At 35.9% G+C, this 144179-nt stretch overlaps 1 protein-coding gene across 1 annotated transcript; it reads left to right on the forward strand.

Moving 5' to 3' along the window:
• Positions 1 to 21273: 21273 nt before the first annotated feature.
• SLC16A7 (solute carrier family 16 member 7) lies at positions 21274 to 94031 on the forward strand. Its single transcript, XM_066319084.1, has 5 exons — positions 21274 to 21471; positions 67402 to 67645; positions 88221 to 88364; positions 89886 to 90698; positions 93137 to 94031. The coding sequence occupies exons 2-5, from the start codon at positions 67432 to 67434 to the stop codon at positions 93406 to 93408; spliced, it is 1443 nt and encodes a 480-aa protein (XP_066175181.1). The 5' UTR covers positions 21274 to 21471; positions 67402 to 67431; the 3' UTR covers positions 93409 to 94031.
• Positions 94032 to 144179: the final 50148 nt, after the last annotated feature.

A 144179-nucleotide genomic window follows, 5' to 3' on the forward strand; every position in this document is an offset into this window, starting at 1 on the left:
AAATATACGAGAAAAGGCATATTTATGAAGCTCATTTCACATCAGCTTCAATGCTAAGCAAAAAATAGGAAGAAGCTAAAACATGTAATAAGGGCACATGGAGAAAAAAAAAATGCTCTTCTGTCCAAATGTTGCAAGGTGATATTTCTGACTGGCAAACAGCTGACAGTGAAATACCTCACAGTGTTTTCATTAGGAATATGCAAATCGTTAATACAAAAATGTTCCAGACCATTAAGCATGCTAAAGTCAACAACAATTTTATTAAATCATCCCAAAAACTGACAGGAAGGTTATGCAGTGCCTGAAGGACAAATCTTATGTGCTTACAATGGGGTGAGCAGTGTCATGAACAAACTGCGTGGGAAATGGACTTCTCAGGTAACAATAAAAGTGAAACTACTATGGCCTTAACTGATAAAATAATGTAGAAAATTCATATGAATATATACACTGCAATATTTTGGCCACAAATGGCTTTGAACCTTAATTCATCTTAACAAACAATTCCTTGCAGTCAGATTTAAGCACTCTAATTTTTTTTTCAAGGATAGGAGAAGCAGCATGGTCTGCAAGGAAACTGAAAATCTATTTGGTTAACTCATGACCTGTTAGATATTATTAGTAATTCATATGTTCCCGTTCCATTCAAATTATCACACTCCAACAAAGTATTTTTCTTCTGTAATTACCTTCTACTCTTGAAACAGTAGAAGTGTACATTGTAACAAGTTGCAGAGAGGTAAACAGTGGATACATTACGCAAACTCTCCTCTCTCCTTGCTAGTGCTTGTGCTAGAAGCAGTTTGTTCAATCAATAGCCCCAGTAGATTGTTCTGGGGATTTTTCAGGCTTTTCTTTTATAAACTGCTAACTAGCTGATTTCTCTCAGTTAAAGGCTTGTATGATAAAATAATGGCCAACAGTCTGTGACAAGTTAGCTATCTCAGAAGTGAAGTGAAAGCTGATCAACCTTCCGTCATTATAGAGGATTTCTTCAGGACAGTGCTGTGGGCCAAAGAGGGGGCAGAAATACGTATGGCAGAAATACCAGTAGCACATTACTGTCACTGAGTCAGACACGCTAAGCCACCTTTAGAACTGATGGATGAATCTAGACACCTCAAGGACAACTCATTGGAGCAATTTTGGATCACTTTATTAGGGTGAGCTGAAACTTTTCTGTAGCATATATTTTTCCCTGTGGATTAGATAGCATAGCTAAGGTGAAGAGCTAAGAATAAACTTAGTGTCTAAATTTCAAACTGTTTTTTAGAAAAAATACATGCAATCCTAAGGAGCATCCCAGAATATGCTAAATTTTTGTCCTTTTGATAAAAAACATGCCAAGCATATGCTCTGGAAATTATATATCTGAAGGAAAAGCAATCAGAACTGGAAACACACAAATAAATCTTAACTTGATTTTCCACTTCTCCTAAGCAGTTTTTCATTATGCCATACACTCTCCTCCATGCTTTTTATAGTTTTGGAGGTTTTTATGTGTTTGTATTTTCAGAAATTAATAGAAGAGTTACTACCTGCTCATACCACTTTTACACATTAGGATATTTATGTCCCCTGCTTTGCTCTATACCAAACTCAGATTGTCAGAGAACTGACCACAAAAACCTCTCTAGATGTCTTTTCAAGTGGAAAAGGTGACACTGATGCATGCATCTATAACTAAAATTGTTTTTCTTTTTATGTGCATTTTGTGCTATTATCAGTCTTGAATTTCATCAGCAATTTTTTAACATTCATTCTGATGAGCGTGAGCTTTTATTGCATGGAAATAGTTCATAAACAAAAGTAAAAACTTGTTTCAAAATGTTTATTCAAATTCAATACTATGTAAATATTTATTCCAAAGATATTTCTGTCCAAGTACCTGCTCCTTGGTTTGGTTTCGTTGTTTGGTTGGGTTGGTTTGTTTTGTTTTTTTGCTTTTGTTTGGGGTTTTTTTCAGTTAGATAGTTAGTTAGTTTGTTTATTTGTTTCTTTAACTATCCATCTGGCATAATACTATTTTTATGACTACCAAGCTCCATTACCATGTTACAAAACATACTGATAAAAAGTTATACCATAAAATATAGAGCTTAACATTAAGCTTTGCATTCACCAACTTTACAATACTTACATAATTATATCATTAATGTAGTTTATAATGATAGAAATAACAACCTTGGGAATAGAAATTGTTAATCAGAAAAATCAGGCAATTATTGGATATAAATTACTGTTTCTATACTTTTCAAAATTTATTCAATAAATGTGGATTCATTCTTTACTTATCTGTTAAAGTTCCTGTACACCTTTTCCTTAAAAATGAAATTCAGATTTAAATTGCAAAATAAGGAAGTTCTAGAAGATAATGATAAATATATTATCTCAGAGGAGAAAGTACAAGGCTACTTGTAGGTATCTTACTGAAGAAACAAACAAAAACTTTGCCTTACATTTCTGAAGTCAAGATGGCCACTCCTTTATCTAATAAGAGTCATCCATTGAAATGCTTTCCTTGGTTGTGACCATAAACTATCAAAAAAGCCTGTGATGTGGGATAGATTCTTCAGCTGATTTGCTAGTTAACAAAAGAATGCTACAAGAACCCAGCCACATCAGCAGGAAAAATGCCTGTTATTTCACCACAACTACTTGAAAATAAGGCATGAAATATTTATGTCAAAATGGAAAAATATCTGCATTCATATATTTCTTCCCAGTAACTTGGAAATATGGCAGTTACTTAAATAAACTACAGCTACTGCATAACTAGGCTTATTTACACAATTATACATAATACCAATTGCACTCCATTGTTGTTTCTAAAAATGGGATTTCTGCTCTTAAATGCAGAATGAGACCAGTGTTTTAATTTCTGCTCTAAATCACAAGAGGAGGACAACATTGAATGTGGCTCTCTGCCTCTCAGAGAAACATCTCTCTGATGCTGAGCTGTGCCTTTCCTTTTTATTCATCTCTCACAAAAATGATTCACACTTGTCTTGATGAGGAATCCACAGTCACTGAAACACTTTGAATCAATCTGTTGTATGAAGTGCATTCTTTCCTTGGTGAAGATGATTAATGCAAAGCAAATTTAGTCACCAAAGCTTACAGCAACCCCTTCCAGTCCTTGTCAGTACATTTTGGCCTCTTTGCTTCATCCACAATAGTATTTGTATACTTCATCTGAACATGTTCTCTGCCTTTTAAGATGCAAGGACAGAGAAATCTTTTCCCAGTTTCACTATCAAATAATACCACCTGTAGAGCGTGCCTGATTACAGTACGGGCCAGTCTCTCTTGCTATCTGAAAATACCACATCAGCTCAAATCTCTGACAGCAAGTTGTTTAGTTCCAAGATAGATCTCTTTCATATAAGAAAAAAAAAAAAAAAAAAAAAAAAAAAAAAAAAGGTGGTTTTGTAGCACATAGGGCCAATATTTGTCTCTGTTGACTGAGGCAGAGAACTGTAGACAGTTGAGGAAATTAATTTAGTTTCCTCAGGATTTAGCATCTCCAGGACAGCAACTCACAAACCAGTAGCAAGCAGAATCTGGACCAAATTCTTGCTCTTCATAAATTACTTGATTGGGTCGGTAAGGCTGATCATCATCTCATCTAGGCAGATTAGAGATATTTTTAGGTAAGACAGTTCAAAAATCTTTTAACGCAGTGTATGCACACTCTCCTTAAGTTTGTTGGGGTTTGTGCTTGTAGCCGGACATTGGAAGATGCAGTACAGCATCTTTTCTCCCAGTCACGAAGGAGGTCTGGATTTCTCAGGCTCATCAGTATATGATTGCAGCCCTTTGGGCTTTGTTTTGAAGGAGAAGTCCTTACAGTCCAAAGCCCTTATGATAGATTTGTTCTCAGATCTTCATCTTTAGATGGTAATGGAGAGAATAGAGCTGTCATTCAAGCTTTTCCCACTGTCATCTTTGCTAGTAAATAATGTACTTGATTCAGTACCTCTGCATCTTTATATGGCTGTCAGTGCACTAAAAAATAATAGGTTAGTGCTCCTGCCAGAAGTAAGAGAGAGTTACAGTAGTGGGATCATCAAAGGAATCAAATGTGTTACAGTTATATCTTATCCCTCCTTCCCAACTTGGGATCTTGATTTTTCAGCAAACATTTCTTACAGATTTGCTTATCTCTTTCAAAAATTAGAAATAATATTTCCAGAGAGACACTATGAAGCCATTTCCATGAGATCCTAAAACCAGCTGCAGGCTGATGATTTACTTTTCAATGACAAAAGGCTTGATCAGCTCTTCTTCACTTCAGGCCATTATTCTGTGAAGTACCTTTTCCTCTAAGTCTCAAAAATCATACTGGAACTGAAAGGTAAAAGCACTGCATGGAGAACGACCTGCCAGTTCAGCCCTTTACAGATCCATATTTTTACTGCAGTCAATGCACGTGGTTGAGGATGTAGTCACTGCATTAAATGTGTCTTATTGAAATTAATAATATAAGCGTGTAACTGATGATCACCTATAATGTTTTAAAAAATGATTTAACATTTCTTTAAATAAATGCATCACAAAACCATCAGCACGGAGTGTTGTGAGGAAAATTACAATAAAAGAGATTTTTTTCAAGAAACAATAATAGTATTCTGCATTTTTAAAAACACTATTACAACTGAATTGTAATATAATTACTGTTAATTGAAATTAATACAATTAGAAAATTTTTTATGCATCATAATGTTTATTTCAGAAACCTGACAACTGCAAAATCTCTTGTCAGTCCTGTTGCCCTTAAAAATTAACTACAGTAATTTTCAGCTAAAGACTCAGAAATTATAGTAACACTAGGAATTTGAGTAAATTGGAAAGCTACAAAATCATCATTTAGAATTAAGTGATAACATAAAAATCTAGAAAGAATTAAATAAACTGCCATATTTCTGTGTTTATATTTTGAATGTATCTGCATATTTCTCATTTTATTGTACTTTATAGACATACTATCTCAAAATGTTCCAAAGGATGATATCCACTTGAATAATTTTTAAGAGAAATAGGTTTGGATACCAGGGTTATCCAAAGACGTATCAGTTCCTTTCTAAAAATCAAGAATTTAGAATTCAAGAATTCTGTTTTCTGATGTATCTCTAGACTAATTTATTACTTGGAACTGCTATTTAAAACAAATATGTGATGTCAATGGTCCTTCCAAACATCTATTGTGGGCCTAGGATGAAGGTGTCACTGCAATCTGTTGGATTTATGAAAGTCCTGTTTAAAGCTCCTCTTTACTCACTTCTGTAGTGCTGGGTTTATAACATACTCATAGTTCTTTCTTTGCACCTCTGTGATCTAGTTTCCTCTTTTACTTTCCATTTCTGCACTGGTGTCCCTGCAGCATTCTCATTTTAGAAAAATCCAGTAAACATGTATATGTAGTAGAAGGTAAAAAATAGTTTACTTCAGCTCTGAAGGAGAAAACCAAGCCTTTTTTGCTACCTTTGCCCAGTCCTTGTTATTGAAACCAGCCTGATGTTATCTGCTTCTATCTCCTTACCTCCTCATGTTTGAACATTTTTTGGATTAGGGGAAAATGACCCCAGCAATAAAACCTTATCTCATTTGTCTGTGTCTACACTGCTGAATAAAGTAGGACTAGAGAGCAAGCTCAAACCCCGACTCAACCATTCATACTGCTTAATAATTTACACACTCTCTGGCATGGTTTTCATGTGTACCCTCTAACTGTTCTGGAAAATGATTGGAATTACAAGAACCAAAGGCCACTCCCCCAGCCAGAGCTCTCTCCACCCTCCAATCCCCTACTAACCTACTACCTCCTCCAGCATTATTCCAGCAAGTCTTCCACCTTGAATACTCTACAAGTCCTCTCTATGATACCTCAGAATCTATGATATATGCCCTCAGTAACAAGCTCTGTAAACAACATTCTGGGCTTCAACATTTTTTTCATTATTTCAAACATATTAACTGAACTATAAAGAAAATGAAAAGCCATTACTATATATTTGGATCCAAGGATATTTGGATCCTAAGCATAGGCCCCAGGCTAAGAATATTATGTGGCTGTGGCCAGTCTGTGTCAGCTGTCCTTAGAGCTGAAGAGTGTTCCCTGGTGTTACAAGTAGGAGTTGTCACCAGTTGTTGCAGAGGTGAAGGTGCAGGTCAATGTTACTGCTGATATAGAAAGTCACTAACCTTGTCAAGGCTTAGCTATTTATGGGTCACACATTTTTAGTATGGAGGCCTGGAGGGATATAGAATTTATATGAAGGGTTTGACTAATCAATTTTCCTTTTTATTTATTTATTTTTTTTTAAATCTTAACAGACTTCACTAAGTATTTAGGACCCAGGTGCTAAATTCTTTCCTTAGGCTAAACACATAAACAATCAAGAAGGGCTTAACTCTTTTAAAGCACATCTGATGGTACCTACCCTTTGAATATAGCTCACCATATAAATATATTACAGAGAATTATGTCTTTCCCTTCAACTCCAACAAGCTTAAATCCACAGCTTTCATATCTCAAGCAAACTGCCTCCCAATAAAACTGTAGCTTAGCTTGGGGCTGACAGTAATATCCAAAGCATCCAGCTAGAAATGTTAATTTTGGATAGGCTTCCTAGTGGGTGAATAATGTTGTTGGCATTATTATTTTGTTTTAATCCTACACTAAATGTGCTGTGCATAAATTGTCTAGGGAAAAATTAAACTTATGTATATTGCCTTCACCAGTATTCTCCAACCTCTAAGCAGTGCGACGAGTGAATGCACTCCAGTATTCACATTTTTTCTAGGCAACGTTTTCTGAAGGAAGCAGTTGTGTCTTGTCATAGATTGACCTCTCTCTTGCCAGTTCATGGTTCTGACCAAGAAGCAGTTTCTACACTGGATCTTTTGGGAAACAGTGTTTAGGTTTCAAAAACATAATGGAGTTTATTTAGAGAAGGCAGTGCTTTTCAAGACAAAATAATTCTGCAATCATATACATTACTACAAAGCTTTAGACAGAAAAAAGAGGGATTCATTACATACAGACACCTACAGATTCAGACTAGCAGAAGAGTATATATCTTCTGAAACATTTTGATAAGTTTCAAGTATGGAAAGCATAGAACTGAAAATTCAATCTATGTCAACACAGAGAATCACTTTAAAAGGTCTTAGCAAAAGACATTGCTCCCCAAAAATATAAAAGCTACCATCTGAATTAAAATAGCTGTAGGGAGTAGGGAACTCAGTGCTGAAGGAGTTAAGAATTATATTCTTGGTTTGTGTAGGAAGTTGAAGGAGAAAAAAGTGCAGGGGGAGAATCTGCCTGGCCTTTGCAAATACAACAAAAGTTCATCAGCTTTGGAGAGAATAACTACTTGTCTTTTGTCAGAATCCTTATGGTGTGTTTCAAAAATAGTTCTCTGCATGAGATATCCCAAGACTATTGCTAAATCAATGGTTGCTTACTGTTGTGAATGGCCTCAATTAAGAACCAGGGTAAACTCCCTAGATTGATAAAAATGCTTGTGTTAATGTACTTCTTAATGTACAGATTTATTTAGCTACATAGTGCAGTGAAAGAAAATATTTCACTCATAAATTTACATCATGAGTTCTTTGAATGAATAAGTTTTATCCTTTCTTGAGTTAAGACATAGCTAATAGGTCAATAATCACAGGGAGCAACTTGAAAAAAGAAGACATATGTTCAAAAAGCTAATTCAGAGTTTCATTTTAAAGCAATGTCAAAACAAGGTAAAGATAAATATGTGAGTGAGGAGAGTAAATGGGAACATTGGATGTGGCCAATACTGTATCCTATTTCAGTAGAAAGAGATCCTAACACTTATCAGATAAGAGAAGCTCTGAAATGCATTCATTTGGAGTGAGGAGCTTTGGGAAGAAAATATTGAGGAACTCTGGGAAGAAAAGTTTATTTTAATGTAGATGTCCAAATCTTAAAAAAGTTTGAAACAATGTAGTCAGAAATAGCAGAAAATTGAACTTGATTTCCAAAAATGTCCTTTGAAATCCTCTTTCTGAGACTTACAGAAAGAAACTTCATATAGCACTCTGCAAGCTCATATCCTCTCCAAGAAATTTTAGGTTCTCAGTAAGACACTTTCATGACGTCCCTAGAAATATGAAAACTGCATAATTAAGATTAACTTTAGTTTAAACAAATATAATTTACATCATTCATGTTCCTTCTTTCAAAAACAAGTTTATATAGCACTAATGGGTTAAAATGGCCTCTTGTTTCCTTTTACTAATTTATATTTAATTTAGGCTGTCATCTCATCCACAAACTGAAATCATCAGATTATGAAAACTCGTTTACTCTTACTCTGTGTAAGTATATGTGAAGGTCGGACAGAGAGAAAGAAGATTTTGTATTAAGGAGGTTATAACATGGCAGAAAATATTTTCTGATGTAATTCTGGTTGATGTCCCTTTTTTCAGGCTACAAAATGCTGAGATACATGACAAAGAAAACAAAATCTGTCCAAATAGAGTCAAGAAGTCACTACATCCCATACGCGGAGGAATAGAGGGAGCTACTGCTGTATTTTGCTAATTGCCCTTTTTTACAGTCATGTTCCAAATTACCAATGCATCCTTGTCTTTTTTTTTCCCCTGAATCTGAATTTAAGCTTTTCAATTCTTAAAGTCAAATGTTCTTATTCTGTAAGTCAAACACTTCGTGCATTTGATAATCTAGAAATAGTTCTTCCCCTCTCTCCTGTAACTGCAGTAATTTAATAAAATGAAACATACTCCATATCAAACACCCTTAATTGTGCTAAATGTTCCCAATGGTATATTTTGTTTCTGCTCCATCTTCATCCATTGAAGGACTGCATCTAAGGCTGATGTCAGATGCGGAGACATGAGTAAAGATCATGATGATAATGATAATCTGCCAAAGTATAAATTCTTCCACAAAATGCATTTTCAATCCCTTCAAAATTATGTGAGAGCAAGCCAAGTGTGTTCATTACCTTAATTTTAAAAATTTAATTACATACACACAAATGTAGGACTAATATTATGCCTGTTTAATCTATTGCTCCTGACATTAAGACATTAAGAGTAAATGAGTTTTCATAATCTGATGGTTTCAGTTTGTGGATGAGATTAGAGCCTAAATTAAATCCAAACTAGTAAGAGGAAACAAGAGGTCATTTTAATCCTGACAAAATATGACAGTCCATGAGTCAATTCCCAGCTTTCTCACAGATCCTAGGTTAGCATCCTAACTTCAGGGTACAAAGCACAAATGGGAGAGCATTTTTAGCTTCAACTCTCTTGTATTTTATAAGTGATTTTAAATCAAATGGTTCTTGAAAGATTTTCTGAACCCCATGTTATCAAGGTCTCTCTGACTCAATGGTGTCTCACATAAAATAGAGTATCCTCAACATGTGGATATCCTATCCATAAATTTCCCAGCCTTCACACGCTCCACATCCCACCTCTTATGGTTCTTGCCTGAACTCAGGCTTCTTCTCTTTCTGGCTGAGGGTAGAAATATGAAACCATTTATTTCCTAGTTTAAATTATTAATTTCTCTTGGGGTTATATATATTCTGACAATGATGTAGAGAAGAGAGGAGATGAGGCTTCTCTTAATTCTGGCACAACTGCCCTCTTCAAAATCATTCACAGCTTGGCATTTAGGATTAGAGAATTTTAAGATTTAATTCCTGTAAGCTGAACTGAAACCTAAACCTAAGGTGCACAGTGCAAAAGGATTTTATAACCCTCAAACAGAATGAAAGATTTGGCTTTCTTCAGCAGCTTGTCTGGTCCATCTTCTTCTTTGCTTTTTCTTACCTGTGCTTCAAGAAAATTGTTTTTGCAAGGCCACAAGACACTTCAGTGTCAGACTAGGTGGGGTTTTTTCATCATTCTGGGAACTAAAGTGGAAAAATAATAATAAAAAAACCCACAAACCACTTGTTTTTCAGAACAAATAAATATTTTTATTGCTTAATTTGGAAGCTAAATTAAAAAATCAAAATTTTTTGCACAGCCATAACATACAGTCAGTCTAATTGACATAAATGCATTGAAGTGCACAAATTAATTGAAAACTATATTCCACTGTTATTGCTGAGATCTGTCACTAGTAATTTTAGAATCACTAATTGATCTTTCATTATTAAGATTATTAGGATGTTGAAAACCACTCATTTGCTAATCAGAACACTTCTGAGTTCATTCACAATAAGTAAAATTACCATACTCCTATCACAGTGAACTACTCAGAAAAGCAATAATTTACCCCAAATATTACTCCAATATAGAAGGATATTTTCTCCATCAGAGCTTTTGTTGGTTTATTGTTGTTGTTGGTTTTGACAGTAAACTGTTTATTTGGGTGGCATTTTTTAACGTTTTTAAGCCACACTAACTTCATCCCTTTTGTTCAGGATAATAACAGAAATGTATGACAAAAGTACTAAATAAACACACCTCTCTTAGATAAAAAATTAACTGTATAGTCATATATGTCTAACAAACATGAGTGTTGGTTTATAAACAAGAAATCAGTCTCATTGTGCTCACTCAAAGCATGACTATAATTTCCCAACTTTCTCTCCTTTACAAATTCTCATTGAGAAATGAATGGAAATGGAATTCATTATATAGACATCCAATTTCCTCTGCTTTGAGTGCCATTGGCTTATTTTATCTGACAGTTCTAAATGATCCATATCACTGCCAGAAGACTGGTGGGCAGGGGTTTTAAATGAATATTACTTCTTTTTCTGTATTTTTGTAACTCTGGTTAGCTAATTTTTTACAGTCTGTAAGAAAGAGCAAATACAGCTGCTGCATGTAAAGAGAAAAAACTCACCAAAAGCCAGTATTTCCTATCAAGGCAGAAAATAGCTGAACATTGAATATATCCACCTGTGCCAAGTCTGAACACACTCAGCAAAGAGATGTTGCACGTATAAAAAAAAAAAAATCTTCTCCATGAATATCCCAGCTCAGCTGCCAGCTGGTCTGTGGTAGCTGCTTTGCTGGCCTGGGTTCATTAGCCATAGCTTTGGGCTTGTCAATGAATAAAACACTCCTGCTCCTGCAAAGCTTGATGGGGCTTCACATCATCTGTAAGAAGATTCTTTATAACTTACAAAAACTACAAGTGCAACAAAGTTGTGCTGTTTTTCAGCTTCTATTGGATATTATATCCACACTACAGGATCCTTTCAAAGCACACTTTTCAAATGAGCAACTTCAGAGTACTTGAGCAACCTGCAGTTAAATGAACTGACCAACAAAGTTTTGTCTTAATGTTTAGGTGCATACATTGCTAGGCAGGCAGGACCAGGATGAAATTTCTCTCATTGCATCTAAAATAAAACCAGGGAAGATATCACATTCCCCATCTTTTCCATTTTTTGCTGTTCAGTTTTGAAGACTGTAGAAGAAAGTCACTTACCCTGGAAATTCATAAGTTAACATGCATAAAATGGCTTTTTGGTTTTATTTTCTTCAGGTTACTAATAATATGCTTATCTAGTGCAGAAGTATCACCCAAAATTTGAAGTTTGTGATAAGTTATTGCACTATAGGACACAGAGTGGACATAACAAACTATTGAGCAGTCAAAAATCAGCTAAAGGCAGTATGATAAATCTGTTTTGAATCCACTGATTACTTTTTACATGAAATAGGATGGTAATATGCAAATGAGGGAAAAGCCAGAAATAAAGAAATTTCATTTACCTTTAGACTTTTGAACTGCTTCTGTTTACACTTGCACTAACACACTGGCTTGTCTTAATAGCCAATAGAGACAAAAGGGTACTTCCAGAACACTGTTCCATTGACCCATTTTAGATCTTTTTGATGAAATGAGCTGTGTCCTTCAGATACCTATTTCTAATCACTGAGAAAAAGCCCAGGTGCTTAGCTCCAATGTAGCTACTACTTTGCAAGTTTCATGTGGTTTTATGAATCTCATGTAGTGTAACTGAAATTCAAAATGCCACTGGCAAAGGCTCCTCCCCATGAAGGAACTCTTTAATATGGAATGTTTGTGACCTTGCTGACCTTTCCTATGACCTTGGTGCACACATAGAACACTATAAGCCCTTTGGAAGGGGCTGCTATATTTCACTGTGTCTGTCACCACAACTCATCACTGTTTGAAAGATAAAGGACAGGAACCATAGCTTGCAATCAGAGATGACAGGTCTTCTCAGACATACCTTTGCCCTTGGCCAAGAGCAGATATATTTTCTATCAGATTTGTCAAATTGTATTTTGCCATGAAAGTAGTTAAATGATTGTATGAATTATTACTGGAAAAAAAAAATCCATACCAGGAAACCTAAGTCTGTGATGTTCAGCTACCCCTGATTGGTAAATAGGTGGGCTCTTGAGAACAAAAATCCTGACAAATACTTTGGCCATTCTAACTGCAGTAGTGGTAAAATGTTCCCACATTCCATTTCATGGCCATGACAATTTTATATAAAACTTATACCCATTATTCGAGTGAATTGTATGGGAGAGAAATATCTGTAGATCTAGATGGTAAATGTGCAGGCTAATGGGAGCTACAGGCTAATAGTCTGCCCTTAACTCACCGACTTCTTTCAAAGATCCAGCTCTCTGTGCAGCCTATTAATCTACTAATGAGTCAAACCATTTCTAAAGTATACAGGCATCAATTCCAGCCTTGAAAGAATTTGCATCTCACTGGTTTTCTTCAATGTCAAAGCACTATCCACAGCATCAAGCTAGTCTATTTTAAGAAGTGTTTTCAGAAAGGATGTCCTTATCAGGAAAGATTTTTTATTTAATAGGAAAAAAATACATACCATAAAGCTCAGATTAACTAAAATTTAATGAAAAAATTCTATTGTCATAAAAACCCCAAACAGTTTGTTCCATGTCCAATACCACACCACAGTTCTACAGGATATTTTCATATTGGAAAATTAAAAAGGTTTAGAGGACTGGTTCTGACATCATTGTATCCATAGCTAATCCTGAGGACTACCTACACAAAGTAATGGGGAGAGTTGCAGACAGCTATGTGTTCTCTTCATAGGTCTTTTTGAATTGCATTTCTTTTCCTCCTTTTTGAGCTATTTAATTGCCTGTTTTTCAATTGCCATATCTTTGTGTCAGGGTCTGCAACTATCTTGTAAAGCAATAATATCCTTCATAAATAGAATGGGAAAAATAATTTTTTCCACCAGCAGAGATAAGACAGCTCACATATTACACCTGAAAAATGTACTTTTCGGGGAGAAACAGGGCTTTCATAAATAGTTATTGTTTGTTGAAAGAACAATTAAAGTAGGCAAGACACAGCAGAGTATCCTAACTAGCCCACATGAAGAGTTGGTTAGTTAGGATACTAAAACCAGTATAGTTGGGATAACAGATTCTAATTCCCAGCCAAAGAAGGAAAAGCAGGATTACCTTTGCATAAATTGTAATGTGCTTGTGAAGTCATGGCCTGAATTCAATGGCCTCACATTAAAACAAAAGAAAACCGGGTATATGATGAACTTGAGGGCAAAGATTTTTTATTATGTACCTACTATAAACAATTTTTTAGAACTAAATATATTTTAAAAGCGAATATTTTTGAATACTTTGGTTATGATAATTTCTATTTGAAAAGTTGCACAAGAAACTTCAAGGGCTTCATTTCAAACTAGCTGTTCTAGCTCTTTTCTGGGTAAGGTTCTTAGACAGCTTGTTCATTCTATATTAGAGCAGCTAATATCTGAGATTTAAGTCGTCCTTCTTTTGGCCTTATCTTCATCTGTTCAGGCATGCTGGCTGGCTGCCACTGCTCTGCAGCTGTCTAGGCTCTGTCTCTGTAGCTGGGGCAGTAGCCCCAATGCATAACCTCAGTTTGAACATAACTGGGACTGTGTCCTTTGCTATTGCTTTCTGATCTTATTTTATGGTTGGATTCCAACCTGCTCCATAGTATTTTAGCTGGAGATCTTCAGATTAACCAAATGCTCTAAAAAACCCTGTGGTGTTCGTGCTATGAGAAGCAAAAATCTCCAGGAAAGGCATGAATGACTTTCCACAGCAGACATAATCACTACAAAGGAAACGAAAAACTATGTTTAAAGCAAAGTATTTTATTTAAAGCAAAGTGTTTATATTACATGGAATGGTAAAGTAAGTAAGACATTTGAAGACAAAATTCAGAATAACCTTCTGCATCAATAAATGCAGTGTCAGATTATTTCGGGTTACCAACTCAAATAATCCTGTTATTATCTTAAATGCATTGAATAAGTCTGAGAGATCCAAGATGTACATTGATACACATTTTCAGAACAAAGGCACAAGAAGATATCCAAGATTGCTTTGCCTGGCCAAGAGCTTTGAGTACTGTTGTATGATGTGCCCGAGTCACAGCAAATGAAAAGTGAAGATCCAACAATTTTATGGAATCCTGACTTGTCTTTTAAAGGAACTCAAAAAGTTCTTTTCACTATTTTTCTCAGGAACTTAGTGATTAAAATATTTTTTAACGTATTTTTCCAGTTTCTGGTAATTTCATCCTGTAGAGAACTACAAGACAGAAACTGACAGTACATTTCACATGATGCCATAATTTTTGTCTGTGTTCAGAGGAAGCTTAGAGAACAACTCAGTTCCCTCTGAAACGTCTGCAAAGCAGTTCATCAGCAGACAAGGCACTGAGAAGGCTCCACAGGTTGCTTTGACTCTGCTGTCTAGAACAAGAGTTTACATAGATAGTTTACACCTGAGCCCTTCCATACAGATGCCTAAGATGTCTCAATCTGCACCTAAGCCTCACCCCAGACCAAAACAAATTGTTGCAGAATCCAAGCTATTTGACAAAAAGTAGATATTTGAATACCAATTCAGTATCAGACTTGTGCATCCAAACACATTATTGACAAAGAGACAATGACTGATAATAAACTGTAAATGAGGAAAAAAAGAAATTATTACTGATTTTGTGGAATAAACAAAGCAAAACAGTGTGATCCTGGGGCACCAGCAGAAGTTTCATCAGGTCTAATTTTTTTAAAGAATAAGAAAGTAATCAAAAAAGTAAGAGGTTTTGTAATCTAAGGAAGTTAGGCAAATCTTACAACACAATGGTAACTCACAATTGTGCAGTTGCATCTAAACTGAGAAAATTATACAAAAAATGGCTCTAGACTGACAAAAATCTATCACTAGGATTATAATGGAAAGATGAATCAGGCCTCAACACATCAAATGGTAACTTAAAACTTTCAATGAATCTGTATGCTTTAAAGCTTTGCCATTTTTGTTTTGTTTTGTTTTGTTTTGTTTTAGAAGTCATACAATGAGATATGAAAGGAAAACATTCTCAACAGTCAATACGTAGAAGCAGAATTTACATATGTGCACAACTAATTAATATCCAGTACCATGGTAAAACAGATATTAGAACAATACCTAAAAAATAAAAGAGCAGTTATTTTTAAGGTTTTCAGAGACTGTTCAAATGAATCACATTATTTCTGCAACCAGCAACATTGATACATGTAAATTTTTGTTAATGTATTTTGTGAATTTAATATGTTGCTTTCCTAGCTACTGTACTGTAGTAACTAACACTGTAACTGCCTCTGTAATTGTAGCAACTAATATAGTAAAAAAAATTATGCATGCGGTATGCTCTATGTTCTTTCAGAGTGAATGCATAGAATTTTTTAACCAGAATTTTTGGAGATAGATTTTTAAAAGCACCTTTCACGGCAAATTGCACAGCGAAACTTTTTTTTTTTTTTTTTTGGTTGGTTGGTTGGTTTGGTTTTTCTGGGGTTTTGTTTTGGTTTTTGGTTTTTTTGTGGTTGTTTGGGGTTTATTAGTTTGTTTGTTTTGTTCAGCTCCACAAGAATTAATATTACACAGGAATCAGTTACTTCCTATGATCCACCTGAGTGGTTTAACAAAATAGACAGATGTCAGTGGATTAATTCTGTAGCAGAAAGATGCCACTCACTGTTTTGAAAAAGGCCAAACACTTCTTTTCTGTGTGCACTCTCACAAAAATATCTCATGCTCTCTCCCTACAACAAATGTAGTTCTACGAGAGATCAGAACCTAGCAAGAGAGTTACCAAATGGTATCAGTTTCCTTGTATGTTCATGTAGACTTCACACTTTCTCTAGTCAGAAGTTTGAGAATCATAAGAGTGACTTGAACAAAAAGATCCTTTAGGTCTCTTTTAAAACGCAGCTACTAATATCAACATATTCTCTTACTCATAGACATTGGCCTTTTCCCTTCCTTCTCTGTGCTCATGGTAAATAAAATAGAAATAGTTCCATTACTTTAATATAAAAATAAATATAAGTTACACACACACAGAAAAAAAAAGGAATCACATTTTCCGCAGACAACCGTGGTCACTGTGGCAGGAATACTACTGGTTGCATGGCAGTATAAACAAAGTAGCATGGATGGTAAAAAGGGTGTGTTTCTAGTTTTCTGTTTTGGCAGCTGTAATTTAACATAGGGCCATGTTGCTCCGGGATTTTGGCTGCCCCTCTATCAGCAGTACAATCCTTGTTCATTCTATTGCAGTAATGATTTGTATAACTGAATATGCCAAACTGCCTTTCCAACAACAACTTGAATATTACTTCAGAGCTGACAGGCATGAACTGCCTTTGTATTTTCAGTGTCATTAGACAAAGCACTGATGTGGGAGTTCAGTTCCTCAAGTGACCTACCTGAGTTGTTACCTCCCTTCTAGAAGAAAGGCTTATTATCTCTCCTAGGTTTCTAGATTGCTTTTCAATTATCTATTTATCTTGTACAGTTCTACTGACTAACTGCTTCAGCTGATAACTGCCAGCTGCCTCAAATTCTCTGTGATGTCTGATAGAGATCTTTCAGAGTCGGGTCTGTTCCTGTAGTTACAATGTGATGTGTTCTGTGCCACTGCGAGCTGCAAAAGAAAACAGTTTTATTGGGCCTAGAACAGACATGGTTGATGGTTACAGAAAAAAACTAACCTCAATGGAAAGACATGCTTTGGCTATATATTATCACAGAATTCTTCATTTTAATTATACAAAACTTGAAGTACATGTATCTCTTCCACTAACAGGACTAGGATTAAATTTTCTGCAAGGGACAGAGCTATCTGTGTGTATGAAGGTGGAGTAGAACAGGATGACAATCATTAGCTGTTGATATAAAGCTTAAGAAGGTGGCTTAGATGATTTGCCAACATAATATTAATTATATTATCCTGTGTATCACTTGGAGATGAGAATACATACCACACCAGCCTCCTTATGGACATGAGAGAAGTTTGAGTTGTGTATTTATGGAACCAAAATCAGTGCAGAAAAAATAGAACATAATCAGAATGCAATCCCACATAGACCAGAACGACACATGATCATAAACATGCACCCTTTAGATTCAGACTCTGTGACAAGAAGACACAACCTGTAATGTAGCAGAGAAGTTCTAAGCTTAGAAGAGGACCTGTAAAATTCTAGATTCAGCTAAAACTGTGTGACAAGTGGCATGTGGGGAAAAGGGACTATTCCAGTAGGCAACTTACCCAAACAGTTAGTGGAGAGACTTACAGAAAGAACCATCAGGTATTCAACATTTGTAGCATTTTCTTTTTCTCTAGTGAAAAAATAATACTGACAAGTCTCTTATGTTAATATCACCAAAACCAAAACAAAACAAAAACAAACAAACAAACAACCCCAAAACAAACCAAACAAAAAACAACAACAACAAAAAAACAAAACAAAAAAACAAAACAAAAAAAAAGCCAAACAAACAAACAAACAAACAAATCCACAAAAAACCCCAAGGTGTTACAACCAAAAACAGGATGTTTTGGATAGTGTTTAACATGCAACTTCGCAAAAATCTATCTATCAACTGGACACAAAATTAACAACCAGAGAGATGGCTCTTTTCATACACATATGATAAGAAAGTTGGTTTAATTTCTTCTTGACAATTAGTTCACTGAAAAATACAGAATGCCATACTCCCATGCACAGACCCACACACATGCACACAGAACCTTTAGTAATTTCTTAAAATTCACTCAGAAACTATTAATTGATATCACTCTAAACATTTTATTTTCAATAATGAGTTTTCTACAGCAAAGGCGCTCCAAGACTGGAAAGATAGAGAATGACAACAGGGTGTTTTCAATCTGCAACTGAGAACCAAATTACTTCAGCTCCTTCACTCCACAGACACTCACAGAGGAGCGTACTTACTTAAAAACATGATATCACTGCAATCAAAGTCCAAATAAAAAAATTAATTCATTCATCACATCAACTTCTAGTCTGAGGGTTCCTGGTAATTTTTGTGACTTTAAGCAGGTTGCAGGCACTTAACACCCTGTATCTGAACTTGGTGCTTGCTGTAGGCCAGAATCCCACACTGTTGTACCTGCAGCTAGTTTATGTTCTGACTCTGCCTTGGACTGGAAAACACCAAATGCAGTAAGCAGACAGCAACAGTAAGTCAATTAAGATCACCTTTCCTATAGAGGATGTTCTGAAAAGAGGTATTGAGAGAAGCTGCATGAGGCACACATGTATGTCCAGAAGATGTAAATGGCTGTAATGGTTAACATATGATAATATAATCTGCTATTTCTATGTAGAGGTTAATGTATGCAGTATAATATAAAAACAAATTTATTTACTAGCACAGAATATATCAGCTTGTACTGTATGTAGCACTGTGCTATATACATGTACTATGTAGTGCAGCAAATACTGTGTGTGAATGCCTTACCACATACAAGTGCAAAAATATAAATTTTACACTGTGTAGAATTTTTTTATCATATACAGTATAGATTTCTAAATTAAAAAAAATATATTTATCTCTACATAAATACATATTTATTTTAGTTAGGACATATCAGTGGAGGAAATAAACTATGCAATGAAAACCAGGTATCATTTCTATCTTCATGTACTTATTTTTCAGCTCTCTTTGAAAATTACTTTCCTAAAATTATATAAAACAGCATGTAAGGGTTACTACTTCACTGTAAAGGGCAATAGAGATATACTTTGCATCTTACAGAAACTGTCTGAGGTCCTATATGGCCTACTATTTTCTTCAGGGCACAAAAAGTGTTTGACTATGGAAGACAGCTTTAGACTGCTGTAATGCCAAGCATACAACTTTGATTTCAGCACTGGAAGCTTTTTTTACAAAAGTTTTTATATCCAATTTCATCCTAATTTCAACATTTTTAACCCTGTAATTGTGGGCCTGCCTGGACAAGTTTGACCATGGGCATCAGTACCCAAGCTTTCTTCGCTTGCATGCCCAAGAGTCACTGCTTAGTGTCTGTTCTTCCCTCCAACAGGCTTAGTGGGCCACTCATGGGTCCTCGGTCTTCCAAAACCTGCTGCCAGGGCAGACACTGTGGCTGTGAGGGTGCTGGGCACAGGCTGCTTTGACATCACTTGCACAAGGCAGGACTGATATTGCTACCTAAATTAATGCAACTGTGTCCTTCAGTAGCTGCCCTGGCAGTCACCATGTTTGCCCCTAAAAATCCCCCTGAACTCAGATATATAACTCAAGTACTACTTAGCTTGTGCAATGTCACAAAAATGACTCCACACTGCTCACTTTGTTTCAGGAAGAACAGTGTTTGTTGTCTCTACCAGTGAACTACTTACTGCTCCTTAGGAGTACAGTGCCAGAATCTGCCCAGACACTGTAGAGACCTGGCTGCTTTACAAACATGTGACAAAGTATTCCCATCTGAATCTGGAAGACTTGCCCTGGAAATGGACAATACATAAATAATAACAAAACATCCTAAAGAATGAAGGAATGCTAAAATGTTACATTACTGGCATTTTTAGGTCTGTGTCTTCTGATTTAATGGTTATGGCTTAAAACATAGAAAAGTTCCTAAAACGTGTCATATAAAAACAAATAAATTCATAAAAAAGGAGACAAAAAAAAATCTGATTTCTATTAATTTGTGCTTCATACAGCAGTCCTCTGTGGATGGATTCTTTGATGTAATAGATACTGTCATTCATGCTGCTGGTTTTTTGAGGGGTCATATGCTCTTTTCCAGATTACTTTTTGAAAATTTTGTTCATTGTAGCTGATTCTAGCTAAGGGATTCAAATGTTATTAATGGAAAATAAACAGACAAAAATAAACTGCAGAAGTTCGAGTCTTTCCTTCCTTTACTAGCAGTTCAGGAAAATAGAATACTCCCAACTACAGCCCAAGTTCTCCTGTCCATACACAGGCAGTCTCAGTTCATAACATGCCTGTAATGGCCCTGTTCATAAAGCTCTAACAAAGTGCTTACAATCAAGTTTTTTTGTTTGGTTGTTTTTTTTTTAAATATGATATTAACATTTCCTTTTGTATATTTCGCAACACAATGTCAACAATTATAATTACTCTAGTCTTCTCACAGCATTTAAGTATTTAAGTATGTGCAACCTTTAGACAAGAATAGGTTCTATGGTAAAGGCTTTAATTATGCAATCATATGATCAAGTTTATCTCTTTCCTTACAGGATTTTAAGCTTAAGGACAGGATTTCTGAATGATTTAGTGGTCACTTTCATAAATATGTTCATCATACCTACAAAACACTTCTCATAACCTTTTGTTCTTAACGAGACAAAAAGGCGCTAAATGCTGAGGCGACCAAGATTTTCATCAGCAACTTCGGCTGACTGGCCAAATTTCAGTTCCCGTTTCAGAAGAAGAAGGTCCTGCGTTGAGCACAAAACGAATTCGGTTAATTTACTTTTTATTTTTCCCCTGACACGAGGAAACTGATAGACCGTTTTTTACACTTTCGGTGGACCACAGAGCGCAAACTGCCTTAAATGTGAAATACTTGGCACCCTCGGTGCTGAAGAGGAGGAGATCGGGGTGGGACGGTGAGGTGGGCGCTGCCAGAAGCGAGCACCCTGTCCCCGGCCGCAGCTCCGCGCTCAGGGGCTCCGGGCGGGCAGGTGGGCGGGGAGGCGGCGGGCGGGGAGCGCTCACGCCTGGCCCCAGGGGCGAGGGCCCCGGCGCTTTACGCCCGCCCCAGTCCGGTACATCCCGTCCTGTCCCAGCTCCCCCGCCGCCGCTGGCTCCATCCCCTTCTCCCCGGGCCGGGCGCCGCGCCCCCGCAGCCCCGCGGAGCCGGGTTGGGCAGCCCGGGAGGCGTCTCCTCTGCAGCCCCCGCCCCCCCGCGCCGGTGCCGAAGCGCCTCAGCCGCTCCCCGGCAGCACCCCCGGGACAGCAGCGCCCGGGCCTCCCTCCCTGCTGCCCGGCCCGGGCTCTCCCGCCGCCACTCCGCTGCAGAGGACACCTCATGGAAAATAAATAAATTAATTCCCCCACTCAGCCCCGCGGCCGGGAGAGGAGCCGGCCGCGGCCGCGGGATTAGATCCAGTCCGAGCTAGAGACCAGGTAATGTAACCTACCCGCCAGGAGGGAGGAGGAGGACGAGCAGCGAGGCCGCTGAGGTTGTCCCCACCGGGGAGGGCTCCGGGGGACGGAGAAGCGGCTGCCGCAGCCGGGGCGCTCCGGCGTGGCCCCGGCGGGCTGAGTGCGAGCGGCTGCCCCCGCGCTGTGCGCGCCTCACTGTCAGTCACACACACACACGAGCCGCCGCCCACGCTGGGATGGATGGATGGATGGATGGATGGATGGATGGATGGATGGATGGATGGATGGATGGATGAACGGACAGACAGACAGACGCTGCGTGTGACGCAGCTGTCGCCCCCCGGTGCCAAAGCTGCCACCGCAGGGAGACGCCGCACGCCCCGCCGAGCCCCGCTGCCACGCGGGCTGCCGGCTCTGACAGCGGGGCAGGGAGGGAGGCGGGCGGCGGGGCCGGGCGGAGGCTGCGGCTCTGGGGGGAGCGAGGCGCGATCCCGCCCCCGCGCAGCAGCGCGCATCCCCGCGGGGCGGCCGGGCGGACACCGCGCCCGCAGGCAGCGCCCGCCCGGGCCGACCGCGGGCCGCGGCCCCCGCCCCGCGGAGCTCCGCCGGGAAATGTGGGCGGAGAGCGGCGGAGCGCGAACCGTGCCGCCGCGCTTGCCGTCATCAGACGCGGGCCTGCAAGAAGCTCTGTGGTCGAGGTGACCTTGGAGAAGGTGGATCTGGATGGAGCCACTGTTGCTCCATGCCAGCTGCAGTAACGTGCTCTGAGCTGCTCCGAGTCGTACAACTCTTGCATTATTATCTCGAAACGCCGCTGGCATTGGTTAATGGTTGTGTACCGATGCCCTGGTCTAAGTAGTACGAAAGCCACGAAAACAGTCCTCCATTATTCTCTTTACTTGACCTCTGCTAGCACACAGTCCTTGAAGGGAATGGTCTGCAGAATCTCCCTTGCAAGGGGCAGTCATTCTGGGTTCATCGCTGTTGAAGTGGCCCCTAAAAGGCAGTAAGCCTTAGAACAACTTGTCCTTTCGCATTTCAGAAACCAAAGTGTCCCCTGGTACTCCTGGGAAAGCACATTACCTTTCAGTCCTGCAGGGTGACAGAACTGACACAAGTTCTCCACTGCTTTTCCAGTAAGGTCGATAGGAAAACAAAACAAAGCAGAAAAACATTTCCAGGTGCCTGGATTTTCCAGTGCCAGCCTGAGCTTTCAGTAAAGGAGTCTTACTGAAATTGTTGGAAGCTGTTTTGGGAAAAAGAGAAACAAAAGAAACCTGGTGCCTCATGAAGGTGCCCATTCTTGCTTTCTTGGTCTCCATAATAATTGCTCGTGTTTCCGTAGTGGCTCCCATCTGTGGCTCTCAAGTTACTGATCAAATAGTAATGAAAAGGTGTTTGCAGCTTCCATTGCAGGAATGGGGCCATAAACTTAATCACACACCAACTGAGCCAACAGCTCAAGAGCTTTAGCTATGCCTAGATGAATCATGGCAGAAAATTTAGTCATAGAGGCAGAGGGGTGTACACTTATATTTAAAAGAAGGAGGAAACTGACAAATAATTCAATAAAAGTGATATATAATTTTATGTACAAGTATTAAATATGGGAATAATGCCTAATTGATTCCCTTTTTATTTTTAAATCGGCTCTCTCCTCTCTCCTTGTATTATTGTCTGCTAACTTTGAATGGTGTCCTTGAGCCTGATCACTGAACTCCTCCTACGTGATGGAATAAATTTAGGGAAGAGATTATACTACATATGTTTCTATTATTTGTGCAATTCATTACAGAACTGTAACTCCATATATCTCTAAGGGCCTGGCTAGCTTAGTTTGCAGCATAGTGTTTACAACGTAAGTGGCTTCAAAGCAAAAGAGTTGATCATTTTGAATAGGCAGAGAGGTGGCTGGAGATTATGGTTTTTATTTTATTGCAGCTTTAAATAATTTTGGTAGCGAAGAAAACCTTTTATTTATATGATGGAGATGTAGAATAGCCTAAATATGAACTGTGGTCTTCACGGAAGGCCTCTATGGGTGGTGGAAAACCAGATTAACACATTTTATAGATAGGAAAACTCTTTGGATTGTGTAGTGATACACTGATCTGAACAGGTATTTTACATGTATATAGGGGGAGACTTTGAGATATTACAAAAGGAAATAAAAAAAATGCCAAAAAAACCCCTATAGTGTACTTGAATATTGTAGCTCTGCAGCTGCAGTAAGGAGTGAAGGAATTCTTTTTCAGCAATTTTCATTGTAAATAAATGCATTGTTAATAGTAGGTTTAAGAAGTTTCCTTCCAGCTCTTTAACCTAATTTCATCTGTCATTTCTCTGTAGTGTATGTTGTATTTAAGCTCACCCAGCTCCTGCTATGGCAGAATTCTAGAATCGAAGTTTTGTCAGGGCAGATCTTTGGGCAGCCTAAATTCGTGGACAGGCAAGTTAAGGGAGAAAAAGAAACATTTCTTGAATCACGAGCTGGTGTTTTTTAAAAGTGTTTTTTTCCCATTACTCTTCTTTCTTGGATGTGGTTCTCTACATCATACTTCTATTTCTTGATTTTTTTTTCTGGCACTCACTGCTTTTATTTTTTTTTTTTTTTTATTTTAGAAAAAAAGTCCTGTCTGGTATTCTTTGTTTCTTAAGGAAATTATCTTTTGCTCTTTTTTGCATTGAGGAAGTGGCTTTATTTCCAGTAAATATGGTTATTATTGAGCCCATTTTATTCCAAGTCAAGAGTCTATGACTTACCTGAATTTATTTCCCATTGCAGAATCACATGATGCTTTTGAAGAGTTGCATTTTTCTTGAGGAGAAGTTTGCTTTAGCAAGTATGATGTCGGAATATAATTCTCAATTAAATTGTATCCCTTAACACCGTTTGCCAGAATTTAAGCTGTCAATTTCCTTGTGTGAGAATGAGGAAGAAGGTTCTTGGGCCATGCAAATAATCTGTATTGTTAAATGAATTTCGTATTTCAAGGTTGGTATAATTGCAAAAATGTAGTTATCTTTTGAGTTTTATTAAAATGGTAAGGTCATAGCTATAAATCAGTGTTAGAGAATGTTTCTGTGTCTGTTTGTGTAATATATATATGGCATAATGTTTGCACAGCACCAAGGAGGAGGTTAGATAGGAAAATATGATGTCATTGACTAACTGTTTTATGTGTCAAATGAATACGAGGAACTGGCTGAGTCCTACATCTCAGTCCAGACCTGCATTCCTTGACTTGCATGTATTTGTGATCTGTTGGGCCAAGTTCTCTAATTTTATTGTGAATCTTGGAACATTTGAGGAAAAGTTTTCAGTATTCAAACAAATGTAATTTGGCCACAGGTGTAAGGAGACAATATTCCATGACTTAAGGAGTAGAAGATGTTGGAAAAACAGACTGCAGTGCTCTATTTGGCTTTACAATCTCTCAATTTTTTTCATATTCCTTGGTCTTATGGTCAAGCAATCAAAATCTTTTTAAACTCTTACTGAAGAGCAAGGGGTTATCTAACTAGGTCACAGTGGCTGATGAACTAGAAAGAGTCACAGTCTTTATTGCTCTGTTTTTATCTTTGCAGTCTTAGGATTTTTAATTCATAGTATTTTTGGGGGAAGATGGGGGTGGTGGTAAGGAGGCAGACTCATCATCATTAGCTCCTTTTGTAGATCTCAGTTTTAGTTTATGTGTTGTCTTTAAGTAGTTCCTTTATTTGTACATTCTCAAGGTCAAGCTTCCGGTTCTATGCTTTTTTTTTTTTTTTTTTTTTTTGAGACACAGTGCTTTTCTGTCTTACAACACTTATATGAAGAGCTTGATGTAAATGAAGATGTTTCCATGAAGAGTTGATAAAAATGATAAGCATTTCCAAAAGGATATGAACATGACTAGGCCACTTTAAAAGGTTCCCAAAAGTGAAGGAAGAAAATAATGGAAACGAATTGAGCCTTATCACAATATACTATTTTCCTTTGTAGTTGTAAGACTTAAGATCTTAAGAAATGGAATTAATGTTAATTCATAAAGTCAGGAAGCACTAGAGAACAAACTTAAGCCACTTTTTTTTATTTTTATTTTTAATTTAGTGCTGATGCATTTTCTTTCAACTTCATGTCATGATTATTATATGTAAGCTATTGAATGTATTTCAGTACCACCCAACAAGAAAGCAGTTTTTTGAATAATAGTGTAAATCATATAAAATTTGCTACAAACTTCAGACTGTAGGAAACTTGTACTTTTAAGTCACCTATCCACAAACCACAGGATGGCCAAATATTGTAGAAGTTGAAATATTTGAGAACAAGTGGATTTGACATTATTTTCATATGGTTACTATGAAAGATAAAGAGAGTATCAAACTCCTCAAAACCCAGTTGAAGGATAAAGCTCTGCAGACTGCAGTTGCCCAAACATGCAAGACTGGTTAAAAAGTGTTTGTTTTCTTTCAGTGTGAATATTTGTATCCTACAAAATATCAGTATCCAGTTGTTTTGACAGCACAGTTATTTCACTTTTATCTTTGTTTAAGGTTTTCCAGTGGAAAACTCATGTGTAGGTGAAGATCAAGGTTCAGAAAGCATGTTCCACAAAAGGTGACTCAGAACAACTGTGTTTCGTAGCTTTTCTTATTTATATGTTTTAAAAGTTCTGGTGCTTCAGGGTAGCTCATCTTCCCATACCTGCAAGCAGAGACTCCTCCTGCAGCTTCAGGCATGACCATTGTGTAGTGCCTTTTCATCATGTGGCTTCAGGGTTAGCAAACTGTTGGCAACACTCCTGAATTTGGCACCTAGGGATAGCACATACAACAGAGGGTTGTAATGGTGTTCAAAATGTGCTTGGAATCAAAGAACTTCAGTGTTTCTGTCACTGCAGTGGTGGTAAGGACAGTGCAATGAGGTACATTGCCTCTTCCATACGGTCTACTGTTTTAATCAAAATTAGTAAAATCAGTCACAAAGCAGCAGTACACCATCCCAAAATATAGATACTTTTTTTTCCCCATAGAAATAGGTTAATTAAGGTTTTAACATTCGTACTTGCCATTCAGCACTTCAACATACTTGGAGTCTAGGGTACAAGAAAAAAGAGACAAAAAACGATGAAATCTCAATTTGTCTGTTGTGTGAGTTTTAACCTTGTAATGTCACCTTCGGAGCTTTACTTTTCAGTTTGTGTGTTCTGAAATCAAGAAATGTTGAAGACAAGTATTTATCTTGAAGTACTAAAAAATGTGAAGAAGGAAACCAAAAAGAACATTTTTGTGCTGACAAAAATGGCAAAAGCATTATATGCAAAATGCGTATTTGATTTTTTTTGCCATAGCTAGTTCCTACTGCAACGAATTTAATGAGTATTTCAGACAGAGAAATGTGCATATGCTCACTTCCAGCTTATGCTTTTGTTATTAATTGTATTGAAGTAGCGTTTTAAACCATTAGAAATTAGGTTGTGTGCGGTATTCTTTTCAAATCTCTGGGATAACAATATAAATACTTGGTGGTGAAGATGAGAAGTTTTGAAGTGATACGAGACTGTGTTCAAACCACCAGCTTTAACAATTTGACTTCTGAGAGACGTAGCTGCTTTTCTTTGCTGACCTTATTGAGAGATGGAAATTGGAACCTAAAAATATGGGATATTTCAGCAGTTACCTGTGCTATTGAATTAAAATGCCATAGGAGTTGTCATTACTAGACTGAGCTCCTACAGTTTGCATTTTTGATATGGCCTTCAGGGCAGGTTCACAAAAGAAGCCAAGAAAAGAACAAGTTAATGATGCACATAAGCTCCGCTTGTAAATTTAAGTGTCTGATTTCTTAACAATAGGAATTTTATGTGCTAAATTCCTTGATAATTCAGCCTTTGCTGAGTATACATTCTACTGAACAGAACTTTTCTAGAATTTAATTGCTTTTGTGTGCTCTGCTGCGGATGGATTTGGATCTGAATCTGGATAGTGGACCTTGTGTTCTCAGCAGTGCCTCTGATGGTAGAAATGAAAGTTGTTGAGATATATACTGCAAACTAGAGCTGAAGATGGTTTCAAAACCAGAGTGTGCCGAGGATTCAAGCAGGCTGAGCAAGGAGGTTGCATCTGGGAGCAGGTGGAGAGAGCTGAATAGATTGTGGAAGAACATCACTGCTGAAAGCTGAAGGTGGCAATGGGCCTATCATCCTATTACCAGCCCCTTTTTAGAATGTACATCTTTATAACAATTTGCGCATAGTGCTAAACTAAAGGCTTCCTTTCTGCCCTGCGGAATTTGTAAGATCTCTACTTGTTTTATCACACAGGGACCCTAACTCCTTATCTTCCATTAGGCAGCCTCTTTTCCTTCTCACCAACACTACAAAAGGCAAATCAGGGGACTCAATAGCACATGATTAGAAACCACAACAACATAGGAATAAAAAAAGCTTTTGTATTTTTTGACCTCTGGGTTGTATATATCAAAAAAATAGGTGGAAAAGAATATGCCATAATAGCCTGTATTTACAGAGCATAAAGTATGCTTTATAGTTGTTAAGAATAGGAAGAAAGAGAATCAGTTTTCTCTTTCTTGTGCAGATACAATTATGTTAGCTAGAGTCATAAGGTAGGGTTTTTTCTCATGTTTTTCTTATGTAGTTATTCAAAAAGAGGTGTTTTGTTGTAGTTATGCTGGAAATAGGGGTGCATTATTTCAATTTAGTTTATTTCCTCATTCATACATAACACTAGAACATTATGAATGCCTTGCATGGCCTGTGGTCTGTTTCAGTTTTAGCTCTATGAAAATAATGAAAGTGGTTTTAAGCTACTGAATAAAAGGGCCAAGCTCACATGAGGTAGAGAAATCCAGGAAAGGCATTTTTAAGTGACACCTAAAAGCACCATGGTGGTTTCTCTGAGGCGATTAATATGTCAGTGTTGCTTGATTGGCATTTCCTCTCTTTCTGTGGCTGCAGGTCCACGCTTGAGCTCCCCTCCTATGGTGTAGTTCTACTGGCTTATAAGGAATTACTCATGGTTCACACCCAGTAGTGGCTGGGGAGACTCACTGCTTCTTAAGACTCCGTTATTTGGTCTTTTTGGTCACTTGCTTTGACTTGCCTGATGAGGTTAAATGGAAATTATTTCTCACAATGATTACCGAAACGATGTCTCTATTTCCAAATAGGTGCTTTAATGTGTCCGTCTTCTCTGCCATTGCCGTCTTTATTTTGGCGAGAACTTTGTCCTTCTCCCCATTTATTAGAATGCAAACCAAGATACAGTAGCAAGTTAGTATTCTACTCTGCTCATCCTACTAGGATACCAGGTTTTCCACACTAAAACTTGAAACTGCCAGCAGCAGTTGTCACTTGTAGGACACCTTTCATAAGCACAGATGATGCTTCTCCATAGTTACCAGTACTGATGTTTTACCATGCTATTTTTATATTTAGAGTTACAAATATTTACACTCTTAATCATTATGGTTTTTAATTCTGCCTTTCAAGTGCCATTATTTGGGCACAGAAAAAATCTAGCTTCGGAAGAATGACACATTAGAAAGTGAAAACAGAGTAGATGGGATAACACATCAACCTGAGGAAATAGTGTTTTGAGGAGTTTCACAGAGGCAGATATCTTCAACCTAGCAGAAGTGGAATGACATGTCATATTTTTAGTCAGAGCAGGTTTTAGTTGTCTTCTGATTTTTTAGGTTTTTTTTTTTTTTTTTTTTTTTTTTTTAAAGGAATAGAGAGTATTGGCCATTACTTTTATGATTTTTTACTCTAATTGTAGACTATAGGAATGTTTTTGTTGTTGATTAATAGTATTATAATAGGATACAAAAGCCTGTTCTTTCCACAATTAAAATAGATTCTTCTTTTGAGTGTAATAGCATAGACAGGTGTTAATGAAACAAGGTGTTATTGCTTAATTGGGTAATGAGCTTGCTGTTCTGGATACACATCAGCATTGAAATATTGTGTATGTAATATGGTGACTTAAATTGTATTGTTCTCAATGAAGATGTATTTTAGCTATGAGGCCATGATTTTTTTTTCTTGTATGTATCTCCTGAAAAGTTAGAAAAGCTGTAGTAGTTGTCACATCCAAGCTTATTTTGGAATTATTAGATTTAAATTGATAGTTGAATTGCACTGAATTATATGTTTTATTAAGTATCCAGGATATGTTTTTAACTTTAATAAGGTAGTTACAAATTTCTTCCTTTTTTATTTGTGCCCCATTTACCAGTTTTATCCCACATGTATAAATATAATAATCTTTTAATGCAAGACTATACTCTTGTGATACCTAAATTAGCTGCCTAAATTAGGCTCACTAATTTCTGTGTTATTGGACCCTGGGTAAGTAGGTTGTTCTCTCTTAATAACTGAAGTTTAAATCCTACTTTTAAATCAATCCTCTCTACTAACGAACACGTACTGGATGAAAACAGAAGTTATAGCTGTATGTTGAACGCCCTGTTTTATAAGTACTTTGAACAGCAGTTATAGCTGTTTTATATGCAGAGAATCTTGCATTCTGGTGTAGTCTGAAGGAAGCATTTACTTCTCAATATGGGAGCTGAATACACATAAGTGAGTAGCTAGTTTTCCAATAGTAATAATTGTATATATATATATATATATACAGAAATGCACAAGGTGATGTGAGAACAGGAAGAAATATACAACATGGTGTATACTAGGAGGTGAAGTGGGGAAATGAAGAAAGCCCTGGAAGGGCACAATTTTATTGTTTTGATGTTTTAGGAAGTTCTAGTGTTGCAGCATGGTATTTACAGCCTGTAATAAACAGCCATGAATAACATATACACATGTGTATGTATTTTTCCACTTTATCCTTTTGACCTCTTTGGCACAGTTCTGTGACCAGGTGCATAGAAGGAGTAGTGGTACTGATGGGTGGTGTTGGCAGTATAGGATTGTGAGAAGATGCTGAATTTGAACCAGCTACAAAAGCAACAGAATCAAATGCTTGGAGGAGACATTTCAGTGCCAGTACTTTGACTTGGCATGTGAACTGCCAGAACTGAATGGATGAATCTTTAGTCAGCATTTAATAGTAAATTTAGGTCCTCATTTTAGAATGAATGACTTCAGTAATCAAGGAAGTTTTTAGTCATCCAAGCAAAGCAGAGCAGGTTCTGTTTTCCTGTGCCAAGAGGCTAAGGCTGTTTGCTTCATAGCTGTTCATGCTGCTCCAAAGGGGAGTTTGAACTGTTTGGTCAATCCCTGCTGCGTTCATTAACTTGGTGTGTTTGTTTCTGTTACCCCATTGAGAAGGGAATGGTTTGTGTTTGAGTTCCTAAAAGTTTGGACCTGATTTATTTAACCGAACCCCACTGAGCACAGGACCTTTTATATTTGGTTGAACTCATGCTCCCAGGCACATTTTATTCTGCTTCTGTGATTTTGACAGAGGGAATCCCTATTTGTTTCTTCATCTGGTAGGACTGCTTATCTGGGCCCTGCTGAGGATAGAAATGGGCTGTCTACTTTCTGCTGCAAACAGGACCCATGAGAGACTCTTGTCCTAAAGGGAGAAAAGCATATCCAAGGTGGTTTCTAATTAATTTTTTTATCTTTCAGAGAACTGATAATACCCAGAAGGTGTTGCAGTGATTCCTTAAGCAGTAGTAGGAAGGCTGGTGACAGCAGTGAAAAGACACAAGGTCTTGAAGGTAGAGGAAGAAGGAAGGAATGATACATGATATAAACTATCAGGCTTCTGGGTTTCAGTTCTTGGGCAATCCAGACATGCTCTGCTCTGCTTATGAGGAAAGCCATGACAGCATGAGCTACCTAAAAAGCCCACTGTGCCTCAACGTGAAGGCTGTCAAAGCACTGCCTTTAATTTCAAGCCTAAAATGCAGCAGCATAAGTAGAATAGATGGAGCAGTTTTACAGTGGACATTGGGCTGGCCTTTGGGAGGTGGTTTGTGTTAATGCTGAGGTTACCATCTCTAAAATAACCTGCTGCTGTAGAGCAACAGTGAAACTGCACAGTGATCTGCATCTTTCACCTGTGGGAGTTAAAAATGTTATATTTGTCTCAAATAGACCTACTCAGGGTGGCTTGGAAGAAACTGACTAGTCCAGAGCGCACAAAGGAAAAGTGAGCTGTAAGGGAATGGTGCTCTGTTGTTGTGGTGTTCAGGCCTGCTGAGAATTGCATAAAATGTTTCTGTCTTATCAGGACCCTCAGTTGGCAAGATTTGTGTGGATTTTTACCTGTTAGAAAAAAAACAACACAATAAAACAAACCCAAACCTGCTTTAGTTTTGTAGATGCTACAGTCAAGAGCTGAATCTGCAAGGGTGAAAACTTCTGCCAGCATAGCTGCCCTTCAAGGCAAAATAGAAATACATTAAGTTACGCTCTTTAATCAGATTGGGTTGGATCTCCTACTTGTCTTTAAACAAAATTACTTTGTGAATTGCTGAGTATTTTTATCACTATGCTTGTCTTTTTAAGTAATATATACCCAAGTACAACTGTCATTTTCCAACCTATAGCATATGCCTACACTTACTGCTTACTTGTTTTAAATGCCTCTCTTAATCATGGTCCAAATCCAGATGAAAATATGAATGAACCTTCAACAAAGATAGTACATATTTCGCAACTTATACATCTGTACATAAATCATAAACTTTAAAGCTGGAGAACATCTTGTGTTTTCTTACAGTTGAGAAACAACTATTTTTTGCTTAATGTTATAATTGTGCAATGACAAAGATTACTAAGATAAAAGTAAGAGGTACAGGCTTTCAAAATATGTATACCAGTAAAAATTAAGATGCTAGTAATGGCAATAGTACTATTGCATTCAAGATCATTATCCTTTTCACTTGTATTTTGCAATGTCCTCACAGCATCCTCTCCCCTCTAAAAAACGTCCTTTAGTTTCTAATGCTCAGTCTCAAGTGCACGCTCAGTTCTACTGATTTAGGCTCACATACATTATCTGATCTGACCAGAAAAATATTTTATACTCTAAAAAATGCACTTGCCCACAAATAATTTGTAAAACACACACACACACACACAAAAAAATAGAATTCTTATGGGCATCTAAAGTAATCTGAGCAAAAGAGGAAAATTACCATCATATATTAATGACTTGGACATATTTGGTTTTCATGACCTTCTTCAGTGTTTTAAAAAAGTAAAAATGTCAGTGGCTAAGTTTATACTCCTTTATTTAAGGCAGAATGATATTCAAATAATCACAGCTAAACTCTGCCCTGACAGAGTAGCCTTAATTGCATTCTTTATTTCATGCATGATTATCTATGCATTCATACAAAGACATTTAAATACAAGATAGTGAGGACAGCTGAAGGGAAATTGTGGAACCAGGGGAAACCTGAAGTACCAGTTTTGTGATGAAGAAGCTGTAAGTCATTTATGTAGTAGTTTTATCTTACCTTGGACTTTGTATGCTGGCATGTTTTTGAGTTAGTAGAGCTGTTAGAGCAAGGAGGAGTGAGACATCTGGATTAGGGAGAGGAGAAGTGGAGGGAGGGCAGTGGGCAATCTGTGGAGCAGTCTGAAGCAGTGTCTGCAGGTGGAGAGGGCTTGCAGACTCAGGGGCTGGTGAGAGAGCCTGGTTTTATTACAGTACCATTGCAATTAGTGTTAATGTACTGGTTGGTGAGCAAGCAACCACTCATATTTCTCTTTAACCTCTGTGTTTGTGACTTGTGCACTGGTGGTTTTTAGCCCATCAGTATGTCTGGCTCATTCTAAAGCGTGGTGTACAGGAGGTAAGAGTTACTGCTGTGTTGTCAGGTGAGAAAAATCTGTATTTCATATTGCTCAGCTACAGCAGGTCTTGTCCTGCTGTTCTCCATTCGTGGTTCCTGATGGTATTCTCCACTAACTCCTTAATATCCTTTGAGTCTACCCATTCATAAAGAATGCTTACTCAGAAGCAGACAAGAAGCAACCCAAAAGCTGAGATGTTGGGCAGTGTGATGTGCAACATACTTTTCAGATTTGTATTTCCTTCATACCTGACACACTCAAACTTGTGTACTGGCACACCCTATGGCATGTCTAATGACTCAAGCTCTTGTGTACTTGTGTATCTGCAGTTATCTAAGTCAACAAAAATGCTGCATTATAATTTGTAATACTTTTCAAATAATTCACAGAGAGTAGTTTTTTAAATTAATATTGCCTTCTGGTGGGGTTTTTTTGTTTGTTTGTTTTTGTTTGTTTTTGTTTTGCACAGGGATCTGCTATGGAATTCTTGAGCTTACTCAATTCAAGATTTGGCAGTATCTTGGGCAAACAGTTACTGGATTTTTTTTGTTAAGTTTTGTTAAGCAGTCCCTGATGCATATTTGGTATCTACATTATCAGAGACAGCCTTAGCTATTTTATTGCCTGAATCAAGTCTATTCTGCTGCCTGTATTTCACATTTGGAAGAAACTGCATGTAATACCAGGTACTTTTATGGAACTGTAGAATGCCACATATTTAGATAATATGAGATACAATCTCACAAAATTTCACAAAAATATGAGACACAGAATGTATGCATTATAAAAATTATTGCCTTGTTAGCAATTTTAATTAGTGCAGTCACAAATTGGCTCTATAAATGATGGCTACAATTCTGCAGATCTGGGCAAGTGTCCAGCCTTTACATAAAGTAAGTTGTCCTCTGTGTTGTTCTGTAAGGCGTTGAACATTGTTTCACGTTTTAATTGAGTGCTTTATGCAGAGACTTAATCGAGTAAATTGTCAATTAAAATTGCACATTTGAAATTTGTCACTGTTTTGTTTATTATGGCAGTGATTTTCTTTCTTAAGCTTTTTTGCATGAGACTTGACTTGAAGATTTGCTTTCAAAAAAGATAGTTGTCAGTGGCGTGCAAAACACAAGATAGTTTGTCTGCACCTCCCATAAATTTTCTTCTATGAAGCCATGATAACCACAAAAATGTTTGTGATGCAACAGTCCTGAGTTGCACATTTTACAAACACAGAGACATAATATGGGTGTTGCAGCACATAATTTCAGAGATGCAATACTCAGCTAAACTGGATGTATTTTTCTCAATAGTACAGAAAAGATTGCAGAATTTCAGATTTCAACATCATGCTGTTAAGCTGTGGATCATTTTCAATGAAGATGGAGAGAACATTTTTAGAATCTAGAGCATACATTTTTCTAAAGCATACTGTCTTATTTTGTAAGAGCTAAATAAGCCGACAGGATAACCCTTGTCCTACCTCCCCCCAAACACTTAAGATTTAAAAACACTGAACTAGAAGAAGGAACTGGGTTGTTATTTTCAGTCAACTGCAATACCAAGAAACTGCATTACAACTTTATATATAAGGCTGGATTCAGTAGCATATACATCTATAATTGAACAACTTTTCTAGATGTACTTTAAATAATAGAGAAATATAGGCACTTGTAGGCCACATATCATTTCATTATAGCTTACATGTCTAAAGCAGGTCAGTGAGAGATGTCTCAGAATTTCGTTTCTGCCCACTGATTATGAGTGAAACCTACATATCCAGATCACATGCAGATGTCAACACTCTTAATGTCAAAATGTTGTGATGAGAAAAATATGAAATGAGAAAAAGTCAAATTATGTGTAAGTCAAAGAATATCTTGCAGATCTCTGTCACAAACTTGAATCTTCTCTAAAATGTGTAAATCTAGAGTATATACTAATAGGATAAAAGAAGACTGCCACCTTGCAGGGAGTTATACAAAAAGAAAATGTAAAAATTTCACACCAAAAGAAAATAATTTGTGACCAAACATTAGAACGAGCTGCTATATAGCTTTAGGTATTATTGCCACTGCTAACATAGGGCAGTCTTTCAAGAATACTTGGATTGAGACAGAAGGAAATATTGTGCTGCAGTATTAATGGTAGCACTTGGCTATATGCAGCAAAGATTATTTCTTTTCAAGTGTCTATTACTAAAAAGAAATAGTGAAGCCGATGTTAGTGTGTAGAGTACCTGAGCTGAAGTTCAGATCAGCAGCCAGACTAAACGGTTACGGTGAGTTTACCTCAATTTTAACAGTTTAATCTTATGATCCCAAAAGAAATTCTCCTTTTGGTATCTGGCTCCCTTCCAAGGAGGAATAGTTACATTTAATGTGTACCTATGCGTGATGGGGCAGCAAGGTGCAATAACTGAGTCAGCTCTAGGCACCCTTCTCAGAGGAGCTCTCAAGTAGCTGGATTCATATTATATGTAAAACTCCACTGCCATTACTATTCACAAAATACGCTGCTGGATACAGTCTCAAATGGTGAGTTGAGTAATAGCTCTATTGAAATGTTTTTATATAGACAACAGTCCAAGGCTGTATTAACTTTTGATTTTGTCAAGTTCAAGCTGGGAGCGGGCTGCAGGCCAGCTGTCTGCCACTGGCATGCCCATGCCAATTAGCTCTGTCGCTTAGAAGTACACTTCAGTGTTAGTTGTGACCCTCTACCTCACACTCAGTTCCCTGAATTTAAAAATCTCAGCCACAGGACAGGCACAAATTTTAGTCCTCATTGCCCTCTGAAGTCAATGGACAAAAGGCAGCTGTGGTCCCCCACCGTGGTGCCAAGTTGGTGCTGTGCTTGCTCATGTGGAGTTTGTGGTCAGCATCCCTAGAGGCATTGCAGTGGTACCTGCTCTTAATCCATCTTTCTGAAGCCATTTCTTACGGGTACAGAAATCTTGGGACCAGTGGTGATTTTCTTTTCCCCTGGTGGGGTGGGATGGGCCTGTGGAAGGAAGGGCCTGCCACCGAATGACACAGTGGGGGAGAGCAGCTTTGCTGACACAAGTGAGGAGCTGTACCCGGGACTAAACACGAGTTGTCAAAATGTAACAGAAGGTGTCCGGCAATAACAATGCCCGCCTTCCTACTTCACTCCAATTATAGGAAATGTGGTATTGTTGTCACTGCAGGGTCTTTGTCAGAGTTCAGCAACCCATGTTTACTTCCTTTGTTGCCCTCTTCTTCTGTGCTTGTGTCAGCAAACATATTCCCTTCCTGCTGTTGTTCTCAGTGCTGAGATGAACAACCCTTGCAAGTATCTTCCTCACAGTTTGGCATTAGAAGCTCACATATCACTGCCATGTATTATCTCCAGTATGATTCATTCTTCCTGAAAGGACTGTTTCAGATTAAAATTAAAGTTTTAGACAATACAGAGATCAATTAAATGATAGTGCTTTCTCATGATTAGGATGGTCTTTTTCTTTAAGCAAGTCTCCTATTGGGTTAGCTTCCAGTAATTTTGGAACTTGGTTCACTTTCCATGTGAAATTGCCACATGTCCTAGAAATGCAGATCATCATTAGCATAATTATTTTTAGATAAATAAACAAATTTATTCTGAGAATTGCTTTCTTGCCTATGAACAAGTGGTGGGCAGTGAAAGTAACAGCACTTTGCCCATAAAATCTGTCCCAGAGATGGTCAGAAATTCCCGAACTTCTAAGAACTTTGAGGCTTTAATATCAGTTGCTTAGTGAATATCTAGGACAAGAGAAAGTTTTAATTTATTTTCCAGGCTGAGTCATCACAATGTTTTTCTGTTTCTTTTGGCCAGGCAGTTCCGTCCTTTCGGGTATCTTTTGGGTCAAGGCAAGTATGGTGTGTGAGATTGATAAAAAAACAACAGTTGTGAGGACATACCTTTGCCTGGTTTTCCAGCAAAATAGTTAAGAACATTTTGCATTTAAAAAGAAAAGGCTTTTGATGTGAACTTTGAAAAGCATTTCTCTGAGTTTTTGAGTGAAGCTATGATTTTGTCTTAGGTACAACCCATCTTGTAATATGTTTATTCTGTCATCAGTTCTGCAGATGATTCAATTTTTTTTCCTTATACAAAAACAGTGAGTTTTTTTAAATTTAAGAAATAATGGAAAATGATTTTTGGAGCTATATAGCAAATTCTGCATTATCTCTAGCAAAACACTGGAGCATAAAAGCATTTTAAATATTGTCATGGCTAACATTGCTTATTAATGCAAAGTTTCTAATTACTCTATAAAGCCTTATGCAGTATTTTATACTTTCACTGTTAATTGAGCAGTCTAAAGTTAATTGCACACTTACTGTTAATTGCTGGACAATTTTGCCCAAATGAGAAAAAATTGGACTTTTGCAACATGATAGTTGCATTAAGTGCCTCTAGTTTTCCTTTTAAGCTTTTACTGATGATCTTTAGAGCATTTTTATTACACTTTTTATTCACTGAGCAAAATAATATTAATGTTGATCTTAACTTAGTGTATGTTATAAAAGGCAGTTTCCCAACCAGCCTTACCGTGTATGCTGAACTCCTAGAGCATTACACACAAACTATGTTCAGGTGTCCCCAGACACTAGCACTCATTTTTAAGGCTATATATAGCATCTAAATGGAATTTTGAAACTGAATAGAGGATGTTAAGGAAAAATCCTTCATATCAGACAAAGAAGCTGTGAAAGAAAGCCCAAAGAAGTGATGGAATGTTAATAAACTAAGGATGTCCTTCTGTGGGATTGTGTTCTGAATGTTGAGCTTCACTGCAACCTCTTGTGCCTCAGTAATTTGAGATGCTTGTTGGTTTGGCAATTGATCACACAAAATAAACTGTCCAAACATCATGTGTGATAATCGGCCAATCAGGTCTCCAAAGAGTCTTTAAATGTTCAAACTGAACAAAGGCTCTGTATCTCTCAAGTTCCGATTATTGTCTTGGACAGCAGCTCTCTGCCAGGTAATGTGCTGTTTTTCTTTCCTTTTAGCTTTATTTAGTAGCGGTAGGTAGTTTCAGATTACTGTGGTAATCCATGCAAAACTAATTCACTAATTAAATGCAAGACAAGTCAGTGCAACAGCACACATTGCACAATATTTGCTGTTGGCTTTTTAATGATTATCTAACATAAATTGACGAAACAGTGTGAAGCACTTCAAAGAAGAAATATTCTTATAATCTGTCTAGTCCTGAAAAGTTATAACAAGGATTAACAACTGAATGATGACAATTCCCAGTCTAACCAAACCCTATGGATTTGATGGATATATTTTTTTCATATAGGTTGCCAAAATTTCTGAGCAAATAAAGACTTCAAAGATGAATCTTCTAAAAAGAAACTTAAAAAAAGGGGAGGCATCAGTGTAATTCAGGTCAGATTGAAAGAATTAATGCTATGTGTTTTGAAGTAACACCTCATTTATCAATTACAAGGCAAATCTTTATCATGAAGATCTTATTTTCCTAAGGATTTGGGAGGGAAGCAATAGCATAATCCCCCTACATGAAACCAAGTGTTGGAATGAAGGTTATTCATCCTTGCTGAGCACTTACACGGACAGTTCTGCAACACCAGAGATTTTTATTATAAAGGTTGAGGAGTTGCTTTAAAGCAAACAATGTGGAGGTGTCTTTTACTAACACAAGTAGCTCTATTTCTATCTTTTGCAATGTCAGAACTGTCCTATGCCTCATTTCAGATATAGGTGCTTAAAAGTAATTTTCTTCCTCAGAATAAAGTGCAAAAGTAATTTCCAATTAGTTTCTTTTCATTATAACAATCCCTGTAAAATCTCCAGCCAACCTAAACAGTTTTGCAAATTGTCGACGTGCAGTTTTAGAATGGCTGATTATACATAATTTTGAAGAGAAGTTTGCTGAGTTTATTTCATTGAGATAACCTGGTCATTTCTGGGGCTGTTTTTATCAGCTCTGTTATCAAAGCTTAAAGGTCTAAATCTTTATTTACTGAGCTCAAAACTGAGTTTAAAGCTATCTTTGATTTGACCAGAGAAGGCTGGTGGCTTAGAGGCCAGAGTTTTGGCTGTCATCTTCACAACTCTTCTGACGTCAGAAGCATTGTAGGGACTTATCACACACGAAGGCTGTGGACTTAAGGGGGTCAAATTCTAAAAAAGATAAAAGACAAGATTCCTCAATGGAGTCCTCAAACATTTCCAGTGGATATTCTATACCTTTCTTTATATTTTTCATTTGTATCTGCCTATTAAATGATTCTCAATAAATCTACATTAAATATTATCCATACATTTTAAAAAAAATAATAGGAGAACAAAAAAGAAGTAATGTTTTGTTTTTCACCAGTGCAGAGGCTTCAGTGTATATCCTCAAAGTCCCACTCTCATGTAGAACTGATGTACTGTAGCCCTACAACACTAAAAATGTTGCCTTAACTGTTAGCAAAACCAAGAGATAACAGAAAGGTATTCCTACAGGGTAGTAGTAGAGATGTCACCAAGTCCTTAAGTAAAGGAGTCATGCTTGACCAAATGACTTTTCATGATGCTGTATGCAACTTTAGGGAAGTTTCAATATGAAGAAAATTCCTTTTACTTTAACTTACCTCTTAAAAACCTGGGTGTTTTTTCAGATTTTCACACAAAATTTATTTACCAGTACAAGTTCCTATCCCCTTAAACAGCTATAGAAAGGAAAGAAATTGAGTGGGGGGAATCCAGATCAGCCTGTCTCTTCTGCCCAAAGTCCCAGAGAAAAGGAAGCACCATGCTTGACCCATGTAACTGGGGAAAGCCGGAGAGTGAAAGATGTGTGTGCAGTGTACTTACAGACATTGTAAAAGAATCACTGTCTGATGTTTAAACATTACTTTATGGTGTTTCCACTGAGATATTCCATTAGTATGTGATGATAATGAATCATGGTCATACTTCAACGAGAGCTCTTGCCATGACTGCATACTTTTCTTGTTTTTTTCCTTCCTGTGGACTGCACATAAAAACAAGGGGGAGAAATTATTTGAAGAACATAACCAGAATAGAAGCTGTGAAATTACAGTCCTGCTTAGAAATGGACAAACTTTCAACACCATTTTAATTTGTTTCATCAATATTATGTTATTGAAGCTAGAAGTGCAGCTTTAAATATAATATTCCTTTAAAAATGTCCCTGGGCAGGGCAGTGCATATGCGTTGACAAAAGTGCGTGTGAGGGGATTAATACTTTTGTTTTCTACTTCTGTAGACATAGATTGTCTACAGCAACTAATTTGAGGAGGAATATGTTCAGTTAAAGAAAGAGATTGAAACAAGGAAAATGCTTCTTTACTGGTAAGGATCTCAACATCTAAACAGCATCTCAGTTCAGCTGGAAATGTTTGCCCAGATCTAACTCCTACATGCACAGAGGGTAAGTCCTAAGAGCAGGGAGAAGCTGGTGATTCTCAATACAAAACTGATGGAATCAACTTCTAGGAGATGACAAATGGAAGTGGTCATCACTTCAGATAAAATTGCCATCTGTGATGTTTGGTTCTAAAGATCCTTAAAACTAACCAAACAGTCCACTCTCTCCATCTTCAAATACCCATTTAAATCTTTATTCTTTCTTTATACTGCAGCAAATTAATATTATATGTTTAGTAACAGTAGGTCATACCTAATGCATTGTAGCGATCACAAAAATGTCAGTGTGTGTGATGTCTACTGATATACTGTATGCACCAATTATATGAATTTTAGAAATTATACATGTATGCTTATATTTGTCCATTTTACATTAGACTTTGAACTCTGATACATGATTTGTCATTTACATTAATATTTAAGCTCACAGGTGTAAAACAATAACAATAAGACCTGATGTGTAAAGAAACTACAGAAAGTAATAGGTTAGAACAATTCTAACTCTTGTAATAACAATTTAAAATATTTGACAGTTGAGGACCTTTGGTGCTCTGTAGGTCTCAAATTTAAGAGCAGAGAGACCATAAAAAAGGTTGGCTCTGAGGTTGCAGAAAAAGAAAAAACATTAAACTAGCAGTATTTCATTCAGCATGTTCAACTTCTTTTTCTGAGCAGAACTGTATCATATTAATGTTCTGTTTGTGGTGAGGAAAAATTAGTGGCTTAGACAATGAGGTAAACTCAATTCTAGCTTGCTGCATTTGTTTAAGGTTCATTTGTAAACATTTAGACTGAATATTAATTTTATTTGTGTGAGTACTCACAGTATCCAGGTGGGTTTTTTTGTACAACATATTATGCAAAGACTTTTTCATCAAAACCCTCTTTAAATTGCATCATAGTGAAATATACTTCTGTAGGGTCAAGTAAGAATATGTTCACGTACTAAAATGCTGTAAGTATTCACAAAACTTGCTCTCTTGATTTGAATACTGAAATATTTGTTGATAATGAGGAAGAAACTGTAAAACATTGACTGTTGTTCTTAGGCAGATGTTCTTTGAAGTCAGGTGGCATTTCAGAATGTCAGACTGTATATGTATTTCTGTGAACTGATCTTTCACTTTAAAAGAAGGGAAATGCATAATACAGAAATAGTATTTAATGAGTATTAGATCATATCGATTTTTCTAATTTGTAATTTCTGTGCTTAAGAAGCATTTACTAAAGAGTTGTGTTTATACATCACTGTTAATATGTTATAATTTTTGATTGAAAGCCTTTCGAAAAGAGAAAAGGAAAAAATTATCCTATTGAAAACTTATGTATCTGTATAGAAATGTACAATTATGTGCAAAGATATTCTAATCATCTGTGAAGTGCAAGCTCAAGGTGTCTTGTACCCTGTGAAGTTGTATCACTCTTTGTATGAAGTACCACTGTTGATAATGCAACAAAAGCAAAATTTCTCAACCAGATCCTATTTTGTAATCCCCTTTAACCTGCTTTTCCATTAATTTATAGTAGTGTCTTGTAATTTAACCCCTGGTGTGAATCTAGCTCTACAAATGAATACTGTCTTTGATGGTATGGATGATAGTTGGGTCAGGGTGAGTTTGCGTAGTAGAATGAGCTCCCTACAGTTGTTTCCAGACACCTTGATAATGAGAAGTGGCATGAATGTTTCATTTATTCTTTTCTTTCCACAGAAGGTCAGAATGAACTGGTGTCTTAATTTCTGTTTCCCTGAGTTTTGAAATGAGTTTTACATTTTTGTTTTGAAATAATACTTAATTTGAAATATCAAAAGAACAAAATTAAATTCTTAGTGTCTATACATAGTTAAGAGAATGAATCAAAGACAAATCAATTACCCTGTAAATTGCAATAACAACAGTCTATTTTTATTGCAGCTTAACTATTTTAGAAATCAATTGATGGTCAAAGATAATGTTACTATAGAGCAGAATGAGCTAAAGAAATAATCCTTGTGGTGAGTACAACTGATGATGACCTTTTTGCATCTATCATGTTATTAGAAAATGAAATAATTTTCTTCTTCAAGGGTGAAAAATTTTAAACTGTCAACAGTTATATCAAGTTCTGCTTATAAAACCTTTCATCTTAAACAAACAAACAAAAAGAATTAAAAGAACTGACTAATTAATTCTCAATACAAACAACAGATCTGAACTGTAAATGACTGAACTGTTTAAGGAGTTGATAGGCAATTTAAGAAGTTTTTGAATTCTAGGACTTGACTGTGGCTTAAAGCCAGGCCTCCTTGGGAAGACCAGTGCTGCATTAGAATTAGAATTCCTTCTGGACAGCATGTACTGCAACAGGAAGTCTACCAACATGTGAGATGGAACAGCATATTCCCATCTGTTGCTGGCCAGCTGTCCTGTACATACCCCTCCTTTTCATGAGATCAGCCTGACAGCAGTAGTTATACTCTTGAGCCATCATGCAGCTGACGCTGCAACATTTATCACAAGGAGTAGGTGCACTTCACAGTTACTTTCCTGTCTAAAATTCAGTCTTTGGGCATGTTGGGCTTTCTAACTTTGACCCAGAAAAAATATGTAGTGTTTGTTTGTGTCACTGAATCATTGAGGAGTATTTTCCTAGAGAGAAGAAAAAAGGCCCTGTTAGGACTTGATAATGAGATTGGTTCTTTAGGTTTCTTATGGAGAGTATTGTTGGACTAAATTAGTGCTTTCTTGGTAACCACTCACAATGCTTGGTAATTAACCAACTGTTTTGTATTTCATCAAATATACCATTGACTTGTGTCAAGAGACATCACTGTCTCTAAGGACTTACTCCCACATTTGCAAATAATAATTACTCTCCCTTTTCCAAAATGGTTAATTTTGCATTATAATCAGGAAATGCTCTGGCAGTGGCTGCAAAAGGGCAATTCACAGTAACTTCTGAAATCTAGACCTGTGGGAGCAGGATAAAATACCAAGAAAACATCCCTTTAATGTTTGTTTTGAGAGAAAAGGATGTTGATGTGGCTGTTAGGATTATTTGAAGAGTTGGATTTCTAAGGAAAAGGTAGTGTTTTTTTGTTTGGGTCTCCCCCCCCCATCCCGGTCTCCCTCCACTTAGGATTTAGGTGATGTTCAGAGTTTATTTAGGGAAGAATAATGAAATACAATTCAATCTTTGTAGTTCTGCCTAAAACCATCCATCATTAAAGAATTTGCCTTATCAGTTATTTGAGTAGCTCATCATCCTTGTATTGTGAGAAATAGCACATAGTTGTCACCTATTAGCCTTCTCTGCATTGTGTTTTTACTATGTCACAGACACAGAGCAGCAAGAATATGTGATTGATGTCATTACATTGTCTTTAGATTGAGTGTGAGGAGCCTTTTCATGTAACTCACTTTATTCCAGGTATCTATTTGTGGTGGCTGTATCAAGTGTTAAGTCATTTTTCCACCCTCCCTTATTGCTGTCAGATTCATTAAAGCTGAAACACTTTCCTCAGTTGACAGTAAATGCCAGCTAGGTATTTGTGAAAAAAGATGATGATAGAAATGGATATTACCAAAAAACTGATAGTCATTTGATAATATAGTAGGTTTGGCTGATGTGTTTGCTTTACAGCCTGCACTTCCTTGGGAATGCAGAGATGGAGACATGCTGGTGCAGCCTGGGTACCTGGGTTTGTGCTAGAAGGGAAGCCCCTGGCAGGCTGTGCACTGCAGCCAGCACTTCTAGAACTCAGGAGGTAACTCATGTCTGAGCTGCTGGGTGGCTCTGGCCTGAAGATATATGAATTTGGGAACCAGAAAAAGAAATTTTATCAGAATTGAAAATGGCAGGTTCATATAACTTCAGCCTGAGGTCATTGTAACTTCAGCTGAGTGCCTGATGGTGGTGTGCAACTCAAGTAGTGTGTGCTGTGAAGGAGGTAAAGAAGCAAAACTAGGCCAGCTGATCTAGGAGAGAAAGTCTTTTTGAGCCCTTTAGGACTGGTTCTTTTGCGTAAAGGAAATGATGGCAGATGTGAAGTCAGGTGGAATCTTGAAACATGTAGTTGAAAGGCAAAAGAACTGAGGAGGTAACTAGTATGAATTTCATTATATGTATCATGAAGGCTCCATGAGAAGCAGCCAAAAATCCCTTTCTAATGGCGTTTTCTGGATTAGGAAAAAAGAATGGGACTACAAGATAAAAAAAAAAATCAGCTGTTCTGAGGCGTAGTTAGCCAAGTTTAGCTACTTCGATGCAGAAATCCTTAAGCTGCAAGAAGGAAAGCCATCACCCTTCTCCCTGGTACTAAAATCACTCATCTTAAGGCTAAAAGCCAAAAAACTGAAAAAAATTATTTTTCCAGGACAAAATTACACCTTGTGCAAATCAGAAGAATAAGCATAGTGTGAAGAAGAAGCAGTTTTTCATTTCATGCATCTTCATGCCCACCGAAGAAGCACTTTAGGATACTGAGTCGAGAAATAAAGAAAAATGGAAAAGAGAGAAGAAATCCCACCTGGTGGAATTGGGAATCTTTCAAGAGTATTTTAACCAAACATAGCATTACAGACGCTTTAAATCACTAATCACAAATAGACTACTGCTGTGCTGAAATAAAGATATATGAAACAACCATTTTGGACTGTCTGGGCTTTTGGGTGTCTACTTCTATATGTTAAGTGGCTTGAATTCTTTCTTTCTTTCTTTCTTTCTTTCTTTTCTTTCTTTCTTTCTTTCTTTCTTTCTTTCTTCTTTCTTTCTTTCTTTCTTTCTTTCTTCTTTCTTTCTTTCTTCTCTTTTCAGAGAGTATGAATTGAATTTTAGTATCACTGCATATGTAAAATTATTGATATATCCTCACTTTTAAAATTGAGGTAATTAATAATTTTAAAATGAGTGATTTTTAACATGTGAATATGAGAAGAGGTGAATAGGAATGTAATTCTGTAGACTAGAAATTTTTGCTTTGGCAATTAATGCTCTTCACGTATACATAGGAAATTAGTTTGCATCAATCAGTAGAAAACACAATCACTGGAAAAAATTAGATTTTTTTTTAATATTTTATCTCTGACTTATGAGAAAGACTTTCTATAATGTATGAAAATATTAAAGTTAATTACAGTTTGTAAAAGTGTGTGGGATGCATTGCATCCTTCACATAAAACACATAGTTTTCTGTCCCTCAGTAAGTTTTTTATTTTTCAAAATGACCCCATGGTATAAATTTTTGAGTTGGCAAGAATAGATATAGATCAATAGTATGTACTAACATCTGGCCACGTAGTGCAGCTGAACTAATTGTGTGATAGCAGTAAGAGAAGAAAATGACATGCAAATATACATAATTTTAGGCTCAAGTGCCCAGTATTCTTGTATAATGCTGATTAAACAGACTGACAAAGCAGGAACATTTTATATATGGAAAAATATCATTAGTTCCAAAATAAAAGTTGCTGTAATTTAAGCAGTTGGTGAAAACTGAGGAAAATAGTGCTATTAGCCCTGCGTGCAATCAAATCATGCTGTAAGGATCATGATTTGGCAGGTATTGTAGGATTGATATAGAATATAGATATAGATTGATATAGACTTGAGGAGAAATTACAGAAGCAAGTCCTTCACAAATAGAAGCATTATACATACCACAGTGAAACAGAACAATGACAGAAATGCAGCTTCATTAATTGTTGCATCTATATCTGATGAGACACCAAATCACTTCTCTAAAACCTGAAGTAAAGCTGATACCTCTTCTTGGGGAGCATTTAATTTCTAGCAAGTTGCTGAAGGGCAATTTAGTCTTCACAGAAAGTAGGTATGCATTCATTTCCTTATGTTACATGGGAAATTTTTTTTTTTTTTGCTTGCATATAAAGTCCTTATCCTTCTTTCCCTGCTACCCATAATTATGAAGTTGAAAATATTTTTCCTTGTAAATAACTGTCCTTACATCTGTATCCTGATAGCCACATGTAATGGGGCATCAAACAAAAAAATCATCACTGATGAATCTGAGAGTAATTTTAACTAATGACCTAGATCTTGGTTTGTGAGATACCTCATTGTGGTATCTCAGAATGGCAGGCAAGACAGAGGTGTTCTTTCACACGAAGGCTTACTTCCACTGTTTCCTCATTTATTATGTGAACAGTGTCTGAACTTGCTTTGAAAGGACTGCTTGTTTATTTTTCGTGGTGAGTACTATAATTTCTGAAGTATGTTTGACTCTATAATGAACTGGAAAGAGGATTTTTCTTAATCTGTAGCCTGATTTAGAAGTGCCTAGGTACTGGCATTTAGCCACTTGTTAATCTTTTCTTTTGTTGTACAGTATGAACAGTACAAACGTGATTCTGCCTGCTCAGAACTGAAAAGGTATGTCCAACATTAGAAGTGATAGATTTCTATAGACAGTATTTCTGGGAGGAGATGTCAAGAGGAAGTTTTGACAGCATTACAAGTTATAAAGTTTTTTACATTGCATTAATATTGCCACAAAGCTATCTGTTGTTACATCCACACATTTGCTTAAAATTTTATATTTTGAATAGAGAACCAATTTTTTTTCTTTCCTTTGCACTGTAAGTATGAAGTCCATTAAGGATAATGGACTGATGCTATAATGATGTAATAATCAAATGTCACTACTTTCTTCAAGCCTCACGTTTGCTTTACAAATTTCTCATTTCAGCATTTAACATGATGTGCATACCTGTACTGCTAATAAAAATAATTTAATTGCAGAATTATTATAATCTGCAGAATAACAAGCAGTCATGAAAGTAATTAAAAGAATAGCAGTAGGCCCAGCTTCAGGGAAGCAGTTATTTTCTGTGACTTTCCTTTCAACTTTTGTCACGTGTGGTTTTCACGGGGTTTCTTTTATTACCCTGCGCAGTTGCCATAATAACAGCATGTCTGTTGTTGGAAACCTCAGGCTGTATTTGTTACAGACATACCATGCAAGTAGGAAAATTGTACTTAAGCTGTGCTGTAGTACAGCCTGCCATGGTTCATTTGGATTCAGTTGTCTGCATTCAGGCAACTGAGGGTGGTTCAGCACATTTCCTGTTAAATTTATTTCCGCATCATTTTTGATGGATCGTTAATTACTCTAGTCAGTAGCAGGAAACACTTTTGTAGTTAAAATCCTGCAACAGGTTTTGTAGGATGTAGAGTAATTGCTGAGTTTATGTGGAACAGAACTGGTTTTGGTTTGCTTTTATACCTTTTAACAGAATTTTTGATATTTCTTGCTGCCTATGTTTCATAGAATACTATGTACCATGTACATGCTTAAATTGCTTTTGGTACTATAAACCAATGTGTTGGATAGTAATACTGTCATCCTATTCTTCATTTGCATTATCAAGATAAAGTTTCATATATATTCTTAAAATGAAAATTTCAGTTTTGAAATTGAAAAATGAAGTGAGCATAGTTGCTACTTAACAATTTCTGATTTAAGAGGTAATTTTGAAATACTTGGTCAGTGTCTTGCATACATGGAATCATGTTTCTATTGCCTTACATCCTAATTACACGCTCTTACTTTGCAGAAGGAGTTTTCTACAGTTTCTGAAAATAAGTATATTCTTTGACATGACATGAGTTGAGCACTCAGAAACTTGAGATTCATGAAATAACTGGTCGATTTAAAAAATAACTTCTGAGTCCTTATTGAAAGCTAAACAGTTGTAAGATTTCTTTTTCTAGAGAAGCTTCTTTTAACATTTGCGTGCACAGATGAGACAGACATGCATGAAATAGAGAATGAACCTGGAGAATTAATTCAACAGGTTTTAAAATCATATTGATTTTTTTTGTTAACCTATTTTAGTCAATATTTTTTCTCAACTACTTTGGCATCAACATAAATGTTTCATATAACTTTTGCCTCAGACATGTTGGTGAAAAAATAAACCAAAACCCCAAGTTTCATATAGATTTAATTGTTGGAAACGACTGTTAAAAGAATCTGTGGAAAGTTTTACATAATTTTGTTCCAGTAATAAAGACTACTTGGTTTTCTGCTCTCTTTGTCCTCTTCCCTTATGTATAAGGCTTGTGAAACTGGGGAAAGGAAAAAAAGGTTTATGGTAGCTATTTCTCTCCTCTGGCCCTAGTTATTAACTCCTCTTGATATTCCTCTCTAATTTGGTTCAGGATCTGATTGTTCAAGGTAAAAAAAAAATTTGCTGCTGTGTTTTCTTCATAGCAGCTGATCTGTGGCTGTGTTCATACCACTCTGTTGGCTAGCAGTATTTTGGAGATGCCCATACATCTGTATTTCTTGCAGAACATAATGACCCTGATAATTGTGAAGAAGGAACTGGGTATATGCTGGATGCCAGGAAACAAATTCTTGCAGAGAATAAGAATTACTTAAATCTAGTGTTTAATCACACCACTTGATGAAGAAAGTATCAACTATTAAATATCCCTGAAATTCTCTGTTAATTCTTTCAAATAAAACCCAGTGGTTTTGCCCAGTTGGCTTTATTGTTTCCTATATCTGTTGAATGATTTCACAGTTGAAAGCTTTCTGGCATGGCATCCAGAAATGGCATGTTGTTCTGTGCTGGTCAGCTGAGGTGAGAATGGCTATTGGAAAAAGTACTTCAGGGTGTCAGCAAGCCACAAATAGGTTTCTAAAATACCTACGACTGTGCCATAGCGTACAAAAGAAAGATGCCTTAGATTTTGTGTGAAAGCACAGGATTTCTATCTGGCTTGACTAGAAAAGGACAGGAATAAACAGGCAACTGAACACCACATGCTGATGCAAACCATGCTGAGAGGGGAGAGTTGAGTGCTTCTTTTCTAAGAAGTGCATAAGGTTATGCATGTTACTGAGCCTGCCCACATTTTCTTGCATAATCCTTTCCACCTCCTTGCATGACTTAACTCAGAATATAGTACAGGCAGGGTCAGTGAGGGTGAACCAAAAGCTCTGGTCATGAGACTAAAAGGTGACCTTGTTACACTGTGATGCCAAATCTCAGCTGAGGCCCCCTGAGAGATCCTTGAGTTGTGAGCACAAATACTAAAATATTGGAGAAATAAGAGACTGTTTAAATAAGATCAGTGTGATGAAGAAATCAAGCCTTCAAAAAATGTTATGTATGCAATGCTGATCCCTCAGAATGCTTTCCTGTTTTGTTCATGGCAATTTTTTTCTTTTTTATGAGTAAATTCTACTGTGGCCGAGAAAAATGCTAATCTGCTGCTCTTTCTCTGTGTGTGTCTTTTAAAGGAGAATTTGCTTATGCTGCTAAATGCAAACAGGTAGTAGCTTGATTAGTGCTGAATATGTAGACTTTGCATGTATAGTTACAGCTAAGTGACATGTAACACCAAAGCTAACATTGATTTCAGTTTTTCCAGTAAATCAGTGCATTTCAGGATGAATACTGGAATTTTTTTTACAGATAGCTTCTTTCATTTGCAATAAATAAAGAGATTCTTGCAACATCTTTCTTCCAGATTTTCAAAATCAAGATGTCATATTTTTCCAGTAAAAAAAAACTTGAATATTGGATTTCCACTTGGCCCACTGAATGTGGAATCTGTTGTACTTAGAATAATCAAGAAAATACATTTCATTGCCTAGGAAAAATAATGTGGGATGAACTGAAGAGAGAGTGTTGCTAGCATACAGTCAACAAATTAACACTGCTACTAGGCTTTATTCACTTGCAATTAAAAGTGTGATTGGCATTGAAATTGCCAAGTTTGTACTGAAGACAAAGGGGAATATTTTTTCAAAGACTGGAGTATTAGCTTTAATCTGTAATAGTTTCACATATCATTAAACTTCTCATCTGAAATGTTTGCTTTAATGATTTTTGTCACTTTTTCAGCTAAAACCAGACTTTTTCACCCTGCAAAGTATATGCATCTATAAATTTTGAATGAGTGTCCTAGACCAAATAAGAACATTGCATTAATAAAAGGCAGTTTTATGATTTTCTAGGGGGGTGGGAGAGGAGGAAGTTTGCATGTTTTTTGTAGATTTTATTTTCATTTTATCTCATTCCATTTTGGAAGAGAGAGAAGTTTCTGAAATAGCCTTTTCCCCATTGAGGTAAGGTTATTTGTATAAACAAAGCACTGATGGTTTTTCATGAATAAGGGAAAACAAATACATTACAAAAAATGTCAAATTTGGGATTCCCCACTACCACTCTCATTTTGGAAAGATTTATGTAGAATCTAATTGTTTTTATGTAGTCCCTTGATTGTTCAAGAGAAGCTTCATGGTCTCACAGTATTCTGAACACATAGATTGCCCTGCCTAACTGCAGACAGCCTGTCTGTTGTTTTTTAGTCATTGACACCACTCTGGTGGCAGTGCCACAGTGATAAATGGTTTAAAAATGCAGATAGGTTAAGTAAGTTGTGACAGTGATCTGTGCAAAAGGCAGCTTCAAAGGGCAAAATATAATACAGTGTCAGAGACCCTTCACTGAGTAGAATACACAGGCTCCCACTGAAAACTGAATGAGGAAAGAGGAAGCTGATAGACAATATATCCTACAACAGCTCCCCCTCATCACTGAATTCCCATAATGGCTAGAACAAAGATATGACAAAGACAACAATGACACCAATCATTTTTCTCTCTCTCTCTCTCTGGGCACTTAAACTGTGAGATTTTCATAGTTGGAGAAAATGGTCTTGTTTGCTGTTTGCATTGGAGCCATGTATTTGACCAGATCTCATCATCCTTTAATTCCCTGCAGTAAAGTTTGATACAGAAAGGAGTATAAGTTTCATATGTAAGCTTGGTATAAGATAATAAAAATAAGCCTATGTATAAACACTAGTAATCAGAACTTCAAAGAACTGCTGTATGATAATGAGGGCCCTTAAATTTCTTTTCCTAATTGACCTACAGGGCTAAAGTTCTGTTTCTAGCATGGCCAGAAATGCCCCAACTTTTATTTTGCTGGATGTCTTGCTCTCATTGGGTATATTAAGTAAACAACATGAGGTAATTTTTTAGGCCTGGACTGTTCTACATTTTAATGATTACCTGTTAAATAGCGTGCCACACTGTTGGTATTGTTAGGTGACACAGGTAGTTCCTTTTTTAGGGACTTGGACAATAATTAGGACATTGCTTAATGTTTACGTTCACTTTCTACACAAGAAGATTCTAGCCAACATCTTTTTCCTTTCAGGAGAGAATTTTAATTCTGTGACTGTTCAGGAGGACATTGTCAGTTGATCTTGATAAAATGGTTCTATTTTGAAGAAAATGCTCTCATGTTCCTTGGCTGCTAAAAATGCAAGTACTGACAAAACATACTCTGAGCAGGAGAAATTGCCACTTTGGAGGTGGATATGTAGACTTTAGGTTTTCCTGAAGTGACTGTCTTTCCTCTACAGGCGTTAGACAACTGTAATCAACAACCATCTTGCAAAGCTCTTGAGCCTAAATGTTTTGTTTGAAATACAAATGGATATATGAACCTTATTAACCTCTTTGTGGAATTGAGAGATTAAAGTCTTGCCTAAAAATGCAAGAAAAGTTTGATGCAAAATGAGAGAATGGGTCTGGGTCACCAGAAACCTAAGTCATTACCTTGACTGGAAGACTGTACTTATATGTCAGGCATATGATTAAAAGTTTTCAGGTGTATACTTAATGTTATTGGTATACTCACAAGTACAGATAATAGAAAATTCTCATTAAGATAAAAGAATAAATACAGTGGAATCTCTGAAAAAGCAAGAATTTTCAAAAAAGGAGGAAGTCAATCAATTGATAGAAATCAATTGTGTCAATCAACTTAATGCAAACCAATCAACTCATACTGAAGTGGAACTATGTCACAAACAGAAAGCTGATGTACACTTGCAAAGACTTAGTATCTCTCTGCTGTATGTTTCCTGTGCTGAATACATTAGCCTATTTATAAAATAAACATTGTAATTCAGAAAGGCTGCATATTTTTCTGTACATCTGTATGTACATTCTTCTGTGAAGTGTAATATCCTGAAATGGAGATAATAATTCTATTTTGGATAAAACTTTGTTAATAAAATATATCTTTCTTTGTCATTGATAGGGATAAAGGCTCCATCTCGAATTGTTAAGGAGCTATTTTATGTCAGTCCCATGATGCAAACATGCCCTAGAGCCATTTTTGCTGTGCTTAAATAAGCACTTTATTTCAAGTGGCAATTACCAATGATTTTGTAGTTAGTTGGCAGCACATGGGAGGGTGATAGTACAGTATGTCACATCGGAGCAGGTATTTAAATATATATTAAAGTAAATAAACCATCACTTTGCTCTGTTAACTGGCAAAAATATTTCTTGGAGTAATGTGGAGCTGTGCATAGGTTCATCATAGACTTGTTCACATATTGGGCATGTGAACTATGTAATCAGTTATAAGTTATTTTTTCTTATGTGGTGATGAGGGAGGCCTGAGTATAACCTTTTTGTTTAGCTTATGTCAAATCATTACTATGCTAAGTAATTTTCACGATTTTGAGTGATTTTTATTATATTATCATTATTGACAAAGGATATTGTTGTTTCACTGTCTTAGGTTTTCAGAGAAAGATACTGTTTGTAAAGACTTTCTTTCAAACTGTGTTAACTTGTAAATATGTTGTTACTGTAATCACTAAAAAACAAGACACTAAATAATTCCACAGTAGCTGCATTAACATATTTTCCAGTGAACTTTAGAGGCATTCCTCATGCAGAAGTCAAAATACAGTGAATTTCAGTGAATGATATAAAAGTGTTGAAGAGGGTGAACATGAGTGACTCAAGGCTCAGATAATGGACAGAATTGCCTTTCCCAGCACTTAGGAGCAACCAACAGCAATGAGAAATGCAGAGAGATGTGGTATATTCTTCTGGAAGATTTTTTCCTCAATGTTTTAAGAAATCAGGATAAACCAGAGCATTTCAAAAAGGAAAAAATATATGAGATGATTCTGCCTCTGGTCTGAAATACATCTGCTTTGCTTTAAGTAATGAGTAATCACTCAGTCTTAATCTTAAATCTACTGAAATATTGCTTTAGCTTTACATGTGATTTTTTTTCTATGTGCCTCAAAGGAGGTGCTTTGTTTTATGTATTTTTTTTTCTGGATCACAGAAGCCATGCAGCTTTATATTACAGGAGTGTTCATTTGTTTGATTTTGTATTTTTTTTCTTACAGTGCTTCTGATCAGAGTTTTGGTCAAGTATTCATTTTAAGAACTATATTGTACTTCTGTATTTGGCTTTTCTAATAGTACAAATTCAGAATGAGTATTTTAAGTACAGAGTTTCAATCTGTTAATTTTATATCTAAAAACAATTAAATTATTAGAGTACCTGTCGTGCTTTAAAAGGTTTCATCTTTGTTTTTGTTTGTGGGACAGCCTTCCAGATCAGAATTAATTGTAAAATCCAAATGAAGGTGAAGGGAGTTATTTTTTTTGAAACTTCAGTGAGCATTCATGCTTTTTTTTTGCAGGAGATAGATACATAAGCATCCACTTGTTAGAAACCACCACCTACCTGCATGTTAAAATATGGGGTGTGAAAAGTATCAAAAGCACTTAAAAGTTTGCCATTATTCAAAATCAGATTTTTGCATTACATGTTATTGCTTTTCTGCTTTTTTTATTGCACTGATATGTAAGATATGGAATCCCTACTCTGTCTTTTCTGGGAATATAACTGAAGAAGAATAGCTTCTGTTCACTTGCATTCAGAATTTGTACATCATCTTTGCATTTCTATTTCTTTTCCTTTTAACGGTTGTAAAAAAAATCTATGAACTGGCACATGAAAAAAAGTCTTATTTATCATAACCTTTTTCTATCATCACCCCTAAATAGGGGTGGTGATAGAAAAAAGTTATGATTTTCTTTTGATTGGTGGAAATTGGTTCTTTCTGTTAATTTACCATTTAAAATATTCCCAGCTGTCATGTGTAGTAATAATAGCTACTTTGTTATGTATATGAAGTGGAACAGTATTCAGGACTACAGCTAACCCTACACAGCAGGTTTGGGTCAGAACAGATATAAGCTAGAGCCAATTGAAAGACTCAAGTAGCCAGAGCCAGATAACATCTCATGCACTCCCACCTCAAAATCCTGTTTTGTTTTGCAGAGAGGTTACAAGTTTACCCACATTTTAAAGATGAAAACAACACTCTTTAATTCATCTTTTTGCTCTCTGATACTTGTTCTGGAAATCTGAGCAAATACATTCTGTTACTGTCGTTTTTAACTCCCTAAAAATTCAAGATCTATCAGTGCTGCATCTTTTAACAGTCAGCTTTAACATGCAGGGACAAATTACACCCTTTCCTACAAAGGCCAAATAAAAAACTCTGTGCATTGAATTTTCATTTCATAGGTATTATCATCTACATACTTTGAACCATTTCCTGGGATGCACAGGCACAAAACCCGACTTAATTATGTTTTTCCATCATATGCTTCTTTCATCATGCAGAGGGTGCAGTAAATGCATGCGGCATTTACAGACATGAATTTTGGATCAGTTAGTTGTTTTAGGGAAAAAGGAAAGAAACAGCACATGCTTTTTCTATACATAAAAGCCATACATCTTTATTTGGAACTCATTAGGGCAGAGTTCATTTTACCCAATGTTTCTTTCTTCATATGAACGTTTTGTTGATTGATGAATCTCACAATGTTTAACTTCAAGGGAAGAAAAACAACAAACCCAAATACCATGTTTAATATTCAATTGCAAAATATTATGAAAATTAAATAATAATGCTAGGATTAAATAGAAAACAAATTTTATGCTTGAATCAGATTATGGCAGGAACAATTTCACCTCAGGAACACCTCACAGTGGACGTAGTAATATTTTGAGAGGTAAGAGAAATATTGAAACGTGTGTTTGGAGAAAAATCTGCAAAGAAACAAAATTGTAATTAAACCCAGTTGTCCCAGGAGGTGGTGGTTGTTTCATCTGCAGCTATTGACTGAGAAAGGATCTAGTTAAATAAAACTTGAATGGAGTTCAAATCCATTTATTCCCCTTTGAAGTCAGTTGGGCTGTATGTGAAAGTTTATGTATAGGAAGTGTATGCTTAGTCTATGCATACCTATGCGTAGGTAGATAATAGTTCAAGACTTAAGTGAAAATAAGTAAAAGAAGTGTATTTAAGGGCTTTAGAAAAATGCACGGACTCCAGAGTTGTTTTTTTACTCAAAAAAGAATATTACTGTCTTGAAGATTGTGAGTGGTCTTCAGGGGACTATAATGCTCAGACTCTGAACCCCAGCATTGTATGACTTTTCAAGGAAAAACTTTGAGATTTGCACAACTCCAGTACCACTTCCTTGCTTATCAAGACAAAATGAATAGATGTGTGGAGTGTGCTGTACACGTTTTTATGCATTACAATTTTGCATATGGAAAGTTTGTGTAAACTCTTATGAGTACATGGGCCTTCAGTAGAACTCATGAATGACCAAATGTGTATATATATCTGCTTTTTGCAAGGAAAAACACAACTCAGTGTTTTGCCTCTGAACTGATTAAACTTCTGTCCTGAAAGGGACAACAGACTAATTTCTTAGATTGATGTGCTCATTGCCCTACACTGAATATGGTTTACTCTTGATTTATTAAGCTTCCTGGTAAAAATTACTTAACTGGTCCCTTCTGTGAATATTTTTCTTGTGCCCTTTTGCTAATTGCAAGGATGCAAATGCCACAGAGATCTTTATATTTCTTGTCTCATTTGCTATATATTTTTGGAAACTCTACAACTGTTTCTATATAGCTATTATAGTCAAATTTTGAGGATCTGAATTCTATTGTTCTAGATTCTCAATAATGAGAATAAGAAGTATTATCCTATGTCAGTTTGCAGAAAAATAATCTGAAGTGTAAAGCTATTTTGTGATGATGCAGAAATTTAAAAGCTGATGCTTGTGGGTCTGTTTACATAGGTATGGCTTTGGCGAAGCAAGGTTATGTACAGCAAAGCACTTTGGTATGTGGGGAAAGTTTCACAGTTAAGAGTCCAGCATAACTCAACAAAAAATAATCTTGTAATGAGTTTATCAGGTTGCTTTCAGGCAGTGAAGCAGTGCTACCCCATATTCTCTGTCAAACAAAATGAGAATTTGCCAGCTAAAACACAGCTAATGCAGGAGCAAGTTCATGTCCTGTAACTAACAGGCTGTTGCACTTCAGGTCTTCAGCTTTCTTCAGGTCTATCTTTTGGGTCTGCAATCCAGGCAGTGGCCTATTTGGATTGTCCATAGTAAGAAAAATAGTTCCTCTTTCTTAACTTTGAAAGGAGCACTTTCATACCAGGCTGAGACAACTGATAAGTTCTGGTCAAAAGGCTTATGTTCCTCATTGTAAATGAGAAATTGAAAATAGACAGTATTAACTTAAATCCATAGTGCTGGGAATGGAAATGGAAAATCTATAATAGGAGGTTCAAATATGGAAAATATGAGCAAAAAGTTGGGAAAAACTTGATTTCTAGATTCTTCAGAAATTATTGATGTTAGCATGAGAAGCGAGGGTTCAGAAAGATTTAGCACTTCTCATCAATCCTCAGTGGTTGGTCATCTCTTTGAGTGTACTGACAAGCACCAAACAGCTTTTCAGTGCCACTGTGCTGGAGCAAAAGCACGGGCTTCATGATTATATTCTGAGTATTTTATGAGGGGTTAGTAAATGGCAGAGTAGAAAAGTTACAAATGATACATGTATAAACAATATTATTTACATAAAACTTTTGATAAATTCTAAAGCTTGTTGGGAATTGCTGTTGTATTGTAGTTCTGTTCTCTCAAAGGTACACCAATGTGTTGTACTCTTTGGGTGTTGTGTACTTTCTGTTTTGGAAAAAGTGTCCTCTGTAATAATCAAGAGAGGTTTTTTGATCTCCCCATGCTCAGTTTCTTACAATGGGTGGAGGGAGGAGTACGTGTCAGAATTTGATTAAACCATCTTGGTCTTCAAAGTTGTTTTGTATGTATACCAACAGGTCATCTTGTTAACACTTGGACAAAGTACATAGTAAGTTTGTAATTAAACATCCTCTTCCTTCCCATGGAAATCAAATATGATCATAAATTTTTCCTTCCCTGTATTTGTTTATGTTAGAGCATTGCCGCTGCCTAAATTATGTTAGTTTTGGTATGTACTTCAAATGAATTATTTTATCATTATGCTCCAGACTGGACAAATAAACATCATACGTGTTCTTATTTTCTGTAGCACCATGCCATGATACTCAAACAGATCTAAGTTCCCTCAATGGGATACTGAGCCAACACAGCTCTTCTTTTCCTACTAGCCATGTTTAGTCACCAAGAGATGGCAAGTGTGTCTGTATAGTACTGCACAGTCCCATGTAAATGTATGCCTCCCCTTTTGTTTAGTTGTTTTGTGCAAAGTTGTGGGTTATTAAATAGGAACAGACTTCCTTTTATGATCTCTTACCAGCATAAATGTCAACATAAGAAAGATAGAAATTTGAGTAGGCTGGACATAGCTGTTGACTTTAATGCTAAGTGGTTAGAGAAGTTAAATTCCCCTGCACAGTCCTCAAGATGCTACTAGCACATGATTTCTGCACTTTAGAAATGTGTTTGGATTCAGTGGCTCACATTTTAACTCTCACTAGCAGAAAGAGCTCACACATCAAGCCTTTACAGGCACAGTTGAATCAATTGGAATTTTGCAGTTTCAATTATCTATATGTTTTTAGTTTTATTTTGTACAAATAGAGGGCTTACTTCCTCTACTCTCACACAATTTTTAAAATCTATATTAACTGAACAGCTTCTTGCTTATCACCTAAGTTCTGGGGAGGTTTTCGTACTGGATACCCAGAATTGCAGAAATTTTGCTGTGTTTTTCAACATGCAGTTGTCCCCAAGTAATTTCTTTTAAAAGGTATTTTCGTCATTGCAAATTTCAGTAGTTCTGCCCTTTTTATTCTTGCCTTACTTACTTATTTCTCTATAAAGTACATAAGATAACTGTAGCTTTGCTAAAAAGTGATTTATAATTGATTAGCTTTCCCAGTTCACAATTCTAAAAGACTATGTCATCAGAAGCATTCCTTAGTTTGTTCATTTTAATAGTAATAGAGAAAAATTTCTTAAACAAGTAGCAATTTTCACCTTGGCAGGACTAAGCAAAATGTGAACCCTGTATAAACTTCTGCAGTCTGGAGTTGTTTTCCAGCCTTGGCCTGCTATATATTCCCTGTCATATGCTCTGAGGAACAGAATCCAGATCAGTTTTCTTCCTATTATATAATCTAAGTAGTTGTCACTGAGACTTAAGCATTAGTAACTATTTCCACCCATGAGAGTCATGAGTTGCACAAGAATAGAAGAAAAATATTTTCCCTGTATATGAGAGATGATTCTTTTAGGCTGGGACTTAAACAAATGGGAGGATGTATACAAAAAACACACTGGGCCGTAATACTGGAATAGATAAGACAGCCAAGGGCTGGATTCTGATTGTAAGAGCCCAGAATAACTTTCATAAAGTTTACAGAAATTAATATCAGCAGAATTTCAATTTGAATCTATAGCGTCTTCCTAGTGTCACGTATTCAGCTCATAGATGGATGTGAATATTATCTTCAGCAATAAATGAATTAAATATTGCCACTTCCAAATTACATATAAAAAGATACAACTTTAGATTTTGAAAATATTAACTAGTGGTGCAACCTAAGAATAGGCTATTTTTTCCCGTAATTGTTTTTTTTTTTTCCTGCAGCTTAGTATTGAAAGAATGGTAATAAAATGAATATCTGTTATTATTGATAATGGAAAATCTGCTGCTTTAGAAAGATTATGCTATTTATTTTTCAAGCAATGTTCAACAGCTGTGTAACTCCATTACCACTGACTTAAAACCTTAGTTCTTCCATTTATAAAATACTAAAATTGCAAGAATCTGTAACTCCCCACTTCCAAACATCAGGGTTCTTCAAATACATATCAAACATACAGCTCCAAATTTACATTACTTCCGTTATTCTAGGAAGTCTTTTTAAAACATTTATTCAGTGTGAGTTTTAGAGAAGATGAGTATGCTGATGTAGTTGAAAGGCTAATATTACCAAAAATTGTTCAATATTGGTCTAAAAGAAGTTAAAATATCAAGCATCTGTAAGTTGTCAAGCTGGTAACCATCATACTTAGATATGAGGGAGTAGTGCTAGAATTTAAGAGATGAGTGGTTAGAAATTAATTAATAAGTTTATCAACACTCTTGCAGTATAAGGAGCCAAGACTTTGACTTAAATAGGGTTTAGCTGAGCTTATTAAAACTAGTTCTTTAATGGCAGAAGAAAGTTTTGGGTTGTTTTTTTTTTTTTTTAATGTTGATTAGTTTGGTGGTTTATTTTTTTTCAGGTCTGCAGAATTTTTCATCAACTTCAATCAACTTATTGTTAAATCTTGATTAATTCTTCAGACTGGATCACTGGCATTTTCAATTTAGCCATCAACAGTTCATTTCAGTGCACTTCAATTTGGATGGAGTGACAACCTCTTTAGGTTAGATATTCTATTGACTGTCTTTTTGAAGTAATTAAAACAGAATTGCAATCACTTTGGTTGGAATTAATTTCACTTAACTCTAGTCATGTAGGTATTTAGTCATCCAGAATAAGCCAGTCATATAGGTTTCCCTTAAAAACGCTGAAAAAAGGTAATAACAAAAGACATGATGAATGGAAGTCCAGATGTGACTGTGAATACAGATAAGGGATTCCCAGGAGAATATGGCAGCACAACATATGAACTTAAAAAAAAAAACCAAAAAAAAACAAAAAAAAAACCCTAAAAAACCAAACCCAGGAACAAAAATCAAATTAATTATAAATACTACATAAATACTACATAAATACTAGTTTTGATGGATTATGTTAGTCGACTATCTCACTGCTAACTTAGCAATGCTCCAAATCTAATTTCAATGATGTAGCAATTCCCATATATTTGCGATATAATTTTCTCAGATGGAGGTTCCAGTACTGTAAAAACCTCACTTTAGTTACTGACTTAGTAATAACTTCTGGCCATAGTGCAAATGGAATTTTAATTACGTTAACAGCATAATTTATGTTTTTACTTTTTATAGAGCAGTATCTTTGAGGACTTACTTCTGTGTCAGTAATCCTATTTTGAGTCTTTTAAGAGGAAGAAAGGAACTATATAATGTGCCTCTACTCTTGGTGAAAGTGAATTAGACCTTCAAATACACTCTTCACTGGTGCAGCCTCAGCTTGAATATTTTGTGCAGTTTTGGTCACCACAATGTAAAAGAGATGGTAATCTATTAGAGAATGTCCAGAGAAGGGGAACAAAGATGGTGAAGGGCCTTGAGGGGAAGCTGTGTGAGGAGTGGCTGAGGTCACTTGGTCTGTTCAGCCTGGAGAACAGGAGACTGAGGAGAGCCCTTTGTGCTCTACAACTTCCTCATGAGGAAGAGGAGAGGCAGGCACTGATTTCTTCTCTGTGGTGACCAGTGACAGACAGAGGGAAGGACCTGAAGTTGTGTCAGGGGACATTTAGGTCAGATATTAGAAAAAGGTTTTTCACCCAGAGGATGGTTGAGCACTGCAACAGGTTCTGCAGGGCAGTGGTCGCAGCACCAGCCTGACAGAGTTCAAGAAGTGTTTGCACATTACTCTCAGGTGCATTGTGTGACTCTTGGAATGTCCTGTGCAGAGATAAGAGTTGGACTCGATGATCCTTGTGGGTCTTTTCCAACTCAGCATATTCTGTGATTCTGTGAATATTCCCACAGCCATCAGGAGCTCAGATCTGCAATCATCCTTGTATAGCTCAGCAAACAGCTTTTGCTGTAACATCCAATTATCTGCCCAGTTGATGCCATTCCTAAGAATCAGCCCATTGAAATGTTAGACCCTAAGAAGAAAGAAAGTTATGGAGATTGCTCATTTAATTTTATCTTACAGCATGAGCCTTTCGCTCTTTTCTACTTCCCTCCATGGAGCCTGCCTCTGCCAACCTCCTTAACAGTTGGAACAATGATATGCGTATGTCTGCCTTGGATGTGTGAGGGGCTCTTGCTTTCCCACGCTGCTTCAAGTGCTTGTTTTGTTGCTGCTTCAGTGGGATGACAAGTACACCACAATATTGATTCTTCACTGCAAATAATTCCATATTTGTTTCATAGATACGAATATTTAGAGCTAGCTCCTTCATCTGCTCTTCAAGGAAAAAAAAAACCTTTTGTTTCTCAGTAAGCTAGAGATTTAGACTTAAAATACCTGTAGATATATTTTTATGAATGAAGTGAAATAGACTTTAAGTAGCAGTGGTGATTGTGGGATTATTTTTTTCTTAGACCTTTAGCAAGAGTAGGAGACTCTAACATTAGACCTATAAATAAAATTTAATGTAATATATTATATGTAAGTTATTTTATTTTCACATAGAAGTCTGAAAAGCATTTACAGACATGACTCTTAGATTCAAGCCTGTAGGAGAAACTTTACAAAACCCACTATCTTTCTAAAATGCTGTCTAGCCTGTGCACATTTTTAGTGTGTCTCACATAGGGTATATTTGTCCTGAAGATTAGACCCTTCTGGAAAAAAGGCAGCGAAGTCCAACTCTGAGTGCATCTTTCATCTACCTAGGTTTTATTTACTGCACACCCCGTAGCCTCTGATTGCAGACAAAAGGGAGACTATTTTCCTATTTCAGGACAATTAGCTTGTTCTTTAAGGCTGGGTACCAGAAGTCCTTAGGAGCTACTTTGCCTCCAGATCGGAGTTAGAGCTAAAAGCAGAGAACAGACTCTATTGCTACCTTACAATCTTGGCACATCTTCCTTTTCTCTAGGGAAAAAAAAGGAAAAAAAAAAAAAAAAAAAAGAGAAAAAAAAAAAAAAAAAAAAAAAAAAAAAGGAGCAAAGCCTTCTCTCACAAAACCAACAAGATACATTTTTCTTCAAAGGCTCAAAGTTTTTCCCAAGATTATGACAGTAACTTATAGAAGTTGGTGAGGCAATAATTTGATGAGATGGTACCTGCTATTCTGCTGTCCTGGTTAGAACTCATTAAAGTGGGGTTAATGAAAAAAACTTACAGCATTTAAGCAATCTCTGATAAGAGTATAATTCTTATTTAACTCATTATGTTCTAATGCTACTACAAAGTCATTTACTTCAAATACAGTAATGTGTTAAGGGAAAGTTGGAGCAACTCAAACCTATAAAACAAACATTGTACCCCACCTGAGCTCCTAGCTGTAGTGTTAAGCGGTACAAATAATGTGCATTTGCTACTTAATGAGATTTTAAAATACACATCAGTCATAACTCACATCGTATTTGGACATTGGTCTATATGCCAGCTCTGACACTGACCTGGAGCAAGACTTAGGTTACTCAGTCTGTTGTCACGTTTGTTTCCCATGTCTAAAAGTGGATTATATTCAGTCACCTCACAGGGATGTTGTAAGACTGCTTCTGCTCAAGTTTGCAAAGCTTTTTGCAGTTCTTGGCTTACTGTCTGGAACTGGAGGGCAGTACACAAGTGCCAAGTATTTCTACTATCCTGCAGCAGCTGAGGACAGATTTTTCACGTACCAGTTCTTTTGCTCTGGGGCATGTGGCTGCTGAGTCAAGTGGTGATGGGGCACATTGAGGACAAGGAAGACAAAATGCAAGCAGGAAAACAAACAGTTACTCTAATACTGCAGAAAAACAAAACTAAAACTCCCAGTAAAATTAGACTCTTAGTAAACAAGAGAACAATATAAACCCTTCTCAGAATGGTCTTTGACAGGCTGATGCATTGATAACTGATTTTGGCAACTGGCAACTGCAGAATATTAATGAAGCATTGGTAGGAACATGAACAGTTTGAACAGGTTGATTAGAACTGACTGAAGTCTACAATGCATGATATAAAGATACATTGTTTGTAGCATTTGGTCTTAATTTGACCTTGTTGCTTGCTTGCTACTTTTTTCCTTTTTTCTTTCTCCCTTTTTTTCTTCCTTTCACATCTATCCTTTCTCCCTTCCTTCCTTCTTCCTTCCTTTTTTCTTTCTCTCTTTTGTTCACTAATTCTCACATGCCTAATTAAGTTCAAATGTGCTGAAAACTGCAATAAAAAAGTTGCATATAGGATGTTATAAAAGTGTCCTCTTGTTTATCTCCTATTTTTTGTTAGCAGACACATGCAGCTCCTATTACAGTAAGCTGCGTTCTTGTTCACTGCTTACATAAATGGGATTTATGCAGGGGAACTAGAAGGAGCTTAGGTGAAAATCCTTGTGCACATCTGACTCAGAATATCTAAAGGCTGAGGAATCTCTGTGTATTTGACAGCAAGAAGTGATATTGATGGCTTCACTTAGGACCCCTCCAGTCACTATTCCCGTGCTGCTTCTCTGGAGAGGGCTGGCAGTGTTCCTCGCCCACTGCTTGCCTATAAAGGCATAGGTACGAGCAATGCTCTCTTGCTAGCTTTAAGCACATGATGGAATTCATATGACTGACTAAAAACACTGGTGGTCTTTATTTACTCAAGTGCTGTTTCTTTTTTTCTTGTTTTGGTCTGATATTGTGTCCTTCACTTGAGCATCATCACAAATGCTTGTTTTTATGATTTCTACTGTATTTCTTTTTGTTCTTCACAGCCCATAATAACCTATAAGATTCTGAAAAGGCATTTTGATTATCACTGCTTCAGTCCTTCATCTTTTGCTTCTTCCTTTATCAACATTTGTGTCTAGTACTGTAAAAACCTGGAGGTTCTTTGGTTGCTGATGGATTTTGCACTTGTCATAATACTACCTATATTACTCAAATCTTACTAGTTAGGCTTAGGTTAGAGCTGGGTATATTGATGGATAAGACTTCTTTAGGAGGGGCTCAGTTTCAGGGATTGTGGCAGGACATTAAGTGCAGATTTTACAAGAGAATACTGCTTTAGGTCCTGAGCATGGAATGTTTGAGATGTTGGATTTAATGTTTGTGAGAAAATGAATACTTATTTTCACCTTGGTACAAACATATATTTGTCTTTTTTTTTTTTTTTTTTTTTTTTTTTTTTTCACCTTTTATTTGCTGGAGCTAATACTGGCCATGATGATCATAAAGGAATATCAGGGAAGCTATTCTTAGCTCTACTTCGTGGGATAGACAAGAGGTGTGAGATACTATGATCCAGGCTCTTCTCCGTGACAGCATGATGCCCACTGTAGGTTGGCAGACAGAACCATGCAGTGGCCTTTGCATGAATTTGCCTCTAGGCTAAGGCACAGGAGCAGCCAATGCCCCTTTGCTTGTCTCAATGCTCCTGTGATTTACTGTGAAGATTTTAAAGGGAGGAAAGCACAGGGCTGTCAGAGCCTGTTCTTCTACCCTGAGGGGTATAGCGGGATCTCTCCAAACCGTTCATTAGTGACATTCAGGAACCTTCAGCATTCCTTTGCCTAATGTGGTGACTGTGACTTTTCAAAGTGCTTTTGTATTATTTTTAGGAAAAGGAGTGCTTCCTCAGTAAATTGATAAGACCCTTCCATTTTTATGAAAAGCAATGTGTTGATGTTGTTTGCCATTACAAAAATTTATAATAGCAATAGAAGTGTTGTCATGTGAATATTAAATATGAAAACAAATATGCTTAAGCCTTTGAAGTGTAAGAAAACAATAGTTAACATTTTTCATGAAACAAACAAAAGTTTTCTCAGATGAGCAGAACAACCGCTTTTCTGGGAAAGATGGCAAATTCCCATTCTTTACTTCCACTTAACTCACAGAAATAGAATTCTGCTTTTACGGCAAATTTGAGGTTTTGTGCTCCTGAACATGCAGTTGATCATTTTTATTTGTGCGCTAAGTTACAGTGGGCTTTCTGAGATACTCTTCCTTCTAATAGATCATTATTAGCAAAAACAAAATAGTGTTTAACAGTGTTGACAAAGTTAAGTCTCAGTAACCAGAATTGTTTCTGTTCATCCAACTTGTTCTAGTGGCAGGCCTGTGTTTTGCTCTCTGAGTTTTCTCAGTGAACTCACAACAGAATGAGACTGGGATAAGGAGAAACAAAGTACATACCGGAGGTTCTTTCTGGACATGCATATGAAAAGATTTATATGCCTTGTGTACACAGCAATAGATAACCTGTTGCTGCCAGCAGGAAATCTCAGTTATATGGTGCAGAAACCAAACTACCTGGGCTTTTAAAATTTTGCCTAAAAGCAAGATGTTTTAGTCTTCGATTCAGCTTCCTTCAGAGGTGTGCCAGCTACATGAGATTGTAGCTGATATCTGCAGTCAGCTTCAGTGAACTCGAGAATCAAAAGTACACTGGGTTTCTATCACAGGGCTAGCTCAGTAATAGGTAATCTTAAAAGTGATATTTAGCTTGTTTTGCAGCATATATTGCATGCAGTGCTACATGGCATTTACCCTAAAAGTACTCCAGGCACTATCCGAAGAGATAAGTATAAGCTGACAAAGTTGGCCTTTTTTAGTTTTTGTTAAGGTAATCATCTCACTCCCACTGCTAATGCAGTTTACTGTGAGAAATTGGAATATGCTATAAGTGGCACAGAAGAAATCATGTAGAGACTTGCTGGTAATAACAGATTGCATAACAGCAACCTACTCACTGTTATCATCCACAGTTTTCAATACTAGTATGGCAGGAGACCAATCAAGGGTAATAAGTTGCTTAAATGCCCAAGAAAGAAACAGGGAGGAAGGAAGAATTTGCAGTTCATACTATCTGTGTAGGCTGGATTACACAGAAAAAACACAGTGGACTCCAGTTTAGTGTTTAATAACAATGGGATTTGTTAGTGGAAAAAAATCTCAGAAATAAAAAATGGATTTTCACTGCTACATATTTTCTGAAAAGGTAATGCAGAATGTAAAAAAGTAAGGTGTTAGATATGAGGATGATATTAGAAATATCAATTTTATTTCTGGCCTTAGAAATTTTATCTGGATTTGAGCTGCCCAGATGTGTTGGCTACACCTCTTAGAACCTCTGGAAGGTATCATTGTGGTGGCAGCTCTTGTCAATTCTAAATTATAGAAGACCTGTGGAAATCTTCCTGATGTCTTCTAATATGAGGAAACAGCAATATAAGTACCATCAAGCTCTACCTTCTTCCTGCAAGTAATATCAACATCAAAATACGAAGATCTTAAAAGTAAAATATGGACTTTTAATATTGTGTATTTATTTTATGTATACACAGGGAATCTTAAATCTCTGCTTAGATCTCTGCTTTCCAGATGTTCACAATTTGTTCCTCTCTGTTGTTGATGATGATTTTGCTGTGGTACCAATAAATGTCACTAACACTGATTTATAGCATTTAGTTATAATTTAGGTGTAACTTTTTTCCATTGTTTCTGCTCCACACTGTAGATGGTAGAGCTACATAAATTAACCCACACAAACTAGTCACTTTGCAATAAGTGATTAATTGCAAATACAACTTCAGTGACTGAAATCAGTGATTTTTAGCAGTTGCCTCATATTGACTAGGCTATTGGAAATATTCTTGCCACAAGTGTTTTTGCAAAACAGCTTTGCTTCTGAAAGCAGGTACTCTTGTTCTGTGGTCCCATTAAAGTTGGAAATTGATCTTTCCTCTGAGGGATTTTTATGATCCCTGCAGAGGACTGTTGAATAATTTAGTTTGATATGGAAAAAAGGAAAAAAAAAATGACACAGTATTTCTTTTCTTGTTTTTCAGTCTAGTTGGAGAAGAGACAAAGACCAAAAAATGCCACCTGCAACAGGAGCTCCAGATTACCCACCTCCTGATGGAGGCTGGGGGTGGGTTGTGGTCTTTGGGGCTTTTATCTCCATTGGATTTTCCTATGCCTTCCCCAAAGCCATCACAGTGTTCTTCAAAGAAATACAAGAAATCTTCCACACATCATATAGTGAGATAGCTTGGATATCATCTATAATGTTGGCTGTCATGTATGCAGGAGGTAAGACATTGGTAAAATTAGTAAATAACATTGCTTGGTTGGGTTTTTTTTCATATGTTCCTTATAATTTTTTCCTCTTTTGGACCTTTTCTTTGTTCTTTGTTCCTCTAAATTACCTAAAATTTAGGTAATTTAGATAAAAAAAGATTTTGCAATCTTTCTCTAAAATCACAATTTTTGAGATTACAATTTCCCAACAAATCAATGCCCAAGGAATTTCTTCTGGCATAAATTTGGTCAGTTTTCACTGCCTTGGTGAGATCTCTCAGTAAATCCAATGGTGAAGCTTAACTCTAGAAAATTATTATGGCAGCGAAGGTTCATTCGTGAGACACAGGTATTCCTCTGTAGACAGGAGGCTTATATCTGGTCCTTATTTGTCCTAAAATCCTATTTTCCATTTAGACCAAGAGTGATGTTTCAAACATGCTATCTGTATGACAACTAAGATGCAGACAATCTATTTCTTAGGACTGAACAGTGAATATAAATTCTCTGATACCTTTTTTCTTGTAAGCAAGCAAGTAAAGAATAAGACAGATGTAAAAGGATTTTAAAGTATAAAGCTATGTTTAAGAACTAAGTGTCAAATCTGCTTTGAAAGGCTTTGTGTCTATCAACCCCAAAGACTATCATGTTAAATTCTGCGTGGTTTCTTCATTTTTTCAGGATTTTTCTCTTTTAAGTATTGGTGAGGGCTAGCTGCCAATTAGGCAAAATACTTAGTTCAGAGATGTGAATTATGTTACTTCAGGCATCAGATCTGGTATTTCCCTTTCTTTTAATGTTAAGAGGTAACCACCTGGAGCATCTGACTATTTGCACTGATGGAGCAATTAAATGCATACATTTATAAACATGTGTTTATATATATGTACACATGTGTGAATGTATAGACATACAGACTGAAAACATTGTGCCTCTAGCATACTGATATTGAAACTCTTTAATCACTCAAGAGTATCACTCTGGTATTTTTCAAAAGTGGTATCTGGGTAATAGTAAAGTACGGTGTTGTCAGATCCAACAAATGATTGATTGACGGATGAATGAAGTCTAATTTTCAGCATGGTAGATTTTTTTGTCTCTTATTTCAGTCTCCCTAAGCTCTGACACATGAATGGCCCTACCTTACTTAGCAGTCAGGGAAGTAAAGGGGCATGCTTACAAGGAGGATCAGGTTACCTGGATTGCTCTCTCCAAGTACCTCTTTTTCCCCTCTGACTACAATAATGAAGCTGGAACCATCATAACATTAGCTTTAGCACCTCAGGTAAATACTTTTCAGTTGATGGGATGGTAAAATGGATCTTTAAAATTCTGTCAATCACAGAGACCTTATGAAGACATCTAGACAAATGGTATCAATATCAACAAAAGCATGCTATTCAGATATTTTGATACTATTTTTATTCATATACTAATAGAAAATCATAAGTTACTCATGTGCTGGTGGAAATATAAAGGATTTTATATGACCAGTGACAATAGTCAAGTGAATTCACCTGAATTCGCCAGGTGAAGAAGTAACTTGAAGCAATCAAGAGTGCAAGTCCCTCCTAGTGTAGCATTTTCTTAAGGATGCATCAGCACTTGCACTGTGGAGTGTACCTGTGTAAACGTGGAGGCCTCTGAACAAGTGCAGAGCCCATCTGGTGCATGGGAACAGCACAGATGTTTAAAAGCTGGATTTTTTTCTGTTTTCAGTATGCTGTGACTTGCTGACCCTGAGTTCCTTTAACAATGTAAAGCAGGTTTGCTCTGTAGTGTGGTTGTTGCTGTGTTGTGTTCTCTGTGTAGCATTTAATTTGTGCCATAGTTGTGGCATCATGATAATAGTCAAAGTTAATAAAACAGTGCACATGCGAATCTCGGGACATTTAACTGCAGTCATTTTTATCTGTGAGGTTCAATGTGCAAAATTTCTCCACAATTATAAAAGATCCAATATTTCTGCCTTTTCTCTAATGTTTCTTTGACTGTTCTGATTGCTAGTTACTAACTCCGCTTGTGTATTGACATAAAAAATTACAAAATTGTTTGTTATTCATTCTGTTAACACTTAGCCCATTTACTACGAAGATTATCAGCACAGGAACAGTAAGCAGAGTTGTTTGGATATGTTGTTACAGACTTGTGGTTTTAAAATGCTGAGAATGACAACCCTGCCTGATATAAACACTCTTTGAAGCCAGAGCTTCTCTAGGACCACTTCCTAAAAACGAGGCCATTTAGACAATCACTGGCAGAATATGAAATAGCAATCCAGAAAAACATTTCTGAAGGAAATCACTTAATTGTTTTGGCTGTCTGAAGGTGGTTTGATTCTTCCTTCGCATTTGATGTGCTGAAATGTGAAATATATGTTCAGGCCACAAGTACAAGGTACACTGTTTACTCTGAAGTGTGATATGTACACCTGCAATGAACACTGTTCATCATGCTACTAATGAAGGTAACCTGAAAACATCTAAGATCTGTCATCCTCATTACTGCTTAGCATTCAACCTATTAATCATCACAGCGGGGTCAGTGAATAAGTTAGAGTCTGTGCAGACACTTTTTGCTTTGGAGGCTGCAGCCTCTTGCAATAATTAGCTGGCATCTGTGTTTCAGCAACAAGGTATTAACTTACCTTTCAATGCCTCAGAAAAAAGCTCCAGTAAGGAGCTAAAAGAATGTTAATTATATTTATCACTTACTTCATACTTAGAATAAATGGCATTAAATTATAGCAGACCATCTGGCAATCCATATGGTCTCCTGCAGTCCTGGTTAATTCCAGCAAATAGGTCAAGCACAGCATTCACCCTGTTAGGAAAGCACCAGGCAGAGGTGACAAATCTGATAAATCAAATCAATATGAAATTCCTTCTCTCGCTCAGTCTGGCACAATATTCAGTTTCATACTGTTTTCTGTTGTGTTTTAGGGAGTTTGTTTTCTTAAGCTCTCTCCTCCTTCTTCCCCCACCCCCCAACCCTTTGATGTTTGCTAGATTTTACTAAAAAGGCATTCCAAAAAGCAAGATCCAGTTATGTGATTAAGGTTACAAGTATTGCACAGCCTCTACTATTCAGGCCATTCTTGATAAAAGCATCCTCTGGAGAAGAGCAGTCGTTCAGTCTCCATGGTAACTCCTTCTTCTGCCTCTCTTGAGCAGAGACTGTCAATTGCATTAAATTAAGGGTGATGCGTTTGTGATGGACTCCTACACTCAAGGGACTGAGATTGGGACCACCAGACTTTTGTTACTGGAGGACAGAAGCTGGGATAAAATGGAATTAGTTGAGTTATCCTGACAGCACAATCTGTGTTCCTATATGTGTATGAACAGATACATGTATAAAATGTGTGTGCATGTATGTATATTTACACATATAAAATACATACATATCCATATACTTACTGTGTCATATTTCTGCTCCAACACACAAAGAAATTAAGGAATTAAAGAAAAAGGTCAAATACATTTGACCTCAAGTTCTCTTAGTTCATTCTTCTCTTTTTCAAAACTTTACCTCTCACTTTGTGCAGTGTTATCAGCCAAAGGTGATTAAGGAGCTTCTTATCAGAGCTCGATCTGTTTTCAGTAAAAATGTTTTCATTGCTTTCAGTGTGGGTTTGATAGGAGCCATAGTGGCAGCTATAAAAGCCATGTGACAGGTCTGGTGATTTCAGACAGAGCTGACCTTGAGTTTTAGATTTCCTTAGGGAAAAAGCAGTTTGTTCACTTGCTGGTCCTTAACTCTTTTTCTGTCATGTTTCCTAGGATGCTTTCAATTTGCAGATTTTGTATCTTTTATTTATTTGTTTGTTTGTTTTTTCTCAAAAAGAACTTTTGGGGTATAACACTTGGTTATGAAGATTAGCTTGAGACCTGATAAATTCTTCAAGCCATACCCTGCTGTGAAATGTGAGACAGTCTTGCTGGTTCAAAGTTCAGAAAACATGAAAGGTTCATTTAAATTCTGGATAATACTTCTGAGTAAATAGTTTGAAATGCATGTTTAGACTGCTTTTGTAGAAAGGTGCTATATAAATGTACGAAGTGGCCATTTTAATTTTTCAAAACACACATACTTAAAAAATGTAGCATTTACTATCTTCCTTTCTCTTCAGTATTGCTTAGGTTATCCAAGTCTTAAGTTAAATGCTTCCAAGCAGTAGCAAACCTTTGAAGGATTTTTCATGTGACAGCATAAAAGTAACCTATGGACACAAGTCCTCATTTTGACTTTGTCTAATATTAATTTGGAAAATAACATATCATATGGTATGTTCAAAATATTTGTGATTTTATCTCAGTGGGTGTTTTGGTGATATTGCTGTGAAGATGAAATGGCGTGCACAGTGGAGATGACAGTTGTGAAATCCATGTAATACAAACAACAGATGGTTATGGAGTTTTACTTCTGGGCAGGACCTGGGTTCCTACACTTTTCTTCCTCCCCAATAACATTTTCTAATTTTTGTTTTACAAATACTGGCACAAGGAATTCAGTGGCCATCCATATGGAGATTGAGAAGCTTTTTTGAAATGACCTATCTTTTTTGTTGTCAGGGGCAAGTGTTTTTCCCCATCAGAATATGCAAAGTATTGAATTTTAATAACCTCATTTAGAGTGCCCTTGAAAGCAAAACTTGCTGAGTGCCTCATGGGCATAAGGGAATACTTCACATTTAGCCTAAGATATATGTAAAACATCTATGTCAAGTTAATTTGAGACTCACAGATAAAGGAAAAAGGAGTTGTAATGAGGTTTCACAAAAACAGAGCGTTTTGACTCTTACTAGCAAATGGAGATAAGACTAACAAAACATTAGTTCAGTTCTTAAAAAACAAAACCTGAATGCTAAAGCTTGTGAAGGGTAAGACAGCCAAGTCTTGTACGTCTTGAAAGGCTTTGAGTTTTAGTAAAACTCGACCTTTTAGGCTAGTGTTCTGCAGTAGCAATGGGCATTTTAAACAGGGATGTTTTAAACAGATATCTTCCTAGATGTTTAGAAAACACTCTAAAATGGTCAAGGGAAGAAAGATTTAAAAAAAGAACCATATATTTTGTAGATGGTTTTATATATTTTCTTTTCAAATGAGTTTGTCACCCTTTGTACAGGAACAAGCTGCTTTTTTACTCTGCAACTTGTTTACATTTTTCTGAACAGATAAGGTCTAATTGCTAAATATTCAGTGTCTTTTGGGGATTCAATTTTGTGAAGTTTTCAATGAAAAAAAGGTTTTACTGGGATCTGAATAAACTCAGGAAGCCAGTCTCAAAGCTAAGGACATGTTTGCACTGAGACAAATAAGGAGTTTTTTGTCTTTTATTGTGTGCTTGTGTTAATTTTGAGTAATTGTTAGAAAGACATTACATGATACAGAGTTCTCACTGTGTTTCTGTGAACCCTAGCCATAGGGTATTGGTCATGGTTTGATACTTATGATCTCCTGTGCTTTAGAGGTGAACATGGCAGTGTTGGGTTAATGATTGTACTTGGTGATCTTAGAGGTCTTTTCCAATCTTAACAATTCCATGATTCTATAGAAATATTTGTGGTAACTTAAATTTAATTAACTTGAGCCTTTTACTAAAACAGGTCTCCTTTACATACAAGTAAGCAATGTGGATTACATAATGAATATTAATTAATAGCTCTTGCCCTTTGTAAGACTTTGTATTTGTCTTGATCTTAATTTGGTTTTACAGACAGGGATTTTAATAAGTAAATCAATATTGACAGCTTTTTGATCTGCAAAAATGATGCTTCTTTGATTTCCACTTAGTTTCAATTAATAGGTCAAAGTCTAACAATAATAAATAACCTGCATCATTTTCTAAGGAGCTAAAACTTCGGGTTTGTTTAAGAAAGGTATCAAGGGACAAACTGAGGTCTTTGATATGTTCATGAGCTTGTAAAACTTTGACGAAAGAATGCTTGTTTAGTGAGTACTGCAAATGTTGGATTAGTTCCCATATAGTTTTTCACTGGATCATACAATGGTTGTGTTCGTGACGTGTGTAGGGTAATTCAAAGGTAATGAAACAATGGTATTGCACAACTGGGAATCATGAGACATTTATGCAGATACCAGGGAAGAACTGTGGAGAAGGAAAAGTCTGTGTATACCATTGTAGTCACCCAGCACTTCAAATGAAATAATAAACCCAGCACTTTACAAAGAACTTATTGTAGAATTTTACTGGTCCATTGTTTTGGAATGTCTAAGAACTATTCCCTTGTTTATTTTGGAAAGTATATTCCAGGAAAACAGAGTTGTACTGATATGTTTAGAAGGTATTCTAAGCCAGTATCAAATGGCAACTGCTGAGATGTACTGTGATTCATAAAGATATATAGTTCTGCAGTCGCTAACAGAGGTGAGCGTGCCAGGGACTTAGTGACAGGTTTATGGTGATGCCAGAGGAACAACAGGAATAAAAAAAATGTGATGGTTTAGAATGTATTTTAGGATTACATTATGCATTCTTTAAATTGATTTTGATTTTTTTTTTGATAATTGGCCAGATTTACATTATTCTGTAAATGATTATAAGCTGATAGAAATCTATGGATCTGTTATATTTTCTTATGTTCTGTGAATGATTTAAAAGTTAAATACAGTTCAGTCTCTTTGTAACAAAATCCCCAAACACTTCTCTTATCAGTATCAGCTGGCAGCACCAATTTTGTCCTGATACGAACCTTACTCACACTGCTCTCCTATGGAGGAATCCTCTGTTCATCCTGGAACAGAACTTACTTGACTGAAATTTTTAGTTCTTCTACAAGGATGAGCTTCTCTGTCCCACATATATTGCTTCCAGATTTCCAGGGTATCCCAAGAACTCTGCACGAACTTTCAAGATTGGAGTGGCACAAGAGAAAGAAACAGATGTCCTGTTTGGCCTTCCCTAGAAGGTGTAATCTTATGGAATAATCCTATGTCCTTGGAAGCAAAATTACACTCAGAAAAACTTCGAGAACAGTGCCGGTCTAATTATTTGAATTATTGGCATGTATCCAACTTGCAGAAATAATCTCTCCATGTTGTGACATTGCTAAGCTTTAAGTGCACATAAAAAAAGTGTATGAGTCAGTCTGCTATTACCTGCCTCATCAGAAAAGTTGTATTTTTTAGAGCAGCAAGTAAATAAACAATGTGCAGGAGGTTTTGCTTCTGAATATTTAACTTAAAGACTGTCTTTAGAGGAAGTATACAATCCATAAGAAACCAAGACTCCAGAAGGGTTAGCCATGAAACATTTAATTAAGGAACATAAGGGTTTAAAGCTGTAGAGAAGGAACACCTTCAGTGATGATGTTACTCTCTTATCAGAGACATCTGAAATAACTGCCTGGAACTCCATTCCAAGTATGGGCATTGGTGCTTATCTTGCAAGAAATGCTTCATTTTAAATACGTTAATGATCTCATAAAGTTCAAAGTTAAATTATTTTTTTTTCACATACATAAAGTCAACATATAAACATGTTTATATGTTTATGCAAATATGTTCATCCTTAGGTGAGTTTGCAACATCAAGATTCCTTGACAGTGTACCTTCAATGACTTAAGTGATTCCAGAGGCATTCATTAAAATCTCATTTTTATTTATAGTCACCTTTAAAAGACACAATCCATAAATGATTAATATCTTTTTCCCAAAATAAAATATAAATAAAATATAGAATACTAGCTTTGAAGATTTACAGGATTTAAGCAAAGCTAGTGGTATTCACTTTATTGAAGTAATCAGTGGATAAAACTTCTGACTTATTTGTTAGTAAGCTTATCTCTGCTTCGTAAATGGAGAACAAAAGTTTAAGGACACAGTACAATTTGACCTTAACTATGATTCTCCCAACTTCAATTTTAATTAATTGGATTCCATAGTGTTCCAGTGATGCAAAGTTCTCTGAGAAGTCAAGAATCAGGCACTGTGACTGTAAGGATTGTTTATTGAAGCAACAGATTCTGTAACAAACCACTTCCAGGTAATGACCTGAAATTGTATGATTCTCACATGGGAGGAGAATGTAGTCAACATTGGAGATGATTCTAAGGGGCTCATGCCCCCTTATGTGAACAAGCACTCGGAGGACTACACCTCACAGAATGAGGTGGAGAGATGTGGCAGTTCATCTCAGAGAGAGGTTCAGTGGATGTTAGGTGTCTGCATGTAATATCACATTTGGCTTGTATTAAAGTAAGAAACTGTAGAGTTGCAAGTTTCATAAGACTGTTTGCTAATGAAATGCAATATGATACCTAATAACCTTGAAAAAAAAGTTTGTAATTATTTTGATCTAAGAGGAAGAATTAGCTCACGGTAATGCCACTCAGTTATATTTTAAATTTGTTTATTTTTATGGCAGAACACATTAGAGATATTTCAGAGTGAGTTTTTTGAAGAGTTTTAATTTAACTGAAAATTCTGAGGTTTGAAATTTTTACTTCAGCTTGGGAATAAAATTGATATTAAAGCATAACGGTAGTTCATGCAATGCTTGTTTTAATTTTCTGTATTTTTCCTGAAAACTCAACTAGCATACCACATAATATATGTGGGAGTGGTTCTCTTGCCTTCTACACAGTACCATAGTTTATACTGTGGAAAGAATGTGCAAGGTTACATTTGCCATTGTGATTTAGAAGCTCTTCATATTTACTTACTCAAATGTAAACAGTAAGCTGAGTGCAAAGCACTTGACCCTATGCTCAGAGAACCAGAGCTGAAGTGGCAAATGGGGTTAAGACAAGAACAAATTTGTATTATGGAATTTCTTCCAGATTATTTCACCTGATGTTATAAAAAATTACCTGACAAGGTGTTCAGATATAGATCTTGCCTAGATCAGTCAAAGTTCTGACCAATTGCTTTCCAGTAAGATTTATTAAAACTTGCTAAAGAAACATAGTTCCTCCCATAAGAAGAAAATATTTCTTTCCTGAGTAAACCTCAGTAATATTCTCCTCACAAGCACACATGGTAAATCTTTGCAGAAGAAGGTGTATTTCATTGGATTATTTTAATACGTTCTTGCTGAAGACTGTCAACATAATTCTTTAGTTGAAAAGTGGCTCCAGAAATGCATGATGCTTAGGCAGTATCTGTAATACAAATAATGAAAAGCCTGTATTTTAATGGGCACTAATTTATTTTGAATTTATGATGAATCACAGTCATTAGAAGGGAGCTGCTTCACACTACTAGATGGAGAATAAGGTTTCTGCTAGTGGCAGGTGGTTTTATTTCTTCACAGCAGTAAAAAAAAACCTTCCTTGTTCAAAAGCCACACAAATACTATCTTCAAGTGCAAGAAGGTGGGACTAGGTCACCAAACCCCTTCATGTTGCTTTTTGAGGCAGTGCTCAAGTACTCCTTTTTCATGTAAGCAGACCTGATCTAGACTTTCCCATCCACACACGTTCAGAAAATCTTGTCTATGGAGGTGCATCCTCCGCTGCTGCAAGGGAAAGGACTGTGTAGAGAACATTAGGAATGTTGTTTCCTCTCTAGTCCAGCCAAAATGCAAATGCCATAACGGTCTTTGTCCAATTCCCTTATAATATATTTCTTTATCACTGTCCAAGTCCCAGGCTTTTTCTACGAATTTTTTATTACTCTTTCACTGCTAACCTGGTCATAATTTATGCTAATTTTTATTGAGTCCACAAAATAAATGGTATGTGACTCTACACAGAAAACAATTTAAAAATTTGAAATGCGTCAAGTAAAGCTTTTTCTGAAGTAGATGGAAATCTAAAATGCTAAATTCAGCTCTGATGAGAAAACATATGTAAGGTGGATATGGCAAAGGTAAACTGACATCTGTTCGTAGATAACTATTCTAAAAAATGTATCTGATTTCTCCTTTGGATGAAAGGATAAATCAGATACATTTTTTCATCCATTGGATGACGTTATTCTGAGACATCTATTTGGCTGTAAAAGGCTAGAGATGCAAGGCAAATAGAATGAGGAAAGAAGATATTATAAACCACTCTTAAATTATTGATTATTCAGTAAATATTTTACTGAATATTATTTTTAGAAAGTAGTTAAATATGGGTTGTCTTAAATTTAAGCAAATTGGAAATCATAGGTTCATAGAATGGTTGGGTTGGGATACTTTCAAAATTTTTACATGTTGACTGAGTTGTCCTCAAAGTTTCCACTTCTTTTAGGGTGTAATAAAGGCTACTAATTTGAGCACAGTTGCAATGAAAATGTATTTAAAAAATGAAAAATATCACATAAATCTTGTTACTGTTTTTGATCAAGCGTTATTTTGATAACTTTTGACTGTTCATTATTCTAATTTTGATTTTTTTTTCATGTTCCTGGGCATTTAACAGTTTATATTGCTTTTAGTCTTTTTGACCAGGAAGATGAATAGCCAGTGGTGTTTTTTTTTTTTTTTTTTGGGGGGGGGGGTTTGTTGGTTATTTTTTACTTTACATATCATTCTATAATTTAACAGATTTTTCTCATTATAATGTTATTTTTCCACTGGTCTGAAAACAGGGGAAAAGCCAAAGCAAATTAGTTCCACAAAGAGTCTTAGTTTTAATTGGCAACTGAATGTGGAAAAAATAGTAGAAAAAAATGTTAATTCTGTGTCTAGTATGATCCCATTAATACACTACCACTGTCTGCACTTACACCCTAATAGGTGCCAAAAAATAATGAGAATGCTTAGTTCCCATTTTATATATCTTTAAAAAACAGAAAAATTCTCTTCCCCCTTTCTGTTTCTTTTGTCCTTTCTCTTCCCCTTACTCTTCCCTTTTACCTGTTCCCATTCCCTCAGCACTTTGGGCACTACATATTCTCAAATGTTTATTATATTAATAAATATAATATTTTATTATAGTATCAAATTACTTAGAAATTTTCTAATTTTTGGTTTGTAAAGGAGTTTGAGAAATTGACACACTTAGGCTTCTGAATGTTAGCACTGAAAGATGCCATATGCATTTTACTGGATATTAGTTTAAAAACGTAATTAAAATGATAAAATTTTGATTAAGGGGTTTTTTACCCTAAAATAGAGTTCAAGCCTGATGATACTAATGGGTTAAATGCATTTGGAAATAATCTTACAACATTATTGACAATGACCTAAATATGATAACTTCTCTGGACACTGACAAGTTATAAATACATACATCCAGATTTATACTTCTCATCACATTTATTTTAAGTATGTAAATGAGATTTAATGATCCACTCATGATCTATAATTCAGAGTAAGTGATCCACAGAAACAGTCATAGGTAATAGATTTAGTATTTTCAATTTGAAGTTTAATTATATAGTGCAAAACTGAGAGCAGAAAGGAATATGATAAAGGAGCAACTGAGAAGAAGTGTCTTGTCCTTTCTCTGAAATTGCATATTATTGGCTGTAACAGTATATAAAGAATCATTTCCAAGTTGAGTTATAATATTATTCAGGATGGAAAACAAACTGTAGGATGAAGTGCGGAATGGGAATGGGATATTGTATGAACTTTAATATGATGGGCAATTTGTAGAAGACAGAAATGTCCAACACAATATTAATCTTAACTGAACTTGGCTGAATTTTCAGTATGAATGCATTATCTGAAAAGTGTATTGGTTTGAGTTGGAAAGAATACATCCAACATTCCTAAGAACTACTCAGTAGCCTGAGCTATTGTATTTGTTATGGTTTTTGCTCTCTAAAATTCTGCTAGGTAGAATAGACAACATATTCTGCTTCCAGGGATTTTTAAGTAGAGGTATAAAAATAATGAATGATAATAGGGAATAATAAATAGAAGGTTGTGAGTAATGAACATTTACAAATATTGTGTTCACATGTGCATACACACAGATTTTTAGACAAGCCAGCCCTTCCTCAAACAGGAAGGAAGAAAGAAATAAAAGAAAACCTTTGTAAGTATCCAATAACATGGTTTAGGAAAAATGTCTATGAAGAATTAAAATAAACATTTGCATGAACTCTTAAGTTTGGTTATTTTGTTGAGGTTTTTTGGGGTTTTTTCCCCCCACTCTTTTTTAGTTCCTAACAGTTATATTAACTACATATCTCTTATTTTCAAGTTGCTATAATTACAATGATACAATGATAGTGGGATAGTGTAACCTCTGTCTTTTTTTCTTCAGTTTTATGATCCGCAGAAAATCATGCACCCTTTTTAACAGCAGAATATAAAGAACTTGTTTGGAAATCTGGTTCACAGTTAGCAAGCTATAAAGACAAGTTTGATAGCTAAAAATTGTAACTTGATTTGAAAAGGCACAGAATACTAGACACTGAGTCTTCAATTAGAAACTTGAATTCTTTGAAGGTGAAAGAGTGAGTTCAGAAGGTTTCAGGTGAAAAAATACTTATAAATGGGATAAGTACTTTCTATTATCCCTGGAAAAAGCAAGCCATTTTTATCACTGAGTACATCAATCAGATGAGGGAAAGCATTGGGATTTTTTTGGTTTGTGTTTGTGTGAGTATGTAGTTTCCTTGTCTGGACATAGCAGTTTTTTAATAAGATTATTTTTGAGACAAAAAAACTATTAGCTAAAAATACTGGTTAGCTAGAAATAAACTTCGAGTTTATGATTAGTACTAATTTCCCTTTGTTGCCTCAAAGTAGACCTATTGGGATTTATTTTAAATATTCAGAAATGGGATACTTTCAGTTCATGTGCTCAAACACAGATATTACCAAATTGAACTTAGCCATTCATTTCAGCCATCTACAGAGACAGCAGGATAACAGTCCCAAGATGATACCTCTTAAAAAAAAAGCCACTACCCATTTTCATGAGAACATTTGAGTTATGCCTCATGAAATTCCAAATGAATCCCTGGAAGAAATGGAAATTTAATTTATCATTATCTTGTATAGTGTATACTGGTGTAGATAATTACATTTACTAATATTTATATATTAATATTATTATCTTTACTGTATTTCCAAGGGGAGATAGTGGATAAGTCCTTGTTTGGTTTTTCATTTGAAGGACAAGTAGCTTTTAATGGCACAGGCTCACTGTGCATTTGACAGTAATATTATTTAAGTGAAATCTCCAGCATATTTTTTGAGTCAGAAAAGCTGTTTTAAATTTTGATTCATGCAAGCCTGTGACGTGCTGAGGACTTACTTGCTGTTAAATACTTACCTTTAAAATTCATTGTCTTTTCTTCTGCAGGAAAATTTCATTAATTTTTCCCAGCACCTCATTATTTGCCACTGAATTTTCTAATCTTCTAAATTTTTTAATGTTTCTAATGTTGATACACTACATGCTCAAGGTACAAGCTGGTAGCTTTGGTTTTCTGTGAAGACGTGACCATTTTTCTGAGAAGATTGTTTGCAATGTGCATATCATGCACTGATGCTATTTCCCTTTACAGAGGCAAGCAGACCATTGTTGGAAAAATATGTGCTTGGTTACAGGGTCTCTGTTTAAATACAACTCTTATAGGTGCTTGTATTACCATCTCATTGTTAGCTTGTTCCCTCCCTTCTTTGGTGTTTCTTACCTTTTTCTAAGTTGAAAGACTAGTTTTTGAAAGCATCCATGCGTGGACTTGCTCTACTCAGTGATACTGTAGGTAACAGGAAACTGAATAAAAGGAAAGTTCTAAAAAAATGCCGAAATATTTTTCTGCATCTTATTTCTTTTCATAATAAAGGTGTCAATGTGAAATTTGGGCAGTTAATTTTGGGCCAGAGATTTTTTAGTCAGTGACCATATATGTTTCTGAAATCTTCTGAGTGTTCAGTAGCTCACAGAATTACAGTAATTTCCTATTAAATATGATGAAGTTATCCTAAAACCTTCTGTATTGTGATCAAGTGATTTTGCCTTTAATGAAAAAAATTCTGCAGCAGAGCATGCAAAACATAATTAATATAAAGCATTGATACGTATCCATGTAAATAATAATCAGCATGGCTACTCCTTGATTAAAAACTGGGCATTTTTCCAACTTTTCAAAATTCATAGATATAGAGCAATTTGCTAACTTGAAGACATTTTCTAAATTACATGGTCCATAACTACATACACATTTGCACCCTAACAAACAAGAAAAAAACCTGCAAGCCAAACAAGAGTTTTAATCAAAATATGTAAAGCCCTTGATTCATGTCGCTGATGTATCTCTGTAGAAAAACATGAAATACCAAAGCAGATCAAGGATATGTGATTCCTCCATAAAAGCAATACATTTAGACCAAGTACCAGCACCACTGATCACTTATTTTGTTCCTCCTGAACATTTCAGGAAAAGGCAGCTTTTATTTGCAGTCAGACATACGTGTTTCTGACTTGAGCATTTCACTTCAAAACTTGCAGGTGTAACCTTTTTTGGGAGGAAGAAGAGGAAGCAGCCAGAGTTGAGCACTCTTCCATCAGTCAGGCTCCTGTGTGTTACCACGCACACAATTACTGCACTCCTTATAAACCTCTTAAAGAATAGATGAAGGTGAAATTAATGTTCATTAGAGATCAAAAGATAAAAACTTGATAGAATACAAGGCTCTTTCAGGACACAAGTGAGAATGTGAGCATTCAGAGTAATGACACTGAGGAAATGTGGTTAAGAGCAGGGAAAGTGGAGAGCAAAGTGTGATGGATGTTTGAGCAACTGACTGTGTCTTCCCTGGCAGCCTGAGCTTTTAGCTGCTGAGCTCTCCTAACTCATAGTCTAACAACCCTAACTCGATGTTACACATTTCTCTTTAGTGGTATTTACTGCACGAGCATTTTTTTCTCATTGCTTTCTGTCAAGGTTACTGCGCTATCTAGGCTTATGGAATCAGTGCCAGTTGTAAATGTTATATGAAATGGAAAATAAATGCTTCCACAGAGGAACTACACAGAAAACTTTATAATGATTCTTGAACTAATTTACTTCATTGCTGTTACACAAACACATAGGATATGTCAGAAATGCAGGTTAGCATTCCCAGAAACATGATAAAGAATACAAATATAAAAAATAATACAAAAATAGTCGCATGACTTTTTAGTATTTTTAGTTCCTTTTCTGTCTAAAGCCTGTCCAGTAGTACTAAAATAATTTAGCCAAAGGTTTTTGAATGAGAGATACAACTGTCACAAAATGCATAATATTTTGACTGAGTCCTGCTTGGAAAAAAGCATATTTTGAAGATATTTTCCAAGTTATTGAACAGTTTTTAAGCATTTTGAGTTGCTTTGCCTCTGAATACCAGAGACAGGATTCCATTAGCAGTATTAAGTACTTGCTTAAAGCCTTTGTGACTGAATGTGCTTTTGTTAGTGGACTTCGTATTTTGTAAGAAAAAAAAAAAAAAAGAAAAAAAGGGAAAGAGAAAAAGTTGGACTGATCTTAGCAAATGGTTTATACTAATATTAATTCTTGGAGCTCCTTGGGCTTTTCTAGAATTGTAAGAAACAGAAATAAAAGATAAACCTTGACTGGAAGGACAGCTGCATTAACTCTGCAGAGCAGATGGCTGAAAATGTGTTTAAACCACTTGACAGGATGCAAAATCTACAATGTAGCATTAGTGCAATTTTAAATATTATTGCATTTATTTTCAACTTCTTTCAGCAATTCATTTCATTTAAATAAATATCGTATTTTCAGACTGAGTCATTTCACGTTGCTTTGGGTTGATGATACGATGAACACTGTAGTGACGTTGTCAATATATGTCATAAAATTACCTTTTTATCAGGAAAGTTTATCTCTATTTCCATACTAGAATTAATGGAGGTAGCAAAATAAAAAGCATAAATGCACTGGCACTATGTGAAAAAAAATTCGAGAGTGATGTCTAAATTTATCACTTTATTAAAGCAGTGAAAAATCAAATTAGGACTAATGGAACAGCTCCTCCTAGAAGCTTTGCTAAGGCACATAGAGAACAGGGAGGTGATTTAGGACAACCAGCATGCCTGCACAAAAGGCAAGTCCTGCTTGACCAACCTGTTTGCCTTCTGTGATGGAATGACTTTATCAGTGGATAGGGAAGGGTTACAGATGTCATCTCTCTGGATTTCTATAAATCCTTTGACCTGATTCCCCACATCCTTGTTCTAAATTGGAGAGAGATGGACTTGGTGAGTAAACTCTTAGCTGGATAAGGAATTGGTTGGACAGCCACATCCAGAGGGCAGTGGTCAATGGCTCAGGGTCCGGATGGACATCTGTGATATGTGCTATCTCTCAAGGGTCTGCACTGGGACCTTATTATAATACTTAATATCTTCATTAATGACAGGGATGAAGGGATCAAGTGCACCCTCAGCACATTTGCAGATGACACTGAGCTGAGTGGTGCAGTTGACACATCTGAAGCACAGGATGCAATTCAGAGGGACTGGGACAGGCTTGAGCAGTGAGCCCATGGGAACCTCATGAGGTTGAACCAAGTGCAAGGTGCTGCACTTGGGTCAGGACAAACCGTGGTACCAACACAGGCTGGGGATGAGCAGATGGAGAGCAGCCCTGTGGAGAAGGACTCAGGGGTGCTGGTGGAGGAGAGGCTGGACATGACCCAGCCATGGGCATTCACAGCACAGAGAGCCAAAATTGTCCTGAGCTGCATCCAGAGCAGCGTGGGCAGCAGGGCCAGGGAGAGTGTTCCTCTCTGCTGTGCTCTGTTCTGTCCCTATATTCTACAAGCTACAGTGCTGCATCCTGTGAGACCCTCAGCACAGGAAGGACCTTGACTTGTTGCCTGTTCTATCAAGTCCAGGGGAGGCCACCAAGATGATCAGAGGGATGGAGCATCTCTCCTGTGAGGAACGATTGAGAGAACTGGGATTGTTGAGCCTGGAAAAGAGAGAGCTGTGGGGTAACCTAAATGTGGCCTTCCAGTACCTGAAGGGAGCCTGCAAGAAGGATGGAGAGAGACTTTTTGCAACTGACCTCAAAGAGTTTGAAACTAGATGAACATTAAAATTCCTTCCAACCCAGCCCATTCTATGACTGATGGTTTAGTATAATATAGTTCCAACCCCCCTGCATGGACAGGACACCTGCCAGTAGACCAGATTGTTCAGAGCCACATCCAACCTGGCCTAGAACAGTCAGGGGGATGGGGCAGCCACAGCTTCTCTGGGAAACCTCTTCCAGCACCTCACCAGACTCACAGGGAAGATTTTCTTCATGACAATTAATCTACATGTACTCTCAGCACCCACTTCTCTGTGCACAAGTGCAAGTAAATGCTCTTTCCAGCCATTGGAACAGAACATAGGTGTCACAGTGTTAGAGACTTTGTATGAAACATCATAAACAGCTCCAAAATGCATGATCCCATCTCTGCTCACACAGCTGAAATCACTTTAGCCACTTTTCCCTTGACACAATGACAAACAATATGAAAAGTGGTTATTTTTTTTCTTGTCTTATAAAGCAGAGCCTTTCCTGAAACTGTTTTTTAGTGACACTGGTTAAAATTGCTGTCCTATACCTTCTCACAGCCTGGTCCTTTGCTTGAAACAGAAGGATATAAAACAAAAATGCAGCTGTGAGAGTGTTAGCATATTACGATAATGGTCTTAAATTTGGTTTAGGGAGTATATAATCTTTTGTGGCTGATGGTTTGTGGGTGTTAGGGGAGAAACCAGAGTAAATATTCTTGTGGGTCTTCTGTTAGGAAGTTACTTCAGGCTTTGGGAAAGTAGATTCATCGATCCAGAAGTCCTTTAGTGCATTAACATACATTGATGTATAGCAAGGTTTTGGCTTGCGTGTAATAGTATTTAAACATCTTAATCTTCCTTCATCTGAAAAGAAAGAATACACAAGGAATGTAGACCTATGCTGGCACATGAGCATTGCTTAAATAACTGTAGAAGGTGTTAAATGTGACATGAAATTTGTACAAGGCTATAAAACATATGATGGCAGGCAAACAGCTGGAATTTATGTAGAATCATCTATGTTAAGCTATGAATATGCATTATTTTATGAGACTTCATAACCAAGTGTATGCATAGATGTCAGACTGAAATATTTAACCTACTTATCACATTAGAAGAGTTCCCAGATAATTTACGGAGCTTAAACTAACTTTATGGCTTGTAGAACAATTAATATTTCCCACATGCACAAATTTTAATTCAAAATACTGGAATATATGTAAAGAAAACCCCAAATTAAGTGGAGCTATGGTGGTAAGTACAGATCATTAGCTTAAAGAAAGCATCTCAAAGAGAGTATTATGTTTAAATGATTTTTAAAGTCATCATACATTCCAGATTTATGTAATTTTAAAGTATAGAATAGAATCAGGCTCAGACAACCTACCTAAATTAATGCATGCATATTTGGGCTCAGCTATTAGGTCTTGTAGGTTAAGCTAACATTACATGCTTTGATCTGGAAAGCTGTAGCTTAAAGTCCCGGCTTAACTGCCACAGTGAAGATCTGCAGAGATGCATTTTTCCTGTTCCTGGTAAGGTATTGTCTGTTAACAAATACTAAACAAATTTTTCATTTTCAATCCTGTAAATATTTCCATCTCATCACAGGAAGAAGAACTGTTAAATTACTTTTTAAAGAAATCTAAAAATAATTCTTTGGTATGTCTTATGTGAATACTGTTACTGTGTTTAGCAATAACAACAATTAGACTTTTTTTACTTGCCTTAGATTTATTTATTTTCAAACTTACAGCTGTTATTTGATACTGGGATGAAACTTTTTGCTTTGAGTTAAAAAGAGATTTCCAGTTAAAAGGTTCTCTTTTTTTACTCAGAGAAATTATTTCTATTGTTTACGTACTGCAAAAGGGCTTGCTTTCTGACTCAGATGTAAGCCCAACCACTGATTTTCCAAACGTAGCTCTATAAATAAAAAACTCTGTTCTTCCATGTTTCACTGCTTATTTCATATTGTCTCAAAGGAGAAAGCCTTGCTTGTCATGGTTCTGCTTAGTGGTTACCTCAAACAGAAATAAAGAAATGTTAGTTATGTCATCACAGAAGCTGTCAGTTAAATGTTTTAGGGCTTCATAAGTGTTCTAAAATCTTTTAATAAATCCCTGGTTTGTTGTCTCTTTGGGTGTCCATGCCATGCTGTGGATGTTTAAGTCCTTTGCCTTCGATATACGGTTATGCTTAAGACTTCTTGGGACTCAAGCTATTTAATGAATACACAAACAAAGATACGAACATCACTCAGATCTTTGCTTTCCAGTCAAGTTAATTTCAAGTTGATCTCTGTATTCATGAGCTATTAGAAAAGACAGGCAGGCACAGGGCAACTCTATTGTAGAAGTTTATTTCCATAAGTAAAGGAAAAATTAATCATTTGGCATAATCTTAAGACTTCTGTTGTGTACATGTAAATAGTAATTAACATTTGCAGTCTGTCAATAATAATACTCTAATAAATTTAAGGTAATTCAAAGAGTGGAGTCTAAAATATAACTTTGCCTATGGAAGCACACTTCTGGATTTCATTTGATTTGGCTTTTCACTGCATGAAGTTTCTGGCATTTATTCCTTTGGATATTTGTAAAAACAGTGACGTAAAACTGTTACTAGTTTTACTATAGTGAATAACTTGCAGTGAACTCGGATGCAAATCAAGGCATTTCACTTTGTGCTAGGTGCCTGCTCTATGTTAAGTTTGAAAGGCACTGCTTTTTATGATGTTGAGGTTTTTGGGCTCTTTGCTTTTATTTTTTTTTTTTTAATTTTTGTATTGGATAACTTTCATTTTTGCAAAAGCAAGACTATTTGTAATGGTTTGGGCCAGATATAGTGCAATCAGATGCTATGCATGTTTACCTAAAGAGCTTTGACAACCTCTTAATTTTGATATGCAATACACCATCTATTCTAGCCATGCTTGTTCAAAAACATATAATGTATGTCATGCTAAATTGCATGCTAGATGTTTGGTTAGTATGGATGTAATTATACCATAAACCGAATTGCAGTTGAAACTGAAAAATGGACCTGTAGCAATATTTTTAATGTTTATAGGTTTTTATGCTAAACCACATTTTAGATTCTCTCAGACAGCCTATAGTCATCTTACTACCCATTAACACTCCCCTCTTGATGAGGTAAGGGAAAGCAAGCCTCAGGGGCCAGAGATTTATGTTCTGATTTGACAATATTTTTAAGCCTATGTGTCTTTCTAAGTGGGGGTGTAGGACATACAGCAATATTAAGTAATTTTAGTCTGCTTGCCTGGAGGTTCCTCCTGCTCTGTGGAGTTTTGACACCTGTCTTATACTTAAAATTCTTTAGTCCCAGTACTTTCAAAACTTCCATTGACCAATCTTGGTATTGATTGTTCTTGAACTGTAACAGTTCTTCTTGCTTGTCTGATGTCTTCAATTTTTTATCTCTCTCCAAAAGTAGTCAATATTTATATTGTCATGAAGGCAGTATATCCACGTCCAGTCTTGTGTCTGCAAACTCACAGAGTGTTTATAAGACAGATTGGTGTAGAAACTGTTTAACATTTTCCAGAATGGAAGAGGAAAGCATTCCAATATGTTGTAAATACAAAGATAGAGCTACCTGTTACCTGAAATTGCATTTTCTTTCTACCAACAGGTCCCATAAGCAGCATTTTGGTGAATAAATATGGTAGCCGGCCTGTGATGATAGCAGGGGGTATCCTGTGTTCTTTTGGAATGATTGCATCCTCTTTCTGCAATAGTGTCCTTGAGCTATATATATGTATCGGTGTGGTTGGAGGTAAGAGCCCTATTTAAAAGGTTATACTATGTTATGTTATATCAAACTATTTGTTATGTTGTTCTACAAGTGAGCCTCACTGATGAAGAATTCTCTGTGTACAGATACAATCCAAGAAGGTAGTAAGATCAGTTAACCTCAGCTACCTGAACTATTTAATCCTTTACATTACCTGGTATGATGTTACATTATTTCTTAGGACAATTCAGAAACAACTGATGAATTTATTCAATAAATGCTGTGTGTATGTACTTTTCCACCCTGCACTATAATTATGGTATAAAAATTGATTGGCTCATGACAGCACTTACTACAGTCATTTGTGTGCAATGTCACATTCGTTGTTTTAGTTTTTAATCATGTTGCATGGCAAACAGGGTGGCAGAGGGTAGCCAAATTCTAGTAGAATTGTGAAAGCTTGTACCACCTTTCTGTAGGTTTGTACATACATATAGTCTAACAGAAAAGTATAGAAACTTTCAGTTCAATAATTCTCTGTTTAAAATCCCCAGGGTCAATCACCAAATAAAATTATTTATAATCATCTGTGAAAGGCCTAGATATTGCCTAAAGCAATGACTTAAAGTTATTGTAATGCCAGTAAATGAAAGGATCTCCTTATAAAAAGTTGTGGGATTTTTTTAATCTCCCTTCTCAGAATAAGGAAAAAGAGGTGAAATATTGACAGGTAATAAATGAATGAGATAATACTTGTTTATCCAGGCTCATCTTCCTTTGTGTTGGGACTAAAAGAGTCCTTTCTTATTCGCTGATTAATTCCTAAAACTCTTCTTTGTGACGTCCTAAACTTGGTGCCTACTGAAGGAGTAAAGTCAGAGTCTGGGACTGGGCCTGTCAAGGAGGAAAGTTTCTCTCCTGTACCATCAAACACATTAGAGTTTATGGCTTAGATGTCTTAATACAGAGAGAGGTTCAGCTTCGAGTTCAGTTTATACACTCAGCTGCTCTCTTGTGTGTTCTTTACAACTCCTTAATAGTGACCTGGGAAAGGAGAGCTGAATGTGCTGGAAAATAATATACCATTTTATGGTCCAGTTTTTCAGACAAGTTGGATCTTAATTATGGTTGGAAATGAGAAATTAGGAGATTTATGCATTTAAATAAACCCTACATTCATTGTAGCTGAGGTGATATTTAATAACTTTTGTTAAATGAGCCAAGAAAGAAATGTATTATAGTTTTGCAAATATAAAAATGGTGAGTCAAGGCACTGATACCATCATTCTTCTGTATGTCATTCCCCTGTCTCTATCATTGCTGAAACACAAAAAGGAGTTTTGGCTTTCAATGCAGCACTACAGGGGAAAATGGCCAAATGCCACCATGTCATATGAACACTTGTAGACAGCAATGAGGCTGTGTTTCATTCTCTGATGCTAGTTGGTTTCTATGTTTAATCACTGGATTGGATACTGGTCATTTTAAAAATAACTTGAAAGAGGTGGGATGTGTTTTTCACTGCATGACCTGCAATGATATTGTTTTCTATGTGTTGTTTAGGTCTGGGTTTAGCATTCAACTTACAGCCTGCCTTAACCATGATTGGCAAGTATTTCTATAAGAAGCGTCCCATCGCTAATGGATTGGCAATGGCTGGAAGTCCGGTGTTTCTGAGCACACTGGCACCTCTCAATCAATTCCTCTTTAATGCTTTTGGCTGGAAAGGAAGCTTTCTTATTCTGGGAGGACTTCTTTTGAACTGCTGTGTGGCTGGGTCACTTATGAGACCTGTTGGACCGAAGAAAGTCCCTCCTGTGAAAAAAGATGTTGAAAAAGGCACAGGAGATTCTGCCTTGCACAAAAACAATAAGAAGTCTTGTTGGCAAACTATGAATAAGTATCTAGATCTGTCCCTTTTCAAACACAGAGGCTTTCTGATATATTTGTCAGGAAATGTCATTATGTTTATTGGTTTCTTTGCTCCAATAGTATTCTTGGCTCCTTATGCCAAGCACAAGGGAATTGATGAATATTCTGCTGCTTTTTTGCTCTCAATCTTAGCTTTTGTAGACATGTTTGCTAGGCCTTCCATGGGACTTGTAGCGAACTCCAGGTTTATCCGGCCAAAGATTCAGTATTTTTTTAGTTTTGCTGTCTTATACAATGGCGTCTGTCATATCTTGTGCCCTCTGGCAAAAAATTACACTGGCTTGGTGATATATGCTGTATTTTTTGGGTTTGCATTTGGAATGGTTAGCAGCGTTCTTTTTGAGACATTGATGGACCTTGTTGGAGCTGCCAGATTTTCCAGTGCGGTGGGACTTGTCACCATTGTGGAATGTTGCCCTGTGCTCATAGGCCCTCCTCTAGGAGGTAAGAATCTATTTATTTCCATTTTTTTCAGACATTTCAGCATAATCTTGCAATGTAACATTGAATTAATATAAACATTTTTCTTGATGCTATTTAATGTTTTCACTGTGACCAGAAATGTACCGTAACAGACTGATAGTAAAAAATAACTGCATCAGTTACTTCTCTCCAACCTGGAGGCAGCTTGAAGAGTGCTCACTTATGCTTGCTTAAACAACTTTAATTTATCTATTAAAGAGATAATTGACATTTCCAGAGAGGAAAATACTAGCAGGAAAGTGTCAGAAGGAACACAGGCCTGCTCAGCATTTTAGGCAGGGTGCACACACGGTGGGATTCCATCTGGGTGTTGTGGAGCATTGCTGCCTGGCATGATTTCACACCCCGGCTCTGCTCACAGCCAGTCCTTTAGCCTGTTTCTATAGGCAGTGAAGTGACTGAAAGATGTCAGTGTCGCCAACTTCTCTTTTCAAGGGTAAGGGGAGCTCAGAGGGAGCCTAGGTGCATCACTTAGACTATATTCATAACACTTTGGTTTCTAGCAGCTAAAATTTCTAGCAGCTAAAATTTCTAGCAGCAAAAATAGCAAAGACTATTTTCAGAAAGAATTTTCATGAAGTATTTTCTGTTTGCTAGCTTTTTTTGTCAGTATTCAGTAATGCTGATAATAAGCTTTATATTATTGAGATTTCTGATGATATAAGAGATTAAAAAAATAGATGCTCTAATTTTATTGAGAGGCACTGCTGTGTATCTTGGTGTGTGTTGCAGTATATGCCCAACAATATGAGAGTATAAAGATAGGTAGATTGCCAGCCTTATGAACATATACTGTACCTACATTAGCACTGCCTCAGAAGTCAGCAAGATTATGTGTGCCTAAAAGCATTTATATATACCAAAGACTACTGTCAGTATTTTTACAAAAATAGCATTGTTGTGTGCAATTCTGAATATGCCAAAACAATTCCACCCACTTCGGTAAAATAATATTTATACAAGTAAATTTTTAATACTTCTAAAGCATTCCATATTTTTTTTCATCATTTAACATACAAATCCACTTTGGCAAAGCTAGAGCAAAATATATTCTCACACAGACTCTTTCTATGCCACCTAGTGGAGGGTCTGAGCCTGTGACCACTGGAGTCCAGTCTTTTCAGTCAGGTTCTGAAGTCAGTATCAACTCAAAAGGTATTAAACCTAATATTTATGGAGCAGTAGCTTCCAAAGTTATTTATTTTTCAGTATATTAACTTTAAAGAAGTTTTGGAAAACACTTTTTTTGCTAAAACACTATGAATAATTGATTTAACTTGTTAAATAGGGGCAACAAAGGGGATGACCACATGGAAAAGCTAAGCTCCAATTTTGAGTAGCTTACATGTTTTAAAATAGTATGCTGAAGCGTTGCTAATTCATGACTTGGTTTTGAAATATATTTTATGAGACTGCTCATTGATAAAAATCAGAAAATTACACTATTTACACTAATAGGTAAATTGTACATTTGCAGTGCTATTTGAGTTTGTCCTGATACTAGGTTTGTGGGAAAAAAAAAATACAACAAAAAATCAAAAAAACAAAAAAACCCACGACCAGTCAGGAATAATTTCGTGGTTTGTAAATGTGTATCAGGTATATAGCCTGGCACTATATTTTCAGCCCAGTAAAAGTGTCTAAGTACATGCTAAACTGAAGTGTGCAGGTTAACCTCTGAGTTTCAATTACAACATAGGAAAGTTCAGAGCTAAATACTTGGATACGTAAAAATGTTAATTTAGGAGCTGGGAAAATTTAGAAGGAAGGTCTCATAAACTGGAAGAACTGTTTTATTTTACTCTCCTAGACCTAAAGCAATTTATCTCAGAGATCTGATTGTAAGTTTTAGGTACAGGTCTCAGAGTTTAAAACTCAGCAGTTGAGTGTGATGGTGAAGGGACAAGCCTTTCTATCTATTTCATCAGTCACAGGAAAGTAAACATGAAAAGCAGGCAGCTGATGCACAGAGACAGCAGCCAAGAAAGACACATACCTCTTCATTATATTGTCTCTATGCAGCCTCAATGAGTGTCAGACTGTCACTCCAAAGAATAGGAAACACAATTAGAAGGTGAATAAAATAATAAGGCAATGAAAGAATGAAAATAAAAGAGCTGAAAAACTGTCTGCCATTATTCATTAAGCTTTTCTTACTTTGTTCTTCAATATTTTATTATTGTCAATGTTTTCAGTGGCAGTTGCTATCTTGACTAATACAGAGATTTTTTAAGAGTTCCACTTTCTATGTTAGACAATTTTAACATGTTGAAAATGGGTTTCTGCTCCAACTTCAGTACCAAAAAATATATAGATATTTCTCCAAAGGAAAGATGTGGATTATATTTCATATCTTAGCCTAAATACTCTTTTTCTCTCCTCTTATCTTTGTATTTCAGGTTGGTTAGTAGATGTAACTGGGGAATATCAGTACATGTATTTTGTCTGCGGAGTGATTGTGACTGTGGCCAGTATCTGGTTGTTCATTGGCAATGCCATCAACTACAGGCTTTTGGCAAAAGAGAAGAAGTTAGAAGATGAGAAGCAGAAAGCACAGAAGAACGCTGACCCAAAGGAAGCAGAACCATTAACAAACAATGAGAATGAAGATGCTTCCAGCAGAGCTGATAAAGCTCTTGAAGATCCGTCAGAAAGAGAAACTAATATTTAATCTGAAATATCACTCAGTAGGCAACAATTATGACTTCCATTAGGAATATGTCTTCAAGACACAGGCCAGGTTTTGTGGTAATAATGATCAGTCACAATATTGGATGGGAACAGATTCTTGCCCTATGGCAAGACTCTAAGCTAAATTACTATCTACAGCTTATTTGTTTCAGTGATACAAAATTACGATTACAGAGGTAGTAATTACTCAATGCAAATGAGTCCATTAAATTTTGACTCTGGATAATCAAGAGTCAGATAAACCAGGCTATAAAGCCTGACAATGACAAACGGTTTTGTTTCAGAAGTATATCTAATGCAAAAGTATCTCCTACTCTTACTTGGGAAGATACTTGCATTCATCTTTACAATGAGATTAAAGTCTTTTGAAATAATCTGCCCAAACTGGCTTACCACTAATAATAAAGAGAACATAAAGTCCAAGATTTCTTCCAAAAGAGGCATAATACCTGACTGAAGCACACTGACACGTTCTTCTCTTTTGTACGCCCACTAGATAAAAAATATCTGCATAAGCAATTATGGTTATAAAACTTAAGTGTGGGAGACAAATAATTGGTGAACACATCTCTAAAATACAATAAAAAGCTGATTTATAATATATTCCAGAAATAGTTTCCTCCAGTAATAGCTGATTACATAGTACTTTGACATATACATTTGAATTCAAAGTATGTTCACACCTTGCTAATTCAAACTATGCTAAAATCCGCCTGTACATAAAAGGTTTAAACCCAAGATTTACATTTCTGATGAGAGTGGCAATCGGCTTGTTTGACTGTGTATTCCTGTGTAGCTGAAGGATCTGGATCAGACTGTGAAGCCATTTTCCTAAAGGGACTAGATTCATAATCTACTGATGTTAAAAGGATCCTAACCCTTGGCTTTTGTGGCCTTAATGTTCATGACAATGACTTCAAAGTAGATGCTTAGCTTTATTGACAAGTCATTAGTTGTTTGATGGTTTCCTGAGAGAAGATCTAACTTCAGATCTTTGCAGACAGGCAGCTTCATACCAGTTCCCACTTTCCTTTCCCTGGAATTTAGTGAAAAGCTACTTCTTTTCTTTGTAGTGCTGCTTTGAGCAAAAAATGCTGCAAGGCACTTTGACTATGCCAGGTCTGGAAGCTTTATGTTGACACATCAGTTTTATGCAGGATGTTCAGTCTTGTGTCTACAATTTCACACAGGCCATCATATAAATTAAAATGTACAATTGTTCCTATTCCTTTATACAAAAGAAAGCATAAATTTACAATTTTACATTATGGAAATCATCTAGTATTGTATTTGAAAGTTAAAAGTGCAAGCTTTTGAAGGTAATATGTGAAATTATTTCTGTTCTATTTCTAGGTAAAGAAGGGTGCTATTTATTTTGGAGGGATCCTTATAGATGCCTCAAAAATTGTGAAAATTAGAGGTTTGATTCATAAAACATTTATGCACTGTTTATGCAGGATACACCTACACTCAGTTCCAGGAAAAGAAAATTATTCATTTCAGTCCTCTTCTAAATCTTAAAAAGCTGGAAATATATTGGACAAAGAGCTAACTGTGATAAACACACTTTGAAGTGCCAATACCCAAATTAAAAAATCAATTGTGAAATCTAGTAGATATAGGAGGGCTTTTAAGACAGTTTCTTCTTAATATTAATATATTCAATATTATTTTAAATTTTTTTTTTCTAAAAATGTTGTTAGTGCTTGCTTCTATTTTGCTGTTTTATCATTTTATAAAGTCCCACGGTGTTATAAAGTCCCATTAGTGCTGAATTTTTTAATTTTCTTGTCACAGTTTTGGGGAGAAGCATCATGAGTCTACTCGCAGCATGGTACAGAATTTGATATCTACTTTTTGCCTAGTTATATTCAGGAAAACAAAAATTATCCAAAAAATCATGTAAATTTTTAGGAGCATCAGAATAAAAATATACACATTTGAGAATTTAGAGAGAAAATACAGGTTGTATATTCAAATTTGAGCCATGTACTCTGTAAAGAGGAATGATTCAGTCCCAGTAAAATTACAGTTCCTCTCCCAATCCCCAGCTTCAGAGTGGAAATAACTACATTGCACCTCCCTCTGAACCTTAGCCTTGCTCGCGTCCCATGACATGAAAGCATTGCTCTCTTTTTAGCTGTACAAACATACTGAGTGAATTCCAGGATCTGTGAAGGCCTTGTGTGCCCATAGCCAGAAAGTGATGCGTTTATGGCACTTAGCTTTCATGCAGTAAGGGTTATCAGTTATAAATACTGGATTGTGAAAGATGAACTGAAATTCTAGCTGAAGAGTAGTCACTGGGAATATCACTCTGCTTTTGACAGCCACTGATAGAAAGGTAGAGATTATTTGAAAAGAGATTAACACAGGAGCTGAACCAAAATGTCTGAGGTAAAATTGTTGGTGCTTATTACCTCTTTACAAAAAAAAGCAGCATGATTAGGAGTACAGGGTAGAAGACAAGAAGTGTCAACTTTTGACTGAACACTGTTTAAAGTTGCTGTTGAGTAAATAAAGGATTCAGAAAAATTATGATAAAGAAAAGTCTCTCAGGAAATATGCAGGCAACTTGCCTGTTCTATGCAGGATCTCAGAATACAAAACAACATGGCATAGGAAATAAGGGAAAAACAAAGTTCCTCGAGCCATAGACACACCTGAATGCCAGTAGCAAAAATTATGTTACTGTCTCAGAGGAAATAAAAATTTCCATAAACATTCCACAGAGATGCTATTCTTTCATCTCTGGTGGATTATGTTAAAAAGATAATAGGAGTGCAAGAGCTGCTTTACCACCACTCACCATCGTGCAGTTTTTAATCCCATAAGGCAAAATTATGTGGCAGTCAACTGGAGCCATAGTAAATAGGAAGAGTGAAGTTAAACATTTCCTTACACCTCTTTCATTACTCTTTCTCTTAATAATAGCAACAAAATAAAACTCATCAGCATACTCTTGATACTACTGAATATTAAAGAAGTTAAAAACCAGAGATGAGTGAAGAAAATCGGAACTATATCTATGCAAAAACTGCCTCAAATTAAAAACCTGTGTCTTCCAAATAACAGGTCCTTAGTGTAGGTAGCTCTTATTTCTAAAAGTAATGATAATAATAAATTGCCTTGAATCAAAATTATTCTGAGTATTCAAAGTAGCAAAATTAGTAGAATTTGCCTAAAAAACTCCTGAATATCACTCCTACTTGCACTGACCTGTAATTTGTACTGTAAGTCATTTCATCATTACATTTCTGCTTTCAAGGTTAGACCTGGGTATATACATAATCTCTCTAGACTGCTCTGGTTTCTCTTAATTACCTCACCTTCAGTCTGAACCACTGAAGGGTCAGGACTAAGACATTCCCCTGATTGGTGATGAAGAAATGTATTCAAACTTCCTAGCACATGCATCTCTTATGTGCTCTAAGAATCTTTAGTCTCAGTCAGTGCAAGCAAATCCTTAATTGGTCATGTTCTCATTTATACTCATGTATACTTCATTATTTTGATTTCTATACCACAGTATTGGTAAGCTTGATTATCATTTTTCTCTTCTAGAAAAAATAATGCCAGAATTTTAAAACTTGTAGGAAGGTGGATAGCATCAATTAGATTTTCCCAATTTAATACCAGGGTTAAATTTCAAGTAGTTTTAAAGAACACATCCAGATACTTCTCAGTCGTTTGGTTTTTTATGTCATAGGCTCTATTACCTGTAGAATTCTCCTGTATTGCCCTTTCCAGCTCCAGAGAAAGACTCCTCACTAAAAAGTACTATTTCAGGAAACACATACCATAATTTCACCCCTCCCATCTCTCACCATTCAACTGTGGTTGCAATTGTTAGTTCTGTATTTCCATGCTACTACAATGCTTTCATTCCAGGAGTGTGTTTTGTGAACTGATTAGACAGAGCTAGGGAAAATCTTACATAATCTTCAAATAGATTTTTTTTAAGTGACACTGTCCTTATTGAGAGGAAGTTCAGCTTTATTTTACTGCTGAAGTAAGTGGCAGCAATTTCACTGATATTGATTCAAAATTTACATGGTTTTTAATGGTTGCATTGCGTATGAGCATCCTCTGTGTTTAAAAAACATTTGGCAATGTGTACATGATTTTTCCTCCTGGAGAATTTTAAACATTCCCCACCTCCAGCACCCCATACTTGATTTCGATGTAACACAAAAAATTTGGACTGGGTATGTAGTGACTTATCTTTAATTCTTCTTGTTTTTCTTGAAATGGCACATTTGCTATGTTGCCAAATGCAACATTTTTCACTTGCTTGTTTCATGTTTGGTTGTGAATATTAGTGGTGAGATATTACTGGAATACATAAGTTACAGATACCACATGCAGCCAGATTTTGGACTGCTATCAGGATTTCACTAAACAAAGCAAGTCACCACTTTTATAGATGAACATGCTATAAATGACACTGATAATTTTGCCTATAACAAAATTGAATCAGGCAATTTTTGTTAGTTTCTCTATAGATTACTATTTTTCTACTCACAGAGAGGAATATAAAGGGAATTGTAAAATAATTATTTTCAGCAATGGCTTATGAGTTTTAAAAAGGCTGTTTGGATTTTTTGGGGGGTGGGTTCATTTCTGAGATTTGTGCAAATATATATATAATGAAAGTGCTGCATGTACTGTCACATTTTTGATCAGAATTTGCATAAGCATTGCTGTGTGATTTCTACTTAATTTGCATGTTATGGTTTTGCAGTTAAAATTTTTTCCATCATCTACCTCTCAGTTAAAGTTTGGAGACTTCCACAACCCTGGAAGAATAAACAAAATGCATAAAGGTAAAATCTGCACAGACTTGCAGAAAGTCTCCCAAATATTTAAATATTTAAAGCTGCTTACACTTCTGTTTTCTGGACAGTGCATCTATGATGACATCTTTGTATCAGTTGGTATATCTTCATTCTTAACCCATACCTGGGAAATTTTTGCGTCACTGATGTGGTATAAAAACTCAACATGTAATTTAGATGTCCGGAGTCTATTGATCTTTCTGTGAGATGATGTCGCACTTTTCTTTTTTGTTTTTTTACAATTTCTGAGTTAGGGAAATTAACATGGTTAATACACCCAAACAGTTTTTGAAATTATTACAGAGCATTTTGCATTTTGCATCCCTGAAAAGAAATCATGTTACTGATTTAGAGATAATAGCAGATTTTAGCTTGCTTTTCTTTTTATGTGGCAGTTGAAGGAAACAGTCACAAAATACTAGATTGGGGCCAAGGAATGATGATTATTCTCCATATTCTCTTTACAAAACCAGAGATGATTGTTCCTTCAAAGGCATTCTTCAAACCATTCTTGCCTTCTAGGACCTTGTACAAAGTCCACTAAAGCCGACATAAAAATACCAGTCAAAGAGCTTTCTCAGACATTGGAGGTGATGCGGCTTCAGTGCAGATTTCAGCCTTATTTTCTCCATTCCAAATCTAAGGACTGTCGGATATAACACAGCAAATGCAGGATTTGCTGCAACTGGCAAATTTGCTATGCCTGCATAATATTCCTAATGAATCAGTCCCTAAAATAACGCACAATATTATTAATAGTCTATGTAAATAAAAAAAAAATCCCACCATACACTCTGAATGTAGATTATAAAATACAGAGGATATATTTAAATAAACATACAAACAAGTCTGTTAACCCCAAAGGAAATTATCTATTTCCTTTCAAGCCTTCTTTGAGCAGTGTATAACCTTCATTTTTCTTATTTCCAGAGAAAATGGTTTATGTCTTCTGTGAATGTATATATGGACATATATAAGGGAATATATATGCAGATGTGGTATGTGTGTATATATGTATTCCCCTATATATAAAGCTCTAATTTATATATATTATATATATTTATTTATATATAAAATATATATAATGTTTTAGAGTAAGCTGCATATTGTGCCTGATAAATGAAACATAATTGTAAGCAAATAAAAAACTTCCACAAATGACAGAAAAATTTGAAGCTTTTTTGTAAAAGTATATGTTATTTTTCAGTTTCTGTGAGATTTATTTATAGTAGAAATGCATTCAAAAATCTGCAGTATTACATAACACTGGTTTCCAACCATGACTCAGTTCAGAGCTGCCTAAGATCACTGAGAATGTTCATTGAGGTAGATGGCAAAACCTACATTGCTTGTGAACTTGTTGGTGGGGTGTCATTGCTGTGGAAATATTAACTAAATGATCTCTGAACAGACTGCAAGCAATATACTGAGTTTTCATCTAATATGATATGTATGACCAGTTCATACAAAGCATTGGTGGATATGATATTCTTGTAACAAGTACAGAAAGTGAGAGTACTCAAGCACCTGCAAACAATATTCCTGTTAGATTAGTATGTGAAATTCTCCAGAACACTAGTCACTAAAACCACTGACAATGTATTGTACCTTTTACAGGTTTTGGTGGTTTTAATTCATCTGCAAGTAGGCAAGCCCAAGAAAAGTCTGTATTTGGCTCTCACTTTTTAAAAAAGTTATACCTTAAAATTACTGGGAGATTTTTCAGAGAGGTACATAAGTCACTTGCATAACTTCCCTTCCTTGAAGAGTGATACAACTGCATTTTCCACTTATGGCCTACTTGGAAAGTTCACCATATCTGCAGTTTATCAACAGAACCTGGTATTGCTATGCAATAATTAAACATGCAGTAACTATTGTTTTTGACTAATAAAGTTGTTTCTTCCTTTCTGTATTTTGCAATACTGTATGGTTTTTACTTGAATATATTGGCTAGATTTTTTTTTGACAATCATTTATTAGCTAGAGGTGCTATTTATGTTCCAAAGAGATATGAGTGAATGATAACATTCTCTTTCTAGATGCCAAATCCTGTTTTTGACCTGACAAAATTCATTGTTCATAATGTATATTAACCCTGTAAAATGCTTATGCATTGCATTAAATTGTATTTAAATGCATTTTTGTTCATTAACTTCTATTCCAGGTTCATACTAAAGTGTAATATGTCAAGTTTGTCCATATATATTTATGGGAAATTACAATGAAAATTGTGTATAATAAGCAATTGGGAGAAAAAAGAAAAATGAAAATAAAATTTCCATGTAAAGTTTCTGAAAGGATGTAAATTCTGTTTTTTTAAGCTCCTTAATAGTAAATTATTTACACGTTCAGAGTGTGCAAATATTCACAGATATTTAGATTGATTTGCTATTCAGTTGGAGCAAAGATCTTAAAATCACTTCTTGTTGCCTACAAAAACAGAACTTCAAGCCTTCCTGTGGAGAAAAGATACTACTAGTAGCAGAACATCTTACCAACCCCTTGCTATTCCTACTTTCGCCAGAATTAGGATATATTCCCATACATAACTCACATACCATCTGGACACCCGGGATTTTTTTCACCATTAATTTGACTGGGATATGTTCCTGTATTCCATGTGCATGGATTGTTATTCCTTAATTACCAATACTCATTTTGCTACAGGAAAGGAATTTATCCATGTCTTGAAATAGTGTATGTAAATAAGTCTTACTTTGTATCCTCTGAATGTTATCCATTCCTATGCTTTTGTCAATTGACTTCAGTCCATGATTGATTGCCCCAGTGAATTGCTGTTTATTTACACAATGTGATTGGATATTTAAAATAAAGGTATTAAGGGGGGTGTTAGAGGCAGTATTAAGATGCACTGTTGCATACTATCTACATGCTTTTTATACAGATGCACACTAAGCAGCTAGGAAACAAAATGTAGATGAACTATTGAATAAGAAAGAAATAATTTTATCAGAGCAAATGGTGGTTATATTTGTAATAACTGTAAAATCTATTTTAAAAGAATTATACCTATAATCTTAATGATACAAAAGTTTTGATTCAGCTACCAAAATATGTTTAGATTTTGTTTAGATTTGTAACAGTTACATATCTGACTGTTTTAATACTCATAAAAATCCATTTTCAGACATTGACCAAGCAAAAGAAATTTAAAAAAAGTTAAAAATACTAGTTGTAGAAATGTCCCTTTGAAACAAAGAAAATACAATTTTCTGCCCTGCTCAAAGACACAGCTGATATCATTTTCATGCCTAAGGATATGTTACCTCACTGAATCTAAATGTATGAATAAAATACATTGCTGAGAAATAGATACTGATTTCAGAAAAATCATTCCTATTACTGAGGTTTTGTATTTTGATAGTGTAGTGGCAAGATAAATGGAGGCCTCAGTCTGTCGTTCATCTCTAATATCAGCTGTTACTGTTTTCCAACAAATGTTATTTTATTCTCTTAATGAGCCATTTTAACTCTGCTGGTTATTCCAAGTCAGGTAAATAGATTGCATTTGCCATTGCAATTCAACATTCATAACTTCCACAATTGTATTCCTCTGATTAGGATTTTAAAAACATTACTATTCATTGAAGTTCCTAATCCTGAATTTGTGTGGGATCTGCTGTGGCAACTGGTTCCCTGAACGTTTTATGGGACCTGATGGGGTTAATCTGAGAACACTCAAAGTGCTGGCTGATGTCCTTGCAAGACCTCTATCAATTGTTTTTTGAACAGTCTTGGGAATCTGAAGAGGATCCACTTGTCTGGAAGCTGGCAAACATCTGCATTTGCCATAGCACATTATGTCTTGCTTCATCTTCTTACATTACAAAGACTGTGCTCTAGAGATCAGAGGTACCAACGTTGTCTTTTAAAGTCTGAATAATAAGTTAAAGAAAATTAAATTATATACATGCTTTATTAACAAGAGACACATAATTGGTGACTGTGATTCACTGGTCAAGTAAGTAGTTCCATTTCATTAAATGACTTCTAATTACCGGTGCCTGGTGACATCAAACTGCAAATCTGTCTTGGTTAAAATGTATCCACTCGTTGAATGCCTTTTTGTCACGGAAACTTCTTACAGGATTCTATTCTATAACATAATGATGTTCTCACCTCAAAACTTATATGGGACTTTGTGGATATGATTCTGTTCTATTTTTGACTAGCATGAGACCTCACTCTTGCTGGATTTTCTGTACAAAAGAACTCTTGACCTAATCCAAAGTTTCACTGCTTTTTCTCACACAATATAAAATAATGCAGACATACCTGGACAAAATCCAGAAACACTGAGTCAGATAGATATTTTAAGAACATTTTACCCAATTTTTATCAATTAGCACAAGTGGATCTAAAAACATCTGGAACTGTACTGCCTTGAATTCAGTTTAAAATTTTATAGTCACAGATTTAATGTATTATTTGAAAATTACCTCAGATCAATATTTCACATTTAGATATGAGAAATTTTTAGTAATTTGTCAAAACAAATTATTTTCTTCTCTGAGATTTTGTCAAAATTTAGAGTAAATGGGCCTGGAAGGTAATTAAGTTGTTTCCTTCTTTCATATGTTCTTCTCCTAACTTTTTTCCCTGATACTGGTCATGCAAATGTGAGAGACTGAAAATGATTAATGGTTTAAACATTGTTAAGATCATCTAAGTACTTTTGTCCACTGTAGCAACTACTGACCACTGAAAGCCACCCCTACCCGACTATGCCTCCTGACAGCAATTTGTACTCTGATGGGAACTTGAGATGGGATAAAGGTGGTACTTTTGTCCAAATATCTCAGGTGTGAGAAGAAGTAAACAAGGCTGAGGGAGAAGAATGAAAGGAAAAGCCAAACACAGCAGCTGTGCTGAAAATCATCCCTGGCTGGGTTCGTGGTGGGGGAGGCCACAGCCCACAGGCTCATCTGCTGAGGCCAGGTTTGCACATACTTACCTTGTTCCTGAGGGAGAGGAGGAGAGTTTTTGAGGGTGTGACAGAAAGTGAACACCCATGCACAAACTGTCTTGGTTGTAAAGTCTCCCAGCAAAAACAGTAAGTAATATTAACAAAACAACCCCCTTTTTCTTTTCCAACTGTTTGGACCTTATATGATAAAAACACCTCTGAGAAATTTCTTGGAAATTATGAGGTCTCCATAGAGAAAAAATGGATCAAAATGCATGGCTGGAGGAGATAGTGCTCAGCATTTGCAGGTATCATCCTAAAATTCTGCACATATTATTTCAATTTAAGATTGAATTAAATTTTATTGCCTGGAAACTGTCAATTTTAATTTGAGTGCTTTTAAGAGTAATATCTATGCAAGGATTTATTTTGTTTCACTAAAAACACTTATGAATTTTTTTTATTTTATATGTTTCCTTTTTTCAGAATTTAATTACAATTTTTTTCCCCTGGAAATTGTTCAAACATAGATAACCAAGCAATATATGTTTATATATATCAAAAAACTGTGACAGCAGAATATTTTTCATGCCTTATATATCAACTATGTCGAGTTCAAGTCAATTCTTATGACTTTTCCCCTTCATATCATTTTTCATAACCTGGAAATGTGCATAGTCTATTTGGACACTTTAGTGTCTATGAAATTGGAATGGAAAATTTGCTAATGCTGCTTTACTTGTTTCTTAATTTAAGACAAGCAGAAATTCATCAGCAGAATCTGTTTCATTTTTATTGTCCTCATCAAAGTTCATGAAGACCTACAAACTACGAGCATTTAATTAAACTTTTATATAGCATTAAATTCTCAGCACAAAATTCATGTGAAATATTTAGGAAAATGTGTTATGCAGGCATAATAAAACCCTCAGAGTTTTCTTTCAAAATAAATTTTAATCGAATATTAAAGGAAAGCATTTATCTTAGATAATCTAGTTCAGATATCCATAACTTGCTTGTGCTTGCATTTTCCACTGAATAAGTATTTTCAGAAATGGTCCTGTAGAACCCTAAAGCTGTTGCTAGGTACTAAAAGAAATGGCAACATTTTTTGAGATATCACACATGTATCAGTTTTTACTTACAAAGAGTTTATTTTGGAGGAACAGTGATTCATTTTGCCAACCATTGTAATATACCTTGATTAATAACTGCAATTCCAGTTTGGCCTGAATGATAAATGAATAGCAGTTAGGCACTATAATTTTTCAGTTCAATCACTAAACTGAATAACTGGGGGGAAAAAGGTTGAGGATGAAATGAAGAGGCTTTTTTCCCTCACAGAAAAAGTGCTTATTTGCCTTAATTACAAAACAAAGCTTTTTAATTCCATTTTGAACCTTCTAAATAGATATAAAAGGAAAATTGGATTCAATTTATGAAACAATAGAATTTAGCAATGATCACATTTTTCATCAGATATACTGAGAGATAGATTCAGTTCTGCCTGACATGTATGACCCCATGATTCTATCTTCTGAGGAATTGCTGCTGAGGATTCAGGACTGAGTTTCTCTCCTGCTCATATTTTTTACTACCACAGAAGTGAGCCATCTTTTGGTCCAGTTTGCATAGTGACACTCTACTAGCTGGACTATATATCTTCCAACATCAAATATTTTATGCAAATTGAAGAAACACCATTAAAAGTAATTTCTACTACCTGCACACCAAAAATCTCCTGTGGAATTGTGTTTCACAGCAAATGCATTGGTTTGAAAAGTCAGAATACCCACAGCTTTTGAAAGACTGAAAATAAAAAGTAAATTGGCGTTGATAATCTATTTCTTTTTACTCAGCTAATGTCCACTGCAAATAATAAGAGGCTTTTTTGTTGGGTATTTATAAAATCCATAGTTAATTGGTTTGTGTTTACATTGACCGTGGATTTATTGTATTTGTTTGAGGTACAATTTCACAAATAGACCCACAAAGATCATCAAGTCCAACTCACTGAGTTCCAGCCCGGGAAAAGACATTCCACACCATGTGCCCTAGTGTAGTCCAAATGAATCTTGAAATCTGTCAGGCTTGGTGCCATGACCACTTCCCAGGGGAGCCTGTGCCACTGCCCAGCCACCCTTTGGGTAAAGAACCTTTTTCTAATATCCAACCTAAACATCCCCATACAGCTGCAGGCCATTTCCTTAGGTCCTGTCACTGGTCATGACAAAGAAAAGATCAGTGCCTGCCCATCACGAGGAATTTGCAGACTGCAGTGAGCTCTCTCCTCAGTCTCCTTTTCTCCAGGCTGAACAGAACAAATGACCTCAGCCTCTACTCAAGGGTTCCTGCCCAGACACTTCACCATCTTTGTTGCCCTTCTTTGGGCAATAGCTTTATATCCTTACATTGTAGCACCTAAAACTGCACAAGGTGAGGCTGTACCAGAGCAAAGCAGGACTTGCCCAGCTGGCGATGCTGTGCCTGATGCATTCCAGGACACAGTTGGCCCTTCTGGCTGCCAGGGCACACTGCTAGTTGAAAATGACTGCCTCACAGAACTAGATATTTTTCTTCCCATCCACATACTCGGAGGCATAAAAGTTTGGTCTGGATACAAAAGGTTACTGAAAATGAGAAATAATGCCTCAAAGTAGCAATTATTTTCTAAGAGAGTCAATCTTCCTGGCAATGTTATTCCTGCAAGTAACAGTGTCATTGAATGGTCTTAATTCTGGCTCCCTCACAAGTTTATTAAAGCAAGACTTTTCTCTTAAAATTAATCAAGGGAAAGATATTAAAACCTCTATCTTTGTAACAGCAGCAGCAGCAACCTGGAGATTCAGTGCATCTGGCAAAGGGTTGCAAGCGGGCTGTTAGCAGAAGTATGTAGTCCTAGGTATTGAAAGTGTGACATACTTAATTGTCCTTAGGAATGACACTAACGGGAGTTTGCAACCAGAGAACTGTTTTAAGCTCTTCAGTTGGTGCAGGGCATCAACAACAAGAATGAGACACCCTGAAGCCATTTGGAACCCCTTTTTGAGTGTCCGTTAATAACTTATTCCCACACCTGTGCCCTCAGACTCAGCAATGTTTTCTGTTTATTGAAGCAACAGTCACTGAGAGGCCTCCACAACAACCTTTCTCTCACCTTCCCTGGAGTGCTGACGAGAGCTGACTGTAGAGCCTGAAGTGGAAATTGCTGGCCTCACACTTTTTGCACATTTTCCAGAATACAACTAAGCATCCACAATACACTGCTAAGCAATGCCTTGCTTCAGTGCTGCAAGGTTGCTCAGGTCAGGGTCTCACTGGGCTACATCAAGTATCTGTTTTAGACATAGTTCAGACTCTTCTTCGCTCTGCCCCAAACCCTGCCAAGTTCACAAAACTTTTAGGCTAAATAGTTTGTGTGATTCATTCTTTTGTGTTTGTAAGCTTAAGTGTGGAGAAATATATAAACAGGGAATATGTAAGGTTTTTAATTTGGGGAATTCTCTTTCTGATATATTTTAACAAAAACATGAAAAAAACTCACATGAGTCAATGGTGTTTGTGAATATATTCTTGCTCATCAGGGTGCCTGTACCTAGGAGGGTTTCTCTGCCAAGAAATGTTTGGTCACTTTATGGAAAAATACATTCTTGGTCAAAAATTTTTTGACCAACACTTGTGACTGGAAACATTCTTAGTAATCATACCTTAGTACCTTAGGTTGGGTGGAAGGAACAAAAAACAAGTTTCAACTGAAACAAAATTACACAAGACCTCCTCCATAGATCTCTCTTCCACTCGTGAAGAGTTTTGTTTTTTTTTTTTTTTTTTTTTTATACAGACTTTAGAGGAAAGCTTATACCTTTAGAAAATTGTCTTTTTCAATAGAGTCACAATATAAATAAAAAGAAATTAAAATGCAAGATAATTTAAATTTGTTTCACATCTCTACTATGAATTATTATGGGAAATTTCCAAGCAACTTTCTGGACCTATTTTCCCATCTTTCTAAGTGTACAAGAAGTTGTGACTAGATACCTTAGTGAAGAAAGGTGACACCTATGAATTTAAGGGATAATATCAGTGTTTACTAATACTTTTATATTCTCAGAACACACACTGTTCTCCATGTCACCTTTTAGCAGCTGAAGAACCACTTCCCTGTTACAGAGTTGCAGGCAATGTGTTCTCAGCATAGAATTGCTAGCATACCTGAAGAAAGAGTACAACACAGCTACTCACTTTCTAACATCTCTGGCCTGAAAAGAACTTCATGGTTCAGAAAAGTTCAGATAAATTTAAAGACATTTCTCTATTTATCTGTTGGGGTTTTTTTGTTGTTTTTGCAGTGGGGTTTATTACTATTGGAAAGCAAAGATATGGGTATTTCTAACAGTGCTAATGGATTAGATGCTAAAAAACGTGCTCTCTGACGCTAAAACAAATCAAACACCATTTTCAAGAGCAGCATCTAATCTTTCTGAAAAGTCATCAGTCACTGTATCTCCTTTTCTACTATGAAAACAAGTATCTGAATCATCTGATTACCCCTGCATTCAATCAGTTGGTTTATATTAGGCAGTGTTGTGGACCTGCAGAGGATGTGGAGCAGAAGGAAAGTCCATACAGCCTCTTACTCCTTGGAGCACTCCTATCTGCTGTGCTGAAACACAGACAGTACCTTTTTGTTGCCAGTGGTTTGGACAAAGGCCATATGTTGGTAAAGTGATGGGGGTTTTCCATCTTTTCCTCCATTTCACAAGATAGGGCATGCTCTATCATAGTTGCTAGTCTCAAGACGAGATGCAAAAAAGGGGAAGATCTCTGCTTTTCCATTAATATGTGAGTAATTTCTAAGTTAAAAGCAGGTAAGTGGAGTCTAGGAGCCGGTGTTTACCTGGCTAACTTTTCTACCCCATTTTTTTTTGCAGGGCCTCTCTAAATGTACTCCTGTGTCTCAAAATGTCTCTAACTGAAAATGTATGTGATTACTGCTGAGTAGTATTCTTACTGCTATATGGTTTTTCTACTGCATAATAAGACGTTGTCACTTAACATGTTGTAGTCACTCAGTGAAATATTTATGTATCCACTTGCTTCAAGATAGAGAAATGGATTACCTAAGATAGAGAAACAGATTTTAATCTGCTTAAGTATCATCCACACCATCTCTGTTCTGCTATCCTTAAGCCTGGGTGATCCACATAAACAAAAAAATAGCTCTCTAAACCACATTATTTTTGCTATTTTCATCTTCCTGAAAGCAACCCTGAATAGGGTGTATGTGTGATGAGCAGCACTCCAAACTAGCTTTGTTAGTAACACTCTTACGTGAGCAGAGAGAATGGGGAGGTCTTCTAGAGCCACATGCTGTGGTTTCTTAGGCTTTTCCAGCCCACATATGCCTGTGAGACAATCAGAAATGATTGCCTGTTGGAACACTACAATGAAAATGACAGTGTCGTCTCAGGATTAGCAAATCTCTTGTTCCCCAAAGCCTTGATTTCAAAAGCGCAAATAAAAGCAAGAACAGAGGAAGAAAACAAAGAATGCAATCCACAGAGGACATGATCAGCTCTGTTTCTTAGTTCATACCTGATTTATGAAGTGTAAAGAGTAGCAGTCACTGATTCAGTTAACAATAGTGTTTCTGAAACATTTTATGAACTAATAGAGATCACAATTAGCCTCCTGCCTTCAGTTGCAATACATGACAGAGACTTACAGGTTCAATGCAGAGTTCATGCCTTCTGTGATGCAATTCTGAATGTCGCTTTTTATTAACAATATGATTTCCATTACATTGTAGAGGAGTTGAAGCAAATAGGCCTTTAAGAAGACAGTTTGTGGTCTTCTACAGTTAACCTTTTAATGCAGAGCAAGAATGATGTTCATCCAAAGCATTGGATTTACTGGATTTCTGAATACAAAGGAAAACCGAGAGTCTTCATGGAGCTCTGGAAGTTTCAGAGTTGTTCAATAGTTTTTTCACTTGATTACAATGTCATTTAAATGAGTTGTTGGCTCTCAGCTGGAGATGTCAAGAGACTACCAGCCATATATTTCTTTGGGTAAATCTTACCATTGAATTCTATCAGCTGTTATGCAGGCAGCCATTCTGGAAACTGACTATGAATGCAGAGAAATGCAATTTTTAAATTAATCCCCGGGAACATTATGTATATATAAATATATATATAATAAATACAAACAGAAAAAATATTTCATTTGCTTCAGAAAGCAAATATTTTACAGAGCTGTTTTCCTGATCTCTGTATATTTAAAGAAAATAGAGTTGTAAAAAGAGTCAGTCAAGTTCACTCATTACTAACAAAAAAATCTCATCCCAATCAAATAATACAAAATCTCCACTCTGAATACAGCTTTTATCTCTTCATTTTCATTTTCCCTACCATGTATGCACAAAGTTCAATAAGAACCTGCTATACTAAACACTCACTTTCCATGGAGCTCTCCAGTTAACTTTCAGCTCAATTTCCATTTGATTTCCTTCAATTTAAAAATATTAATCATTAAAAAAGTTTCATATTTCAACTTCTAAAGCTTTTCTGCTCATAGGGAACAATCCTCATTTAATTCAGGCAGTTTTTCTATATTCATAATTAACCGTCTATTTTATATTTCATCTACTTAAGTTCTTCTGTTAGGAGATTATTAAAAAAAGAACATATATGAAAGTGTCAGAAACTTCATCTGCTTGCACAGATCAGTAAATGAGATCTATCTTTATAATCTGAGTCATCAAGAGAATCTTCTCAGAAGATTAAAGAAATGGCCCTGAAATGTTCTGGCAATCAAAGTTATGTTAAGTCAAAAAGCCTACTTGCTGCTCTGTTCATGAAATCCATACTTTCACAAAAGAAATGAAAGGCAGCTCTGGCCTTCTCAAACTTCAAACCTGCAGCTTAGAATTGAGTTCAGGAGAACAGACATTTAGTTTTAAATCTTTAAAGAGTGATGCAAGTCTTCTTGTAAGAAGTCCAGTTGGGACTCCACATCTTTTACAGTAGTTCCAAGGACTGCACTAAAATACAAAAAATTGTATGCATTAAAAAGAAAAAAGCTCATCAAAGACCAGGTTAATGTGCTGAAGTGTTATGACAGATAAAATAATTATAAAAGAAAGTCCTCATAAAATCAAGCTCACTCTACTAAGTTGCCAAAGTTAGCCTGTCACTTCTAAGTAATTTGAAAGTTCTTATGCAAAAACAATCATGGTATGAAAACTTGTTAAAATCTATTCCTGGGTTGAAAAACAAATGCACATGCAATAACAAAGGATTTGTCTCATGAGAAGCAGCAAAGAAAATATTTAAACAATCCAAGAATACAGAAATTTGACAGACAAGTAGAACACCTTTTACTAACCAATAGAGCAATTGACAAGAAAGCTATTAACCAATTAAAGCTACACACAAAGTCTGTAAAAACTATATAAAATGAATTGTGAAAATAATTAGCTTTGCCTACATGAAAATAATAGAGTCTCAACTAACTTATTACAATACCGAAGCACTTCTTTGTGTAAGGATCTGAGAATTTTCAATTTTATGGCTCTCTACAACTTTATGACTCTCTCTGCTAACCTGATCTCAAGTGCAGCCCACTGCATTGCAGTAAATACCTATGCAAAAGAAGCAATCATCTGTTTGTTTCTACACCATTATGGAAAATATCATAGTCATGACTCTCTTTTAGTAAGAGTTTCTGTCCACTCCAGAGGCAAAGATGTTTCCATGAAGTTTCTTGGCTTATTTCTGAAAGATATTTGTATTCAACAGGTATTTGTATTCAATCCTATGAGGGCAAAAAATTGCTGACAGAATGCAAGAATAGTTGAGATTACCTTCCCAGAATTAAATGAGATTTGATTGCTAAATAGAAGAGCTATAACAACTGATATTTGACCATTGGAAGAACTCAATGGTTAAGTCATACATCATATAAAGTGCTACAAGCCTGGTGCTAAGAGCTGTCAATTTATCACAAATAACTTGGGGAAAAATGAGAGGATTTGATGTGTCACATGCCTAAACTGTGAAAGTGATTGAATATATTCAGAAAAGATGAACTCATGTTTTAAGTAAAAATAGATCGAAGTAAAACTGTACTCATAGCTTGATTAAGTAATGGCATTTGAGAACTCAGATCTTTGTCTGATATAAATCAACACTATTACTAGAATTCTGCACAGCACAAACACAATGTATTTATTTTTAGTTTTTTTTCTCTACATAATAATTACACCCAACTGGCAAGTAAAAGAGCAATGTTTACAGCACAGATTTTATGAAGTTTGAAGAAGTCATAGTGGAAAGCATTCCAAGAAAATAAATTGAGCTCCTAATCCTTGTGAGCCAGTAAGTAAACTGAACATTTTCACTAGAAATGCACTGGCTATATGATAGATCTGACATTGTAACCCTATTAACAATAAACCTAATGGTTATTTATGGATGTATTCTGCAACTGAACTAGTTTTACACTATTTGGAAATATCTCTTCACTAGTATACCGCTTGTATTTGATACCTTAGCCCTTTAACATATCAAGTTAATTGTCTCTTTGTTTTCATAAATTCTAGAGGAGGATTTCTGCTGTCCTCAGAGATCTAAGGAACTTACTTTTCAAGATGCCTGTCTCTTCCTGCTCACTCTAACTGTGGAATATTTGTCCCCGGCCCTATCCCTCTCTGTGTCCCTCTCCCTATCATTTTCCCTCTCACTTTCCTTCTAACTCATTTTCTTTCCTCAAAATTTAGTTTTGCTTCACAGTGTTCAGATTTCATTTAAAAAAATTGTTTTTGTGAGTCATCAATGAAAAAAAAAAAAAAAAACAAATTTATCAAAAAGTTTTTTAAGACCTATTTATATATGAAGCAGTAAAATTCAGTATTATAAACCTGATTTAGTGCTGTGCTAGGGCTAGGTCAGGCTGAGATTCATAAATTTATTTTTCACAGAACCCTGGCCCTGATGATGTTTTGCAAAGAACACTCCTCCTGAACTGTTTTTCTCCTTTCAGGAACTGTCTAATGGATTTCATAATACAGTGATCACCAGCACAAATGTGGTAACAGAAATTCGGTCTAGTAGTATTTTTCGCTATAATGTTAGCAACAATGGAAATGAAGTAGTAACCTTCACAATGCTCTGTATTTATTGAAGATCATAATGTTTCAGTTCACAGTGTTTTCTTGACCTTAACTAGATTCAATACTAATGTTCAACAGGCCAAGAGGAAAATATGATATATGATACATGATATGATCTGATATGGTATGATATGACAATATACTGACTTATTCCTGTTGAAATATTAAACTGGAGTTTTACTACTTGTTAGCAAGCTTACTATTGTCCATAACTGCCAGGGAAAGGGATGACTGTAGATTATCTTGTTACAAATCACATGATATGGAAATTTAAAATACAGAAATTAAATGCTTTGGAAAAAATAAATCAAGCTAGAATTCATTCATCACTTTTATGTAGTAAGAGAAAAATACATACATTTTCTGACAGTGTTGCTGGCTCTATCTTAGATAAATAATACATTGTTTACAGAGAAAATTTCTGTTGATAAAGCCAATTAAAGCAATCACAGATAGGAACATTTAGACCTGGACTTTGAGCTGACACTCCACTTCACTGACTTTGTCCTCTTTTTTTAAACTGAGCAACAGATGATACAGCTCGACAGTCAGCCCACGTATTTCAGCTAGGCAGGGGTAGCTAATCAAGTTCCTAACATTTTAAAAAACTAAAGTGGCTGTGAGTGAACTAATACATTGATGATATAGAGACAAAACCATTAGCACAGCTGCCCAAGGGTCAGTAAATAAGAACTGCTGCATCTTGTGTGTTTTGAAACTAATCTGCCTAATTGGCTCCTGGAGTCTCACTTCAAAGATGCACTTTTGTTTTCTGATAAAAGAGATGTAATTACTAAGTGCAAGATTGGGTCAGCCTTGATGAGGAACAGAAAGAAAACCAAAATGGCTTGCCACCCTGTCTAGTATCTTTGTCAGTAAAGAAATGACCAAAATCTGTTTGACTTTTTCAATCTTTTCCAATTTGCAAGTATTCTTCCTGCTCTCCCAGTCATGTTGATATGCTTTCCTGTCACTTCTTTTTTCTTTATTTTTGAACTTCATTTTTAAAACTGGACAAGTATGTGCTGGTTTTTACTACAATATCCCAGATGTGAAAGAGAAGCAATGGTAATTGTTGTTTCCTCCTGTTCATTGTTAAGAATCAGATTTTGCTGAATCAAATATGAGAGAATAATCAAATAAATCTAAACCAATACAGGAACTGACTCATATGCACATCTTAAAATTGGACTTGAGATCTTTCATTTTCAATTTCAAGTTGTTTTTTTTTTTTTTTTCCAATTACTGATTTTCTTCTCAGTTTATTCTTATACATCTTCCTCCACAAAATTCTTTCTGGATCCTCTATCCCATTGAAATTATTTTCTCAGCAGTAATTGATGATAGGGTATGGAGATATTATGATTATTTATCATTTGTTTGTGTTTTCTTTTTTTGAATGGGACATCATAAGAGACAAATCACAGAATTCACTTCAGCCACTTTTACAAATTCAAGGGGAATAAAACCCCTTTTGTTTTCATTTGTTCCTAATTCTTTCTCACTTGTCACTGGCACATATAAATGACTGCAGTGTAGGCAAGGGTTGAGGGGTTAGAGAAAATAGAACAAGGATAACTGCCATCCATGTACTGAACTCAAATCTCTACAATAACAGTTGAAAAGTGTTTCCTATGACTGGTCTTGGCATCACCCCTCATAATTTATCCAATTCAAACCAAAAATATAAGTATTAAATTAATTCTTATATCTCTTAAGGGAATATGTGCTTATAAAGTACAATTTCCTTTCCTTTTTTAATAACCAGAAATCTGAAACTATTACAGAATAACATGCAAATAAACTATACTGTTTGTTTTAAAAGAAAAAAGTATTTCTAAATAACCCTTTGAGAGATGACCTTTGTTTAAAACCTTTTTAGTATGAATAATGGAACATTACCTTCGATGTTGTTCTCAAAAAAATCCTAAGCAATATCTCCTACACAAAAATACTTTTAGTATAAAATACCTTTTATTAGCTAATTATTAAATAAAAGATCAACCAATGCAGATGTGATAGGGTTATTGTTTTAATTTTCGTGAACTAAAATGAAATTAAGAATTCTTTGACACCTTTGTACATTGCTTCAGTCAAAGCTATAATCTTGGACTCTGAATAAATCAGGTTTTCCTATTTACTGAAAATTAATTGTTAAAATCTTTAGGAAGCTATGGAATTAAATAGTTCACATACCATCTAAAGAGACAGAAAGCATCTCCCCCTTGTAAGTTATACAAAAATGGCTGTTGCTTTATGCTTCATCTTCTTTCACCTATTTGCTCAATCTTAAGTCTATAATTATATTTCAAGATTGTTTTTCTTGTTATTTCTTTTGTAGAGTTTTTAGCTGTTTTTTTCTCTCTTCTTAATTATTGTTGTTGACTCTAGTAAGCCCCTGAAACCTTTGATTGATATAATGACGTATACATATATAATGGAATCTGAATGCTTTTGCTTTTAAGTGTTAATAAGAACATAAAACACTTTAGGATACATCATGGCATGCAGCTAAAATATGTATATGTATATTCAGCCATCCCAGAATTGAAAAGCTTATTAAAATAAAATTCTAGATAAAAATCTGTAAAGAATATCTGTTCTTATTTGACACTTCAAGGAATAGGCTAATGTAAAACAGAGGCATAAAAGAATCTTAGTATTTCTAGGAGCACTCTTTTTTGTCCAGCAGGATTTCATATACAGTGTAAAATATAAAAGCCTGATTTACTTTGACAAATACAGTCTTACTAGGTGTGTGTGATGAGATTGAGAAATTACTTTGAAGACAGGAAAAGAATTTTTCATTTGCAAACTGAAATTTGTATTTCTTTTTTTAACCCATCTAAGACTGTTTATAAAGAGTAAGACACAGATATATATGTACTTGATAGCTAAATTGATTTGTGGAATGATAATGAGATCTCAAATCTGTGAAAAAAGGAACTCCTAAACCTTTACAGACTCCCCTGTAATTGTATCTCCCCCAGTTTGGAGGAGTGGAAGAAGAATGGAAGTATCATGCCACCATTCTTTGAGTGCTTCTGCAGACCCTGCTTGTTAACCTCATGGGGTGCTGAAAAACCCATTTTTTGACCAAGAAATAGCACAGAAATGCCATGATGGGTGGACCTGAATGCTCCAGTCAGGGACAGGAGCTCTTTCCCTGGCCTCAGGGCTGTTTTTCAAGTTTGCGAGAATATTAGCAAGTTCTATCACTTGATTAGGACCTCATTTTTTATGCTTTGGATTGTCTGCAGAGTCTTCTGATTTGCATTTGTAAAATTTAGTGTCACAACAAAAAATAAATTCCTTTCACAGGTGTTAAACATTTATTTATGTGCCCTTCTGCCATATTACTGTGTACTGTGATCCTGTCAGATCTTATAACTAACTTGTGGGTGACTGGAAAGGTGAAGGCATTCAGTCTGGAGACTATCAAAGAAAACATGCATGATTCAGGAAGTAGTACTGGCAGTTATTAAATAACATTTTTCCTTTGAGTAAAATAACACTTTTTCTCTGACTCAAAGCAGGAAATAATCTCTACTTGGTGCTGAATGAAATGGGAAAGAAAAGTAATTTACTCAAAATAATAAAGGATAATAGCTTGAGCAACCTATCAGTTAAGGTAGTATCAATTTTTTGTTCTGCTGCGTTTGCCCCTTACATGTGAGCAGAGGTTAGAAGACTGTCCTGCAAATATCTTCTTAGACTAAATCCAGTTAAATATTTAGGTGCCTTCAAGTTAAACAGGGAGTTACTGTGCCTCCAAACTATTCTTCCTTTCCAGAGTTATAATCCAACTCTGAGCTATTCTTTAGGCTACTGTACACTACTATGTACTCAAGTATTAAAACTACTGCTTAGAAAGCCTGCAATTCAGAGGATTGCTATTTGGAATTTATCTGTTGGTTTGTTGGTTGGTTGGTTGGTTGGGTTTGTTGTTGTTGTAGTTGTGGTTTGGGGTTTTTTGTTGTGTTTGGTTTGGTTTTTGTTGTTGTTTGGTTTGGTTTTGCTTTTGCTTTTGCTTTTTGTAATTGTAATTACAAAATTCTAATTGCTGAGATGCTGGATCCTTGTCCTGCAGGCAGTAGATGAGAAAAAAATTCTATGGTTTTATATTAAACCTTCCCTGCTAAAGGAACTCCTAGATTTTGGTCTGCCAGTGTTTTGTTGTTGATGTTGTTGTTCTTGTTTCATTCAATAGCAGCATAATGCAAACTGAAGAAGGGCTTGAGGACTTGAGCTTAGTAACGCTGAAGACAGTCAGTAGTCTAGCAATTAAATTGCAGTTTTTCAGAATATTTCCTGAGGAGGAGGTTATCCAGCCTACTAAACCTTTTTCTGTAAGAAATACAGAAATGTTGCCCTGATTTTTCAGACTCCTGATGTATTTTCATTCTTGGACTGGAGCTTTCTCACACTTGTAACAAAAACAAAGACTGATATTTTGTAATTACACATTCCTTCCAAGGGGAAGGACAAATTGATGGACTTCCAAGTTGACCACTGGGGTCAGAGAGGTGTTACTCTCATCCCCCAGCCCCTGAACAATTTCCAAACCCTATATAAACCCCAAATTATAACAAAATTTCTGTCCTCACTTCTCAACTTGATGTGTGAGTGTGGTTCTTTCATGTCCTCTAGTGTCACAGAAATATAATTTTAGAACTTTCCATTTCCCTCCAAGGCAGAGAAATAAATATATACCAAATACTGTGAGAGTCTAATCACTGTGGTGTGTAGACTGGGTAGTATCAAGAACCTGTACCTTCCATTCATGAGTGCCTGATTCCTGTTAGTATCATTAGACATGAGGAAAAGGTCTCAGTGCCCTTTGGGTTATTCCTATAGTCTTTAGAATTCACCGATGCTTAGGCAAAAGTAAATTTCACATGTCCAGGTGCATGCATCAGAAGCAGGTGTGCAGAAATCAGAGGAATTCTCATATCAGAATGTATCTGGAAAACCCTGTCATGTAAGCAGCTATTGTATACAGTTTAATGTCAGTGGTAACTATGAACTTTTTAAAGTCAACTAATTAATAATTTTGTTCTATTTCTAGAAAAATTAATATTGTGTACATGTCCAGTAGACATAATGGTATAGCCACATATATATATATATATATCCTTTCTTTTTTCTTTTTGTTTATTTGCTTGTTTGTTTAATACTGACCTGGTATTGGATGCAAGAATAACAATTCACCTTCTTGAAAGCTGCTCATCAAAGCTGAAAGCTGAACAAAACAAATCTGGAATTTTTGATCTTGGTGAGTTTGGTTTTCCATTATGTAGAAAATTGTGGTCAATATTACCTTACTAGTGTTTGTATATCAACAATTACTATTAATATCATAGAGAAGTTTTGTCTTTATTGCTTAATGTTTGTACAGAATTAATTCTGCAGTTCTTCATTAGTTTAATTGAGCATCACAAAATGTAAAGTGCTGAAAGATCAGTGCTGAAAATGAAATATTTTTTTTATTTTGACAGGCTTCTGAAAAAAACCAGGTATTCAAAATTATCATTAGGCCACAGCATGGAAATTATTGAAATTATTTTCATGACCAGATTTTTTTTTTTTTGTTGGACCTTTGAGCCTAGCATTTTTATTCCAAATATGTTGCAAGATAAACTTTATAGATTATTAAGCAAGGAAAGAGTTTCTACCAAGGAGAAAATAACTCACGAAAAACAACGTTTAAATCGAGATCAATTATTTAACAGTTAACTTCTCAAGGTTTTTCACTGCTGATTGATAGAAATCTAATCTGATTTTTTTAAGTCAAAGTAATCCATAATTTTAATAAAGCCTAGAAATTACACAGAATTGTTTCTACTAAATACCAGCTGCCTGTTCCTGGCTGCTGTGAGGCTCTGCCCTGTTGTTCCCCCACCAAAGTCAGTCCACAGGTGCCATTGGATTTGGGGCACACCGACTACCAGCTCTGGGATCAGATTAGGTTGCTTAAGGCTCTATCCATTTAGGCTGTGAATATTTCAAAGGCCAGAGACCTCAGAGTGTCAGAGTCTGTCCAAGGATGTGATATGCCTCACAACTGTCTCCAATGGTTGAGGACTGAGACTCCAGACTCTGAAAGGAGCCCCTGGTCTGGCTGAGGTGGAACGTTTGCCAAGTCCCGGAGGACTGATATGCATCTCCATGAGAATGGAGTGCAAGAACAATGGAACTGGTCACAGTGGACTGAGCCAAGGCTACTTGCCCAAACTGGTCTGTCCATACCAGAGTATGGACTTGTACGGTGTGCAGCTTGTCCCTGAGCACCCAACCTCGACACAGGTGGCTCCGGCTTTGGCTCTATGACTCTCCTTTGTCCCAACCTTGACACAGGTGGCTCCTGCTTTGGCTCTGTGCCACTCACTTTGGTCCCCGCCTTGACCAACCTATAAAACCCTGGAGACCCCCGCTCACTTTCGTGATCACCCCACTGGAGAGGATTGCATCTATAGGCATCTCGGCCTCGAGGACTCGTTCCTCCATGTTGGTAGCTATAATCCCCTTCCCCTCTTTTCTATCTTTCTTACTATTCTCTATTTTCTCTCCCCACTATCACATTTTGGCACTAAATAAAGGTGCTTTTTTTTGTTGTATAAACTCAATTGTCCCCCGCTGTGTCTTTTGCGCTCTGAGATCCTAAAATGAACCATCAGGTTCCCCGCATATGTTTGCAGACCCTGACACAGAGTCTGCTTGGACCACTGGCTCAGCCTGCCCTCGTGGTGAAAAATGTTTTCCTGTGTCCAGATACAAGCCCTTCTGTTCCAGCTTGTGCCTGTTGTCCCTCATTCTCCTGCTACAGGCCACCAGGAAAATCTCAGCTGCATCTTCTTCAACATTTCCTTATGGGCTCCAAAGGGGTGCTGGTAGGTTCCCTCAAAGCCTTCTCTTCTCAGGCTGAACAGGTCTGCTCTGCTCAGCAGTCAGGTGACATATCATAGTGACCCATCACTTCTCTACCATGCTTTACCTGTAAGATTCCAATGAATTTTTAAAAGTTCAAATATCAGAAGATATATTCTGGTTTGGTTTATCTGAATCTAGTCCTTAGATAGGCAAAATCTACCTCAAGAGTTTCCCCATTACCAAATATCTCTTCCTAAACAGTTGGAAATCACTTTATAAGTGGGAAAAACAACAAAACAGCAATAATCACCACTTATAATTTTGTCACATCGATTCCAATCTAAAATATAAAATTCCTTATCTCAGAAAATTCTCTTTCATTGAGTAGAATTACCATAGATGAGTCAAGGGTGTATATCAAAGTCATGAGTCATGTGCACAGTGTGTGCCAGCTTGGTGAGATCTTGCTTGTCTGGTGAGTAACACATTGTGCATCTCCAAGTCGTGGGCATTCAGCCTGTCCAGCAGGTGGGTCTGGCTCCTCACTGTCTCCACATGCCTCCTATACTGCTTCTATCACATGCTCCATGAGTAGGTTATGCATCCAGGTACTGGGATTCCCACAACTACGACTTTCCTCTGCATTCTCTTGTGTGTGGGGCCATCTTTTGTCATGTTAGCTAATGGGACATTTCACAATAAGAATGGACTGTTCATCTAATGAACATACTTCTCATTACAGAATTGGGTGTGACAATATTGTCACAAATATGGGATGGGAAAAATCCCATAGAGATTCACATTGTCACAGAGTTATGAAAGTCAAACTTTCTTCAGTCAATTTGCCAACTGCTCAATGATTCAACAGTGCTCTAACTCTATTGAGGTACTCTATGGAGTAAATTATCTTTACATATTTTTACTCTAAGAGACCGCATTTTTATAATCAGAAATATTTTCTTCAGGTCAGGCATGTGGAATGTGTATTATTCAATACATCTCAATCTCTGGAAGCCTTTGTTTACATGCTGTCTTTTTTTACAAAGGAAAATGAGAGAGATAAGAGATAAGTGTTTTCAACTTAATAATTTCCCACAACCACATCAAAAGACTCAGAAGATATTTGTGAATGTTAGACTTTTGCTGTGTGTCCCAAGGATTAATCACATGCCAGTTCCTAAAACAAACCTCTGTGGTTATCTTCAGCAGTGCTTTCACTGTGTGCCAATGTGCACTGTCAAACTTGTTGACATTTAATTTTAATTCCAGTTTAAAACCTCTGAAATTAGAAGTTATAATAGTAAAATATTACAACTTTCTTTTTCCTGCAACAGAAATTATGTGGTTAAATTTGATTTAATCTGGCTTAAATAATTGTTGTAGAATCTTAAGGTCATACATATTATGCTAAAGATAAAAGTTCCTGAATGTCACTGCATTGAAGTTGAATAAGCAAAGTTATTTTACTGAAAAATGATAACTTGACATGTCCCTGAAATTTTATAGGAATAGAATCATCTTCATAACCTTCTAGGAGTTGAAGAAGAAAATTGTATTTGATGTAATGGGGAACATTTGTGATTTTTTAATGCAAAGCAATGTGTTCTTGCTATCAAGAAACTTGTTCAATCTTCTCCTGCCTTTGAGATGACATTTCTGATGACTTTTAAAATGAGGGAAGGTAGCTCTCTAGGAGAGATTGGAAATACTTGTATGCATACAATGATAGTCTACTATCTGTTGTGAAGTTTTGCTGGGAAATTACTCAGAAAATTTCCTCTGTAAACATTATTCTGGCTTTCACAACAACAGAAAACATGTTGATTTTGATCAAATTGCATTTATATGGTATGTAAGCACCAGGTAAGTATTAAAAAATTAACTAAAATTATGTGTTATTAAGAAATTTTTCTCTCCCATGGATTTAGTTGGGGTGGCGGGGCGGGGGTGGGGGGGACACTATTTAATACACCATAATTTAGAGTTGGGTTAAATGAGCACATTTTGCTATGAAGTTCTCCAGCATGTAGATCAAATGGTTTTAAGTCCATAGAGATATAAGCTTTGACTATCATATTTATTTCTTACATTGTTCCTGCAAATGATTTATGAAAGAATACTTCAGATTAACATTTGAGTGTTGATAATGTTTCTTTGTAAAAAAGATATATATGTTTGCACAAAAAATGTGGTTATTTTTTTCTATTAATTTAAAATTTTTCTTTGCTACAAGGTGTTGAAACTCATATATGATTTTGCTGAGCTTTGTAAGAAGCTTGCTGAATCTGAACATAAAAATGTAACATTCCATCTAGATTAGCCAATGATATATCTGAGTGTCTGTGGTTATGGTCATTTTATTCTAAGCAGTTCCAGGTGAAAATATAAAGGAGAAACAGAAATAGAGAAGATTATGGGGTCCCAAAGTTTCCTTGTTAATTTCCATAGGAAGTTGTAATACTGATATCTATCCATGAACTGAGGCAGATGAAAGCTGTAATTCATTCATTAATGAATTCAATTGCTAATGAATGTCTCTGGAGACTTTTCATCTAGTGAACATCTGCCACACAAAAGAGTGTTTTCTAAAGCTATGACTGACAAGTCCTCTTCATGAAATATAATGTACTGAAGTTGGTTTCTCCTTTAAAATCTTACCCAGGGACAGAACTAGTGCAACTATTAGCTGCAAATTGTGTTAGCAAGAACAAAGCAGAATCTCTCTTGCATTAATTTTTTTTTTGTTTGTTTGTGAATTCCCTCACATTTTTTAACACCATGGCAATAATTAAAATGTAACTATAATGTAAGAATATAATGTCATTAAAATTTAATAATATTTTCATGTTAAGTTTTTCTTGCCTCTTCAAAAGCTTCTGGAATTTCATACCTATTGTTTTCATAGCAGAACTAAAGTTAAAGATCTAGAAAAATAAGGGAATTTTTTTCCATTTAGTACCAAAGGGCAAAAATTATGTCTGAGTTGACATCTCAGAGGTATAAACATCTGGAAACATCTGTCTTCTTTTCTTAAATTTTGAGTGTTTACAATTCCAAACCTGACTAATATTTAAGAGAGAGTTATGAGAAGAGTTCCTATCCTTAATGTCTGATAAACATAGAATAAATCACACTAAATAGAAATATAGCCAGAATAAATTGGTGGCTGAGGGAACTTAGCATATCCAGGCATCTAATAGGGCTATAAATAAAAAGCAATTTATTTTTATGACCTTCTGTATTAATTTGCCATTAAATTCTTTTTCTCTGATAAAATTATCCAAAATTCCTAGGTATGTTTTTATTAGCTTATTTTTCTTGTTCATGTTCTAGATTTTTGGGGGGTGTTTTGGTTCCATTTTTTTCTTTCTTTCTCTCTCTCTCTTTCTCTCTCTCTTTTTCTTTCTCTCTCTTTCTCTCTCTCTTTTCCTCCTTCTCTCTCTTTTTCTCTTTTTCTCTCTTTCTTTCCTTCTTTTAGGTCAGAACTTTTTTCCCAGTCTCTCTTTCTCATTTCATTAGTCTTTTAATTATGCAAAATCACTGTTCTATGCCCAGCAGAAACTTTGTGACATCCACCATTCTATCTTCTTCATTCTTCTTATGGCTGTAACTATTTCAGCAGCTGCTCTTTCTTTCTACCTTGGAAAGTTATGTATGTGTGTTTTCATACCCCTCTTGGTATATGTTAGTAATAGTAAAGGCTGAAGAAAAGCCCCAGGTTATTTATTCATTACTACAGAATGAAAAAACAGTTTTTCTTTTTAGCTCCTTTTCTGACAGCTGTCTGGACAGGTTATTTCTGGACATAGATAGCATTTCAACTTCATGGCTGCATCTAACTTTGATTTAACAGATAGAAAAGATGTTTGCCTGAAGACATCTAAGAGGACAATAGAAAAGACAGTATTTCTTTGCCCTTTTTTGCCCACAGTGATGGGTATTGACATTTCTGAAAATAAATGGTAAGGGTAGTTATTCTAACTTGAAAAATTCATTTAAAAGTTACAAATATTGGTTTTAAAATTACTATTTGGGAATTAAGTGGCCTGCACTTCAAAAGATGAGATGCTAATCAGAACACAGGAGGATAGTGTGATGAAGTATTCAACAGTCTTCATATTACTGGAAGGATGTTGCACAAGTCAGAAATTGTGTTATTCTGTTTCTATTACTCCTTTTCTTCTTTTCTTCCTAGTTTTGCACTTCCTGAGAAAAGAACTGTTGGCGCTATTTTTCCTTTACATCAGCTCTTTGGTTGGATTATTCAGGAAGCTGGTTACCTTGTGTCAGCACAAGTGCAGTTGTACAGAGTTCATGTTGAGTAATGTCCAGTCTTTCAAATTGTCTCATTATCCAACTACATGGTGGACTCTTTGTTTGATGAACAAATGCTCTCCAGCAAAAGATCTTTGTGTGTAAAGGATACTCATATTCCTCCTCCTTACTCATTTTAATTGATTGTTCAGTGGCTTGGGAAACTAACTTCCTTGTCTTGTCCTAACTCATGCATTTCAGACCACCTGAGGCAGGTATAGCGGGACAAAACCATCCTTTGTACAATGCTGTGTACAAATAGCAGATATTTTTTTTTTTCCTGTGAACAAACAAAACAAAGAACAAATAAACACATGCTGCAATGCCAGTGGGATAACTATCAATCTCGTAACCGCAGTTAAATTAAAATAAGAATGCACTCATCAATAATTTATGTAAATCTCACTATATCCATACAGCTTTTTACATTTCACTGACCTTATAAAGAAAAGCATAGAGTACCTGGCTCAACAAAAAATTGTTAGGATAAATTTGGTTTATTTTTACCTTTTTTCCTTCTCAATTTATAACTTTGTGCCACCAAAAATTTTAATGCCTGTTTTTCTGTGCCCCACACCAAGACAACACCAAGTTTTGCTTCTCTTTAATTGGCTGAAGAATGATGTCTGTGAAATAATCAAATTTGCCTTGAATCAGCAGGTTTCTCAGTTTGCTTGCTGCATGAATGAATATGAATTTGATAATTGCATGAATGTTATTCCATTCAGCAATGGAGTCGGACACTTTACATGACTTCATCTCTTGCCACATGAGTTTTTGCTGTGGAGATTATTTTTCAAATTCTTGTCAACATTTTTCTTTTTTATGGAAATTTTAAAGTTTGGGAGGGAGGAGAGACCATTTCTTCTCAACCTGAAATAGAGAGGCTCTGCAAGACTTCCAATAGTTCCACTCATCATTGTTAACCAGAGTTTTTAGCCTTTTAGTATTTTGAGACAATGAAATATGATGAATGTACTGACATTCAAAATTACACCCTCAGTCAAGTATTAGAATTATGTGAAGTAAAATATACCATTTCTAACAGCCCTATCTCAAACTCCAAAACACATATGGGTTTCAAGTCTATAGCATTATGTGATTCATTCCCGAGGATCCACTTCTATTATCCTCATAACTTGCCAATTTAGGCAGAGCTGGAGATGGTTAAGGCTCCCCAGTATGATATGGAATGAATACCAGCCTGCAGTCAAATCAGGAAAAAAAAAAACAAACAAAAACCTGCATAAACTACACACTAAATATCACTGGTCCTGTGGAAAGATATCTATTGCTTATTAGCATTATGAATTAGAAGTCTAATGGACTTTGGTGCTCATCATAAGCTGGTCTATCACATCAAATACAGTAACTTTTAAAAATTGCTTTATTGTCAAGGTGGCTGTGCGCCACCAAGAGAAAGGAAAATATAATCTGAGCCCCTATATACTAATTAAACCAGATGGATGTTTTTTCTAGAACAGATATAATCAATAATTAATCACTGGGGAAGCTACAAGCCCCTGGAGTAACCTTCTTGGAGTTGGTCCACACAAGTTGTGTTGAGTGCACCAAAAATCAACAGGACATGACTGAGAGAGAAATAAAAAACAACTTTAACTGCAAAAAAAATATTTTGTTATGCTGTTTGAACTAATTACATGCCTGGAATGTATGACCTCAGAAGATACAGATGCTGCTACTGGATCTGATTTAATTTCAGGATTGTGAGGCTCAGTCCTCTAGCATCCAGCAGGATCCTCTAAGAGTGATTCAGTGCTCTTGCAGGCTTAGCATGGAGCAGCTGCAAGACAATGAAGAAGTGTAGGAAAAGAATGTGTGTAAGGCGATCTCTGATTCCTTGGCAATTGAATAAAGGCTGGTCATTAGGAATCTCTTAGCTGGGTGTCAGTACAGGCATACAAATATTGAAGAGAAAAACAAATTTATTTTGAGTATTTGAAAAAACCCAGAGAAACTGGTATTAGGTAAAGGTAACAGGGAGCTAATGGATCAGAGATAATTCAAAACCTTACTTACAGTATTGTCCAGTTATGGGTAAGACTGTGACAATCTGCCTTTTCCTTGTCAAAGCCCCTTCTGCAAGCTCTGTAAGATTTATGGGGCAAAAAAAACTGATCAGGAAGGCTGTGTTGAACTATATCCCAGTGGCCTGAGGACTCCCTATATTCTAGCCTCTAATAAGCTTTTACACTTACTATATTGAAGAAAAATAGGCGTATGCTCTCCTGGACACAGGGATAAGAATTTGGTTTTGAAACCATTGAATTACATTATTCATTATGCTGGCTTGTCTGGTTGTCACAGACCTGAATTGAACCACCATGACTGTGAAATCCTGGACAAGTCTTCTTTAGAATGAACTCAATCCCTTTTCAGGGTCTTCAACTGCGTGGAAACATAATCAGTACATGTATACCTCTTCCCATCTATCTTTGAGTTTTGATGTGGTTTACAGTCACTTAGTGGCTAAATGGCCATACAGAGTATTTGTGAGCAAGTGTGTGAGGAAATTTTTGATAAAAAATTGGAATCATCTTTTACTTAGAATGCTGCCAGGCCTGGAGAGTATATTGCCTGAATTTATCTCAAATTCTGCTGATTTTAGATTGTCTCGATTTTATCCTTTGGTAATTTCAACTCTTAATATGGAAAATTCTGTAGCATTTCTATTGGATGTTTATAATGTTGGCTACTGTATTCTATATTAAACTTACCTTAATCTTCTGGGCTTCATTATAATACAAATAATAAAAAAATCAAAACTTGAGTATTTGAACTGCACAGTATCTCCTATCTTCTCTCCCAGGCCTGAAAGCATTAGGAAGGTTCTCAGGAGAAAAATTTAACACTGCAATGGCTCCAACTCAGAGACACACTCCTAATTTCTGTTAAACAGAATGCCTGAGCTGGCCTTTTGACTTAAGCTGTGTCACAGAGGCAAACACAAATCATTCATAAGAAGCTAGTCTCCATGGGTCAGAGAGCTACGGGCAAACCTGGAAGGTTTTACACTTATGAGTACTCCCTGCATTCTCTTTTTCTCATTATTGACTTGGGTCTTACACCTTTGAGCTTTATAGGTACTGGTTATGTGCCCTTGCAGACATAAGTTGTTTCAAATGAGAAAAATTCGAGTTTTGTGCTACATGACTAATTAGTATAAGCAAATCTTGTCTCTTAGCAACCTAGATCTGATGATGAACACCTGCCAGCCCAGATGGTTTGGGGAGGAATTTTCTAGTTTAATAGAATAAAGTACTGTTGCTGAGCTGCTTCAAACTATTATTCAACAGGAAAATTGAAGGAAGTCTGAGAAGTGATTATGGTGAAATCTTAACAAATAAGAATGTCCAAAATTGTCATGCTCAATTGTCATCACTTCTCAAGGTATGACTTTTAAATAATGCATGGTTGTTACACCTTATTCTATGTGTGCTAAAAATAGTATCGAACAGGCATAAACTTGGGAATACTGCAAAACTAATAAGATCTCCAAAGTTACAATATTGTTTTCTTATTAAAGATTTTATGGTATTAATTGCAGTCTGTAGTTCTAAAAGAACTATATCTACAAACTTTTAGAGGAGATTATTATAGGAAATTTTTGTAAACGTTCAAATAAACATTTCAAATATATAAAGTCTTAAATATGAATTGATTGGAATTTTATAACTCATGCCAATAGTTCAGAACAGGCATGTGGAAAATTCCAAAACATATTTGTGCGCTAGAGATGTTGTTGCATAACTTCACAACTTACAGATGAATTTCTGATCTCACTAATATAAAAGATACCAATATTTCAGCCACCAAACCTGGGGAATTTAAACATTTCAATGATTTTTTGTCATCTAGAAATTTTAAAAGAAGATTAACTTATCTGAAGCTCTTTCATCAGTGCTCTTTATTAAACTTTGAAGAGATTATGAAATCTCTGGGAAGAGAGCAATGTTATTAGTTTCAGTGAAAATTCTGTATAATAATTCCTTCTGCATTGAAAAGTCAAGCACCAAATTTGTCTCAAATTTACAGATTGAGAATTGCTACATATTTTATTTCAGCTTTATTACTATACCTAAAAAAACTGAATACTTAGTAACATCGAGAGGAAGGAATTCCTCTTGGAAATTTTGTGTACTATTTTTTTTGTCTTAGATGCACTTATGATATTAATTAGTCAGTATTGCTGCTTAATTTTAGGGATGATAAGGCAGACTGATGATAAAATTATTCAGGGATAAAAAATCCTGACCATTTTTAAATTATTGTACCACTTTTCTGTGTATCTTCCCTTGTTTCTGTAAAACCATTCATTATGAAACATGAAGAATTTACTTTATAAAACTGGTTTATTATGAAGTCCCAGAAAAAAATTTGACAGGCACTGCTTATGCTAATATATTCCCCAACTGGAATTTTTCAATTCTAGGGTTCTATGAGTCAGAAGAGAAAAAAAAAGTTTCAGATTCTGTTTCAAATTTTGTCTTTACAGCATTAACAGTAGAGCAATGGTTTTTCTCAGTAATCTAAAAAGAGATCCCTGAGACAATATGTAAGGTGCACAAATGCATATACATCTTTTTCTCTTCCCTTTCCCTGATGGAATCAACACTTAATTATATGTCAGAACTAAAATGAAGGTATTTTACCAGTTGCTTATCATTCACTGCAGATTTAGAATACAATTTAATCTCTTAACGCATTCCAGAGTTGTACTTGTTTAGAGCCTTCAGCTGAGAGGGAAAAAATAGATCATATCATTGGCTACTTAGGACTCGAAGAACAATAGCTTTGTATTACAGAGCAAACATCCTCTTTCCCCCAGAATACCAGCAAACCACAATGCAAAAGAAAGAGCTACACTGACAAAAAAGTGTACAGGGGAATCTGGCATATGTCAGGCTGCAAGAACAGCTCAAAGCATTTCTATCAGAACATACAATGTATATTTTGGTTAAATTGAAAAAAAACTAGCCAACTTTCACTCATCAGCCTCTCTAAGCTACCATACCACAACTTACAACACAAGATTTTGCTTAGAAACTTTTCCTCTATATTTTTTTATCTTTTTGTCTTATTTTTCTCTACAGGAGAGAGAAGGAATAGTACTGTATTATTTTAAATTATTTTATTTTGTCCTCTCTGTTTTCACAAAAATAGCAGGTGTGATCCTATGATCCAAAAGTGGTAAGTATAAATTCAAGCCACATCTGAGGCACAACTTTTCTCATTAATGAAAAAGCCAAGAAATCTGATTTTTCTATAACACACATTCTTGTTCTTTCTTAAGATAAATTTAGAAAATAGTGCATGTGATGCTTACTAATCATGTTGAGAGCAAACTCACAATAATGAGCAAATTGCAAAAGTCGCTAAGTCAATTCAGTAGCATCAGATAGTAAAAAAATGTGTTGAGGCTTCAAGACTAAAGGATGGATAAAATCTAAGATAGCATTTTTACTTTTAAAGATCCTGAACAGGAGCTGACAGGGAGGTCTGATTTCCCACTTCCGCACTGGATGTCTTGCTATGTACTACCTACCTCATTCTTAGACTTTGATGACAAAGTTTTCTCAGGTTTTGTTTAAATTTTGGCCTGAAGTATACAGGACAAAATAGATGATGTCGTCAAAACCAAGCCTGACAGATATTTCAGAAGGAATGTGATAAAAATTGCACAAACTGGCATCCAAGAGTTTCTTCAAACCAAGGTCCTTGGCTATGCCTATAGGTGTATGTGGGATGTGTATACATCTGTAAACACTTAACAGACAATAAAAGGAAATCAATATTAAGCGAAGAATGTCCCGAATTTATTTTAAATGTCAGATGGAATTGTTTAGGCAGATAATGTGATTGCTTGCTGAGGTTTCTGAGCAGTTCTCCATACTAGTCTATTTTCAAGTTCTGTATCAGGTTAAAAACTGAGCTAGAATATGAATTTTCTCCTGAGGGGAATGGATTGGCGCATGAAATCTGTTTTACCATTGTATGGGAATTCTCGTATAAATTACTAAATATACGTGAATATGTAAATATGTATGTGAAATTGCAATGAATCTGGTCTGCCAACGTTGCCACTGAAATGTCATGACACTTCCAATTCATTACAGCAGAGTTTAGAAATATCTTCCTCCTGGATGATATATAGACACCACTGTAATCCTGAGTAGCAACATAAGAATCAGGAATTATTCTTTTAGGAAATTAGACTGTCATTAATTAATTTGGGTAAATCAACAGGTTTTTTCTTCTACTGTAATTTTTAAAGTATGTTTTTATTTTTTACTCTAAAATGTGTGAAGATTTTTGTTTGCTATTAATCTCAGCTGTTGCTCAGTACTTCTATCTACTCCCCATTCCAAGAACTGACAGCTGCCTCAGCTGATCATCAGCTCTGCTTACAACTTCTCCTCAGAAATTGTTCCTCTTTTATTGCAGTGCCATGATATATTCAAATGTATGCTCTCTCAGATAAAGAGGGAAAACAAATGAAATTTTAAAAAAAACCACAACAAAATAAACCAAAAAACCCCCCATAACCCACCTGAGTGCTTTCAGAGCTGCATTTAATTTCTATGGTCCTGTCTGGTCTGCTTGGGAATTGTTAATGTTACAAATAGAGGCAGCAAGGCAATTTGAAGTAGATGAATTGCACTCTGGTAAACTGCATGAGAAGTAAAGGTATGCTTCTACTGCCCTTATGGGGAAATGATGAACCATTGGCTCAAATCCTTTAGAACAGAATTATTTGCTGCAAGAGTTAGAATTCATACTGATGAGTCAGTCTAAAAACCCCTGAAACCATTTCATTCCTTGTCCAGTTCCTTCCTTCTTAAAAATAGTTGTTTTGTAAACTGGGAGTGTCAATTGTAAAAGGTTGTATCAGAAATTTTGTTTTATGCTTTCTGTGTCATATGTTCCATCCTTCAATTAAGCAGCAATACAATAAGCATGAAAAATAATCCTATTTCTGTTTTAGTCAGCACACTCTATATTCTCTCACATGAGATTATAGAAGAAAATTGTGGTTTAAAACCATCAAAATAAAACATAACCTGCCTAGGATATTTCAAAAAGAAGTTCCAATAACCTAACATAATTTATTTCATTTTATTTGAAACTAAGTTTACTAGTAGAGCAAAAAACCTTAAAAAATACATCTGTAAAGAAATTCAGTGTTCAATACTAGCAATGGGTGTCATGTCATTCCTGTACAGCCATATTTGTCAAAAAATCTATTCAACTGTTGTCTGTTTGCTCTAAATATTCAGCATGATTTACCGGAGATATTTGTAGGAACAAAGTCCTTCTTTTCAAGTTTATTAGCACTTGTTACTGTGCAATGAAAGCTGAAAGTTGCAGTATAATGACTTCTTTCTAGCCTAGTCTCCTTGATCACTATAGGATCAAGTTATGTCCAGGATCAACCTCAGTTCTTAATACTGAAGACTGTATGGTGAGCAATCCAGAATCTCTTAGGAGCATTCTTTGGTACCATAAAATAACCATTTAGACAAGTTCAAAGTTTGTTTTTGTTTTTTTGGTTTTGGTTTTTTGGGGTTTTTTAATATTTATTTTACACAGAAATTAAAGAAATGCTGTTTACTGACATGAATGTTATGGAAATAAAAGTTAAAATACTCTTAACATTTGTGCTGAAGGTGTTTGATCTCTCATTCTATCAGGGATCAGAAATAATTCACAGAATCATAGAATATCAATTTTGAAGGGACTTCAAGGATCACCATCTGGCAGATGAGTTTGCAAAGCCACTCTCCATCATTTACAATCAGTCCTGGCTCACTGGTGAGGTTTCAGATGACTGGAAGCTGGCCAATGTGACCCCCATTCACAAAAAGGGTGGAAAGTAGGATCCTGGTAAAAAAGTCAGCCTGACCTCAGTACCTGGTAAGGTAATGGAACATTTTATATTTAGTGTCATTACGCAGCACTTACAGGATGGCCAGGGCCTCAGGCCCAGCCAGCAAGGGTTGAGGAGAGGTAGGTCATGTTTGATCAACCTGATCTCCTTTTATGACCAAGTGACCCGCCTGGTGGATGCAGGAAGGGCTGTGGATTTTGTCTCTTTGGACTTCAGCAAGGCCTTTGACACTGTCTCCCACAGCACACTCCTGGATAAACTGGCAGCCCACAGCTTGGACAGGAGCACTCTTGGCTGGGTTAGGAACTGCCTGGATGGCTGAGCCCAGAAAGTGGTGGTGAATGGTGCTGCATCCATCTGGGGACAGTCACCAGGGATGTCCCTCAGGGGTCTGTGCTGGGGCCAGTACTGTTCAATATTTTCATTGATGACATGGATGAGGGTATCGAGTCTTTCATTAGTAAATTTGCAGATGACACTAAGCTGGGAGCATGTGTCTATCTGTTTGAAGGTTGGAGGGCTCTGCAGAGAGACGTGGAATGATTGGATGGATGGCCAGAGTCCAGTAAGATGAAGTTTAGTAAGTCCAGGTGCCGAGTCCTGCACTTTTGGCCACAATAACCCCCTGCAATGTTACAGGCTGGGGATGGTGTAGCTGGACAGTGCCCAGGAGGAAAGGGACCTGGGGGCACTGGTGACAGCAGCTGAACATGAGCCAGCAGTGTGCCCTGGTGGCCAAGGCCAGTGGCATCCTGGCCTGGATCAGGAATGGTGTGTCCAGCAGGAGCAGGGAGGTCATTCTTCCCCTGCACTGGGCACTGGTGAGGCCACACCTCAAGTGCTGTGTCCAGTTCTGGGCCCTCAGTTCAGGAAGGATGTTGAGACACTTGAGCTTATCCAGAGGGGGCTGGTGAAGGACTCGGAAAACGAGCCCAGAGAAGAATGACTGAGGGAGCTGGGGTAGTTTAGCCAGGAGAAAAGGAGACTCAGACTCAGAAAATGTGACCTTATCACTCTCTACAACTTCCTGAAAGTTGGCTGTAGTCAGATGGGGGTTGGTCTCTTTTTCCAGGCAGCAACTGACAGAACGAGAGGACACAGTCTAAAGCTGTGGCAAGGGAAATTGAGGTTGGATATTAGGAAAATATTTTCTACAGAAAGAGTGATAAAGTACTGGAATGGTCTGCCCAGAGGGGTGGTTGAGTCACCATCCCTGGATGTATTTAAAAAAAAGGCTGGGTGTGGCACTCGATGCCATGATCTAGTTGAGGTGTTAGGGCTGAGTTGGACTCGATGATATTGAACGTCTCTTCCAACCTAGTGATTCTGTGATTCCGTGATTCTGTAATCAATCCAGTGAAAGCAGAACATAATTATTGAACAGATACACTCATAGCAACAAGACAAGAGGAGTTCATCATAAATATTCACTGTAATGTGTTAGTTAATTTATCTAGTCAGCTATGAAGATATGAAAGCTTTCTGAAGCTTTTTAAACATATGAATGGAGCAATAACTTCGATGAGGAGTAGAGAATGAAATTTTATGGATATGTTGTCTAACTCTGTGAATGAGGGCAACAAATCAAATAGAACAAAATAAAAATTATAGAAATTCAAATTCACTAGTTTTTCCAATTATTGTGTGTTTATTTGTTTGTTTGTGTTTTGCCTAATGTACCAGTCCCTTCTGAGTGATAGAAACAGAGTTACTTTTCAAAAGAATCAAATTAAAATATAAATTACAAGCACTCTCTCTGAATCTTGATTGAATGGGGATGACAGAAAGAGGTGTCAGGAAATTCTCACAGGAAGGTTGCAAGGCAAGGCTCTGAAAATCAGGAATGCTGATTGGGTAAAATTCAAAGACATTGAAATTGTAATTTGAAGGACAAAATCTATATTTAATCCCATATGCATCTATACTCTGAGTTTCTTTGCTCCACAACCAAATAAAAATGCCGTGAAAGTACTGATTTGGCAGGTCTTCAAGTGCTCCCATTACTGCTAGAACTGGAAATCCAAAGTTACTTGAGCTTTTATTTCTTGTAAGATTTTTCAGAGAGGAAATATTCTGACAACTGTTAAAAGCTTTCAGCTGATATTCTGTAGCCACAAAGTAATGAAAGGGTAAAATCATCTTTCTCTCCTCTCCTCTTGTCTTCACACTTTCTCAATATGAGGGTGGTACTGAATGACTGCTGTCTGTGAGATATAAATTTCTAAATTGTCTTCCTGGATTAATATCTGTATATCACTTGTAAATATGCAAACACAGTGTAGGTCTCCGGCATAAAGCAATGTCAGAGGTCCTCAAAAGAGGTGGACAGAAGTGCCTTGGCTGTTTGGATTCCATCTGTATTCACTGTTGAGGTACAAGTGAAATTTTTCTTATTCATTCTCAGTGATTACAGATAGATGCATACTGCAGTCTCAGGACATCTGTCTAAGCTTGTAACTCCAAGTCTAATGACATCTGTTGGCTCAGAGACTCTTCAATGATTTATTTTGGTCCTGCCTCAGTGTGACTGCTGAACAAACTCTGGATCTGAGAAATCTTACAAGGTAACAGGATGCACAGTTTTTTCAGTGGACTATATTCAAACTCAGTGTAGGCTGTACAGGTCAATTAATCATATTTGTTCTAGACCACAGCTCCTAGTCATAGTCAGTGAATGACTGTATCCTTCATGCTGTTATGTAAACTTTCTACTGTAAGCACAAAGAATGCTTAAAGCATCAATGGGGAGTCCAGAAGTCCTGCAACCAAGGAAGAAAAATGAAATATTACCATATTTTTAATAGTAAATAAATGGGAGGAGATAATCCAGTTTGCAAACACAAACAATTCAGACTTCACATATGAAATAATCTAAACATGCAATTTGGATCTGATTTCCAGTCATCATTCATAAGTCAATACGATTCAAGAAAATATATTTTCTTCTATCCTAAACAATGTCCAAAAGTATTCATGCATAAACAATATATGTGTAACTATTCCACGGGAACTAAAGCCAAATTCCAAAACTCTGCTGTCCAGTCAGCAAACAAAACATGGTGCTGAAATTACCCGCACAGAATCCACAATTAAAAAAGGTTAGTGACTAAACTTTCCATTCTGTGCTCGTTATTGACATGAAAGAAACAGAAATCTTCAAAAGTTACCTAAGAATAAATTGGACCTTGATTGAAGTTAGTACTGCTACATCATTGTCTCCTACATAATCACAGGAGAGACTGCATTCCTTAACTTGGTTCTTCTCACAGAATTGTCTCCTACTTCTCCATCTTGCAAGTAAAATAAATGTATTTAAGTATTTTTTATTCTACCCTGACATGTCCATTATTTTCTCAAATTGTGACAAAACCACTTTCAAACTACCTAAGGCTACACCATAAAAAGTGTTGCTTTTCAGCTGAAATACATAGTTACGTATGCAGTATGATTGTAAATGGAAAATTATTGAGGAAAGTAATACTACATTTAATGTTCTAGTTAAAAAAATAGTGGAATGTAGTAAAAAAAATCATAGTATTAGTCAGAAAACCAGCTTCTAGGCACTTGAGTACTGTTTTATTACACGTTTTATTGTTTTATTTTTTATTTTGAGTATGTTTTCTTCTGCATCTTTTCTGCCTCTTTCTGGCTCAGTTCTAGAAGGTATCTTTGAAATTAATGAAAATCAAAATTATAATACTGTAGCTGCTTCCATTCAAAATATTTATTATGACTGATTTTCTGAATTATCAGAGATGTATCTCATAAATACTTCTTAGATAAGCAGCTCCAAGCTTTGTTTGTCTCTGAAGTGTTGGGGACCATTGACTACTGAAACAATAAAATATGAAATGAAAAGAGCATTGATAATGCCAGAAGCGAGTTATACTGAGCCCTGAAGTAGGTTTATCCTGCAGAAATTAAAGTGTTCCAGGCCTACTCTTATAAAACGATTATAATATTAGTACAGCTTTAGAATTTGGAGCTAGAGCATATTGGGGACATTTTTGCACTAAGAATGATGATTACAAATGGTATAATTTTTAGTCTGTAAATAAATATATGTAGCATAATGAATCAAATTAAAACCCTAGTAATTTAATGCCAGTGAGGTCAAGTCAAGACAAGTTTAGGATGAGATTCAGCAATTTACTAACAGGTAAGTTGTGACAAGGCAGAACTAGGAAAATAGTCTGTTGGTCAAGATCAGTAGGCCTTTAACCAGGTTATAACAGAGCTGGATCCTACAAAATTGCTGGTATGCCCCAGACTGAGGTTAAATAGTGTTCCTGGGATGAGTGGTGTGGGTAGAGGCTTCAGATGAGTCTGGACAGGGCTCTGAGAGGAATAATGATGGAAAAAAACCTTCAGATTATTAAATTCTTTAATGGTGGAGATACATTTAGAAAGGAGGTTGTTGCATGAGAAGCAAAGTTGGATGAAGAACTGGAATAGAATAGAGAGAAAACCTAGATGATAATCTGGTTTTTGTCCAGTACGACAGATCTGAGGTATTCAGAAGATGATTAAAACATCAGTAGAGAGATGTCAAATTTTATTTCGTATTTCCTTATGAGTAAGAGTTAGGCTTTTCTTCCAGCTGGGAAAGAAATGAAGCAAATAGGTAAACAGAAATGTAATTTGCACACTGTCTGAGAATATATATTTGGGAAAAATTAGTAAAAGCTCCTTTTTCCTCACCTTTTCTGTTTGAAAGGTGCTGCAGTGGTGAGTGCATCCCTCAGAAATGTACAGTTTAGTGATTAACTTAGTCAAACACACAGGTCATATTTCAAGAGAAATACCGATAGGACAGGGACAAAGCTGAAATGAAATTATTTGCTTCATGCAAAACCAGTACTGTTAGAGAATTTACCAAAATAAATTAAGAAAACCTAAGGAAGCTAGAACTGCTAACCATCTAGGCAATTTGACAATTCCTGGTACTTTTTCCAACGGTTTGATGGGACAATAGAACTGACCCTCTGGGAGGCCCTCCTTTAAAAGGCAGAAAATCCAGAATTGCTGCTGGCATTTTCATCAGGTTTTTGCTGCCCATATTCTACTTCATTCCATATCTTTCTTCTGTAGAACAAGGTAATACAACTTTTCATCAAAACTAGATAAAGCTCTGCTCTGATGCTAGGATACTATTCCAATCAGGCTGTAGTATGTTATAACTAGAAACTTCAAGGTGTTGAAAGAATAGTAAGGAGTAAGAAGAATACCAGCTTTAAAACAATGTTTATTTTCAAGAGGATATTTCAGCTTCTAAATTGTTTCAAGGTATTTTCAAATAAAAACATCTTATTGTGCAAAATTTTATAGCAGAGTAGTTCCATTTCCTTGTTAACTCATTTCAGTCCAGATGATAGCCTTGCTTTGACAGGATTTTAATTAGTTTCCATATGTGAACTTTTTGTATCATGTGGCTGTGAAATTTTCTTTGTGTATGGAAAAACCCCAAACAATTCAAGCAATTACAATTATTTGCCTTCATCAGTTCTGACAATCTAAAACCAGATGGCTTTGACAGTTTTATTATTCTTCATGTAGGGGTATGGTTGATATATATATAAATATATAAATATAAATATAAATATGTTATTTATATTTAACAATATGATCTTTATTGTACATATATATATATGAAAACAATACAATAGACAAATTCTTGTACATATACAACAAATAAGGTATATATGGTTATCTATATATATATATTTAGTGTTGTTATCATTCCACATTGTTTGGATAGACATTTTGCTCTCTGAATAACTATATTAGAAGAAGAAACAAAGATAGACAGGAGGTCAACTGAAGGATTTTCAGCTGTTAAACTCAATTACAAGCAATGACTGAAATGAATTTTAAAATGCCTTTCCTTGAAGGGTGAATGTACTCTACTCCCTGATATCTGATATGACAATGCTTGCAGGCGCTTTATGAGATGAAATAAGCTCTGCTTATTATTTTATTTGTTCAGGGAGGAGTAGGGCTTGTATTGTTTTGGATTTTTCTTTTGCATCAGTTTCCTTCAGTTTTCATGGGAGCACTGAAAACCACTGTCAAGTGTACCATAATTTCCTGTGTTCCCAAGAAGAGCTATTAATCTGACAGAAGCAATTAATTTACAATACACAGAGCATAAAAAATGTTTTATTCAAAGTTGCAACAGTTTAAAACAGCAAAATGAAATGTCAGAGGACAATTTGGTATAAATTACAGGGGAAGAAACCCAACTCCTCTTTGCAAGAGAAAATGATTGATGACTTTTTTTAAACCCATAAAATTCAAGTAAAAGAAAGATATTTTCACTTTCAGGTCCTTCCTCTTATTCACTGTATAGTTGCTGACATATTTCCAGATGTATAATTATCTGCTCTGCAGAATTTCTAAATCTGTTGACTTATTTTTATGTAATCTGAGCAAAAACATTTGTGTGTCACTACTGAATCCATAATTAAAAGTCTTTGGAATAAATTCTAAAGGTGGTGTTTACTACCTACAATTAAAGCTAAAAGTATTGTTGGTAAGGATTTTTTAATTTTTTTTTTTTTAATTCACAAAATAGTGTTCCCTTCTCTCTGGAATTGTCCACTTGCAACAAAAATAATTTTAAAACTTAGAACTTAGTACAGAAAACCCCTAATACACAAGCCTAAATTAGTCACAAATCCCAATAACATTAACACATTCATAGATTTTACCTTGGAAACAACAATTAGACCACATAGCCTGCCACTTTGTGTGACAGAACTGGAAAACTGCACTTTTTTCCTTTAAAAAGTCCTGTAAGTTGTCTTTGGCTAAAAAGAGGTATTCCAGAATGTTCTTGACTTCATAACTTCAGGTTATGGTGTATTCATCAGTTGAGTGTTTTTACCCATAAATACTACATGAAGGTAATCTTTGATTTATGGGATTTAAATAAATATTAAAAATTAAGGACTTATTTTCTCTGAAGAAAAATATTTTTGCATATCAAAATCTTGCACATGGGCATTGCTGAGGGATCTAGATCAGGCTAACATTCAACTTTGCTCTTGCTCCTGCAGATGGCAAAAATCCTACTCAAGTAAGTGTGGGCAAAATGAACTGTAAACTACAGTGATTTCAGGAGAAAACTAATTTTATAAGGCAGATTTAACCAAACCAATAGCACTCCACTTTTTAATATTAACATAACTCTGATGGAGGCTTTCCTGTCTTTCTTTAATACCATGAAGGTTTTTAAATGCAAATTATGATTTTTCCTGATCTTCCTTATGAATTTAATTGTTGAGTTCTGAGAAGGTATTTTAGGTTTTCAGGACCATATTAAATAAGAAGCCTTTTCGTACATGTAACAACAGATCACATAATTATGGAATAAGATTGCAGATATGAGAAGCTGAAGATATTTTGTATGTATGCTAGTGAACAATTTTATGGATCCAGTTGTGGGTTTGGGTTTTTCATGAGGGCAGGCATAGGAGGTTTTTTTGTTTGATCATGTTTTTTTGTTGCTGTTGTTTCCCTGGAAGAGAAGAAAAAGAAGTTTGACAAAAGCACCCATGTTCTGTTTTTTTCCAAATAAGTTTGACAAGTCTTTTTTTAACAGATGTCAGCCTTGCCCTCAGTCTGTTGAAATTTTCTGTCAAATCTTATCATTAGTTTTAATGACAATGGTAAAAAGTCCTTATGAAGAGAGATTTTGCCCCTGTGGTCGTGCAATTCAGTGACAATAAAAAGGGCAAAAGTCAATACAAGGCAAGATGGAACCTCACTCGTTCCCTCGATGGCCTGGAACATAGGTTGGTGGTTACACTGATCTCTAAACAAATATTTGAGGCAGTAAATTGTCTTCTGTTTTTACCCTAAATATTTGGGGGTGAGGAGAGAGATTTGAGGATACAGTTAACCATTTCAAGGTGGCTTGTTTTCTTAAAGGAGGTGATCTTGACCATCCAGACAAGATGTTCCCTCCATACACTATTTTTTAGAAGATCTGTTTATTTTACCTAACAGAAATGCATCATTTAATCAGAAAAACTATTAGAAAAAAATTACTTCTTGCAAGTAAAAAATTCTCTTTTCCACCTTGTTCAATAAACTCCACTGTGATCTGGAATTATGATTTCTATGCTGGTAAAATGTTATTTATGCAGCAGTCCTCTTGCCACTTCTTTTTTGCTGTTTCCATTTAATTAATCAATTCTTGCTTGTACTGCTGTAGCTGCTAGTGGGAATTTAAGGTGAAAGAAAATATGTCAAAATGGTGAAAACCCCCCTAAAAACCAATCAAAAATAACCCCTACCAACCAATCAAAACCAAAAATCTTACCCCAAACTCCCATTCCCTGCAGTTAAAAAACTGAAAGGTTAGCAAACTCTTTTGGACTGAAAATCCAAATTTTTATCCAAGGGATACAAATTAATTTACCAGTTTCAGTAGAGATGTGTGTTGCTATGTCACCTTTTCATTCTCCTTCCTCAGTGTGCAGCTTGCATTCTGCTTCTCCTCACCTGGTTGCCAGAGTTCCTGCCACGAGCTGTGGCTGGTGAAGAAGGCAGCTAAAAGACAGTGGCATTGCCCCACCACTTTTATACAGTGATGAGTTTCCTCACAGGGCAAAATTTCTCAAGCAATTCTCCCACTGCTTCGTTTTCCCATTCTTCCACAAAAGCAGCATGAGATGAACTGATGGCCTGGAAACAGAAACTGCATTCTTTGAGTGGATACACTTTGGGATCAATAGGAAGGACCACATGAGCCAGCCTGCAGTTGTTGAACTTAAGTTCTTTAGATAACTTCTTCTGTTTCCTGATATAGCAGGAAAAAGCAGCTTGCTTTTATGACAGCTTTGAAGGTAATGGCCTCTGGTTCAAGAGATTGCAAAGTACTGGGACAAAATAGTAAAGCATAAACTGCTAGCAAGATCACTGATAATACAGTCTATTGGCAATATCTATTGAAAAGAATTGTTAGATGTCTTTCTTGTAAATTTATGTAAATCAAAATATGTACATTAGTATAAGTATTACTAATTAAATTGCTAAATAATTTAAGCATCATTATGTTAGAAATTCATAATAGAAAAAAATTGTATTTTTCCTCAAAAAATACTATTTTTTCTGCTTCAATTCAACATTTAAAGGCTTTGCCAAGACAATAAAAATGGCTTTACATTTTTCTTTATTTTTTTGTATTTCAGATTTTATTTTGTGTATTCTCTAGGTTTTGTTTTGCTTCTGAAAATGGCAGCAAATTTCTCTAACAAATTCAGCCACTCTGGATCTTTTAGTTTCTCCAGTGCATCCATGTAAATCTCTACCACCATGTGTATCAACTTTGCTCATAAACAGAACAAAAGATGAACAGATTCTTGATTGCTTCCTCGTTTTTGTGGTGGTTTTGTTTTGTTTTCTTATGGAACTGCTTGCTGCACAATCACAGGCCATTCTAGCTTAAATAAAATAATTAATTATTGACTTTAGAAGGTTGTTAGGAAGACCCAGGCTTCACAAATGGTTCCTGTCTTACATATGAAGTGAACCCAACCACCTCATGCAAGCTCTGCTGTTGTGTGATTGCATTCAGTCTTTTCTCTCTTCTGATTGTGGGAATCATGAAAGAAGGGAGCAGCACAAAAGGCTGTATAAAAGAGGAAAACTGAATTCCCAGGCTTTTCAGGCATCAATGTGCTTCCTTAAATTTCTAGGAAGTTAGTGTGAGGGTACATGAAGCTGACACACCTAAGAATAATTACAGTGTAACGATTCCATTGATGAGGCACCTGATCCTCTAAAATCTCTGTTACTTTTGATGGTTAATATGATTATGAGCACTCATGAGAAATGCAAAACCGTGGCATTCTATATAATCCTGCTAGTGAAAAACTATTATGTAAGGTAAAGTGTTTCTTATACCTTCAATGAATAAAGAATAGATACATATTTGAAAAATTTTTGATATATTGAGGAAAATATGAATCATTAAAGAATAACAATCTTTATGCAGTATACTGTAACTTTGAAGTAATTTTTTTCTTAAAATGTGGAATTATTAATGTAATTTTTAAAATACTTTTAGCATACCTGATTTTTTTAATGCAAATTGTTCACTCAACTATTTTGCCACTACATTAGCTTTTTGTAGGTCTCTGATATTACAGTATATATATGAAAATTATAACTAGCTGTTCTAATATTCTAAAATTATATTATTTCATTAAACTATTTTAATTATATAAAATTAGAGATGCGTATTCATTATAAATATGTATTTAAATTTATGTTATTAAAAGTATGTATTTATAACTAAAATTATAAATATTGCAACTTCAGTCTTTTTTTTTACCTATTTATTTCAGTATGCTCTATTTTAGATATAAGAATATTATAATTCATGCTCTAAATAGTGTTGTGCTTCCATTTACTCTTTGACATTAAATTGCAAATATTCAGATACAAAAGAAGCAAACTTTAAAGGCAGAAGTATCCGAACCCTCTCTGCTAAAAATGGTAGATATCTGATTTAGGAATTACCTTGCTTTTCCCTAAATGAGATGTTAATGTTTCAATTGGAGGCTAGATGTTCTCTCTTTGATGTATGTGAAGTGCATTCCACACTCATTTATTTGAGAAATGCCCTTCAGAACTAGAAGACATTATTTATAGGATTGCTGATGTTCTGTTTGGTTTTTGGGGGGGAGTTTTTGTTTGCTTGTTTGTTTATTGTTTTTCCTTGTCGTTTGGTTTGATTTGTGGGCATTTTGTTGGTTTGGTTTGGTTTTCTTGAATAAAAAACACCTGTGGTTAGAAGAACATCAAGGGAGAGAAGAGACAGTCAAAGTGATTCTGTGTATTTCATTTCCATTATCCAAAGAAAACCCAGTAGAGATTATGTTGATTTAAATTGTCTTGCTGCCTATCATTGTTTATTGAGGACTTGGCAACTTACAGACAAAAAACATTGTGCTACTAATTCTCATTGCTCCACTGGTATTCTTTCTTCATAATACATACATCTATACATACAAAGCAAGAGGAAGAGGCAGATGAGCAAGGTTTCTTTACTCATTTCAGTGCAGAAGGAAAATGTGTATTTGGAAACAAAATGCTGGCAGGCAGGCGTTATGGGGTTTGCCTTCAATACAACAGTGGACACCTTCAGCTGAATCCTCAAAGCTGGAGCAGCACTCCAGTTGTGATTTCAACAAAATTTCTGGATAGAAGATAAAAATAACCTTCTGCAAATGAAAAGCACAGAGTTAGAATTTTCAGAAATGATTAGCAATGTATTTTTTAATAAGAATCAGATAATAGATAGTGCATTTTGCCAAATAATTTAGCCTATTGTTTTGCTCCCATATCCTGATTGGTCTCTGGAAGTCCATGCTGGAAACTCATATATCATTTAATTCTCTTTGGCAATTGTCTTCTTCCCTTTGAGACAAAGCCCATATGCAACCTGTGGCATAGCATGCTTCTGGGACCACAGACCGTGCATGGTGTAAGTAGAGAAAGGTGGAGCTGCTTAGCCATTTCTCATCCTCTAGGATTATTCACAAGGACCTTTGAGAATTTTCACTCCCCATAACCTCATGGCTGAGGCCTGGTTTGATACTGTGACTATAACAGCATTTGTGCGGACAGCAACACAGTCCTCCCATCATTTCATGAATTTCAAACTTCAGAATTTTAAATGACTGATAATTATGTTTTAGGGCCACAGAAGTCTCATGGAAAACCCAGAGGACATGCAGTTCAGAGGTCTGTGAACGTGGGCACAGTTGGCCTACTTGAGAAGTGATGTCCACAGGAGAACAAGCACTGGTTTTCTCCCTCTTCTTGGCCTGGGGTCACTTCCATCAGTGGAGGAATTTTCAGATTAGTTATTGCTATCTATGCACAGTCTCAATAATCTTTTAAAATGTCCAAGGTAGATGAACCAAGTAATTTAAACATGTGTGTAAAAAAGATGCTTTTAAACTTCCCTGGGCTTTTATACTCTGTTAGAGAGAACACTGAAGAACCAATAAGCAAAAAATGAACAGGTCAGATGAAACCCCCAGCAAGTTTGCTATGCAGCTTCCCACTGTGGCTGGTAGCAGACATGTGAAAGATGATCCCTGTTTTCTTAACTGAACAGGATAATGAATAAAGAGAATCTGTCTAAGCTGTGTTGTGGCCTAAGAGGGGATCACCTCACCAAATATTTCTCTTCCAGAGCAGGGTAGGCATTGAATTTTATCTCTTTGCAAATCTCACCTGGAGAATTCATCTGGACATTGGATTTAATAGCCACTAAAAATAGATCTCTGCTCACTTCTTTGATCCATATACATCTGTTCACTTAGCACATCACTAAAAGATCAAGACATAGATAGTAATTAGTCAAGTGCAAAAATATTAGTCATGATATATCATCTCTCCATTCAAAGTTGAAATTATAACTTTTGAAAACTTATACAAAGGTAGATTGTAGCTAATAGGTTTTCAAAACTAATGCATAGTTGTAAAACAAAGTTATTACTCTATAAAAATGGAAGATCTCATAGGAGTGAAATCACATTACTCAGAATTTACAATATTTACAAACACTTCTTGCCTGCATGTACCAGTAAATTACAAATTACTATGATCGCATGATCACATCAAAAAGAAATTATTTCAGAACACATAGTGAGGCAATTTTTTTTTTTTTATTTTCAGTGCTTATGCACTCAAT

The sequence above is a fragment of the Sylvia atricapilla genome, chromosome 5, assembly GCF_009819655.1.
Source record: "Sylvia atricapilla isolate bSylAtr1 chromosome 5, bSylAtr1.pri, whole genome shotgun sequence".
Lineage (NCBI taxonomy): Eukaryota > Metazoa > Chordata > Aves > Passeriformes > Sylviidae > Sylvia > Sylvia atricapilla.

What these genes read in the sequence shown, in the direction of transcription:
- SLC16A7 (XM_066319084.1), top strand. Translation starts at nt 67,432, where the DNA reads ATGCCACCTGCAACAGGAGCTCCAGATTACCCACCTCCTGATGGAGGC. An exon ending in GGCTGTCATGTATGCAGGAG is followed by an intron (nt 67,646 to 88,220) that starts GTAAGACATTGG and finishes TTCTACCAACAG; the next exon opens with GTCCCATAAGCAGCATTTTG. An exon ending in ATGTATCGGTGTGGTTGGAG is followed by an intron (nt 88,365 to 89,885) that starts GTAAGAGCCCTA and finishes TGTGTTGTTTAG; the next exon opens with GTCTGGGTTTAGCATTCAAC.